Raw genomic sequence first — 136736 nt, forward strand, 5'->3', positions numbered from 1 at the left:
CTACTGTTCCATTTGCCACCAGGGCTTCTGAGCCCAGACTTTCAAGTGAAGAACTAGGGTTGCACAATCAAGGGCCTTGGATGGTTCTGGACTCTGGTCCCAAGGCAGCACAGTGACAACCCAGGGCTCAGAGCTGGTGTAGTGGAGGACCAGATGTCCAGCAGAGGGGCAGGCTCTCTTCCCCAAACTCACTGCAGTTGGGCAGGCAGCAGGTTGTCTAAAGCGGGCAGGGTGCAGGGAGCTGACTGCAGACAGAAGAGAAGAGTGGCTGGGGCAGAATTAAATGGGCTGCTTCTCCCTGAGGAATAGGCTGAAGCTTTATTAGCTAAGACAGCTTTGCTGCTAGGGGTCTGGCTGCCCTCCTCCAGGAGCAAGGCCAGTGCCTAGACTGGGGCCACATGGAGTCTCAGTGGTGGCTTGACGAGACCCCTGCCCCATCCTGCTCAGAGCCTCTTCTGCTGCTCCCAGCCAGGGGCCTCCCACATAGCACGGAGCTGTGGAGAACCCAAATGAGAATGCCAGCCCTTCCTGCCAGCCATGAAAGGTGAGGCAAGCTTCAGGGTAGGAGCTGGGATCAATGGAGAGAAAGGTGCACGAGACCAGCAGTCATCAGAAGTCAGTTTTCCAAGGATAAGATGGCAAGAAGATAATGTTCACAGAGTCCCAGGGAGGGGTAACACTGGGCACACAGCTGGAATCCAGGACCTCTGCCCAGAAAAGCCTCAGGACCTGACACACTGGCCAGGGACACACTTGATGTCATTATTTTTATTCTTTCTCTTTTTGAAAATAAGAGTAAATATACAATATATATTTTCTATTTATATATATTAGATATAGTTAATGCAGGGGTCAGCTGACATCCCTGGCCACTTGGAGGCAGTTCTTGATTCTGACCTTTGAGGAGGAAAAGAAGGTTCCACTGACTGCCAAAAGCGGAATCTCTTTATTATCAAACAGCAGGGATAGGAAACCCTAACAAGCTGTCAGACACAACTGAGACTGGGGAACCAGGGAGAGGGCAACGGATGCTGGAGAAACCCCGCAGACACACACACAGGTAGCACACAGCCTGGCCAGTACCCCATCCCTCAGCCCTGTCTCCACTCCAGGAGCCCTGGGCTGGCTGAGATGTCACCAAGGAATGTATCATGGGCAGTGACCATCCTCAGGGGTGGGGAGTGGGGAGCCAGGGCCAGTACTCTTGACCAGGTAGGTGGATGCCTGCTCCTCCAGGCTCACGTCTGCCCCATTGGGATCTATGGCCCTTGGAGCCCCAACCCTAACAAAGCAGCTCTCCTGGCACCCAGAGACCCTCCCCAGCCCAGATAGGCTGCCAGGGCCCATCCCATTCAGGGTGGTAGTGGGGAGGCCTCTAAAACCAATCAGAGCCAGGGCAGCGGCTATGGGGCTAGGAGCCCAAGAGAGCTCCACATTCACCCCTAGGCACAGGGAGAAGACAGAGAACCCTGTGGACTCCCATCCAGTTTCTGCTGCTGCTCTGGCTCTGTTTCTTTTGGTCCCCTCCTCTCCTGACCCACATGTCAGCAGCAATGAAAAAGGGGCAACTGGATCATGGGGTGATTGATATTTCACCCCAGAAGGGGGCGCCACCTGGTCCTGAGACCCTTGCAGTCAGGACCAGGGTCCCCCTGGGTGGCCAGGAGAACCCAGGCCCTCTCTTGAGGAGAGGTGCTGCCACCCCCAGGGGTCCTCGATGGGGCTGAGAGAAGGCTGAGGAGGGTGAAGGATGGGCCTCAGTTCTTGAGGATGGTCTCATAGGCCTGGTACACATGTGGGGACACCTCTGGTGCGCGACACTTCAGGGACAGCTGTAGGAGGAGAGAGGGCAGGGGTGAGAGAATAGTCGTCCCTGGGCTTCTCCTCAGGGAAGAGAGGAGGCAAGTGAGAAGGTGGGTGCCAGATGGAAGAGTGTGTCGTGCACATGTGGCCTGGTGACAACTGTGGCTGTTGCAGATATGAGGTAAAGCAGAGGGCGTAGCCACTGCAGCCAGCTGAGTGGAGACCAAATATATTTGCAGCCCACACACCTGCTGTCAGCCCCACCACTGGAGCCCTACTAGCAGGCAACGTGACTCATAGGCAGGAGGCTGCCAGGAGTGCCCAGCCCCCTGCCTCTGGAGGTCTGAGGTCCTCATGATGAAACCAACAGGAAATCCTGAGGAGCAGAGGGCTGGGGAGATGGTGAGGTGCACTGGACCTGTTCCATTCACAGGGAGCAGGTATATCAGGCTCCGCCTCCGTGTTGAGGTCTGAGCCTTGAGATTCCCAGCAAAGAGAAGCCAGCCGCCCCTGCCACTCAAAAGCACCAGTTTCAGAAGATGCAATCAGGAAAGGGGTGCAAATGGAGTCCTGAAGTCAGCAGCAGTGGCCTCAGAGTGGTCCCCTGGGCCTCTTTAAAGGGCTCTATGCACTGGATGTGGGGTGTCAACTCCTCACAGGCCACCTGGCTGGAAAGTCTGCATGCATATCTGCCCAGCTTTGGGAGCCCAAAAGTGAGGTGAGCGCAACAAGTGGGGTGCATATGGAAGAGCTGAGGTGCACTGGGGCAATGCCAGGAGATGGAGCATGTGCAATATGGCTAAGGAGGGTGGAGAGGGAAGAGGAAGAGAAAAGCAATCTGCTAACCTCCAAGTCCTGCACCACGACACAGGCACCAGCAGGGAAGGTGGACATGCAGCAACCAAACACAGGGAGAAGGAAGTTACCACCACCGAAGCCACTGGCACAGCCCCCACCCACCATAGTGCCAAGGCGGCCAGCAGGGCCCACGGGAGCAGGGTCTACAGGGCCACGCCTATCAGACTTGGGCGCAAGGGAGAAGCAAAGCCTGGGGATCTCTGGGCTAGGGAGTGCAGTGTGACCTCCAGGAAAATCACGAACCTCATGGAAGCTCTCTCCTGACTAGGGTCTGACTCAAAGGCCAAGAATCATGGGCTGCTGGGAATGAAGCTCTCTTGGCCAGATATGTAGGTACTCACATGGCAGCAGGTCTCAGGGCCTGTGCCCAGATGCTACTTGCCAGTTAGGCAGGTCCCTGGTGCCTTATCTGGGTAATTTCGGTGAGGTTGAGCTGAAAGTTTCTAGAAAGGTCTCTTTCAGGAACAGAACTGGTCATTCCCACCAGGCTTGAAGGCATCCTTGGCCTAATAACCCTATGAGAGCCAGTCCCTGGCCTGGGAAGGAGGTGGAGGCAGGAGGCTGTCCAGGACGGGGCATGGAGGCTCCAGGGCTGGAGGCAGGCTCAGGGGCTCTCACCGTGAAGCTGGTATTGCCTGGCTGGATCCGCAGCTCTGCCAGCACCCAGATGCCATTGGTCAGTTTCAGGGACTGGTAGAGCATGTCCTGGCCCTCCACGTTCCTCTTGGCAATGGTAAAGATGTTGCTACTCTGCAGCCTGCTGCTCACAGCCTCTGTGGGGTCAGACACCACGGGGCAGCCCCCAGTCAGTGAGGGGCCAGGGCTGGACAGAAGTGAGGGCCATTGTGGACCCAGGGGCTGGGCTCAAGGGTTTGGAGTCCTCACCCGCATTAAGGGGACAGTCTCTGATCTGGAACTGGGCTTCATTCTCATTAGGAATGTCTTTCCATGTGGCGAGGAACATCTGCCGGTCTGCAGGGTGAGTAGGGTAGGGGTGAGAGGTTGGACTCTGATAAACCTGTGGGCCCTCAACAGCATGTGACAGGAAATGAGTCTAGTCTTTAATGTGCTGCCTGAAAGCTGAGGACAGGCACTAGCTCCTCCATAGCCCTCTTGCTTTCCTGGGCAAAACCCCTCAGCTCTGTGAGAAGCCACGCAGTGGCCTTCCCAAATGACCCATTTCTTGCCTCTCTCCTCCCGTCCCAAGAGACTCCGTCCTCCTGCTCTGGCTCTGAGCAGCCTGCTCATTAGTCACACATGCCTCCCAGGATTTCTGTGGCAAGTGGGAAATGACTTGGGCCAAGTGCTCCCTGAATCCCAAGGCAGGACTGAGCTTTCCCTTCACAGCCTTCTCCAGGTCCTGGCTGTGCCCCAGAAGAAGTGCATACTAGGCATGTGATGTAACTTGATCCCCAGCACCCCATGGGACAGGGCTTGAGGGTACAGCTACACCCCTTACTATAGGCTCTGCAGGAGTCCATTGTGGAACAAAGCCATCCACTTGTTCCTTGGCAAAGGCACCACTCTGGTCAGGTTCCCAAGCCACAGCTTATTATAGAGTCCAGGACTCCCTCAAGACTCACCCATCTTCCCGTCCTCCACAAAGAGGATATGCAGTGGATACAAGGTGCTGAAGTAGAAGATGTCAATGTTGTTCTTCACAGCCACCTAGGTATAAGGGCATCCCCAGTCAGTCCCTGGGGTTCAATACCCTGGACTCTTGGACCGACATCACCTCTGAGGCCCGAGGAAGGATGTACCCAAGCAGATTCTCACATGACTCTCCCTTGCAGCCACATCCCTTTGTCTCTTATGACCTGAGGCTCCCCTGAAACATCTGTAGCCAAGAGCAGAACTCCACAGGTCGGCCCTCTGCTGACAAGGCTGGACCCCTCTCCAAGGACTGAGGTTGGTAAGAGCTGGGATGTCTGGTCTTGCTGGTACACACCTGGAGGTTGTTGAGAGGATCCATCTTCATGACTGAGCCCACTGTGTTAAGAGGCAGGGAGATCTCCACAGTCTGGTTGGGGCTGAGTGGTGCATGCACCTGGAGGGGGGCGGCGGGGGCCAGGCCAAAGCTGGGGAGAGAGAAGCCACCATAGGGAGGGTGGGGAGTAGGTGCTGATATAGAAAAGTGGGTTCCTTGGGCTCGGGAGCAGGGGCAAGGGTGGGCAAGGACCCTCTCCACCAAACCGGCCTTGCCGAAGCTCTAGGCCCAGGACAAGATGAGCTCCTGACCCCTAACCCCTGCCCTGTGGCCATGTGGACAGGAGGCAGGGGCCTTGAGCTGGCTACTCTGCCCCAGCCTGCAGCTGGGCTCTGCTCTTGTTTCTACTCTGGGCTGGGTACTGGGCAGGCCCAGGTGAGCACAGTCTTGCCCTGCTCTGCCCTGCCCTTGAGGAGCTTCGTTTAACACCAGAGGACTGAACTATACTCTTCTAAATTAAAAACTCTGTGACTGCTCAGGCCTCTTCTGCCAATCAGCATCTCAGTCTAAGATTAGAGATGCCCCAGCCACAGGCTCTTGAAAGGTAAGTCACAATAGTATGGACTGGAACTTGAACTGAGCACTCAGTATGCCCAGGCTGGGCACATGGTAGTATACCAATTGCTATCCTTGTAAAAACAGAGACAGCAACCCATCATCCCACTTCCCAGATGAGGATACCGAGGACAGGATGAGGATACCGGGAGGGTAGGATGGTACCCAGGGTAAATGGCAGGGTGAGAATCAAGAGCTCAGGTTGCCTGTCCCCAGCTGTGCTTTCTTTAACCACAGGCCAATCAGACCTGCCTGGCACAGTGGGAGATGATATGGGAAACACTGGGCTGATGTGGCCCAGAATTCCAGGACTTCCTAAGAGTGTCACTGTGCCTGCTGTGTGATTTTGGGCAAGATCAAGGCCTTCTCTGAGACCACATATCATGACCTATTAAAGCCTTTAGTAGAGTCTGGTATCCAGGAAGTGTTTGGTACACTGGAGATTTGTTTTGAGCAATCATCAGGACCATCCCTCATAGCCTGGAGTCCATCTGTGGCCTCTAGGGTCCTTCACAGGAAGTGGCACAGCTGTCCCAGCCTCGCTGGTTTGTACAAGGGTCATGGCACTCTGGACCCAAGGCTCTCCTGGAGGAAGCAGCCCCTTCAGTCAACTTCTTAGAGGCTCAGTTTGCTCATCACTAGAGCTGCTCAGGAAGAAGGAATCATCAGGAGGGGCTATTTGGGTCCCCATGGAGGCCTGGTCCAGGCAGCCTGATCCACTATGGAGCAGACAGATGAGCTTCCTCAAGGACACACAAGGTGGGGGATGGAGAGGGATGTCAACCAACACTAGAGCAGCCAACATTCATTCACAGAAGCCCTGTCTGATGGTGTCATCTTTGCCACTGAAGGAGGCTGCCAGGCAAGTCCACTCCCACCTGCCTTCTCAGCTGCTTCCTGACACAGGATGACTTGGGCCTGGGAGAAGCTCGAGCTCTCAGCAGGGTGGACTGGGACTTGAACTCAGGCTAATGGCCTGAGCTGGGATTTCTGCCGCAGTACTTCTCCATGGAGCCTACGAAGGCAAACGTAAGGGGAGACACCTCCCCACTTTGGAGGTACTTTGGAATCCACACAGAGAGATCACAAGGGAAAATTACTGCTGTAGAGAGTTTTGGCTTGAGTATGGTAGGAACATCAACCTTCTCTAGAAAAGAGGCACTAGGCCCCAGGCAACCACAGCCCCTGTCTACAGGCCTGACAAAGGACTCTCCTTAATCTGGCCCCGGGGAGCTCACCTGTTGCGGTTGAACTGGATGGCAAAGTCCATCATGACCTGCAGGGCCTTGTTGGTTAACTGCAGGTCCATGGAGATGGAGCCCACCTGGCGCGTGAAGGTGCCTGAGATCTCTAGTCCCTTGGCCTTCATGGCTGGGAGCCAGACCTGCAAGGGAGAGAGTGGGGAGGGCTGGTGTGGGTCTCTTCCTTCAGCCCAAACCCAACAGCTCACCGGGGGTCCTTTTTCTTTCTCCTGAAGGGACCTCTTATAGTGACCACACTTGCCTTTACCATGAGGGATTAAGAATGATCCTGTGGCCGGGGACTTAGCTCAGTGGTGCCACCGCCTGCCTCACAAGCATCAAGGTCCCGAGTTCGATTCCCAGTACCAAAAAAAAAAAATGATCCTGTGGACTACGTAGGCCACCACCATAGTGTGACTTCACATCATACCCGAGCGTAGTGAGCTGTCTTTAGAGGTCAAAGAAGGGTACACTGAGGAAGTAGGGCTGAGAAGGCTGTAAGACAACGGAGCTCTGCCAGCTTCCTGAACCCAGGACAGGGCCAAGTGCCCAACATCATCCTGGACCCTGGCCAGAGCCCAAGGCCTTCCTGGCTGTCACAGCCTGTTCTTCCTTGGAGGAGACAGGGCGGGCCTTTCATTGTAGAAACCAGCCTGGTGAAGGACAGTACCTAAGAGGACCTCTTGTGTGGCCCTCAGCTGCTTGGCTGTCCTTATTAACAGTTTCAACCCAAAAGCCACCTCCTCCGGGAAGTCTGCACTCAGGCTCCTTCCTCACATTTATGGCCCAATCAGAGCATGGCAAGAAAACAGGAGCCCATGTGTCTCCCCTGCTCCTCGACTGAATGACTCTGCTTTTCTGACTTTACATTCTTGGCTCAGGGCCTGGCATGGAGCCAGTGTTTAGGAAGCATTTGCTGAACAAACAGCAGGAATCACATCACAGCCTGTGAAGAGTACCTTTGAGTGTCACCCTGTGGACATGCAGACACCTCTCAGGCCCTTATTCTTCCCTGGATGGCTCACAGGCCTCTCAACCTCAAAAGTCTTCAGTCCTACCCAAAGCTGCAAGTGCCTCAGTATCCATAACCACCCCCATGCTGCAGTCACTAGCCCAAGGTCAGTTAATGTCACCTCCTACATCTGCCCCAAGGGTCTCCATTTCCCTCTTCCTCCACAGACATGGTGCCTAAGCTCCCACTAGGCCTCTCTAGGTATGACAGCTCCACTGAGGTGAACAACCCAATTCCTTTTTTTTTTTGGCACCGGGGATTGAACTCAGGTCCTTACGGTTGTGGGGCAGGCGACGGAAACACTGAGCTAAATCGTCGGCCCCTCTTTTTTTTTTTTTAAGAGTAGGAAAAATTTATTGACAGAAAGAAAGCTTCTGTCTAAGAGACACAGAAGGGGGACCAAAAAGTAGGTTGCCCAATTCCTCTCCTATTTTCCACAATAGCTAGAGTTACCCTGTAAAATGCAAATGTGATCGTGGGACCCTGAAAACCCCTTTCTACCTTGCATAGACCTCCACACCTTGGGGCCCACTCCAGGCTTGATTTGCCTGGGCTGGCCCCTGTTCCACACCCACCATTCCCTCAACTTGGAATGCACTTCCTTACCCATTTCCTTGGCTGAACTAAGCCTCCTCTGTACCTCTGGACAAGTCTGTGCAGGTGGAAACCCTGGCCTCAGCTCATGGCTGTGATAAGTGGTGTGTCTGGTGAGTCTGGCCCTGGGCCCAGCTTCCTTAGACATCTCCTGGAGCCAGCCCCACTGGGCCTCCTCCTGATCTTGTAGAACTAGTTTTGAGTCCTCTGTGCCTCACCCTGCTCACTAAGGGTGGAAACTCTGTGACTCTTGGTCACTATGGGCTTATGAAGTCCTGTGCAGGTCCTAACAAAATTAACTCTCACTCCTGACTGGTCAAACCAAATCACCAGCCACTGACCTACATGCTGGAAGAAGTCAAAAGTTCTGTATACAGGGAGCCTGTTTTCCTTGAGCAGGAGGACTGGTGGATGTATCTACCTCAAGGTGGGTGGGAAATATGCACGAGACAATTCCAGTAATCATAGCACTGCCAGGGATATGTGGGTAACCTGCTGCTGCTTCTGAAGGGAGAGTACACACACACATCCTTGAACTTTGCTGTGACTAAGGCAGTGGGGATGGTCCTGCTCCAGTTGCATGGATTCCTCCTCCAGGCAGCTGGCCTTCATTAGTCCTGACTTAATGGTCCTCTCACCTCATCCTGGCACTCACTGCTGACCAGGTACACTCATCTGGCCCTCCTCTAGGACAAAGTGGTGATGCAAACTATTAAGAGCAATACACACACCAAAGGCCAGCCTGCTGAGAGCCAGCTTGCAGGTTTATTTCCTGGTAGGTCTGAGTGCCTGGCAAGGAAAGCAACATGGGTTGAAGGAGTTTGTTGGTCCACCTTATATCCTGCCTCATGATATTGGGCTTTTAACAGGTTTGGGTTAGCTTTCTGCCCTGGTGTGGTAATTAGTCAAGTGATCACGGTTTACATCATACCATGTCCCTTGTCCTTAGGTCCTGCTGATTCTGACAACCCATGACACTGAGGCCTACTGGTGGGTCTCCCTTTTGGGCATAATCACACAGAGATTAGAAGCAGCTTTGGTGTCACTGCCCTGCACTCAGTTCCAGACTGACTTACCAAATATGTGACTGTGGGCAAAAGCACTCAAGATTCCTCAACTGCAAAATGGGAATAACAGCAACATAAGGCTGGTGCTTGGGCCGGGGATTTAGCTCAGTGGTTCCACCGCCTGCCTCGAAAGCGCAAGGACCCGAGTTTGAACCCCAGTACCAAAAAAAACCAAAAGAAAAAAACCCATAAGGCTGGTGCTGTGGGGGGCTGGCCCTGTCTGGCATGCAGCCAGCTGCTGTTAGTGTCAGAGCAGCTGTTCTATGGATCTCTGGGGGCCAGGTGTCTGCAGCCACCACCACTGCAGCATAGCTGACATACCTGGGTGAGCCAGGTCAGGAAAGGGTATGGTTTTTCACATGTCTCCCTGTACCCCTGAAGCCACCTGAATCCTGCTCTGGGGAGGGGACTTCAGAAGAGAGATGTGGCTCCTGATGAGTGCTGTGAGAGGATCAGGCCACATCTGTTCCCTCTACAGCTTCCCTGATGCTGACGACATGGCCCACTCTGTGTTCTCCTTAGTCCTAGGCTTACATGCTCTCACATCCAAACCCAGTTCTCCTTCCCCAGCTTGCTCTCCTCCAGGGTCCCCATCTTGGCACCTCCTGTCACCCTAAGTCTCATGTCAGAACCCCCACCATGTGTCCTTCCCTTCCTACCACCCAAGTACGGCCTCTGACTTTACCCCCAAAGCTGTCCTCCTTGCACAGGCAGCCAGTAGCACCCATTCTTCCCTGCTAGGCTCCCTTTCCCCAGGCCAAAGTTAGCTCTCTCAAATGCAAGTCAGACAGTTTCATCACTCAGTTTAAAACCTTCTTATAGCTGCTGCAGTGCCTGGATCAAGAGCAAATGCTCAGCCTGGCCCTGTGGACCTTGCTGTGTCCTTCCTCACTAATCTCCAGTCCAGCCAGGAGTCTCAAGGGGTGGCACTACCCTTGGTAACACAGTGGGTACTTGTGGAACATCCTCCAGGTGGCACAATGGGGGGCCATTATGTCTCATGGGGTGGTCAGAAATAATGGACATTATGGGGACAACAGCCCCCATAATAAGCAACTGTCATGTAGCCATGGATCTTTTTCTGTATGATTTTTATGAAGTTCTAGGACCACAACTCAGGGGGAGCCTATATTTTTTGTTTATTTATTTTTTGGTACTGGGGATTGAACTTGGGACCTTGTGCTTACAAGGCAGGCAGTGGAACTACTGAGCTAAATCCCCAGCCTGGGAGCCTATGTTTTGTCTTGTTCAGAACTTTATTGGGCATCAGTCAAAATTTCAGAAACTAATAGCACCGATGGCCACATTACTTATGGTGCCTGAGCTACTAACACTATCTGGAGCTGTTACAGTCACAGTGACAACTTCAGCATGTCTCTAAGGCAGGGGCAGTATGTACCCATTTACAACACTGAAACATGTATTCTCTTCCTTTTGCCTCCATACAGTGATTGTACCTGATTACTTCTGAAATTCTGTGTGCACACAGGTTATACATCTCACCAGTTTCTTTTAGGGATAGGAAGAAGCACTGTAAAACATCCCCTGTAACTACAGTGCTGGGTCTAACAGCATGGAGAACCACTGCCCTATTCAGTGCCCTGACAAGGCCTGGTACGCTTTTCCCTTTAGGCTTTGCCACAGCTCTTCCCTGGGCCTGAAGCACTCTGCCCGAATTTGCTCAGCTAATTCTGACTGCTTCACAGGCCTGTGCTCAGTGAGCCCTTTTTGAGGAAGCGATCCCAGGCCCTCAGCCTGGTTCAACTCCTCTTCCTCTGCTGCCACAGAGCAGTGCTAGCCTGAGCTGATTCCCTGGCATAGAGCACTAAAGAAATCCACACACTAGTCTCTAACTTCTGTTTCTATCAGGAGAGAAGGTGAAGTACTTACTGCTTTGGGGGCCACATAGGATCCTGACAGGGTGCCCACACCACTAGTCAGGTCAAAGAGGTCACTCAGGCCACTGCCAATGGGTGCTCCTGGTCTGGCAGGTGCTGCTGCTGGGGGTGCCCCGAAGTTGGTGTCCCCAATCTAGAAAGGAAGAAAAAGGGGTCAGAGGCAGGGATCAGAAGCAGTGATATCAGGGGCCTGGGGGTAAAGCCACATCACCTCTAGAAACAAGATAGAGGTGGGTAGAGGAGAGAGGCTGGGGCCTTCCTATGCCCTATAAGCCTTGTACCTTAGGCAGTGACCACTGGGAAAGGGCTTGTTTCATGGATTAAAAGGGGATCTGAGAGACACTGTTAGGTGCGATGTGCTGAACAGACCAGAGCTCTCCCTCCAGGAGAGGAGCTGTGGGACTGAGAGGCCCAGGAATTATCAGGATGACAAGGCAATCAGCTCTACCCAGGGCTGTCATGGGGTGAAAAGGACACAGTGAAGACTTCATGGGTATGGGGACCCAGTGGCAACTGAACACCAGGAGGTGAAAGCAGAGGCTTCCACGACACTGGACCAGAGGCCAGGGCTCAGCATGGAGGGAATAATATAACATCACCCGCCCCTTGGATTCTGCTGAGCCAAACTCTTAGGACGAGTACGGAGGAAGGCTTGGTGACACAGGGTTGAATCGTACCCCTTCAGGCTCATCCCCCATCTCCAAGCAGAAGCAGGCAGGGTGAAGAGAACAGGCAGCAACATACAGAGAGAAAAGCCAGGAAAGACAACAAAGAGAGAAAGAGAGAAGGAAAGAGGGAGATTAGTCAACTTGGCTTTAGTCAAGAGGAGTTTGGTTTGAGACCCAGAGCCTGTCCCTCCATGGCTTTACTCTACCACCCTCATGTTTTGTGGCACTGCCTTTCTGACCTTTGCCCTAGTGAGGCAGATTACAGACTCCTGCTTGTGGGCTATAGCCTTGGGCATCTGAGGAGAGCAGTGCCAAGGGAAGGGCACAGCTGCCCCTCTACCTGCCCCATCCACTGCTGCTCTCCTTTCTATGGGGTGGATGGAATTCTGCCCTGACTTCTCATAGTATTTCTCAAGAGAGGCCTGGTTGGGCTGCTGTCTTCAATAGTGTAGTCGAGTGGACACAAGTTTAGTTCATCAAAGGCAGAACACTAAAACATGGCAAAGGCAATGGTGGAGCCAGAATCAAAGGAAGGAGGTTAAGATTGTCCCTGGCCCTTGGTGTTAGAATGGAAGGCTGCCTAGTCTCTTGAAGCCTCAGTTTTCTCACTGCTAACTAGGGAGGTACACAATCACCTTGATAGCAGACGTAAGGACTCAGTGTAATGGATCCAAGGTCCTTGCCTGGTGCCTGGCATAGTTCAGTGCCTGCTCCTCTGGAGATCATCATCAATATCAAGGCAGTGGGGGATGGGGACAGCCAGGACATACCAGGCTATCAAGGCCACCTCCAAGAAGGTCCACAGCTCCCATTTGCACTGAGGAGGTGGCTAGGGGTGGGCCGCTCACTGGGGGCCCAAGGTCCAGGTTGAGGAGGTCTCCCAACAGGTCGCCCTGGGTGGGGATGACATCTGGTTGTTCACCAGTGGGGGCTCCAGCAGGGGCTGCCTCAGGGCTTTCTGTGCTCTCGTTCCTGCCAGACATGAAAGGAAGAATCAGCAGATTCGGGTTTTGGGATGTCTCAGGGAGTTCAAAAGGTCCTTAGTCTCCAAGATCCTCCCCCAGGACAGACATTGGCTCTCCCTCCTGTCTCTGAGGGGGTTGTCTACATGACCCCTTCTGCCTCCCCATTCTCACATCTGATCCATCTTTCAGGCTCCCTATGGGGTGAGTGAAGGGACAGGGCTAGCTGTGTTCACTTCCTGGACCATGCTGATGAGAAAACTGATGCTTGTCATGAAAGACCGTATCATTACAGCAAACCAGCTACTGAGGAGCAGCAGAGGAGGTAGGAAGAACAGGGCTCTGAACTAGTCATAACTGGGTCTGAGCCCCAGCTCTGCTAGCTGTGGGGTCCTGAGCTGGTCATTCAGACTCTCTGTGCCCACCGATCTGCTAAATGGGGACATCTCTCAGCTGCTGACAGGATCAAATGAGGTCAACTAGTGAACATCTTGTGTGTAGTTAAGCATTGATAAAAAGATGCTAGAATCATAGTTTGCCTCAGACTCAGACCTTGCCAGGGGATGTCACATGAGGCCTAAGCCCTGTGCCACTGAGCAGTTGGGAGGAGCAGCCCACATCAGGCCAAAGGCACTCACGAGGCAGTACGGGGCGGCAGGCTCTTGTGCACCACGCCCCGGCCCCCCTCCACAAAGGCACTGGGTGGCTTATGATAGACAGAGGCCAGAGTGCCGATGTAGCAGATGAGCTCATCCAGAAGCGTAGGCTCGATGAGGTCTGTCTCTTCGGAGATGAGTGGCTTCTCGGCCAGCACTACCTCCTTGGCAGCCACGGGGTCCGTGGAGAGCAGGCGCCAGTAGATGTAGCCACGATCCCGCAGGTCTGGATTATCTGAGTCCTTGAGGAGGGTGAGAAGCTGGTGGAACTCCTCCCTGGGGAAGACTCCCACTGCCACATCAATCAGGTGCAGTCACAGGGGTGGCAATGACAATAATCTTGAGCACACCCAGAAGCCAGGCTCTAAACTGCTTAGTCAGACTTATCCTAGTGGGTAGTTGGCTCCCTGTGGTTTTCTGCTCCAGGCCTGCCTCAGGCAGGCCACACCTACTCTGGTCTCCATTCCCATGTTTCTGTCTTCCTTGCCCCTCTGTAGATCTCGGGTTACTCTAAGGCCCACCCCTACATATGCCACTCCCGGGGTGACATGGCTCCTAGGACCAAGGCTTCTCCTGCCACAGTGAGGGCTTCATGGCACCCAGTGGGAACCAGGGAACCCACCTGAGTGGCCAAACTGAGGACCTGCTGCACCAGTTCCTGAGTCTCCGTTGGCTTCTTCAGAAAGAGCTTCACAATGGCTGTAAGCAGCTGCAGCTGTACCTGCAGAGAGATGGGAAGAAGAATGGGCTTCATGTGGGCAGTGGGAAACCAAATGAGGATGTGACAAGGAAAAGGGGCTCAAAGTCCTTGCAAGCCAAGAGCAGCTTTGTTAGATTTGGGGTTGGCCATGAAACACAGACTAAGGCAACGGGGCAATGATGGTATGGAGCACTCAGACCACCAATTACTTGCTCAGGAAGGAGATGGACACTGCACTGTTTGGCCATTCCAGGGAGGATCACCCTGCCTAAGCTCTGAGACACCTGTCCAAACTTCAGGCCCACAGCACCATGAGAAGCTCACAGCTTCAAAAGGCAACATATGTGGGACATGGTAGCACATGCTTGTAATCCTAGCACTATGAGAGACAGAGGTAGGAGGATTAAGAGTTCGAGGTCTGGACTACATAGCAAATTCAAGGCCAGCCTGGAATATAGTGAAACCCTGTCTCAACAAAAACGAATAGATAAACAAAAAAGTAACATGTGGCTGGTATGTTTCCTAAAGGGACCAGGTGTCAACAGGTAATATCCCCATGGAGGCCTAGGGGAATGGGCCAATGGATCCACAGAGCCAGCCTGACCTCAAGAAGTTGCACTTTTTTTTTTGGTCAGAAGATTTAATCTAGGGCCTTTGCAATAAGCTATGTCCATAGACCTTTTTTAATTTTTATTTTGGGTACCGGGGATCGAACTAGGGACCTTGCGCTTGTGAGGCAGGTGGCAGCACCACTGAGCTAAATTCCCGGCCCTTTTTTAATTTTTAATTTTGAGATAAAGTCTCGGTAAGCTGCTAAGTTGCCCAGACTGGGTTTGAACTTGCAGTGGGCTGGCTGTTTCTAAGGCAAGAGGCAGCTAAGGATCTGACTTTCACACTTGGCTCCAGCCCAGTGGCCTACAGGAGGCCATTTACCCTCTGTCTGTGAAGGAAAGCTGTGGCTTCTTTTAGGAGGTTCTTGTGAGCTTTGAAATGGCAACTTATGGCAGCTTGCCCGGTGCTAGGGTTAGATCACATTCCACTGGAACTCTGGTTCTATCCCTCCCATGCCAGGTGACCCTGTGTAAGTCACTTAACTAAGTCAGTTTCCTCATCTGTTAAAATGAATGTAATACCTCACAGGGTTAACAGCAAGACTCAATAAGGCAATAAATGTGAAGAACCTATTGTGTACTCTGCTCAATACACAACAGCTGTCACCACTGCCATTATTATCACTACTACCACCACACAGGGACTCTTTACAAGTCTTTCCAACCCAGTCAGCTGGCTGCCTGGAACCATTCATCACTGTCAGGGTTGCTGTGATTCTGGTTCAGGTCCACCTTAGTCTCTGCTGCCAGAGGGTGATCTGGCCATGAGCCTAGGGCCTGCCCAGTTCCTTAGATACACCAATGCCCCCATATCCAGGGAAGCCTACCTGCCACACTGCTGTGAGCTCTACCATCCAGGAGGTAAGCAGGCCTGATATACCAGTCAGGCCAAGACTCCCTGTCCATGACTACAGAGGCCTAGGAGCCAAGCAAAGATGAGGAAGCTAAAAGACAATCTACACTGAGTTTGAAAACTATAAACTACTAACAGTATTTTTTTTTTTAATACTGGGGATCAATCGAACTCAGGACCTTGCACTTGCGAGGCAGGTGAGGTGCCACTAAGCTAAATCCCCGGCCCTAAATGGGTATTCTTAAAAGAGCTTTGGAACTGTCTTATGAACTCAGGATGCAGGAAAGAGGTTACTTAATTAACATATGCCCCTCTGTTATCATGAACTGAGCAATGGACAAAGAACTTTATGCACAGCATCCAACAATCTTTAAATCTTTAAACCTCTATAGACAAGAAAATGGACTTGGTGAGTCTCTCTCTGCAGTACTAGAGACTGAACCTAGGGCCTCAAAATTGTGATCCTCCTGCCTCAGTCTTCTGGGATTATAAGTGTGTGCCATAAAGTCCAGCTCCCTGACTTTACTGGTTCATTAGTAGGCTTAGGTGAGGGGAAAGAGGCTGCAAAAGATTTATGCTAATATTTGGGTAGTGCCCCATCCCTCCCCTACAGTAACCCTAGGCAGAACTTGGTTGCAGGGGGAGAAACTATCTCAGGCCAAGTTTTGGTTATCAGACAAGAAACAAGGGGCTGGTGCTGAAAGTGAAGGCAGTTTGGGGGCAGGTGGAAGTGGGAGGGTGACAGTAGGAATTACTGCTATGATTCTGCGATGGACATCTGCTGTTTTTGCTCACCCAGCATCTACTGTCTTCTGTCTTCTGGTAACAAAAATGCTGGCTTTCTTTCAGAGAACCACCCTTTCAATCCATAGAGATTGGAATGGACATCTGTGGGACCTGGCTGATCACAGCTACAATGACTGGTTCAGGACAATGAAAATAGGCCTTGGGACTTTTGCTGGACTGATAAAGGGGAAACTGGTCTTTCCCTAGAAGTTGTTATGCTGTAAGAATAGTGCCTAGAGGGGCTGGGGATTTAGCTCAGTGCTGCCGCAGCCTGTCTTGCAAGCGCAAGGTCCCGAGTTCGATCCCCGGCACCAAAAAAAAAAGAATAGTGCTGAGAATGGCAGAATCCTTGTTGCCTCCACTCCTGGGATCCCACCCAACGCAGAAGCTACCCTAGGGTTGCAGAGACTGCCTGAATGCACTATCAGAGAAGCTGCACCCACAAGTGTGGGAAGGGAGTATGCTACCTAGAAATGTCAGCTCTGGGAACCGGTTGGTTTCATTTTTCCCTGGACCAGTTTACTTTTGAAATCAATTTTGATCCAAACCAATACTACTCTTAAGAGTGCCTATTATGAACTGGGCATGTGTTAAGGACATTATACAAAACATCTCACATAACTTTCACAGGATGAGGGAATGTCTAACGGTCCTCATTTTACAAATGAGGAAACTGAGGTTCAGAGAGGAAAAGGTGTAAGCATGAATTCATTGAGCCATGAAGGGACAAGGCATATGTACTCTGAGATCTGTGTGACCGGCAGACCCACTGGGTTACAATGCTCTCATCAGGCAGACTACTGCCTAAAGCCTCACATGCATAAACAGAGTTCCCAATTCACAGAGAAGAGAATACCCATGACAAGATCTCAGCCTCATAACAGAAATGCAAACAAAAGTACACAGAAGTTCCCCTTGTTATCTAAGAGAATGGCAGAAACAAACTGCACAGATATACTTGGCCAGCAAGGAGGTAAGGAAAGAGCAATCTCACCATCTGAAATGGAAAGTAAACCAGAATGATCTCTACACCATGGGAAACTAGGCAAATCGTTACTCAAATCTCAAATGCACAGCCCTTCTCTCCCAGCATACTGCTTAAGGATTTATCCTCCAGATGTACATGCAGTTGTGCATCACACAGCCTAGTAACAGCAGTACCGCTTAAAAGAACAGAGGAGTAGACACCTAACTATCCATCGAGGTTAAATACAGCATAAATTAATAATAGCAGGGCCTTCAGAACTTATTTTAAGGGAAAAGGGCCAGGTGCTAAATGATTTGAATTTGCTCAATACCAAAAGTATTTAAAATAAATGAGAAGAAAAAAATAAAATAAAATAAATGAGAAGGAAATACATACACAGATGCACACAGGCAATAGGAAAATACAAATACAAAGGAAATACATACACAGATGCACACAGGGAATAAAGGGCTTCATTATTCACAGAGCCCATATCTGTGAATCTGCTTACTTTTAAAACCTACTTGTAGCCTTCAAATCTATGCTGATGATGCTTTTTCAGTCATTTACAGCTATGGGCAGAGCAGTGAAAACATGGTTGCCTGACACACACAAATTCAGAGCTGAGGTAAGACAAGGCAGTGCTCTGCTTTCAACTCTCATGTAAACAGGCATCCTTCCATGATCTACTGAATGCCATATTTTTTCACACCTTTGAGCTTTTTGTTGATGACTTCCTTATTTAAAATGACTCCCAAGTATAGTGAAGTGCTTGCCTATTGCTCCTAAGCACAAGAAGAAGGCTGTGATGTATGTCTTACAGAGAAAATACATGTGTTAACCTGTGTTAACTCAGGCATGACTTATAGTGCTGTTGGCCACGAGTCCAATGTTAATCAAAAAGATCTTTAACTAAGATGTCTTTAAACAGAAACACACATAAAACAAGGTCATACACCAATCAGCAATCAGCTGACAAAAATGTGCCCAGACACTCATAGGAACCTAACTTTGTACAGTACTTCTGGAAGCAATAGTTCCATACTCACTAATTCAGTGTTTGCCGTGATACAGAATACAAGTACCATGCATAATGAGAACTGACTGCATACGAGTATGTATATGCATATGTATGTATGTGGGGGGTGATCTGCCAGTGTATTCATGGACAATTTCCACAAGTACTCTGAAGAAACCAAGAAAGCTGGTGACCTCTGGGAGGAGGAAAGTGGCAGGAGACTTTTCACTGTATATTCTTCTTTATCTTTTCAAATTTTTTTGTTTTGTTATGTTTTGTAGTCCAGTATGACCTTGAACTTGTAATCATCCTGCTTTAGCCTCCAAAGTACTGAAATTATAGGTATGTATTGCTATGCTTGGCTTACCTTTTTCAATTTTGTTTTTTGTTTGTTTTAGACAAGGTCTTACTAAGTAGTTCAGGCTGACCTTGAACTCACTATGTAGCCCAGGCTGGCCTTGAACTCATGGCAATCCTCCTGCCTCTGCCTCCTAAGTGCTGGGATTATAGGCAGGTGCCACTATGCCCAGCTCTTTTTCAATTTTGAACCAAGTCAATATATTACCTATCCAAAGATAAATATAAAATTAAAACAAAACCAGAAACCTTTCCTGCACACCACCAAGACCATCTCCCATGTTCCTTGAGGCACTGCCCCGGGGGAGGAAAAGGGGCCGTGCTGGTGATACATCATTGGCAGTATGAGGGGAAGGTTTCAGGAAAGGATGAGCCACAGTGACTTGAAATTCCAGTCATGACTACCACTGTGGCCCGACTGCCTGCATGAAGGCTTACCTGGGTGCTTTCATCATGGAAGCCCTCAAGGAAGCTCTCTAGCAGCTCATCTGCATTGTCAATCCGTTCAGCATACTCGCCCACAATCCAGATCATGGCAGCCCGGGCCTCAGGCTCATCCAGGGAGTCAAGGTTCTCACACAGCGTGGCAATCACGCTCTCATACCTAGGAGAATAGCACTCAGTGGCACATGAACAATGCAGAAGGCCCACAAGGGCCAAGAGAGATAAGCCAGTGCCCTATAAGGCCCTGAGAGGTGGTGAGGAGAGGTGATTTGAGTTTCATCTGCTACATGTTAGTTCTTATCTTGGCCTGGGGAGCAGAGGAGGGCCAGTTCAGGGAAGAGAAGGGAAAAAAGGGTTTCTTCTGAGAATGCTGCTGTGGCAGAAAGAAAGGAAGAGGGCAGGGGAGAGGCTCCCCTTTCTCCTCCTCCCCACTATAGTACTCTGTCCTCAAGTAGAGCCACATTGGCCCTCTTACTGCGAAGGGTGAGCACCTACTTGTTGGGGTACTTGCGGAAGATGTCCTTAATGACCACGATGGCTTCCTGGACCACATAGTTGACCTTGGTCTGGATGAGATCGAGCAGTGTGCTCACACAGCGTTCTGCAGATTGCTGTGTGGGAAGAGGAAGGGGATGTGGGTATGGTCCTTGCACCTCATTTCCAATATAACTGCTGATGACCATCTCCGGGCCAAGCGGCCTAAGTCATTCCTTGTTCACCCCTTGTCATAGCAGGAGAATAGAACATTCTCCCCTGACAATGGGGGGTGGGACAGTAAGTGCCAAATGATGGCCCCAGGACTGCAGCGACATCCAGACACCCAGACTACAGAGAAGCCAGAGGCAGCACTCCTAAGAGCAAAGATCTCTTCAAAGCTTCTCTAGGCCAAGCCTTGAGAGCAGTGACTCCTCCAGTCTGACAACACCTCTCTTATGCATTTCATAAAATGGGCTCTTGTGACCAAAAACACTTACAAAATCTCTGCTTGGGCCAGCTCTTCTGCCTGTATTCCCACACACTATGCTAATGGCCCAGTGGAGGAAAATTCTCAGGATGGCCATCATCATCATTAAGGGGAAAATGCCTCAAGATCCTCTAGCCAGCACTGGGCCCATTTAAGAGGATTCCAACTTAGTGGCCAAGGAAAATCTCCCCAAGCAAAAAACAGGAGGATGAAATGCTAGGCACAGGGTCTGGAGTGGCCTGGTGATCTTGGAGAAAGAGTCTCATGGGCAGCTGAATCAGGATCTTTGCCAGAGCACCCAACAGGAAGAGTCCCTACCCCAGAGCTCCGTCAACTGAAGCTAAGTCTACCAGGCCCTTCATCAGCTGGTGGGTGCTTCACTGTCTTAGCTGATAGTGGAGAAGAACACAATTATGATGGATTAATTTCATCTGCAGCAACTTGAAGACCTAAAGGAGACTATAGTGAAAAGGAACCCAATTGAATGTGCACAAGGGGCACTTTGGGGGCTGCAGTGCTGACTCTGAATTCTTTCCAGACCACAAACACCTGGTAGAATCTGCTAATGAGACCAATTTCCTGTTTTGAGCCTTTCTCCCCTTCTCTGACTGCAGACAGAGTTCCAGAGCCTCCTCACCTCCACCTTGATGGCACAGCGGCCAATGGCACGCACAGCTTTCCTTACAAAATCCACATCCACTTCTGTTGCATACTCTTTCAGCTCTGCCAACACCTATGACCCGAACAGAGAAAATGGGTTGGAGATACCTGATGGGGCAGCCTTTTGAAACACTCTTGGGTAGTGGGAATCCAGAGAACTACAGAATTATGGGATTCTGCTTCCTGCTCGATGTAGAAGGCCCAGGGGAGGGAAAGATCTGTCCAATGCTTCAAAAGGAAGATAGGGAATAATAAGCGGGCAGGGCTGCACAACCCTTGTTTTAGCTTCCTTTTTTTTTTTTTTTTTTTTTTGTGGTGCTGGGGATTGAATGTAGGACTTCATATATGCTAAGCAGGTACTCTATCACTAGGGTTGTTATCTCCAGCCCTAACTACCACTTTTTAATGGATGGATGATAGGTAATAATAGGGGGAATATTCTTTAGTAACAAAAATTATAGGTTTTTTTACATGCTTACCAAGCTACGGGCCTCATGTTAAACACCTCCATGCAATGAACTGCTTATGGTAAAAATGATCAGCTGACCCAGAGACCATAGCCAGTGGGTGATGGAGGAGGCCAAAACTACAGCTTGTGCCCTAGACTGTCACAATCTGCTCACCTGGGCAATGTTGGCCTGGGAAGCCAGGCGGATCATGATGTCTAGCTTCTCCAGCTTCACATAGATGGGATCATTGTATTTCACAAAGAACACCTTCATCTCATGCTTCAGGATCTCAGGCCTAATGGCAAAGTAGGGTGTCAGGATAGAGAAAAATGCAAGGCATAAGCCCCATGAGAAAACCCTTACAAGGTCTGGTGGGGCGTTTCTGGGGTCTGAAGTGGAGCCTGACATGCAGGAAAACAAAAACACCATCACAGCCTCACACTTCTGGGCACAGGGCCCCTAACAAGCCTGAGCTACCTGACTACTGCCTACCTCAGCACATCTCAGGAAGGGAAAAAGAGGGCAGCAGGCAGCAGACACCAGGCGAGGGTTCCAACCCCTGACCTCAGGCCTGTATTTCTCACCCAAGAATTAGGAATGACCTACAGGAAAGTGTTACCACTGCAGGCCTGAGTCTGCTAGTCTGCAAAGGTCTGGACTGGGGAACTCGGATGTTGGAAATGTTCACACTGTTCCTTCAGTGGTAAAGGTGGCTGAGGGTCCCCAGACTATGTACAAACAGTATGGTTTAGGCTCAACACCTTTCTTTTTCAGAGCCTGAAATTTGAAGGAAATGAAAACTTTGAGTGCTGAGTCTCAATTAGACTCTCCTGGACAGAAATGCTCTACACATTTTTTTGTTTTTGTTTTTTGAGAGAGGGTCTCACTATGTAGTTTAGGCTGGCCTTGAACTCACAGCAATCCTCCTGCCTCAGCCTCCCAAGTGCTGGGATTACAGGTCTGCACCACCATACCTGGCCTCTACACGTTTCTGTAATTCGTTTCTGGGGACAAGGTATGCTGTATGTGATCCCTTCACCAAGAGGTGGAGGGACTATGAGGATGTCTCCCATCGATTGTTCCAGACTCCATCTGTGTCTATCTCCTTTATGATTTAGTTGTGCGTCCTTACTAAGATACTCTTACAAAACTTAGCCATGATTATAACTATGTGCTGAGTTCCATGAGAGCTGCTAGTGAATCTTGAACATGGGGGCGGTAATGGGGATCCTGACACAGACACTTACATAACAGGCCTGTTGTGAGAGTCAGACTTGAGGCACTGGCACAATGGATGCCTATCTCAAAGATGGTACTTACTAGGCAGGAACTGTCACCAGCCCAGCACATTTGTGTGCACCATTGCTCCTCCCTCAAAGGCAATGCCCTTCTGCCCTCAACTGGCATCTTCTATGGCATTTTTATTAGACAAGGAAACCTCAGAGAGGTCACGCACTAACAAAAACAGGAGCAAGGCAACAGTCACCACCCAAACTCCTACTTCTATGCCCTTTCTAGAACAGAAACAAAAAACATAAAAACAAAATGGCAATGCAAAAATACCAAGCTTTTTTCCTATCGTTAGGAAAAGGGATGAGGACAGAGGGTAAAAATGAGGGCAAAAGATGAGGCAGAGAGCCAAGGGACCCAGGTACTCAGTGCTACTGTGCAGGCTGCAGGGAGGAAGGTCCTGGCCAAGGAGAAGCCTCTGGCATGCTGGGGTTGGGGTGGGGACAGGGACCCCAGGTTGAGTAACAGGAGGATGATTTCTGCAATCAAGACTTGGCAAAAACTGCCCAATCATGTGTCAGGGCTGGGCTGGGTCATGCCTGGGCAACACAAGGAACTTCTTAAGAGATTTACCATGATAAATATAGCACAGGGAGCCTTTCACACTGATCTAGATCTACAAGGCCCTACACTTTATTAAATCCAGTGACACAAGGGCACTGGGTATAAAGACACACGCCACAACTTTGAAACTATTGCTTATAAAACATTTTTATACCTCATAAATCTTAACAAATGTCTCAGTTCCATCAATATCTCTGGGACTCCAAGTGTGTACTAAGAACCAGACCAATGGTACAAGAAGGATGAGTCACTTTCCGAGAGAGAATGAATTCAAGTGGCCCTTCTCTGTGTTGCTATGCTAAAAGCAATGGGGCCTGCTGCAACTTGTGAATGTAAAATAGTTAGTTGCTGCTGCCAAATCCTGATTTCTGAGTGAACCACTAGACTAGAAATGCTGGGAGTAGAACTCAAGAGGGTAATCCCACCCCAGGGCTGCTGGGCTCTCTCACTCAGAGCTACCTCAGAGGAAGGAAGAGGTCATTCCAGACAACCCTCAGACCCAGGGCTGCTCAATGTATTTAATTTTTTTTGTTCTGTTTTGTTTTGAGACAGGGTCTTGCTAATGTAGTTCAGGCTGGCCTTGAACTCACTATGTAGTCTATGATGGCCTCAAACTCATGGCAATCCTCCTGCCTTAGCTTCCAGAGTGCTGGGACTATAGGTGTGCGCTACCACACCCAGCTTGCTCAATGTATTTCAGTCCTCCCCCCACCTCTTCTCTTGGAAGCAGTGGCTTTCTGCAGCAACCCTCAGAAGGAAGAGGAAAATGAGCTACACAGCATTCTGCTGACTTTGCTTTACAACCCCCAGGCCTCCAGGCTGTGCAAAATTCAGAAGTTCCTCACCATCTCCTTATCTTGGATCCATCCATCCACCCACCAATCCACCCACCCACCCACCCATCCATCCAACCAACCAACCAACCAGCCAGCCAACATGCTGAGTCCCTTCAGATAAGCAGGTCTAAGAACTAGCACCGGGAAATAGTTGTGGACTCTCACTGAACATTGCTTTCTAGATGCAGGGAAAAAGATGTTAATAAAAACAAAAGACCCAAGCATGGTGGCACATGCCTATAATCTCCTGAGTTCAAGGCCAGCCTGGGTTACATAGTGAGTTCAAGACCAGCCTTCACTACATAGTGAGACCCTGGTCTCAAAAAACCAAAACAGATATACAAACCATCTCCTCATCTTTCAACCTTGAGGAACTTGACTAAAGCTACAGACTCTGTCCCCAGGAAAAATGCACATGTATATCCACACAATTTTTTTTTTATGAGACAAGGTCTCGCTATGTAGTTCAGGCTGGCCTTGAACTTACTATGTAACCCAGGCTGGCCTCGAACTCACAGTGATCTTCCTGCTTCAACCTTTTGAGTGCTGGGATCACAGGCATGTGCTACCACGCTCAGCTGCCAAGGCATCTTGATGTTATCACAGTCCAGCACTTTAACATGCTGAGCAATATCCTTGGCCTCTACTCACTAGATGCCAGAAGCAGCCTCCAGCTGTGACAACCAAAATGACTCAGATATTATTGATGTTCCCTGGGGGAGCAATGGCACCTTCGTTGAAAACTCCTGAGTTCCTGAGTTAAGGTGTTCTTTCTTTTTGTTTTTTGAAGACAGGGTCTTGCTATGAAGTTCAGGCTGCCCTTGAACTCACTACGTAGTCCAGGCTGGCCCTACCTCAGCCTCCCAAGTGTTGGGATTATAGGCATGCACCACCACACCCAGCTAATTACGGTATTCTTTAGTCTTCTTGCACAGTGACAGGTCAAGTTTCCCTTCAGTGCCTGTTCCCAGGGGTATGCACTACGGTACACATGTGTGGCAGCCTTGATACCTTTTCTGCACGATGAGATTAATGTTACGCAGGGCCACATACTGCAGCTCTGGCTCAGCTGACAGCAGTGTGACAAGGGGTGGAGCCAGCTTCTTCAGCAGTGTGCCATAGTAGTCCAGGTCCTTGGACAACATCTCCATGAACTTCATCAGTACCTTCACAGCAGATAGCACCACAGCAGAGTTGGCATGGGAAAGCCTGGGTGTGACCCGCTCACAGATGCTAGGGTCCAGTGGTTCCAAAAAGAAGAGACAGAGAAGGGAAAATGTCCTGTTTTTAGTTATCAAAATAACATGTCTTCTGTATAAGGAAGATCTAGATTGTGGGTCTACTGTCTGCTAACTGACCCTAAGCAGGCTCAGGTTATTCTGAGCTTCAGTTTTCTCATTCATAAAGCCAAGACTATGATACCTGCTTCACAGGGTTGCTGGGGACATAAGTAAAACAACACATGTAAAGAATGAGCACAACAGCTGAGCACGGTGGTGCACACCTGTAATCCTGGCACTGTGGGAGACTGAGGCAAGGAGGATTGCAAGTTTGAGTTACTATAAAAAATAAAAAAGAGTTAAAGAAGGGCCGGGGATTTAGCTCAGTGGTTCCGCCGCCTGCCTCGCAAGCGCAAGGTCCCAAGTTGGATCCCTGGTACAAAAAAAAAACCTAAAAATGTAGCTTAGTGAGAAGGCCCTGGGTTCAAACCCTAGTACCTAGAACGGGGGGTGGTGGTAATCAACAGTCAGGTGAGTCTCAGCTGGGCAACCTGCACAACTTCCTCTACCTATTAATCTAGAGTTCTCATTTGTAAGATGGTGGACAATGATGCAAAGTCCTTCAGAGTTGCTTTAAAGATTACCTAGTATGCGGAAAACATTCATCAGAAGCTCAGATATTCAGAATTCAGCAAGTGGTGGCTCTCTTGCTAACCATCTCCTGACTTGGCCAGGTGACTAGGGTCTTGCCAGCTCCTGGGTCAGGCCCTGTCTGTGTCACAGTACACAGCAAGCTGACCTGAAGCCACACTACTGATCACTGGCTCTGGAGAGATAAGAAGTGGGCTGCCTCCCTCCAGGTATGCCTGAGGATGGCCAAGTAAGACAAGGCCCTGGGAAGTGGCTTATTCAGGCCTGAGGCCCAGCTCATGGCTGGAGCCTCCAGAGAACTAGGTCTGGCTGGGCTGACAAACATGAGGCCTGCTCACCTTTGGGCCTCACGGTCGTCCTTGGGCATGTAGTTAGCCAGGCAGTCCAGGATGAAGATCTGGCCCCACTCAGTGCACTCGTTCAGGGCTGTTAGCAGCTTGTTGATGGACTGTGGATTCAGGTCAAGCAGGTTGCTGCTGGGGTGAGACTCAGCGATCTCTGAGAGGGCAGCCACTGCGTTTGCTACTACCTGGTTGGGAGGACAGAAGGAACTGAGGCTAAGGATGTTGCTCCTGGCCCAGGGGAGAGAGGCTAATGACCCTGGCAGGTCAGAAGTGGGACATCCTGAAAGGAGTATGACCCTATGGGTAGAGTCTGGAGCTTTGAGGCCCACTCCAAGCACTCACCCTGCTGACTCCTCTATAAATTAGAATTAAAATAAGGGCATCTACTGTATAAAAACCAAACCAAAGCAAAACAAAACACAACACAACATGCAGCTCCAAGTGTAGAAAGCATTCCAGCTACCTAACCCTACAGTCCCAATCTACCAGTTACAGCAACTCACTCAGTGGTTGTCCACTAAGCTTTTCAGAGCCGGATTCCTTCATATCCTCTCCTCAAGGCTGCTGGAAATGGGTGCAGAGAGACTGGCATGGGATGCTATGGCCCTTCACCCACTTCCACCATAGCGGTAGTGTACATATGTGGTCTGCATTGTTTTCAGTTTTTCCCTATGACAAGCAATATTCCTGTGACGGTCATTGCAGTGTCCGCTTAATGCCATGACTGATCAGTGTTTTTGTGGGATATATGGTGGGGACAGCTGAGCCCAGAGGTTTGTGTATTTCATTCTAAATAGGCCCTGACAAACCACCCTTCAAACTGCTGCCATCACTGTGGGGAAGGAGACTGTAGTTCCCACCCAGACATGCTATGCTACTTCAAGAGTGATTCTCTACAACCCTACAAAGATGTGGTGAAAGAGGAGAGAACCACATGTTCAGAGCTTACAGATAGTGTTGGTGAGGAGATGGTGACAATGACAGTGATTGGAAGGGGAAGTAGGGCATGAGTTTTTTGTTTTTGGTACCAGGGATCTAACTCGGGTCCTTGCGCTTGCGAGGCAGGCGGCGGAACCACTGAGATAAATCCCTGGCCCTGGGCATGAGTATTGATTGTACACGTACTGTGAGCCTGGCCAGGACAGGCATGCTACCTTGCCAGCACTCTTGCTAGCTACAGACAATAAGGTCCATCTCATTGAAAAGAGGGCTGTTGAAGGTTAGGCAGCTTGTCTAAAGTTATGCAGCTAGTCAGTACAGAAAAGGGAGTCTAGCTTGTCAAAAGCATGGTACCTGAACTACCACAAGGCACAGAACAACCAGCCCATACAGCAGGGATCTGACTACTAGAAACTGGGGACTGCCTGGCAAAGGTTCAAACCAAGCTCTCCCCAAGTAACTCAGGAAGTAGTAGAGGTGTTATGCTGAGTGGCAGTGGCATACCATGGGGTTGGAGTCGGAGATAAGGTCTTTAAGGGTGTCCAGGAAGCCCTGATCCTCCACCAGCTGGGCATTGATGTCATGGAGTTTGGCTACACACACAGCTGCAGTCTTGCGCACATATGGGTCCTCGTCCTTCAGGCACTTCCGGAGTGGCTCACATAGGTACTCTGTGATCTTGTCAACTCGGATGCAGCCCATGGTCCGCACTGCTAAGGCCCGGATGAGGGGGTTGGGGTCCTCACAGTCCTGAGGAGAACCAGCCATTGGCCAAGGGCAGAAGTGAGCACTACCAACAGGCTACTATGGGATCTCCATCAAAGTAAATGCCATGTAACAGACACTAAGAACTTGTCAGATACTATGCGAGGGGCTCTGTGCATTATCTCCTCTGATCCTCACAGCAGACTTATAATACTGGCCCCAATTCACAGGTGAGGAAGCTAAGGATCTCAGGAAGTTCACCAAAAGTCACAGAGCAGAGTCGTGATTCAAACACACATCCACCTAGACCACAACCCTCAATCTTTCCCCTCCCACAGAAACACTCATTTCTAATATGTTATCAATAGGGCTAGTGAAGCTAAGGTTCTGGTCCCTGCTTTGCTTCTCATCTGGGGATCAGAAATGTAAAGGGGTAATCCAGAAGAACACAGCAGTTCTCAGATGCTGCTGAATCCTGCTCTGCCAAAGGATGCAGAGCAATCGCTATCCCTTTTTGAGGCATGAGGGGCCAACAGGCCTGGTATGACCTCATAGAGAATTAGTGAGGCTGGGCCTTGACATCCGAGTTTCTGGAGAGAGAGGGAGCCATCTGCTGGAGGAAGAGAGCCTTAGCCTGTGGGGCAGAGACAGCCTGTCAGGAAAGGAGCCTGTTTCTACTCAGGGCCTCAGGGTGCCACCTCAAAAAAATCCTAGGGAACATGAAACAGTGAACACCATTTGTACCCCCTTCCACCCAGCTCCTACTCACCTTCACAAAGGTGTTGACGGCCATAATGGCCATGTCAGGCTGACTCTTGGCATAGTTCATCAAGTACAGGTATACCAGCTTCTTTAGCTCCAGGTTGTCTGTCTGCATGCAGTTCACCACATCAGGGAAGAGGGCACTGAAAGGTCAAGATGGTGTCAGCAGGAATAGGCTGAAGACAGGAAGAGGAAGCTTTTTAGGCAGCTAAGATCTTAGGGGCAAAGGAACAGTGAGCAGGAAGGAACCAGAAAGATAAACAAGAATTTCCTTGTAAAAGAAAGACATTGGCTATGCAGTTATCACAAACACTGAACAGAAAAAAATGGAAGTTAAGAGAAAAATATTTTTTTTAATTTTTAATTTTTAATTTTTTTGGTACTGGGGATTGAACTCGGGTTCTTGCGCTTGCACAGCAGGCGGTGAAACCACTGAGCTAAATCCCTGGCCCTAATGTTTTTTTTTAAATACTGGGGATTGAACTCAGGGCCTTCACACTGAGCTACATTTCCAACTGCTTTTTTTTCCTTTTCTTTTTGAGACAGGGTTTTGCTAAATTTCCCCGCATGGGCTCAAATTTGTGATCCTCCTATCTCAGTTTACTACAGTGCAGGGATTACAGGCAAGCACTACCACATCTGGCCAAAGAGTGATTTTTTGTTCTTTTCATGGGGTCCAAATATGAGCTGTGGAGCCTGTCAAACCTATTTCTGGCTCTTACTAGTTGTATGATGCTGGAACACTTCCTTCAGTCTGAGTTTGTTTCCTCATTTGTAAGAAATGTGTAACAGAAACTCACTTCAGGGATGGGGCTGTAGCCAGTGGTAAAGCGCTTTCCTAAGCAATCATGAGGCTTGGAATTGATTCCTAATATCAGAAAAAAAGAAAAACTCACATCACATTCCCCTTGTGATAATTAAACAAGACAGTATACTTAGGTATCTGAAGGTGTTCTGGAGGGTCACAGGGAAGAAAAGATGAGTCATGCTGCTTTCACCACAAGGGCCAGCTCTGCATCCACTAGGAACCAGCAAAATATGTATGGAGCTATATGTTATGTGGCACTAAGGATATGGCATACTTCACCTCATTTAACATTCCCAAGACACCAGGAGAGCATCCCCATTCCAAGACAATACTAAAGTTCAAAAATGAAAACCTGCCTGAAGAACCAGGTCTGACTCAAAACCCACGCTTCCCATCCCATACACTACTACACTGGGTGGAACTCTTCCCAACATGATACCCAATGGTCTCAGAGTCACAATCAGTCAGTCAGCTGGGGATTTAGTTCGGTGGTTCCTCCGCCTGCCTCGAAAGCACAAGGACCCAAGTTCAATCCCTGGTATCAAAAAAAACCAAAAACAAACAACAAAAAAACCCAATAAGATGTTACAATCAGTCAGTCTGTCTGGTCTTCAAATTGAGCTACATACCCAGCCCTTTTTGTGATTTTCAGACAGGGTCTTCTTAAGTTGCCCAGGCTGAGCTAGAACTTGCAATTTTCCTGCCTCAGCCTCCTGAGTGCTGGGATTACAGGCATGTGCCACCACACCTGGCACATAGCCTTTCTTGAGACATAAAATATGATTAGAGATCAATTTTCTGTCTCTGAAACCATCACCTCCCTTCTCACCACCCCCACATACTAGAAACTGAACCCTGGGCCTTCACACTGAGCTACATCTTTAGTCCATTTTTTTTTGAGACAAGGTCTCATTAAGTTGCTCCAATTTGTGATCCTGCTGCCTCAGCCTCCTCCCAAGTACTGGGATTAGAGGTGTGAGCCACTGTGCCTGGCTCCCCTCTCGATTCATGCTTTTACTGGCAAGGATATGGCAACCTTGAGACTTAAGAGCTCCAAGGGAACTTTCTGAGCCCCAACAAGCAGGAGTCCAGCTGGAGCTGAAATGGATGGATCACGTTGATGATGACATACCAGGAAGAACTGGGAGCAGAGGAGGAGGGAGAAGTGCTGATGAGCCTGACTTGCCCTCTGAGGCCCATCACACAGGCAAAGCAAGGTCTTTTGAGGTAGAAAAACAAAGATGTTTCCTTTGTGAGGTGACAGCAGTGTTCTAGCTGAAGGAGAGCAGCTTTGTTCTAGAAGGAATCAGACTTGGGAGAAGGCCCAGTCTTCCAGCAAATGCTTGATACTTTGGTGCTGTGTCATCACTAGTCTCTGTATAACTACTTCTCATGAGTTGTTGGCAGGAGAGCCTTGCTGAAGGTAGCAATAGGATGGGCAGTTCATGGGGAAGTCTGGGGCAGTGTGATTGTGATGTGGGACCTGGACAGGTAGGGAGCTGCCCCACATCAGCACCAGGCCTCTAAGACATGGAGCTGGGCAACATGAGCACATAGAAGACAGGGTCTGGGCAAAAGCAGGCTGGATTTGGATTGCAGAAGGGTTTGGCCTACTCACAGATCTGTCATTAACCAAAGACTGTTAGGCAGTCATTTTCCTCTTTCTTTATCTTGTTTCTTTGGCAGTTAAAAACAGCACTGCTGGGGATTTAGCTCAGTGGTTCTGGCACCTGTCTCCAAAGTGCAAGGTCCCAAGTTCAACCCCCAGTATCAAAAAAAACAAAAACCAGAAAACAAAAAACAAACAAAACAGCACTGCTTACCATGAAAATTGAAAGAAAATATTAAGAAAAGATATCTGAAAGTGCTCTGCAGATTCTCCAACACTGTGAAAATATTAAGTTGTCATAAAATCTGTCCCATTTTTAGGTACTTTACAATATGATGGGTAGGTAAAAACAAGTGAGCATAACATGAGGAGAACTAATGTTGAGTTTATAGTAGCAGCCTAGAGTGATGGGGAAGGCAATGGAGAGAAGGTAGCTCACAAAGGTAGGAGATGTGGTGGTACACACCTGTAATCCCAGGACTTGAGAGGCTGAGGCAGTCTGGGTTGGGCTAGTCTGGCCTACCTAGTGAGACCCCGTCTCAAAAAGTAAAACAAATAACCAAAAAAGTCCAACCAACCAAAGAAGGAAGGAGCATGAAGGGAGACATGGGTCCCTAGATACCCTAAAGGAGAGATCTGAACTGGACTCAAGCTATGAACCTTGGATTTTTTTTTTTGAGACAGGGTCTCACTGTATAGTTCAGACTCACCTTGAACTCACGGTGATCCTCCTGTCTCATTCAGCCTTCCCCGTGCTGGGATTATGAGCATGTGCCACCACACCCAGTGGATGGGTTTTAAATGAAGGGAAAACAGGCTGGGCAAATGGGTACTCCAAGCAGCACAAAACATTAACAAAAAGTGTAGCAGCCATTCTACATGTGATCTACTCCATCAGGTACAACCTAAGGTTGCAAACTGCTGGCAAATTAGAGAAATTCAATCTGAAGGTATGTTTTATTTGTACCACACACAAAAGAAGGTGCTTTAAAATAAAAAAATCCACATTTCCTGTTCTTTTTAAAAATCAGGTTCATCTTCCCCAGCCAGCAGCAATCCTCTGGAGCTTCTGAGAGGGCTCCTACCATACCCACTCTGTCACTTGAAGTCTTTTCAGCCCAGTCCACTCCATTATCACCTGATCCATTAGCATGTAAGCTTGTGACTCCTGTGCAAACAAAACCTTCAATCTGGAAAGAAGGTTCATGAAAGGAGCTGTAGGAGGGGAGATGTAGGGCCCTAAGTACCCTAAAGAAAAGATCTGAACTGGGGCCGAACTATGAGCTCTCTCCTCTCAGCCACTGTCTGGCTGTCACCCAGACTACTCCTGCCTACCTGACATCTTTGCCCACGGTCATCGACGCAATCACTTTCTTTACTGCCTCCTTCTTCTTTTCCTTCTTGTCACTGTTGAGCTCTGCCTTCAGCTCGAAGATCTCCCCTGAGGAAAAAAGGCAGGCATGACCCATCCATCCCTTTGCCAGAGGCCAATCCCGTTCCCAAGTTCCCAAAGAACTGCTGAGAGACAGAGGACAGCTTTAGGCCTCTGGCCTCAGGTGGGACACTCGACAGTGAAGGATGATGGTTAGGAGAGAAATTATTATGAGAAGCCTAGAGGTCATGTTGGATCGAGGTGATAAATAGGAACTTGGGAGATCACAAAGACCCTGAGGGAAATAAAAAACACACAGGCAAGGGCTGCTCAGCCAGTCTGCTAAAAATAGAGGAAATCAAAGCTCTTCAGCAACCTCACTCCACTACAGCCCTCAAGGCTGAATGCAATGGAACCTGGGTGTTAGGACACGTGATGGGAGGGCAGGATTTGATGGATCCCACATATAAGCTTTACCTGTTTTCTTAGAATCTGGAATTTAATCAGCTTGCTCAGGGTTTCAATTCCTGAGCCACAAGTGGTTGCTCAGCTACGAGAATGGGAATCAGCTCATCTGAGCATGTAATAAATTGTTAAGAACTTGATGATATGGAAAAAAGAAATGAGAACATAGAGTTGTTCCAAGCCTTACCATGGAAAGTCAGTGCCAGTTAAGAGGTTAGAAGAGCAAACTGCATTTCCTCAGCCTTCCTCTGAGCCTGGCACTACACTTCCTCCAATACCCTTTCTTTTTTTCTTTTTTCTTTTTTTTGGTGCCAGAGATCGAACTCAGGACCTTGCGCTTATGAGGCAGGCAGGCAGGCAGGCGGCACCACTGAGCTAAACCCCCGGCCCCTCCCATACCCTTTCTCATTTCATCTTCACACCAACTCTGCATTTCCCATTTTACAGATGAGCCAATGTAAGCTGTAAGAGCCACACAGCTAGTAGGTGACACAGACAAGATTCAAAACCAGATCTGTCCTTCCAAAACCCCTGCTCTAAATCCCTATGCTTGCACCTACCCAGATACTCCTTTACCTCTCTGCACCTGTTTCTTCAGTTGTCCTCTCTCCCTTGACTGGAGTGCTGAATCCTCTCACTGAATATTCAGAAGTGAACACGTTCATCTGCATGCCTGACACTGTGGTCTGTGTTAAAAGTGACTGCTATTGCTCTTAATTTACCATATGACTTTGCCCTATTTTGTAGAGTGGAGTTACCTGTGATAGAGGTGAAGCAGGGACTATTAGGTGAAGGAAAGTGCTGAGAACATTCTAGGTGGATTTGCTATGAGAAAAAAGGAAAACTAGTAGGCTTTTATCATGACGTAACAATGTGGTGCTCAGAAGAGAACCTGAGATGAAAGACAGCAAACATGGTTAATTAAGAACAATCAAAGCACAGCCCCAGGGAAGACTGCAATGAGGATATTGCTCAATGAAGCCAGGAGGAATCTGCAGATCTTGCAGTTCAAATTTACCAAGGAACACGTGTCTTTCTCCTGCAAGACAGTGAGAGGCTGTGTTTGCTTGGTCTAGGATCCAATAGACCACAATGTCCTTGACCCTAGACTCCTCTGCAGGGCTGCTTGTGCTTTACTTAGTGTGTGGCCAGATACAACTGGTGTCAATTAATGGGTCCAGGCCCAAGGCTGATGGGTTGAACCCCAGATCTGATTGCTTTTGAAATGTCTCCCTCCTCTAACAGGCTCCTAAATTCAGTCAGTCATCAAGGATACCTCCTCAACCACCTAAAAGGCATTCCACTCCCCCCACCACCCCCTTTCAGGCACCATCACATCTCCTGGGAGCTGTGGCTCAGGTCTTCCTGCCTCCAGCTTTTCTCCTTTTCATCCTTTATTAGAATCTGACTTCCTTGGGCCTAGCTCAGTGGCACTGCGCCTGTCTCACAAACACAAGGTCCTGAGTTCGATCCCCGGTATCAAAATAAATAAATAAATAAAATAAAAATTAAAAAAAAAAAAAGAATCTGCCTTCCTTGCTTAAAAACCATGACTGATACTAGATGCCAGATTTAAACAAAATCTCTTTCCAGACACCCTCAAAAGAAAATTTACCCAAAAAACCCCACCACTGACATTCCTATTACCCTAGCACTAAGCTCACCCCTGGCCTGGCTCATCAGGCCCCTTTCCACTTATCTTATCCACACATCTCTCTGTCTTTTCTTGAATCATCCTCTTTGGCAAGTTGTGCTCAAGACCTTACCTTTCCCTTTCCAGAATGAATCATGGGCAAAGCACTCACTCCTTCCCCTTCCCCATATCCCTTTTACCTGGCTAGCTCCACGTGGAGTTCTTCCACAGCCCACTGCACCTACCACCCTTTAGTGTGGTTACTGCTAAATGCCTGATTTTCCCAGTTCCACCTCCAGCAGAGCCAGGTCAGAGACTCTTGTCTCTTCCACTGCACATGGCAGCACCTCAATTAAAGACAACTACAGTCAAGCATAGTGCAGAACACCTGCAGTCCCAGCTGAGGCAGGAAGATCATCCAAGTCTAGGAGTTCAAGGGCAGCCTAGGCAACACTGCCAAATATCATCTTTTAAAAATAAATCAAAGGGGCCTGAGGATTTAGCTCAGTGGTTCTGCTGCCTGCCTCACAAGCGCAAGGTCCCAAGTTCGATCCCCAGTACCAAAAAATCCCCCTACTGCCTCAGAGAATAAAAACAAAACAAGGATGGGTGCAGTGGCACATGCCTATAATCCCAGCAGCTCAGGAGGCTGAGGCAGGAGGATCGCAGGTTCAAGGCCAGCCTGGGCAACTTGGCAAGATCCTGTCTCAAAATAAAAAACAGCCTTGCAAGTGGAAGGACCCGAGTTCGATCCTCAGTACCAACCCTCCCCCCCAAAAAAACCAAACAAAAATAAAAAATTAAAAATGTGGGGAATGTAGCTCAATGTGAAAGCACTAGGTTCAATCCCCAGTTCCACAAAAACAAAAAAAAAGCCAAAACCCAACTGGACCAATAAATCCAATGCCTGCTGAAGGGCAGACTTCAGGACCTGACTCAGCTAACTCAACAAGAGACTTTCTATCTCGTCAGCAGTCATGTGTTAATCTCACTTGGAAGGAAGGAAGAAGGGGGAAAGGAAAAGCCAGTCAGAAAGATGCTTACAGGGTTAAAAGCACACTGGTCAGCCAACATCCTCTATTTCCTTAAAAGCAGAAAGAGCTCAAATCCCCAACAATATAAGCCTAGTTTAGCAAATTTCAGGACACCAATTCAATTGACTTAATGTTGAGTCATTAGACTGTTGGGAAATGTTTATGTTAATGTCAAATGAAAAACAGGATGAGGAACTCTGATTGCAACCATGAAAGCATATGTCCACGGATAAGGACCAGGTACACACGTACACACACACACACACACTGTGAGGGACTACTGATAGGACTGTGTGTTTTCTTTGCCCTAGGAAAAAATATCATATTTAACTATTTTGAGCAATGGGGAATAAAAGGAAGCTTTTTGGGGGGGTCCATACTTGGATCTAATGGTCTTCTCTCACACTTGGATCTAATGCTGTTCGCTTCCTGAGTTCAAAAAGCAGCAGTCAATTCCTTACCCCATCAGCAGTTCAAGTTTCTGGATCCACAAGGTAAAGAGGCTCTAGGCCGTTCCCACTGCTGCTTCTAGGCCTCCAGCCCCCCCTGCTCCCCAGACCCCGAGGAAGCAGGCAGAAGGGTCAGTCAGGGAAAGAGTAAGACAGGTCCATGATGCACACACAGTACCTTTCTTGGTTGTGGTGAAATATTTTGAGTCAGTCATTTTGGTCCCTTATCTGTGGTTGGATTCTGCAAGACAGAGAAGAGAGGGGTGACTTTGAGTTGTGTTCCATTTCATTTTCTGTTAGGGTGCTCGAGGGAGGAGAAAGAGGAGGAGGAGGAGGAGGAGGAGGAGGAAGATCCAGCACACATGAGGTAGGGGAAGATAGCCGCTTATCTCTTTATGGGGTAAATGAACTGTTAGACAACAGCAGATCACATTTTGGAGAGTAATTCTAAGGAGTCCATCAACTGCATCAAATCCATGCATTTGAACGTGCATCTCTTTTGACTCTGCAATTCTAAGAATCTCTCACAGAAATATCTGCGTAAGGACACATGGTTTTACCTTTGCTATTCACAACAATGCACCACTGGGAATAACTTAAATGCTCATTAATAAGGGAATAGTTAGGTACTTCACTGGTTAAAAAGCACTAGCAAGAGCAAGGTCCCAAGTTCGATCCCCAGTACCAACAACAACAACAACAACAACAACAACAACAACAACAAGTACATAATAGTTATAGCAGCACCCTTATGGTGCCCACCTTGCCCAGCCATGTGCTTCACACATGTTTATTCATCCAAGCCTCCTAAGAAGGTACTACCATTACCCTATACAGGCAAATGAGCTTGGGAAAGGCCAAATTCAAGCAGCTAGGGAGGTTTTTTCTCTCCACAACTTTCCCTAAGTTTCTAAAACAGAGATATGCTCTATTCATCTCTGGACAGGGACAGATCTACACACTGCAGATTCTACAACATTCTCCAAGACTGTCTTGCCAACTGTCTCGAAGCATCTCTTAAGACATCTCGAAGTGCAAAATTCATGGTGCAAAGTACTGGCAATAAGACAAGGAAAGTACTAAAGTTCCTTTATTCATTCAATAAACACTACTGAGCAGTTACTATGTACTTCAATAGTTCCTTTTGATACAAGTCACTCTAGATACATGGCAGAGACTTCTGGAATTGTTCTACAGTTCAGTAAGAGGGATCATTTACTGAGCCCCTATTAAATTCAGGGGCCTACAAGCATATTCTCTTTTAATCCTATCAGTAGGGAAATGGCTTTTAACTCCATTTTAGATGATGAAACAGGACTAGGGATGTCATATAACTGGTTCAAGGTCATACGGCTTATAAGTGGCTGGGCTAGGAGACCATCCCAGGTCTACCAAAGCTTGTGCTTATGCTATATTGATGGAATAATTCTGTTTCCCCCATCTGAGAGGGAGGACAGGCCTCTGACAGTTGCTAAGGACTCAGTCCAAAAAATGAGACTTCCATGGGTAACCCTCAATCTACCTGTGATTTTTCCTGGTATTAGAAAACCCCATGCTTAAAAGAAACATCTGAACAGAGCACACTCACTTCACTTTGTCCCTTCTGTTGCCTCTATGGAAGAGATGCCAACACACAGCCCCAGAAACATTTCCTTTCTGTTCATTACTATGTGGGGGCAACATGAAAGGTGGTGACGTGACAAATGTGAGGAATCACGAATCCTTTCATAATCTCTGGAAACTAAGCAACACAGCACCTCTCCAGCCCAGGTGTGTTTTTCCAGGTTTGATTTGTATTCCCAGTAGGATGACATTAGAGATATCCCCCAGCTGAGATTCTGTTTCAGTAATCAATGGGAAACCAATATAGATGGTCTCAGGGTTGCCTTAAATTCTTTGTGGATTCTCTTAGAATAAAGAAATAAAAGCTTCACTGACAAAACAGTATAAAGAAAAAAAGATATAATTCTACTTTCCTCTTGCTTTGCAAAGTTAAAAGGGGAAGAAGGTCCTTTTCTATGGGAACCACTGAAAAGAACAGAGACCACACATCTGATGATGCAAGTCCGCAGGGAGGCCTCTACTTTGCCAGTCCTCACAGTATGAGGCTGGGCTGGAGATGGATTCACAAAGGGAGGACCACGTGGGCCTGCCATGCAGCTCTGTCCACTTCCCTTTTATGCCTGGCCCAAGCCTCTGCATAGGGGGAGTGTTCAACTGATAGTTGTTCAAAGAAATGAAAAGAGGCCACTGGAACTCCCAGGGAAGCTTAGCCTGTGCTTGTTACATAAGGAGCCAGCATTTGTTTCTAACAGTTTACTTAAACATCTTTTTCTTTCCTCTCTGCACATAGATAAAGCCATTTTCTCAGAGAAATCTCACCAACCTAGAGGTTCCTTCTAAAATTCTGAGAATAAGCAGGTGAAAAAGATAATAGGATTTCTGCCATATCACAAAGGCTGCTGGGTTTCAGAAGCCACATTTACTTGAGTGTCCAAAGTAGGAGGATATTCTGTTCTTCAAGGTTAGTTAAATTGAGTGTAAGAAAGGGGATAATTAAGAGCAAAAGGAGCTACAACTTAACCACAAAAAGTACCATATAAACCCTTCCAACATTAAGTCTAGAAGAAAATAAAACCAAAAAAAACTATCTTAGAAGTCTGACTTCAGAACTGCTCAGGAGTTCTTTCTTCTACAGCAGAGGAGGGAGTCAGGGGCTCCCTTCATCTGTAGGTACAACAAAGTGTCTGGGGTCTTGAATTTCCCGGACACAAGCTGCCAGTGACAGATCCATGTCAGTGTCCTATGCAACCGAGCAGAAGGAGGAAGGGGTGAAAAAGCTTCTCTTTTTGAAGATTAAAAAAAGTATAGAAGCCAGGTGTAGTGGCTCACACCTGGAGTCCCAGCTACTCAGGAGGCTGAGGCAGGCAGACAGCTTGGGCCCAGAGGTTCAAGGATAGCCTAAGTAACATAATGAGACTCTACCATAAACAAACACATAAAAAAGCTACAGCAGCAGAGGCAGCTAGTCAAACCTGTATGGGTGCTGATAGCCCTGCAGTAGAGCTTCTGATGATATACCTGCTTTTACAGGTGCTAAGCAGAGGTTTTGATGATAGTCCTTTTAGAGGTGCTAAGCAACTAACTATTCAAACTTGGAACTACCCCCTAGCATACTGGCATAGGCTGCTGCTTATTTCTGCAGTATCTATTTTGCAGATCCCTCTGCACAGGGCCTAGTGGGACTGATGACGCAGAAACTGTATCCCTCTGAAGCTGATTATATAAGAAATTAAAATAGAGGAGGAAGGAAATGTTGGGAAAAGTGAAAATTCCATCCAGGTAGAAAGAGACCCCAAAGCACAGTATGAAAAAACAAAAACAAACCCTCACTTCACTGTGAAAGCTCCTCCACAGCTGCTGATCCACTGAGGGAGGCTATCTCCTTTCCTCCTTTCTCTGTTATGATGTTCCTCACACCAGCCAGTACCAGTCGGATGCCAGTGCAAGAGAGTTTGTACTCTTTCTGTAGGAATGGAAAAAACCCTATAGTTCCATCCTAGAGGAGCTTGCACTCACAGATGCCATGGGAAAGATGTGCTTTTCTTTCCTTTTTTTTGATCCCAGGGATCGAACTCGGGTCCTTGCACTTTCAAGGCAGGTGGCAGAACCACTGAGCTAAATCCCCGGCCCCAAGATGTGCTTTCCTTGGCACTGTCAAGCTGTTGCCACACATAGCATTTCTACTCCACGGAGGCTAAAGGTACATGAGCTACATTTGAAAGCAGGTGGCCAATTCAGGCAAAAAAGGGCTTAGGGTCTGGATCCCATCTTCAGAAGCAACAGGGAACACTGTAAAAGGCAGTAGTTAAAGGGAATTTTTGGTTAGAAACTGCTTTGGGCAATGTGATGAGTCATTTGTGTTATGAAGACTGCATTTTGGGCTGGGATCTCCCTCAATTTTAGCATTTACAGTCCAAAGAATGCCTCAAGGGGATGACACAATCAAAATTAAAAGAGAAGCACTCACAACAATTGGTTTTGCCCTCAAGGAGCCAATGCACTTGTCCCCACCTCAAGTCAACCTTCCCACACCCACAGAAGATTATGATTCTAATGCCACATCCCAGAACCAGTTCCTGTTAACATTGATAAAGGAACTGAGTAATAAATCCCAAAATATAGTAGTTTTCTCTTAAGTTTTCTAGCATAATAAGCTCTTGGTGAGAAGCACTGACACACTAGGCAGGGACAAAGATGTAATGTAATCAAAGAGTAGAAAAATTAGGTTGTAGGAAAGGAGAAAAAAATTCAAAAATATTCTTAAGTCTCTGGATTTTAAGTCAGACATGGTGGTACATGTCTCTATGTTCTAAAATAAGCAGAAGACACAAACACTAAGCTACAGTAATAAAAGTCAGATCAGTGGCTACCAATCTGGAAGGGAGCCCATAAGCCCTCTGGGGGCTGTTGGAAATGATCTGTACCCTGACCCAAATAAGAGCCACACTGCACACCTAGGAGCTGACCTGAAATTTTATTTGGTGTAAGCTATACAAACATTAAAGACAAATTTTCAAACTAACAATGTAAAACTTAAAGTTGAAGAAGAAAAAGGGGAGATTAGAACACTGTATAATTTAGTGTGACATAAAACCTAGACATCCTAAAAGATCCGTTAATTTAATTACATAAAAATCAAGTTTTCAAGCTGGGTGTGATGGTGCATGTGTGTAATCCCAACACTCAGGAGACTGAGACAGGAGGTTTGCCAGGGTGAGCTCAAGGCCAGCCTGGGCTGCATAGTGATTTCCAGGCCATCCTGAACTACAAAGCAAGACCTTGTTTCACAATTTTAAAAAACTAAAAAGAGGGGCCGGGGATTTAGCTCAGTGGTTCTGCTGTCAGCCTTGCAAGTGCAAGGTCCCAAGTTCGATCCCCGGTACCAAAAAAAAAACAAAACTAAAAAGAGGATGAAGATGTAGCTCAGGGTTAAAGACTTAGGTTTAATACAATCCCCAATACAAATAAAGCAAGCAATTCAGAAAAAGAAGGTATTGTAGATCTACCTAAAACATTCATTCTTCAGTCTCTGAGCTCAAACTCTGCTGCCCCAAAGGAGCCTCCTCTGCACTCAATTGAGTCCTGACAGACTCAGTTGTCTCAGACTTCTCCACAGCTCTCCTCATGCCTTTAATTTAGGATCTGTCCTGTATAATGCTGTCAACCCAGTGACTGGCACTATGCCGGTCACATTTCAGGAGCTCACCAAATGTGTGCTGATAGTAGAAATGAAAAGATAGGTTCCTGGAGAAGCCTGAAAACCAAAGACCTATAACAGATAAGAAAAGAGAACTCCGTGACAGGCGCCAGACAGGACTGGGCAGACTGGGAACATAAGGCTTCGCAGTAAACTTTCAACAAACAAGGAAAAGTTGATCTAAGATGGCTGCAAAGAAGTCTAGCTTTGCTATCAACAGCTGTGTGACCTTAGGTATATCCTCCCATCTCTGGGCCTTACTTTTCTCCAGTTGTCAAAAACTTAACCAGATAATGGCTTTTCAATAAAAGTAGAACTGCTCCAGTTAAAGTAAGGCTGGGGAGCCTAGAAGTTGGCTCGTTCCACTATACCCACCTCTCTTCCTCTCACCAGGGGCCCTTGAGCCACCCCATGGTTCCATAGCATGGAGTTTGAAAACAAGTGTACTAAATGACAGGATCCCTCCCACATTTCATATGCTATAGTTCCTACTCAATGGGGGACCTATTTTCCCACCAATGGATATTATTTCTTGAGTGTCAAACAAGAGGAAATGAAATGTGATCATTCTAAGAGCATGCCATGAAACATCTCAAAAGGGATGAAGTAACAAATTTAACAAGCAGCCTGGGCCAGTAAACCTTATGAGGTCTTTAGGAGAATGGAAAACAGTAACAAGTCATGCAGGAAATTCCCCCAAAGGCTGGACAATGGCCAGGGGAAGGACTCTGCTAGTCTCAGGGCAGTGATTCTTGTCAGAACAGTCCAGGGTCTGCAATTAGATGAGAAGTGTGCAGCTGGCAGCATTAGCACATGTGGGGCACACTGTCAGCACTCAGTGAATTAATGAGGGAGCCCATCAGTGTTGTGGGATGAGCCAGGGATAAAGCTGTAGGGAAAGAGGAAAGAGACATTTGATAAAGTCTGATCCAGTTGCCACGACCCATCTTGACATGCAAGGATATTTGGGCAGAGAAAACTGATTTCTGAGGGCCTGTGTTGGTAGCTTCAACTACTAAACTCTTTCCTGATGAACAGCTGTTCAAAAACCTGCTCCCTTGGGTGGGTGTGGTAGCGCACACCTGTGATTCCAGCACTCGGGAGGCTGAGGCAAGAGGATTACCATGAGTTCAAGGCCAGCCTGGGCTGCATAATGAGTTCAAGGTCAGCCTGAACTGCATAGTAAGACCTTGCCTCAAAAATCCAAGATACAGAAAGAAAGAAACATATTTTTAAAAAAATAAAAAGAAAAGAAACCTGCTCCCAGGCACATAGAGCCCAAGGACACTCAAGACTAAGGGAAATACTGAATACAAAAGGGGCCAGTGGTATCGCCATTTCTTCTTCACCTGAAAGAGAAAAGCCACACTTCAATCATTCCATGTGTTATGCTCTTTCAATTGTGTCTCAAGGACCTGATCCATGCCATAAATAATCCCCTAGTCTGTGTCATACCCTAGAATGTGTGTACTTGCCCCCAGGAAGCTTAAAGTTTGACAAATACAATGATTCTAGCTATCCTTCCTCACCGGACAGTCATTTATTTATTTATTTAACTTGCTTATTTGATTTTTTTTATGGTGCTTGGAGTTGAACCTAGAGGCTTGTGCATACTAGGCAAATGTTTTAACCAGTGAGCTACAAACCCCAACAATAGTTTATTTTTGTTCCCCCAGTACTGGGGATTGAACCCAGGGTCTTCACATTGAGCTACATCCCCAGTCCTTTATATTTTATTTTGAGACAGGGTCTTGCTAAGTTGCTCAAGCTAAGCTCAAACTTGATATTCTCCTGCCTCAGCCTCCCAAAGTGCTCGATTATAGGCATGTGCCACATGCTTGGCACAAAGTCTTCTTTTAAAAAGAAAAAGGGCCTGTAATCCAGCCCTTGGGAGGCTGAGGCAGGAGGACTCCTGTGAGTTTGAGGCCAGCCTGGGCTAGCGGGGCAGGCTGCAGAACCACTGAGCTACATCCCAGCCCCTTTTTCCTTTTTTAAAAAGGGCCTGGGGATGTAGCTCAGTGGCACCACGCCTGCCTGGCATGCACAAGGTCCTGAGTTTGAACTCCAGTACCAAAAAAAAAGAAAAGAAAAGGGTCTTCACAGGTTAAGTGCTAAAGTTCACTTTACAGGCAGGAAACCAAGTTAGGCCAATTGAATGATTAAAAGGATGACTTAGCAGTAGAAAAACCAGATTTCGGACTCTCTCTGAGACAATGTGATCACCAAACTCATAGAAACAGGCTCTTTCAAGTCAGTTCAGTAACTATGAGAACACAAATCAGACACACAAGCTTAGATATTGCAAGCTTTCTCTTATATGAGAAACTCAAAATATAAATAAAGAGCAAAAATAAGATAGATAACAGGAAACAGGGAGATAGATCTTTTATAAATGAGAAGGGGATGGGACGGGAAGAAGACATACAAAGAATTAAGATGAGTAACCTACAAGTACCAACTCCCCACAATGAATGTAATCATTAAATACTGCAAACATGTACTAATAAAATAAAAAATTTTAAAAAATACAACCTGTATTCTTTTTCAGGCTCTGTAAGAAATTCAGAAGAGGCCAGGTGTGGTGGTGCACACCTGTAATTCCAGCACTAGGGAGGTTTAGGCAGGAGGATTGATGCGAATTCAAGGCCAGCCTGAACTACATAGCGAGACCCTGCTTCAAACAAACAAACAACCCCCTCCCAAAGAAAAAGAAAAAGTGGTAGTGGTAGAATGGCCAGTGTATGCATCATGGGCCAGACACTATGTAAAGAGCTTTAAGTTTAGTCCTTATAATAATCTGTGAAAAAGGTTTTAATAATAATTATACATATACATATACTTATACATACACACACATAAAGTTCACAAAAAATGTATACACACTTCAGGAAGGGAAAAACTTGTATATTTTAATACTAAATTTATTGAGACATCATGAAAATCCTAATGTGCAGGTGGGCAAAGCAGTCAATCTACTGCGAGTCAATGTCTGGGGTGTATTAAAATATTTATACAATTTTTTCTTTTCCTAAAGTGTGTATACATTTCTTTGGCAGTCTCGTGTGTGTGTGTGTGTGTGTGTGTGTGTGTGCGCGCGCGCGCGCGCATACATATTTGTTGAGACAGGGTCTCACTATGTAGTTTCAGCTGCCCTTGAACTCACTATGTAGCCCAGGCTGGACTCAAACTTGTGGTGATCCTCCTGCCTTAGCCTACCGAGTACTGGGATTACAAGCATGTACCACCATGCCCAGGTAAAAGATTTTAATAGTATTTCAAGTTCACAGATAAGGAGACTGAAGCCCAAAGAAGTCAAGGGATTTGTTTGGAGTTACATAGCTAAAATATGGTAGACGCAACATTCTCCACCACTGCCCCATGATAAGGTCACAAGTTCTACTCTGTCCATCGAGGCAACTCCTCTGAATAAAGCCCTGGCAGAAACAAACATGCTTCAGACTAAAGGGTACATGAAATGGGTTGCTACCTATTCCCAGAGTCCTTTGGATGTTGAAGAGCAGGTTATTTCAAGGCCAACCCATTTACCCTGGAAAACAGACACACCAAGTTTGCTAAAGTGCCTCATGAAAGCCTGTCTGAATGAGCTTGCCAAGTTTTGGGCCTCTTGGGATTTGGTTGAAACCTGATTAATCAAAATCAATCTCCTGAGGCCCATTAGCAATTAAAGGCTTCAAAATGAAAAGGAACCAAAGACAAACAAATGCCACATGCCAGCCCCCCCCCCCAAATTTAAAGTTCTGAAGAGTAAACCCAGGGCCTTTGCACTGAACTATATCCTTAGACTTTAAAAAAATAAAAAATAAAAAAAAAATTTTTGAGACAAGGTCTTGCTAAATTACCCAGGCTGACCTTGAACTTGTAATCCTTCTGTCTCAGCCTCCCAGGGTCCTGGGATTATAGGCATGTGCCAGCAAGAAACATTTTTTTTTTCTTTTAAATTCTTCTATTGGTACATTTTAGGTATACAATACATTTACATTTATCATTGGGGCACGAAACATTCTTATATCAGCACTGAATCTCTAGAACCTCATTCTAGAATCAGATGCGAGTTTTAAACTAATTTATATGCAATACTATGTAGAAAGATCTGCTGCCAAGAAAAAAGAAAGTTCCTCTGGATTCTTCTGGAAAGCTTTCAAATTAATCAAAATGAAGAGAAAGAGACCAGCCTACAGAAATGGCTCCTTGTGGGGCCGGGGATTTGGCTCAGTGGTTTTGCCTCCTGCTGTGCAAGCGCAAGGACCCGAGTTCGATCCCCGGTACCAAAAAAAAAAAAAAAAAGTAATGGCTCCTTGTGATCTCTGTTCTCCCACCTATAAAATGGGAACATTTTCTGGAGAGCCATCCATTCAGCAGGTACAATATGGAGTGCTGTCCACTGCATGCCTGGGACTGTGCCCCACATAGAAGCACATAAGGTAAATGAAGAGCAGTTTTTTCCCAAGGGGCTCTTACAGATTCAGAGGCTAACAAAAGGGGAAGAACAGAGTGATCTTGCCTTCCAGATATCTGTCACCAAAGTTCAGAGAAAAGCTGGGCACTGGTCGCCTGCCTGTAATTCCAGCACTCTGGGACAAGCCTGAGACAGGAAGACGGCAAGCCTGAATCTAGCATGGGCAATTTAGCAACTTAGTAAGACACTGTCTCAAAATAAAAAATAAAGGGCTACGGATGTAGCTCAGTGCAAAGGCCTGAGTTCAATCTCCAGTACTACACCCACCCACCAAAAAAGCTCAGAGGAGGAGGGCTCTGAGATGGGTGAAGTATCACAAGAAGAGCTCTTAAATGAAGAATGGCTTGGCTGGACAGGTCAGATTTAGAAAGGGAGGAGTGGAGGTGACATGGAGAAGACCCGCAGAAGCCAGTATAACTAGGGAGGGAACTGAGAACAGCAAAGTCACTACCAATGTTGGCTGGGGAGCAGGCTCAATGCTAAGTGATTTGTAGCCTCTCTCTGATTTCATTCTCAGGGTAATCCACTTAAAAATGAGGGATTAAGGATACAGAGAGGAGGGGCATATCCTAGGCCCAAGCAAGCCTGTATGTTCAGAAGTCTAAGAATCCCTGCCTGTCTGGGAGCAAAGACTTGGAAGGGGGAAAGAAGTAGATGAAGTTAAGGAAAAATGAGGTCCAAGATAACCTTGGATGCCAGGGTGTGTTGGACTCTGGAGCAGAAGATGGAGAGGTCTTGTTCAATGACAGGTCTTTTATTCATGAACATTTGACACATCACTCCTTCCTCCCTAAGACGCATTCTTCCTTTGGAATCCAGGAGACCCTAACCTCTGTTTACCTTCTGGCCACCGTCCATGCCTTGTTTCTTCTTCAACACCAGAATGTCCTAAGGGTTCACGCTTGGCCTTTCTTCTCTTTTCCACCTTCACTATTTCACCTCTTGGTGATCTCATACAGTGCCACACCGTTAAGTATCACTTACAAGCTGACAACTCACGACCTTACATCCCTGGGCCCAAAGTCTTCCCTGAACTCATATATCCAAACCACCTAGGTGACATCTCCACTTGAATGTCTACTTGACTAGCAGGCAGTTCAAACTAAACATGATAAAAACACCTCCAGTTGCCCTCCTGCAGTCTCACCATCTAGTTACTGCCAACATCATCTTCAACAGGTTCACAGGCAAAAAAACCTCAGTCACCATACTCTCTCTCATACCCTATCTCCTCTGTCAGGAAATCCTACTGGGGGCACCTTCAGAATGAATCCAGAGTCTAAAAAGTGGCTTCTTACTAGCTTCATCACTACAACCTGGCCTCGTGCCACCACCACTTCCCACTGAGATTTCTACCAATGCTGCTTCCACCCTGCTCCTGACAACCCATCTCAGCAATAATCCCATTACAATCTGAAACAGTGGCATTTCTCTGCTCAGTGTCCTCCAACAGTTCCCCATCTCACTCAGAATAAAAGCTTAAGTCCCTACCATGGTCTCACAGCCCACAGGGCCGTGGATGAGATGCACTCCTTGCCTCTGCCATTACCTTTTCAAACTCTTCTCCCCATGTGGCTCCAGCCATATGAGCTTCTTTGCTGATCCCTGAACACAACAGGCATGTTTCTTCATGGTGTTTTTTTTCTTTGGTACTGGAAATCGAACTCAGGATCTTGCGCTTGCCAGGCAGGTACGGCACCACTGAGCTAAATACCGCAGGCATGTTTCCACCCTTAGGGCCTTTGTATGTGTTGTTCATGTTGCCAGGTAGGCTGTTTCTCCAGATAGCTTCATGGCTTAGACCCTTTTAAGTCCTGGTTCAAATGCCACCATCTCACTGAGGGTTTCTCTGACCACTTTATTTAAAATTGTACACTCCTCCAACCATCATCATCACTTCCTAATCCTTTTTCTTCCTTTTTTCCATCAAAGTTCTTATAACCTCTATACTATAAAATGTACTATATACTATATGGTATAAAATGTACTTAATTGTCTCTTTTTCTTCATTCATAAATTAAGTTCTAGGATAGTTAAGAATTTTGTCTGTGTCGTTCACCAATGTATTCCTGTTATCCGCAAAGCAGGCAAATAGGCACTCAATAAATTTTATTTTGTATATCCTTTTACTGGTACATTTTAGGTGTACAATACAATGACATTCATCATTGGAGATATGCACCTTTACATACTATGTTGGTTCTTATTTTTTAAATAAATTATTTTTTGGTACCAGAGATCGAACTCGGGTCCTTGCGCTTGCACAGCAGGCAGCGAAACCACTGAGCTAAATCCCTGGCTACTCAATAAATATTTTAATGACTAGTGTTCACTCTCTTCTTAGAGAATCTTCATGTTTTGTAAAGCAATGCCAGCTGGACAGTAGCTTCCTAATGTTCCATTCACTGGGTCTGCCAGGATCAGAGATACATCTGCTCCAGCTGTCAAACTATTTTGACTATAATGACATTGAACATGCCAGAATCCCCCATCCCATTTTTTTGGTACCGGTGATCAAACTCGGATCCTTGTGGTTTTGAGGCAGGCGGCGGAACCACTGAGCTAAAATCCCCGGCCCACCCCTCATCCCATTTTATAGCCAATAACTGGAAAGTGAGTACGTAATGAGAATAGAGAGAGAGAAGAAAGGGCAAAGGATAGAAGATCAGGTGGCAACATCTAAAATGGAAGAAATGTTCAGCACTTCAGCACTGATTCAGTGAAGCCAGGTCACTATCACCTGCTTCTACAGGCTCCCACAGGCTCACAGAGTGAGCAGATTGCAGGGAGTGAGGGGTCTGGCTAATATGTGAGCACAGCCAAGGCCTTCCCTCACCTCTATAACTCTGCAGGCCCACAAGCCCTCTCTGCCTTCCACTAAGTGCCATAATCTCACTGCCCCTGCACTTACTGATTTTCCTGCCTGGATTGTTTTCTCTTGCTCTAATTTATCCTTCAAATCTCAGCTTGGAGGACATCACTTGAAAGGTACCTTCCCTGCATCTACTATATTGAGGTATTTTTCTGTTCCATCCTCCAGTCCACTTATAAATTTTTCATACATTTGCTGAACATTTTCCACGTACAAGAAGCCATTGCACATGCTGAAGATGCAACAGTGAATGAAACAGACAAAAATCCTCCCTTTTATGGAGTTTACATCCTAATGGTGGTCAGAGACTATAAGCAAGATAAATATATAAAATATATAAAATTTCAGATGGCAGTAAATGCTTTTGAGGCAAAGAGAACAGGGAAGGATGAACATGGTGGTGGGGGTGTTGGGGAGTTGACGTTTAACTAGAGTGGCTACAAAAGGCCTCCTTGAGAAGGTGACAGGTAAGAGCATATGGGGAAAAGTCTGCTAAGCAAAGCCCAAGGACCTGGGAGTGTGACTCAGTGGTAGAGTGGTTGCTTAGCCCTATGTTGGATCTCCAGCACCGCAGAGAAATAGAGATAGTCAGAGGAAGAGGGAGAGAAAAAGGATGAGGAAGAGGAAAAGGGGGGAAGGCAGGCAGGCAGGCTAGCAAAACTTGGCAAGGTAAGGGACTCTGGCTTTTACTCTGAGTGAGCTGGGAGCCTCTGCAGCATTTTGAGCAGAGGAGTCCTCAGATCTGGCTTACATTTTAACAGGCTCTAGCTGTTATATCTTTTTGTTTTTCCTCATGGCTAATCATTTTTTGCAATCATTGCATTTGTTTTCTATTTCTACTTTGTCTCTCTTTCCCACAAGAAAGCAACTCAATGGTAGAAATCATGTCTGGCTTTGTTCACCTACTGATACTGTGCAATGTCAGTACTAGCAGGTTTCAAGGAAATATTGAATGAATTAATTTTGGACTTATGAAGTCTCTGTTCTCAGTGTCTCAACATCCAACAACTCAAACCTTTGAGATCAAAGAAGGAAGATAACAATGGCTGGCTATACAATTCAATATAATATTTATTCATTTGTTTATTCATCAAACACTGTGCAATGACTGCACCAGACTTCTTACCATGTGCGGAAACACAGTTAAGACAAGTGCTTGTGAAGGAGTAAGAGCTCTTTACTAAGAAGACAGCCCAGTAAACAATCACACCCATTGTGACTGTTGCTATGGGACACCAAAGAGGGACATCCAGCTCAGGTCTACAAAGTGGGAACTATCACAAGGGAAGCATCAAGTAGTGGTCCAGCGAAGGAGCTCAGGTGTGAGGTGGGTGGCAGGAAATGAGATTTAGGCAGAAGCAGCACAAAACAAAGACAGATATAAAGAGGTTGGGCTTGCAGAGGTGGCAAGCCGCTGAGTTTGACTACAGCTTGGGAGGTGGAAGTATAAAGCAGGAGGAATGAGAAGGCCAGGCAGTGGTCAGAGCCCAAAAGATCTTGGATGGCATGCTAGGGAAAGTGAGTTTTAATATAAGGACAATGAGGAGCCACTGATGGATTTTCAAGCAGAATTTTCTTTCTTTTTTTTTTTTTTTTTGTATCAGGGATTGAACTCAGGACTTTGGACTTGCAAGGCAGGCACACAGCCACTGAGCTAAATCCCTGGCCCTTGCAGGATTTTCTTTTTAAGGATTCCCCAACTACTCAGGTGATATTTTCTTTCTGGAATATTTGTTCCTCTCTGTGTAAAGAGATAAAGAATAAAAACTCTCTTCTGACTTGTGATAATATCATTGACCCATATTAGGCAAAAATATATGTTCAGAAAAAGAAAGACATTCAAGCAACAGATGTCTTATAACTTCTAGAAATACATCAAGGAACACAATCCACACCCAAACCATGCTTGCTTACTTCTAGCACTTCAAGCTTTAGTGCCAGACTTGAGAGATTTTTGGGAAGTGAGCAGTTAAAACATGCAAGTTTCAAGGATGACTAGTAAAAGATGAAAGTCCAAGCCCAGACTCTGTAGGACCAATAGACTAAACTTGTTCTGAAATACTTTTAGGAAGTGAAACAAGAAGGGTGGAAGAAGTCCTGGGTACATAAAAGTCTCTGCAGAAGGAAGCAACACCCCAAAAGCCAGGCTTGCCAGCCTTCCTCAGACACAGGCCCCAGCAGGCATCAACTGGTTTAGGGTCAAAGCACCCCCATAATTATAGGTTCTACATAATTTCCTCACCCTACACCTATAGAAACTGGGGGTGGGGCAGGGCAGGGGCGGTCAGTATTATTTTAGATTGAGGTTAGCAGACTCAGTTGAAGTAAGTTGTCCAGATCACATTACCACTGGGAAGCTGCTGAGCTGGGGTTGGAGCCCAGGGCTTACTGATGGGGAGCCAAGGAGCGTTTTTTCCCCTGTACCTCTGAGTCCTTCAAGCCACGCAGGGTAAAGCTTCTGGTCAATCCACACTCAACAGATATTTCCACACAACCTCTGAGGAATCTGATTCTTTGACAAGTAAAACTGCCCTCATAACAGTTTCTAAGAGGTTAGAGAAGTCTGGTGGATTCAACTCAGGACAGAACACCAGATGCTCTAAGCTCGGTTCATGTTCCTACTATTTGTGATGAGTTGCTTAATTTCAAATCCTGCTCTGGAAAGATGGGGATAAGGTGACAATGTTAAGTTTCTATGAATTCAATGGAACAAGGAGAACATTATAGTTTTTTAAAAAAAGGAACCACAGTAATATTTATATCACAGCTTTCAAATGTTCACAGGTTCATTAAGACTTATAGCATCCAGGAGAGGGCAGGAAGGCAGGTCTTTTTTGTGTCACCACTAAGGGAAACTGAGGCAGAACTGGAGCAAGTGAATATTTTCAAAGGAATAAGGCTCAGACTCACAGAACCTAGCCTTCCTGCCACCAAACCATCTTACCAATTTCCAGGCAAGATGACACAAACCTGCACATTTTTCACAAAGGTAAAGACCCTCCTATTGGATATATTCTTCCAGAACCTAGGACCAAAAGATCCAAGCAGTCATGTGGTTCCTCTCTATTTACTCTGAAAGGAATGCAGCTCAACCAATCAAGAGATTCTGGATATTTGCTTCATGGACAGGCTGTTTTGTTCTCAACATCCAGGTAAACTTTAAAACTCTTGCTCTGAAAGCTAAACTACATACAGCAGCTTGCAGAATATTTTCCTCCTAAAGAAAATGCATTAAATGACCCTCTTGAAGGTCAGAAAAGATGCAATAAAGCTATACCTTCACAAATATCCACATAAATACAACGGTAGCTAAAAATATTAAAATGTTCCTCTACCCTAACCCTGCTGTAGCTTCTTCTTTTGTCTCTCTGCACTTTACCAGTCTGAAAACTTAGGTAGGAATACGACTGACCTTATATATGTAATTTAAGTTCGCCTCTGCCTCAGTGTTTTCATGAATAAAATGGATAAGGCGGGAGTAGCGACCATACAAAGGTTGCCGTGAGGTTTAAATGCAGCATTGTAAGTAAAGTAGCTGGCATTCTCGTGTCTTTTGGCTTTATTACAGGTGTCCCCATTTCGTCAACTTGTCCCTGGGGATCCAAAGGCTCAAGCCCTAGACTACCAAGGAACAGACAGGCGGCACGGGGCCATTTCTTGATTTTCCTCCCTTCTGGACCTTGGCAAAGAGATAAAACCTTGACCGACTAGGAGGCCTCAGGAGAGTCCTGGAGATCAGTGTGAAGAGGGAAACCAGAGCTGGAAGAGAAGTTTTCCCTCCGGCCAGGGGTGAATTCCTCGGGGCCTCAGTCTAGGAGTCTCTCGGGCGGAAGCCTCAAGACAGGCTGCGGACCTGGGGCAGCCAGTTTAAGGGAAAGCAGTCAATTGAGAGCGAATGAATGAACCTGCGGCCCCTCCTTCTCTTCTCGGTTAAAGACGCCGCTCGCGCCTCTCTAGCGCGTCCTCCTCTCTGTGACCTCTGGCCCCGCAAATCCCTCACCTGAGACCCCCGACTCCTTGCCCCACTCCTTGTTCTGCTTCCTCGAGCTCCCTGTTTCCTTACCCGCAGGTCCAAATGACTACCCGGCGCCACGGCTCAGTTCGGTTCCGCAGCAAAATGTCCGCGGCTTCCTTCTCGGGACTCCACGGTGCGACGGTGCAGCCAGCTGCTCCGAACCCCAAGGCTGTCACCTGCCAGGCGGAAGTGAGCTGCCCCTGCGCGGGCACTTCCGGTGGACGCAAGGCCTGGGGGCGGGGTCAAGGGTACAACTCGGGCGGGGGTGTGCCTAGGGGCGGGGAAAAGGGGACGGGGCGGGGCGAGAAGGGTGGGGCTGATTTCTGTCAACCTCTCTGCCAAGGCGGTACTGGCGCTTTACCCCTCACAGCGCTCAAAAAGCTAGCCAGCTGATTGCTAAGTAATTTAGTGTGATGGAATCAGAAAAGGTCATGGAGACTTTGATCTTCGAAGGCCATTTCTGTGTCACAGGCGGGAAACAGGCTCTGAGAGGGGCAGGATTTTATCCAAGGTCACTTAGGAATGGTCAAGTCAAAACTACAGCTGTAAATCTTGGCAAGCATAGGACTGAAGCTAGTTTGCTAGGATGAAGCTAGTCCGTTTCAGCGCAGCCCTTTGAGAATTCAGTGTTCTGGGGAAAAACATCAGACCCTCCAAGGAACTCCATAATGTACCATTTCTCTTTTACCGGGAACTCAATTCTTTCAGCCACCTCATTCCTGACTCTGCAACTATTAGTTTTTTCTTCTTTCTGGATAATTCTCTTCGTCCCCTTTAAAACATTATATAACTTCTACTCTTCAAATGTGTTTTATTGAACAAATAATATTGGCATTTAGAGAAATGGACATATATGAGTAAACAAAAAGAAGACAAAAAAATCATGTGCAAGCAATCCCATTCCCCTGAGAAAATCGCTGTTAATATTTCGGTAAATATCCTCCTAGATTTGATATATCATCTGGTATTTTTAACTTACAAAAGTATTGGTATGACTTTCCCAATATATACATGTCTACTTGGTGCTTTCTAATACCTGCATAGTCTTCCATAACATGCATGGTATTGCTGTTCTCTCATACAATCCCTTAAGATTGTCTACTTAGGTTATTTTTTTAATATTATAAAAACTTACTCATAAATAACCTTGCACAGCCATCTGTAGTCCCATTTTATAGTTTTAATATTTAATATAATTTTATATGTGTAACCAGCCTCAACTCCTTTTTAAAAGTTTGAAAAACTATAGACTTGGAGCAAGTTGTAAAAATAGCACAAAGTAAAGTCCCGTGTACCCTTCACCCACCTTCCCTCGAAGGTGACATTTTATATATCTGTAGTGTAACATTAAAACTAGGAACTTGGCATTGGTGAAATACCATTATCTCAAACAGACTTTATTTTGCTTTTAAATCATTTTTGAAATAGGCAAGAAGAAATAGATTTTTTTTTGGCTGTAACAACGTACATTTATGTTCTCATAGTTCTAGAGGCTGCAAATCTAAGATCGAGTCCAGACTGGTTTCTTCTGAAGTCTCTCTCCTTGACTTGCAGATGGCTGCCCTTTTACTTTTGTGTCCTAACATGGTCTTTCTTCTGTACACCTAGAATTATTTTATATATATATAAAATATATACATATAAAATATATACATGCTATGCACAGATGTCTGGAGGAACTATTTCTTTCTTTTTTTTTTCTTTCAGTTTTTTTTTTTTTGTACCAGGGATCAAACTCAGGACCTTGTGCTTGCAAGGTGGGCATGGTTCCCCTGAGCTAAATCCTCAGCCCTTTCTTTCAGGTTTTTGAAACAGGGTCTTGCTACGTGGTTCAGACCAGCCTTGAACTGACCATGTAGCCCAGGCTGGCCTCAGATTTGCAGCAGTCCTCTTGCCTCAACCTCCCAAGTTCTGGTATTACAGGCATGCACTACCATGCCTAACTAAAGGAACTTTTTCTAGTGATAAATGCTGGCAAATGTCATTGGCCTTACTGAAAAACAAAATTTCATTGGGAATATGACATGGAAACAAAAATTATCCAACAAGACCAACAAACCTAAATGTACCAGCCTGGGGAGCTTATGTACAAGTGACAAGTTAGTTGTAGAAGCAGAGCTTTAAGATTTCTAAGGAGACAGAGTCACTGGAACCAGCTGCTCAGGAAGGACTTCTTTGGGAAGGTGGCATCTGTGCTAAGTCTTGCCCAGTGAAAACAGAGTTGCATAGGCTGAGATGGTAAGAAAGGACAATCCAGGGAGAAGGACAGTATAGAGACAGGAAAGCTTCCAAGACTTTTGTTCAAGGGACAGGAATCTGAGACCTTCAGAGAGCTTGAGTGATCCAAACCCCTTACTCTGCACCAGAACCTGAGCTAAGTGCTAGACAGTCAGATGGGTGAGGCAAAGGTCCTACCCTCGCTGAACCTACAGTTTGTTTGGAGAAGGTGACAGAGCAGTGGGCACAAGTGTGATTGGTGCTGTGGTAGGGGATGTGCTAGCAACTGTTGGAATCCAGAGCAGGAACTGAAGCTCCCTTGGTTTGGAGGGACCAGGGGAGACCAAGATAAGTGGAAGTATTTAACTTAGAACTTCAGAGTAACAATGAATGTTTTTGGAGCACCTGTAGTATAGCAGGTGGCATGTAGATCTTATTTGCTCCTTATACCAGCCCCATGAGGTAAGAACTGATTTTGCAAGACTACAACTCTAAGTACTTAAATCCAACAGTGTGTAAGCAGCAGAGCTGAAGACCTGGTCCCAGAGCCCCAGCTCTAACTAGTTCCGCTCATTTCTCCTAAAATGTATTTGTCATTCCCACTTGAGGCTGCTATATTAGGTATACAATAGTGTACAAGGTATGGCCTAATCCATCCTTGGAGCTCACTGTTGAGTGTGGGAGAAAAGCAAATAAATGGACAAACTGTAGCTCTGAGTGATCTGCAGGACCACGGCTGCACAAATGTCTCAGCACCAAACTCAGCCTGGGAACCTCACAGAAGACTTACTGGAGGAGGTGACATCCAGCTTAAACTATGAAGGGTAATGTTATGGATTGTATCTAGATGTCCTCTCAAAGCCTCATGTGGTCATAGGTGAGGGCTTTTTGGAGGTGGCTGGATCTAGGGTGATGCTGGGATCAACGATGTGATGCTAGGATTGGATTCACAGTGCAATGGTAGGATTAAGGTTGTGAGTGCTACCTGCTCTAAGGGTGGGTTGCCTGGATAAAATATAAGCACAGGGCCAGGGATTTAGCTCAGTGGTTCCAGCACCTGCCTCGCAACTGCAAGGTCCTAAGTTCGATCCCCAGTACCAAAAATTAAAATAAAATATAAGGGACAGAAAGAGGGTCACTTGTAGCTTGCTGCTTTCTGCTTTCTGCCTTCTGCCTGCCCTGCTTTGCCATGGACTGTTTCTCCTCTGTGACGCCCTTCTGCCATGCCACCCTGCCTTGGAGCCAGCCAACTATGGACTGAAACCTCTACAACTGTGAGCCAAATAAACCTTTCCTCCTCTAACTTTGGGTGTTGGGTATGTTGTCTCAGCAATGAGAAAAGTAACTAAGACAGGTAAGGACAAAGTACTATTAATAGTTACTGTGATCTAAGCACCACGCAAGGCTTGTGTACATTTTCTTTTTGTGACACTCAGGATTGAGGGCTTTGCATTGAGCTACATCTCTAGCCCCCCCCCCCCTTTAAGTTTTGAGACAAGGTCTTGCTAGGTCATCAAGTTGCCCATGTGGTGATTGAATTTGCAATCCTCCTCCCTCAGCCCCTCACAGTGCTAGGATTATAGGCTTTCGCTACCACCACACCTGGCTGTCACCTACATATTAATTCACTGAACTCATCCAGTAATACACGGTTCCCTGATTGTCCCCAAGAAGAGATGAGAAAACAGTGCAGTGAGTAAAACTGATTTCTCCTCTACTTCTCTGCAGGCTTGAACCTTCTCTCCTACAGCTCAGCCTGATAAAAGAGCTAAAATTATAATAATAAGAGAAAGCATATGTCAGTGCCAAAGTTTGGACGATTACAGCTTGCACAGGTAGGAGACAGAGCAAGTCACACTCACAGTCAAAGGCTGATAGCTGGGCTAGAGATGTAGCTAAGTGGAAGTGCACATGCCTGGTATGTACAGGACCTGGGTTCAATCCCCAGAACTGAAACAACAACAATAAAAGCACAAAACTGTAGTGACAACTGCAGCAGGAACACCCACACCTGTGGCATGCATGGCCTGCCTGGCCCTCTGAGATCCCCGGCTCAGAGGAGTTCCTTGCCCCAGGACGGGTGGAGCAGAGCCAGTGATGTATGAGTCTTCATGGAGACCTGACTTCCCCCAGCAAATACATCCTTCCTAAATATATTATCACTTTCTGGTTGGAGGAAAAAGTTTTTAAACTTTTCTCTGAGCCCTACTCATTTTGCCCTGTTGAGCTGGCTGGTGTTGGACAATGCTGCCCACCTCTTCAGGCCTCAGTTTCTCCTCCCAGAGCACTCTGCCAGTACCATGGGCCAAGCACCATTATATACCTCTGACATCCACCACTTCATAAACTATCACTGTTCTCAAGAGGAGGATGGCATAATAACCCCATTTTATAGATGAGGACACTGCAAAGTCCAAGGATTCTCAACTTTACATAGCAGCAACAGAGCAAATTGGAAGTCCAGGCCATGATGACTGTGGGGGGCCCATACTTCCCCCCTTCCCTATGCTTACCTGCCTCAGGAGGTTTCATCCAATCAGAGAGAGGTTGGGAGTTCTGATGGGATGTGCTGCAGGCATTGTGTGATTTTCAGAAAGTCCCTTCTCCTTTCTGACACACAGGATCTCAGAGCACACTCTTCCCATCCTTCCTCCACAGTGGGTGTATAAGTATACAATTGACATTCCATATCTGTAGGTCCTGCATCTGTGAATTTAACAGATTGTGGACCAAAAATATTTAAAATCTGGGTATGGTGGCACATCCCTGCAATCTTAGCACTCTTGGAGGCTCAGACAGGAGGATTGCAAATTTGAGCCCAACCTGGGCAACTTAGCAACTGAGCGAGGCACTGCCTAAAAATAAAAAAGAGCTGGGGATATAGCTCAGTATGAAGCCCCTGGGGTCAATTACCAGCACTTTAAAACAACTGAAAAAGATCTGCATCTGTATTGAACGTGTACAGACTTTCCCTCTTGTCATTAGTTCTTAAACACTATAGTATAACAATAATTTACTAGCATTTACACTGTATTAGATATCCTAGGTCATCCAGACCATACCTAAACTACAACAAGAATACACTACTTTACATAAGGACCTACAGCATTCGTGGATTTTGGTACTCACAGGGATCCTAGAACAAATCCCCCATAGATACCAAAGGATGACTACGTACTTGTACTCTTCAAATGAAATGCAGCATTTCCCCCTCTGTGTCCACTAGAGGGCCCACGGGTCCCATTAACTGGCACCCTTTTCTGCTAAAGTAATTGTACATACCTGTAACATTCCCTGGTGCGTTCCAAGTTTCTAAACTCTTCTCCCTGTAGGATTACTAATCCTCTACTCCAGTCTCTGTTTGCTTGCTGCTTTTTGGGGTGCCACTGAGCTAAATCCCCAGCCCTGCTTTTTGTTATTTTTATCCTCCAAATCTCAAAAAATTGCCACAGATCCTTTCTCGAGGAGGCAGGTGGTGACTTTGTCCACTGCCGTAGTAATAACACCAGCCCTTCCACCCACTGAGGGTGGGAGGCTCCGTATACTTCTTAAATAAACCAGGTTGTGCACAGCCTCCATTTCTCCCTGTTGCAAATGCTCGGTAAACCATCCTGATTTTGCATGGAGCAAAACTCTGCTCAATCCCTGCTGGCTCCACTGCTGAAGGTTGCCTTATGGAAGAATCTGTTCTCTCAGGTGGCCCTGAGCTGCTGGTGCAATAAAAAGAATATCCCAGGCTTTGAACCCTGTATACAGATTCAAATCCCCAGTTGTGGGACCTCAGGTTCCAATCTAGAAAATAGGACAGATTGTTCAGCTCAGTCACTTGCTAGCTGTGTGTTCATGAGCCCATGACTTAGCCTCTGTGAGCCTCAGCTTCCCCATCTGGAAAATAGAACCAATACCTACTTTACATAGATGTCGAAAGAAACAATGTTTTTAGGGAGCTAATGTTCTTATGGAAACATCTAGTTAGCACTAAATAAACAGTAGTGATTGTGATTATTTAAGGCCAACCACTAGGGCACAAAGAAATTGTCAATAAACCCCAGTGCAGTAGATGTTGTTTGTATGTCATTCTTTTTTTTTCTTCCTGTGTCAGGGATGGAACCCAGGGCCTCGTGCATGCTAGGCAAGTACTCTACCACTGGGCTGCACCCCTGGCCCCGTATATCATTCTTTGATCATAATCTAAACTAGAAATTAGTAATAAAACCAGAACCCTATACCTTACAAATAACTTAAATAACTCCTGAGATTTCTGGGTAAGTGAATTCAGCATGTGCATGTAACTCCATTCTGAAGTCTCACTAAAACAATAGTAAAGGAATTATTATGGTAAAATACACATAAAATTTACCATTTTAACTACTTTTAAGCCTACAGTTCTGATTATTGTGCAGCCATCACCACCATACAGCTCCAGAACTTTTCATCTTCTCAAAATGAAACTCCATACCCATTAAAGATTAATTCCCCATCCCCCCCATCCCTGGTAACCACAATTCTATTTTCTATCTCTATGTGGTTAAAAAAATTTTATTAGTCCACGTTTGCAATACATAATGATTACATTTATCATGGGGAGTTGGTTTCTCTATACTATTCTATTCTAGGTATCTCATAGAAGGAAATCATATGGTTTCTATCTTTTTGTCTGGTTGATTTATTATTCATAAATCATATCTTCAAGGTTCATCCATGTTGTAGCACATGTTAACATTTCATTCCTTTTTTTTTTTTAGATACTGTGAATCAAATAAATCCTGGGCCTTGCACATACTAGGAAAGTGTTCTACCACTGACCTACACCCCCAGCCTTCCTTTTTATGGCTGAATAATATCCCGCTGCATATATTCTGTGGTGATTAATTTTACTTGTCAACTTGATTGAACTAAGCAATACCTAGAAAATTAGTGAAGTACACTTCTGGGTGTGTCCGTGAAGGTGTTTCCAGAGATGATTGGCATGGGACAGCAAACTGAAGGGGAGATCTGCCCTACATGTGAGTGGCACCATCCAATAGGGTGGAAGCCCAGATGAAACAACAACGGAAAGAAGAAGGCTGCCAGCACATGCTGTCTCACTCTGCTTTCTGGCTGCCATGAGGTGAGCAGCTTTCCTTCACCATGTCCTTTTGCTATGTTTCTACCTTGCAGCCAGCCAACCATGGAATGAAACCTATGAAACCATAAGCCAAAATCAACTTTTCCTTCTTTCAGTTATTTTTCTCAGGTATTTTGTCACAGCAACAACAAGCTGACTAATAAATAGTCTGTCATTATTTCCTTGCTCATTTGTCCTAGTTTTGGCCTTTGGGAATTTCTTCAGATCAACTCCATTCAACAAACTTTCAACATTTTCTTTTTTAGTTCTTCATTCGTTTCTGGTACCTCAAGATGTTCCAGACTCATCTTGTATTTCCCCTGCCCCAGCACTGAAATAACCATTTTTGCAAAAGCCTTGCTTCCTTTTATTGGAGAATGGTATTTGGAAACCAAGATCTGAATGCTGGGTGTGCTCATTACAAGGGTGTTTCATGCCATTTAGGTCCTTTCAGTGGATAGAATGAATCTGTAAAATGTTAAACTATTTGACTATATTATTTGTTATAATATATAAACTGAGAAACAAAACCAAACAATGTAAAAAAAATTTGTTTTCCTGGGCAATGTGGCACATACACACCTCTAATCTCAGCACTCTGAGAAACTGAGGCAGGAGGATCATGAGTTCAAGCCCAGCATGGGCAACTTAGTGATTTAGTGAGACCCTGTCTCAAAATAAAAATTTAGAAAGGGCTGGGAATATAGCTTAATGCAAAAGCCCTGGGTTCAGCCCTCAGTACTGTAAACAAACTAACAAATAAATAAACTTACCACTTTCCACTTAAAGCATTCCTTGATTAGGTTCCCAGGCAGCTCCAATTCTGATACTGACATCTCCTATCTCCAGATGATGGAAAGAATGGTTTGGGTTCTGCTTTGACAAGAATCTCTGGGGAATAATCAAGCCATATTCCAGTTCATTTGCATTATAGGTACTGTTTGTTACCTTTCAACCCTAAGGAAAGAATAATGGTGGACACGGAGCAGTGAGGAGCCCTGCCTGGGAGCTCCCAGGCCTGTTTTGGGGGCTCTCCCAGAATGGCTGCTTGCTCTTGAGAAGGATGCTATAGTGCCCTCAGCCACTTTATCCACAAAGTGAAAATGCTAATACCGCCTTATGGGGCTAACAGAATAAACTATCTTCTAGCAAATCTATATTTGTTTTCTGTTGCTGTATAACAAATTACCACCTATGTAGCAGCTTCAGACAACATTCATTTATTAGTTCACAATTTTGTAGGCCAGAAATGCAGCACAGCTTTATTGAGTTTTTTTCTGGAAGTCTCACTGGGCTGAAACTGAAGTGTCAGCCAGGGCTGCCATCCTATTTGGGTTCTCTTTCAGGCTCATTAGTTGTGGTGCCGTTAATTTCCTTGTGGGTCTGAGCTTGAGGTCCCTGTTTTCTTCCTGGCTGTCAGCCAGGAATCACTCTGAGGCCACTCTTAGGTTCTTGCCCCATGGTCCCTCCAGCTCAGCAGTGGACCCTCCCTCACGTAGAATCTGCCTCAAGTTTCCATTTCTCTCGTGTTCTCTTCTGTTACCAGCTGGAGAAGTTTTCTGCTTTTAAAAGCCTCTTGTTATTAGGTTGCGCCCTTTGGACAATCTATCTTTTTGAAGTCACTTGTGCCAGGTAACATAACCTATTTATGGGGCTTGTAATATCTCATCCTATTTCAAAGTTCCACCCACAGAGGGCAGGGATTAGACAAGGGCAAGGGTCAGTTGGGGGGTCATTTTAGAACTCTTCCTGCCACAAAATGAAAAGACCTACAGATATGTAAAGACAAATGATCTGCAAAATGAAGTAGTTTCATAAGCTCACTTTATAATCTTTCATAGATCACAGAGAGCCAAGCCCCCTTTAAGAATCTAATAAAAACTGTGGTCTCTTTCCACGAGAAATCAAGAACTTTGCCATTTACACATCCTTGAAGATCACATCAGGTATTTGTAACCTGGACAATCTCTAGAGATCCTTTTAGAGCTCTAAGATTCAATGAGAACATTCACTGACACTACCTACCAGCATATCTATACAATTTAAGCGTCTATACATGACAGGCTAGGTTTACTGTGTATATGTGTATGTATACATATATTTACTTTTCTGTATTTTACATGTATTTACCAATATAGATCTACTCACATGTCTTTACCTATATGCATAGAAATTACCCTGAGATTATAATTTTATTAAGTGCAGATTAAACTTATTAATTGTGCTTTCTTCAGGTAACTATTACCTAGGTTACCATCCAGACAGGACATACCATCTGGCATGTATTATGTGCTTTAAAGTAAATTTGGGGGCTGGGTATGTAGCTCATTGGTAGAGTACTTGCCTAGCATGTGTGAGCCCCTGGGTTATATCCCATGGATACTGATGGCCAAGTGTATTTTAAATATTTATACTATTTCTGCAAGTTGTATATTATTATCACTGTCTTACAGATGGAGGAACTGGGGCTTAGAGCTTGGCTAGTAAATGGTAGGTAGCATGTTTGAGCCCAGCTCTGTGGGCCTCCAAAGCTTGGGCTATTTTCCCTATGAATAGTGGGAGTTAGGAGGTAAGAGGACATGGGGGAAACGGACAAATCCACATACACTACTGCAAGGATTGTGATAGACGCCTCAGAGGCCAGGTGGATTTGTAACCTGTCATTTTGGCTGGGGCTGAATGACATGCCTCAGAATTGCCTTCCTTGGAATGGCCACAGGAAAGATTCTTGCGCAAGATTTAGAGAACAGGGCCGGGGATTTAGCTCAGTGATTCTGCCGCCTGCCTTGCAAGCACAAGGACCTGAGTTCAATCCCTGGTACCAAGGCTGGGGACTCTAACACAGCGGTAGAGCCCCCATGGGCTTGAACCCCAACAACAAACACGACCATGGGTTCATTTCTGCTCTCCAAATCTTTTTTTTTTTTTTGGTACCGGTGATCAAACTTGGGACCTTACACTTTCAAGGCAGGCCCTGGAACCACTGAGCTAAATCCCCAGCCCATCTCCTTTTATCTTCTGTTTTGAGACACTAAGTTGACCCAGTTGAGCTCAAATTTGTAATCCTCCTGCCTCCAGAGTAGCTGGGATTACAAGTGTGAGTCACTGTCCCTAGCTTCACAAGCATGTTTATAGCTCATGTGTGTTGATACTGACTCAGTGGATTACTTGGTTAATTACTTGGGGCTGTGAGGCCACAGCCAGCCTGCAACCACTCCACCTTTCCTTGGCTCACCCTTAAGCTCTCCAACTCTTAAGCCAGCTGTGTGTGTGTGTGTGTGTGCGTGTAGCTCTATGAGGAGGGACTTGACTTCTTTAAGACCCTCCCCAGCCATACCATCAAGGTCAGCAGCAACAGGCACAGACACAGGCTTCCATTCTGCTCCTCTCTGTGAATTCCAGCATTTTTTTGCTGTCTTCCACTTTGCATCTCTCTTCCCTTCCTGTGGACTTCTAACTCCTGAATCAGACTCAAGGATGACAGCCTTCCAGAAACTGCCTACCTGGCTCCCAGAATCATATAAGTCTGAACACCTGGGACAAAGCCCTTACTCTCTGTCCTAGGGTGTATGCTTCTCTGAACCCTGGCTGAATCAGATGAGATGCCTGGGGTCAAAAGAGGATGGTACCCACAGCTCAGGGTCTCCAAAAGCCATCAGCATCTGGTTGTCTCAACTAGGGCTGCTCAGAATCCAGTATCCTAACTCCCTATAAACTTCAGTGGCTGAAAAAGGACACACCTTTTCCAAGTGCTGCCAACCACAAAAATTCTTCAGTTGCCTGCTGAACAAAATAAAAAGAAACCTGGAGTCTTAGATAAAAGTCATTCTAGTTGGACTCAGTGGCATATGTCTAGAATCTAATTATTTGGGAGGCTGAGGCAGGAGGATCAAGAATTGGAACATAGCCTGGGCAACTTAGCAAGACTCTGTCTCAAAGCAAAATAAAACAAAACAAAAAACCCCCAAACCTGAGCTCTTCCGTATTGTAAGTGGTACTTTAGAATGCAGGGTACTGGAACTTGTGTACCCTGGAGACAAAGCTGGTGATGAGACTCTATGGGTGTGTTAGCCCCCTCACATAGGTGTGCTATTATATGCTCCCCAGGAGTGGGAGCTGGGTCTCAGTGTCAGTTGGACCCCACTTGAGCATCTCTTTACAGTTGGGGAAAGAGGCACATGTGAGCTCCCAGCTGAGCTGAGCTGAACTCCATGCTATTTGCATACTCTAGTCCCAGCCTTGGCTGACCACTAGGGGGCTCTGAGACCATGTCCAGGAAGGCAGTGAGGTCCGCAGGGGTGCCAGGGCTGCTGGGAGGTGGGAAGAATCCAGGGCCGGGGAGTAGAAGGGCTGCCCTTTCCAAGGGGTCTCCAACGTTGATCAGGGCAAATTCCTTTCACAAGGCTGCCAGCTGCATCTGTGGGAACTCAGTGCTATGGCTCCATACCTTCCACCTTGGGCAGCTGGGAGTATAGAGCTGGGTTAATACCATCTGGGACCCCCACTGGAGCTACACTCCTGGGACTCAAGGTTATCATCACTCAGGGCAGGAGGCTGGAGAGGGCAGGCCTCAGACACATGGGGATTTCTGTTACTCATTTGTTGATTACCAACTGTGACCCACTGGCTCCTGTTAAGGACTCAGTTTCTCCCCCTGTACAATGAGGAGACTGGATTGGACAATCATTCAGGTGTCTTCCAGCTTACTAGTGATGATGGTAGTTATGTTGGCAATGACAGTAGTGCCGTTTGCCAAAAATTTAGAATGGAGGCTGAGGCAGGAGGACTGAAAGTTCAAGGCCAGCCTGGGCAACTCGGGAAGACTCTGTCTCAACATAAAAAATAAAAAGGGCTGAGGATATTGAAGAAATCCGGCCACTGCCATCCTGATCAGAGACCTCTCTAAACAGAGCCCTCCCACCACAGCAGCACCTGGGGACTCATAACACTATCAGCCCTGCTACTGACAGTAGCCACTACTCCTGCGCTTTCCCAAGTCTTGTCCTTGGGCAACCATTACCTCTGTGCTCTCCCAAGCCTTGTTCTTGGCAGATAGCCACAATACCCTCTCACTGAACTCTCCCCCGCCATGACCCTGCAAAAGACCCCACAGCCTGTAGGAGAGCAGCTGGTCTGGTCTCTAGTCCCACAGCTGTCCCTCTTGGATTTGTTCTGTAATAAACCTGTCCTGTTGAGCTCTTGCCTCTATTTCTTCTTTTCCTTTTTCCTAAAAGATTTAGCTCAGTGTTAAGAGTTTCCCTGGGTTCAATCCCTACTACCACAAAAACAAAACAAAACAAAATTTAATTGGACCATCTTTCTTAATCTGTACAGTAGGCCCATGGGGTAGGCACAGTTGTCATCCCATTTCATAGATAAGGACAGACAAGCCTCAGGAGCTGAAGAACCCAGCCCAGAATCACATATGCCTGGGCTTTGCCCCAGATTCTGCTATTTCTAACTATGTGACCCTGAGCAAGTCACTTGCCCTTCTGGGCCTCTGCCTTGTTTGAGGCCCACTCCACAGAACGCAGAGCTGCCGTACAACCACACACTATGGTCCATGCCTGGTGCACAGGGAACACATTGAAGAAAGATGTCATCAATCATTGCAGCATATTCAGTGCAGCCTTATCTGTAGCTGTGATTTGAACCACAGTCCGTTTTTTCCCCTATATGCTGGGCTCCCCATGCTTTGGGTAAGTCCCTGAGTTAGCAGGATGTGACATGCTGCCTGGGTCCTGGACTCACATTTTACAACAGGATCTGATTGTCCCCTAGAAGTGCCAGGACAGCATAGCTGCACCGTAGGACTTGCAGGTGCCTAGAAAGCTGTCTGCCTAGTCCCCCAGGGGTTCTCCCCTCACCTGGCCCGCAGCACCAGCCATCCATCCTGGCATGCCTGTATCCCATCTCTGTCCCTCAGAGTTTCCTGGGATTTTTGTTGTGGTGGTGGTTTGTTTTGTTTTTGAGACAGTCTCACTATGTAGCCCAGGCTGGCCTCAAACTCACAGCAATCCTCTTACCTCAGCCTCCCAAGTGCTGGGTTTACACCACGCCCAGTTCAGAGTTTCTCGTTTGTTCCTCACCAAATGCTTTCAGCCCCTCTGCAATGTCTGTCTGGAGCCCCACTTCTCTCCTAGGCCCTCAAGAACAGCCCTGTCCACAGGGCCTCATAGCTGATGTCTGTCCTGAGCTTCCCAAGGGACTGAGCTGTCTTTGCCACCACACACCACTGTTGGCTGTTATGGAATTAGCCATGGCTAACTTCTATGCACTATTTCCCACAGGTAGGTGTCACATGCCCCATGTCAGGTGCTTCTCACACATTTTTTTCCCTTGAGTCACTTAGCTAGTAGGTGACAAAGGCCTTATTTGAACTCAGAACTGTTTAATTCAAAATTCATACAGTGAAACAGCTTTTATCTCTCCCTGATCTTTCCTTCAGGGAACACTTCCTAGTAGTCTCTGATGCTCTCCTATTCCAAAGAAGGGCCTGATCCAGCCTGTGTTGGACTGTTCTGTTCATTCAACCAGAGCCAGGACCAGAACTGGAACCACGTTCACCTTTGCACTGTTTCATACACCTGTTAGTTGTTGAATGAATGAATGTATGTATATGCTGGTTGCCTTTGTCCAGAGAGTGAGAGGGTTCAAGGACCAAGAAGGGGATGGAAACTGTCCCCTGTCTGAAACAAAACTGGGAAATTTTCCTTCATTTGCTCATTCTGGGGTTTTTTGATTTGTTTTGTTTGTTTTTTAGTGCTGGAGATAGAACGCAGGGCCTCTTGCATGCTAAACTAAGCGTACTCAACCACTGAGCTACACCACTAATACTGTTCTGCTTTGTTTATTTATCTGTTTTTTTCCCCAGTATTGGAGGTTAAATCCAGGGCCTTGTGAGTGCTAGGCAAGGCTCTACTACTGAGTTAAAGTCCCTAGCCACTTTTTAAAAATTTAAATTTTGAGACAGGGTCTCATTAAGTTGCCCAGGTTAGCCTCAAATTTATGATCCTTCTGCCCCAGCCTCTAGAGCAGCTGGGATTACAGGCATGAAGCACCATATCTAGCCTGTTCATTCTTTCTGGTAAAGTTTTTTCTTTTTTTTCTTGGCACCAGGGATTGAACTCGGGTCCTTGCACTTGTAGGGCAGGCGGTGAAAGCACTGAGCTAAATCCCTGGCCCCTAGTTTTGTTTTCTTTCTGGTAAATATTTGTGGCTACTGTACCAGGCCCTACACCAGACCTGGCCTCCTGGGAGCATGCCCCTCGAACAGACAACTACTGTCTGTGAGGTCCAAGCACAGGGTAGGGGTAGGGCTCCTCGAAGATGTATCTAAGCAAGACCTTGCCATTAAGTCCAGATTTGAGAACTTTAGAGACCAAAGTTTCAATAAGTAGCTGTGTGACCTTGGGCAAGAGAATTCACTTCCCTGGGTCTCAGTTTACTCTTGTGTAAAAAATGACAACTTGGGCCGGGGATTTAGCTCAGTGGTTTCGCTGCCTGCTGCGCAAGCGCAAGGACCCGATTTCAATCCCCAGTACCAAAAAAAAAATGACAGCTAGCTAGGTGTGGTGGCACATACCTGTAATCCTAGCACTGAGGGAAGCTAAGGCAAGCGGATCACTAGTTGCAGTCTTGCTTGGACAACTTAACATCTCAAGGATAAATATGCCAGGGCTGGGGATTTAGCTTAGTGGTTCTGCCACCTGCCTTGCAAGTGCAAGGTCCCTAGTTTGATCCCTGGTACCAAAAAAAAAAAAAAAAAGATAAATATGCCAGGCATGGTAGCACACACCTATAATCCTAGCACTCAGGAGGCTGAGGCAGAAGGATTTTGAGACCAGGAGTTTGAGACCAGCCTGGGCTACATAGTTCAAGACCAGCCTCACCTGAGCTGAAGTCTCAGCCGCGGCTGGGTTCAAGCTTTTCTAGAACTGCTCCGTGGGGAGCCAGACTGTCCCCAACATGTCCAGCAGAAACAACAACAAGCTACCGAGCAACCTGCCGCAGTTACAGAATCTGATCAAGTGGGACCCGCCGGCCTACGTCGAGGAGTTTCTCCAGGAGTATAATCACTACCAATCCAATGTGGAGATTTTCAAGTTACAACCAAATAAACCCAGCAAAGAACTGGCAGAGCTGGTGATGTTTATGGCACAGGTTGGTCACTGCTACCCGGAACATCTAAGTAACTTCCCTCAAGAGCTAAAAAATCTTCTCTCCTATAATCACACTGTCGTAGAGCCAGATCTGCAGATGACGTTTTGCAAAGCTTTGATCTTGCTGAGAAATAAGAATCTCATCAGTCCATCGAGTTTGCTGGAGCTCTTCTTTGAACTTCTGCGTTGCCACGATAAGCTTCTGCGAGAGACTCTATACACACATATTGTGACTGATATTAAGAATATAGATGCAAAACACATGAACAATAAAGTGAACATAGTACTACAGAATTTCATGTACACCATGCTGAGAGACAGCAGTGCAACTGCAGCTAAGATGTCTTTGGACGTGATGATTGAGCTGTACAGGAGGAACATCCGGAATGATGCCAAAACCGTCAGTGTTATCACGACTGCATGCTTCTCCAAGGTCACCAAGATATTGGTTGCTGCTCTGACATTTTTCCTTGGGAAAGATGAAGATGAGAAAAAGGACAGTGACTCAGAGTCTGAGGATGAAGGACCCACAGTGAGAGACCTATTAGTGCAATATGCCACAGGGAAGAAGAGCTCCAAAAATAAGAAGAAGTTGGAAAAGGCAATGAAAGTGCTCAAGAAACAAAAGAAGAAGAAAAAGCCAGAGGTGTTTAACTTTTCAGCTATTCACTTGATCCATGATCCCCAAGATTTTGCAGAAAAACTACTAAAGCAGCTAGAAAACTCAAAGGAGAGGTTTGAAGTGAAGATGATGCTTATGAAACTTATCTCCAGATTGGTGGGAATCCATGAGCTTTTTCTCTTCAATTTCTACACCTTTCTGCAAAGGTTTCTACAGCCCCACCAGAGAGAAGTAACAAAGATCCTTCTGTTTGCTGCACAAGCCTCTTGTCACCTTGTACCCCGAGAGGTCATTCAATCATTGCTCATGACTGTGGCCAACAATTTTGTGACTGACAAGAACTGGGGGAAAGTCATGACAGTAGGTATCAATGCTATAAAAGAGATAACAGCTCGATGTCCTCTAGCCATGACTGAGAAACTTCTCCAAGACCTGGCTCAGTATAAGACACACAAAGATAAGAATGTCATGATGTCTGCTAGAACTTTGATCCAGCTCTTCTGGACACTGAATCCTCAGATGTTACAGAAGAAGTTCCGGGGCAAACTTACAGAAGCTTCTATAGAAGCAAGAGTACAAGAATATGGTGAATTAGATGCTAAAGATTACATTCCAGGAGCAGAGGTTCTGGAAATTGAGAAAGAAGAGGATGCTGAAAATGATGAAGACGAGTGGGAAAGTATCAGTCTCAGTGAAGAAGAGGAGGCCGATAGTGAATGGGTCGATGTGCACCACTCCTCTGACGAAGAACAGCAAGCGATTTCCCAGAAGCTGAGCAGCATGGCCACAGAGGAGCGAAGGGCCAAGGCTGCAGCCATCAGCACCAGCCGGGTCTTGACTCAAGAGGACTTCCGGAAAATCCGCATGGCTCAAATGAAGAAAGAGTTCGCTGCTGCCCCTGGGAAAGCCCAAAAGAGGAAATATATTGAAATAGACAGTGACGAGGAGCTCAGGGGTGAATTACTGTCTCTTCGAGACACTGAACACCTTCATAAAAAGCCTAAGTCTGACAAGGAGACACGGCTAGCAACTGCAATGGCTGGAAAGACAGACCAAAAGGAATTTGTGAGGAAGAAAACCAAAATGAATCCATTTTCCAGTTCTACAAATAAAGAGAAGAAAAAACAGAAGAACTTCATGATGATGCGATACAGCCAGAATGTTCGGTCTAAAACCAAGCGATCCTTCCGAGAAAAGCAGCTCACACTGCGAGATGCATTTCTGAAAAAGAGGAAAAGAATGAAGTAACTTCCAAGCAAGTTTTTCATTCCAAGGAGAATGCTAAATTTGTGCAATTACTCTGAAAAATAATAAATGTAGGATGTTTATTTATCTTAAAACGTCCCAGAAGTACTATATTGTAAAACCATAGTAAACTTGGTAGAAGTTTGGTGTTTTTAATTTGGGATAGGTAAAAGTGGTAATGTTCAAAGTGTAAATAGTCGTATAAAATTATTTTATTTTAACATTCATGCATTTTAACATTGAGTGCCTACTGTAATTGTCACTGTAGATATAAAATTGACTTGAATAATACTTGAATGCTTCCCTCAAGGTGTTCGCAGGGGCAGGTGTGTATATGTGTGTTCACAGGGCAGTGTAAATAGTTCTCTAGTGGAGATAGGTCCCCTGGAGTCCATACAGGAGCACTGAGGCCTTACGGACTAACTCGACGAGTGTGTGAGTTAGACATTCTCTTAAAACAGGGCCATGGTACAAGAGTAAGAGGTTCTTACTTGTAAATAGGCTTACCTGCTGAAAACAGGTCCCCGCTGTACAGAGTTTACATAGATAACTTAGCTTTTTAAATCCAAATTATTTCAGTACTTTTTTCAATGCTATTTAAATGCTTTTGGGTAAGACTTCACTTTTTAAATTGCCTTAAGAATAAAGAAATGTCTTTATTTCATCATTGAGCTGCCTACTTTTTATATTGGTTTCCTTCGCCTCCCTTCACTCTAATATTTTTAGCCCATTTTTTGCATTGTCTTCAATAAAAGGTTTCTGAAGTGTGAAAAAAAAAAAGACCAGCCTCACCTATGTAGTGAGACCCTGTCTCAAAAAAACAAAATAAATAAATATATATTTGCAGATATAGGTCAGTATAAAGGTGCAAAGGTCCTGGTTCAATTTCCAGTACCACAGAAACAGAGAGAGAGAGAGAGAAAGAGAGACAGAAAGACACAAAGAGAGAAAGAAAGAAAACTAGCTACATGGAAAGAAAGAAAAACTACTTGGAAGGTGCTGTTACAAGGTTGCTATGAGATAAGGAATGTGAACCAGGGGAAATGATTCTTATGTAAGTTCAAACCCACACATAATGAGCCCATTAGAAGTTGAGTGCATATTAGGTGCTCAGAAAAGTGAGGTATCGAGCCAAGTAGGTGGCTGGCTCTGTTTTTAGTTTTCACAATTGATGGAATTATTACTGTTATTATTTTGAAGCTGTCACCACTATTAACTTTAAGAAGAGGGCCAGTGGGCCCATCACTGAGCAAACTCTACCCTGAGTCTGAGCCCCATCCATAATCCCTGGGATAGAGGGCCCCACTCCAGGGGCCTTGAATGTCCACACCCTTTGGCCAACCTTCTTCTTCAGCCATTTGCTGATTTGGTAGCACATTGTTCTTTAGCCATACAGTCATATGAAACAGTGAGACCCCTGCAAAGGCGGCTACAGTCCCTACAACCCAAGGCCACAGGGTTAGTATCCAGGGCACCTGAAAAAGCACGGAGTTTGGGGTTTTGAATTGATAAAAATTGTTGTACTGACACAGTAGAGGAAGGTCTGTATTTATACAAAGGAATAAAGTACTAATTCATGCTATAATGTGCATGAGGCTTGAAAGTATTACACTAAGTGAAAAAAGCCAGACAAAAAAGGACAAACATTGTATGATCTTATTTATTGAAATGTCCAGAACAGGCAAACCTACGTAGAGGGAAACATTAGTGATTGCCTTGCCAAGAGAGGATGGGGGAAATTAGGAGTATATACATCAGCTTTGTGTTACTACAATGAAAAATCTGGGGCAATTAACTTATACTAAAGTGAGAAGGCTTATTTAGCTCATAGTTTGGACATTCAAGTCTAAATGCAAGTGCCCCTATTGGTCTGGCCTCTGATAAGGGCAGCAGGTAGCCAAAAGGTGGGGGTCAGACATAATGGAGCAAATGATCACAGCAAAAGTCAGAAAGCAGAAAGAGAGTGGCCAGGGTACCACAGTCTGAATCCCACACACCCTTAATGACCTCAGTACCTCCCAGAAGGCCCAGCTCCAAAAGTCCACAACACATTCTGACACCACTGACCTGGGGACCAAGCCTTTACACAGGCATCTTTAGGGAATGCTCCAAACCATAGTAGGGAGTGACTGCTAATGGGTACTGGGTTTCTTTTCAGTGGTGATAAAAATATTCTAAAATCAGGTAGTAGTAGCACAACCTTGGGAATATACTGAAATCAAGTGAAATTTTCAGTTTATTTTTTTTTTATTATGAATTTCAGGCAACCTACTTTCAGGGTCCCCTCCTATCTCTCTCAGGAGCTATCTTTCTCAATAAAGTTTCCTACTCTAAAAAAAAAAAATTCCAAACCCTTATTAAAAATATTTCTTCATTACAAGTTTAAACTCTGAAGCAGCCCTCTCCCATACACCAAAACATTCGTAAATACAGACGGCAGAGAAAATTCTTTTTTTTTTTTGGTACCGGGGATCAAACTCAGGTCCTTGCGCCCGAACAGCAGGCGGCGAAACCACTGAGCTAAATCCCCGGCCCGAAAATCCTTCATTATAATTTTAAAATAGGTAAAAAAAATGATATCCATAGGCATTAACTCATTCTCCAACAGACAGGACAGTCCTCAGGAGCCACAGATTTAGGGTTAGTATGGATGCCTCTCTGTCCTGAATTTACAGGTAAATTTCCATACTTAAGTTGGAAGGGATAAAATGGATGTGGTCCTGCAATATTACTTACTGTCCTTTCTGGATGGGTCTCCAAGTTTTCTACTTCATGTGAAGTTGAACTTTTCTTTCCTCCTGATTTTCTGGATCCTTGACCATTATTGTCTTTTACCTTTTTTCACTACATTAATGTAAATGATCTTCAGGGACTGAGGATTTAGCTCAGTGGTTCCACAGCCTGCCTCAAAAGCACAAGATCCCAAGTTCTATGCCTGGTACCCCAAAAGAAAAAAAAAGATCTTTGAATATAGCATGATATTGGTAAGGAACCCCAGACATCTGAATTTGCTGGTTCATAAATGATTGAACTTTCAGTGAGAATACCCCATGAGCATACTTCAGTTTTGATTCCACAATGAAAGAGAGGATAAAAATACTCAAAGTAACCCATCAACCTTAGGGTTGTGGTATAGCGAGTTCCTTTAGGGTTGCTGTAGGTGATCCAGAAGTCTGTTTTTGAGGCTTGTTTATGCGTCTTCTCATTTCCAGGGCACGGTGTGTGTAGGGGTGCTTCTGGCGCCCACGTGGCTCACCTTCTCTGCCCTAGGAGCTTGGGATGGCAGCGGGGGAGCTTCCTTCTGGGTTCTGGGACCAGCTCAGCTTCTCTGCCCTAGGAGCTTGGGATGGCGGCGGGGGAGCTTCCTTCCAGGTTCTGGGACTGGCTTACCTTCTCTGCCCTAGGAGCTTGGGATGGTGGCGGGGGAGCTTCCTTTCCACGAGTTCCTACAGTTCAGTTGGCTGGGGTTCCTGGCAATTCCCAAGAACCTACCATTTAACTCTTACCTGTAACCACTGTTCAGTACAGGTTATGATCACATCTTCAAAACCATGAATGGACACAAAAACCATGAGGAGCACAACTAACACACTAGTGTTCTACATCACTTCAGATCTCCGTCCAGGGTACCACAGGAAACAGGAAGTGAGAGAAACACAAATTTTTCACGTTAACATGGTGACTATGTTATAGTATGTGGTTATATCTAAATTTAAAAAAAGGAGATGTGGGTTGCAGGGCTGGTTCTAGCTATGTGACATTGGGCAAGTTTTTTTTTTTTGCTTTTTCTTTTTTTGGTACAGGGATCAAACTCTGGTCCTTGCGCTTTCAAGGCAGGCGGCAGAACCACTGAGCTAAATCCTCGGCCCTGTTTTGTTTTTTCTTAGAGACAAGTTCTCCCTGTGTTGCCCAGACTGGCATTGAACTCCTGTGCTCAAGTGATCCTCTCATCTCAGCCTCCCAAGTAGGTGGGACTTCAGGCATGAGCCACTGCAGCCAGTAGTTTGACAAATTTCTTAACTTGTAGGTGTCTCCTTTCCTTCCTCTGTAAAATGGGGATAATAATCTCTCCCTTCAGATGTTGCTGACAAAAGTGCCTAGCCTGTGGCAGGTTCTCAGTAACGGGTATGGCTGTAACAGTGAAGCATCAGGATGACATAAACCTTGGCCACAGCCAAGCCATGGCTAAGCATAGAGGGACAGAAAGAGGACCCTTTCCTGAGCTGTTCACTGTGGAGCAGGATGTTGAAAGTCAGAAGACAGAGCTCACTGTGTGACTGTAAGACCGAGGGCCTTACCAAATGCTCCGAGGAGCTGACTGCAGCGAAGAACACCCGGGAGGGAACACACCGGACAAGTTGGAAAGTAAAACAGACCTTTATTAGTCTGACCAGACGGCACTCCCAAAGCAAAATAGCTTAGAGAGGCAACTGGCTCAGAGTCCGAGGCTGTTCTTATAGGGGGTTGAGGGGGAAGTTAACATATAGAATTAAAGAAAAGGGGACAAAATTAGTGGTCGACTGTCACATATTGATGGTCAGCAGACATTTGCAGCTTGTTTTATAGATTGTGGTGTCCAGAACATCAGTTCGGGCAAACAAGGAGTTGAGTAGTTTACTTTGGGACTTTAGGTCTGTTACAGATTTTTATCTAGTGTCCCAAAACTAACAAGCATCTTTATCCATTAACTCACATTTAATCACAATGGGGCTGGAGAAAAGGAACAAAGGTTATGCAGTCCCACATGACTTGAAGCAAGTCATTTGTGTCCCTGAGCCTCTGTTTGTTACCTCACATGTACACAGGGTTGGTAATAGTCACCTCCACACCTATCAAGCTACAAGAAGTGGACAAACACCTGAGCATGAAAATGTCAAGGAAGGCTATAAATAGCAGTGGTCATGACTGAGAACTAGAAGGGGAACAACCAGCCCCCAGCCATGCTTGGCTGGCCTTTCTTGTTTATTGGGCACTCTTCAGACTTGCAAATATCTGTAGGGAGAATGATGGGGAATAAAAGAAAGAGACAGAAACAATATTCAATGTACAATGGGGGAACGGGAGGAATCTTATCTCTAGTGGATAGGCTTTGATGAACTTCACAGTGGGCCTGCTTTTTTTTTCCGTACGGGGGATGGAACTCAGGTCCTTGTACTTGCGCAGCAGGCACCAAAACCACTGAGCTAAATCCCCGGCCCTGGGCCTTCTTTTATAATCAACAAGAAGCACAGGAGAGGGGGTAGTATATTATTCCAGGAAGATGACTGCAATAAGTTTAGAATAGCCAGATAAGGACCAAGCTTAGCATCTCAAAGGGGAACAAGTTAAGGCCTTTCCCCACACCAGAATGTCTGCATTTTATATTGCCCTCGGCAGACTGTTATCTTGCCTCAGGAGTGCTGTATCTATCTCTTTCCCACACTTCTCTGTTCCCCAGACAAGTTAACACAGAGCCTGAGGACTTCCAGGCCTGTGGCCTGGCCCCCACCAATCTGTGTATAGCATGGCTGGTCCCCAACACTTGTTGAGTCCACCTGTCTGCTTATCTGCTCCCTTAGCTGCTGAGGCTCAGACTCCCTCTTCTCCACCACAGGTGCTGCCTACCAGGGCATCCCAGGAGGCCACCTGGGAGGATGGCATATGGTGGACCCACCATAAATGTTTCAGAGACCCCAAGTACACAGCAGGGACCCCCTTGCAAGCCTAATCAGGGTAAGAGAGTGACTCAAGCACAGGCCAAGTAGGAACATCATCATACACTTCTTTGTTGGGTGATGTGTTAATCATTTTTGTTATTATAACAAATACCTGAGATAATCAACTTATAGAGAAAAGGCTTGTTTTGTCTCCCAGTTTTAGAGGTTTCAATCCATGACTCCTTAGCCCATTAATCTGGGCCTGTAGTAAGGCACCACATCATGTTGGGACCATATGATAGAGCAAATCTGCTTATCTTTTTTTTTTGGTACTGGGGATTGAACTTGGGTCCTTGCGCTTGCGCAGCAGGTGGCAAAACTACTGAGCTAAATCCCTGGCCCTAAATCTGCTTATCTTGTATGGCCAGGATGTGAAAGAGCAAGAGGGAGAGATCAGTGTGCCCCCCCCCCACAATCCCCTTCAAGGGCAGGCCCCTAATGACTCAAAGACTTCCCACTAGACCCCACCTCTTAAAGGTTCCACTACCTCCTAGTAGGGCCAGGCTGGCAACCAAGCCTCTAACACATGAGTCTTTGGGGACACTCAGGATCCAAACCATAGCAAGTAACTAAGAGGAGAAGGGCTAACTGCTCAAACTTCAGTCTCCAGCCTCCCAAGCTCACTAGATAGTGGAAAACCTAGGAGCCTCTCATGGAGCTGCTCTTTGAAAGCTGTTGCTTCGGTGTCCTTCTAGTGCTGGGCTTCTGCCCATCCCTTACCCAGTAACCCCCAGGCTGGGTGATCCCCTTGGCCCCACCTGGCTCACCTACCTGGGTGCCAAGTAGATGCTGTTCTCAGAGGATGCTATTGGCACCTGTGTCCCATCTCAGGCACCAAAGTCTGAGGAGACATCACCAAAGAGTGGGGCTGAAAGGTGCCCCTGTCTCCTTGGTTCCCATCATCAGACTGCACTGAAGCTGCTGACCTTTTGTACCCAGGTCAATGTGAACTCCTGCTGCAAAGTGTGTATCTCAGTGTAGCTTTGGCCTCGAGGCATGGCAGGGAGATGTGTTATCTTTGGCCCAGATTGAGCTATAGTTTGAAAAATGGAATGGATGAGCCAGGTCCTGTTGAGATGGACAAAGTGGAGTCCAGAACCTGGTGGAAGTGACATCTTTGGATGGCCTGTGTACGGAACTGGATGGAGAGCCTCCTCCCAGGCCTGGCACAGAGGCCAGGAAAACATCGTGCCCAAGCTCAGAAAACCAGACACCTTGAGGGATTCTGCAAGGCCTGTGTACCGGGTTCCCTTGCTCCGCAGAATCCTCCTGCTTAAAACAGCGGAATTACTGTCAGGAGCAGAGTATTATGAGAACAGTTCTGTTTCTGCTATGAAAGACAAAGACAAGCAAGTAGTCTTAAAACTATATTCTTTTCTCCTTTGTATTGATGGATTTGTTTATTTTGTTGCAAACATGAGTTTGTAGAAGAACTTTTCTAATTTAAAAATGGAGCCTATTCCTGGAGTCTAATATTCCTGTGCCTTAGGCATGTAATAAATTTTGTGTTCTTTTTCTCATTTTTTAAAAAAATGGAGGGCTGGGGATTTAGCTCAGTGGTTCCGCCACCTGCCTTGCAAGCGGAAGGTCCTGAGTTCAATCCCCAGTACAAAAAAAAAAAATGTATAAGAGCCAAAAGAAAGAAAAACCCAAACATCCATAAACTAATGAGTGGACTGATAAAATATTGTGCATTCATATAAATACAATGTTATTCAGCCTTAAAAGGAATGTCATACTATTACATACTTCAACAAAGATGAACCTTAAAAACAGCATTCTAAGTGAAGGAAGGACAAAAGGACAAATCTTGCTGATTCCATTCAAATGAAATGTCCAGAATAAGTAAATCCATAGAGACAGAAAGCTAATGGCCAGAGAGTAGGGGAAATGGAGAATGGGGAGGGACTGCTAACAGGCATGGGGTTCTCCTAATGGGCATGGGGTTCTCTTTGGGCTGATGGAAGTGTTTTGGAACTAGATGAAGGCAATGGTTCTAAACACTGAAGGGCTGGAGGTGTAGCTCAGTGGTAGAGCACTTGCCTAGCATGCATGAGGCCCTGGATTCCACCTCTGGTATCACAAAAACAACAAAAATCATTGTAAATGTACCAAATACCACTGAATTGTATACTTTATTATAGATAATTTTATGATATATGAATTCTGCCTTTATTTTATTTTATTTTTATTTGTTGGTTCCGGGGAATTGAACTCAGGACCTTGCACTTGCCAGGCAGGTGTGGCACCACTGAGCTAAATCCTTGGCCCTCTGCCTTAATTTTAAAACATTGATTAAAAACTCAGAATGTACTGACACCAATAAAGAAAAGACCCAAATGTTAGCAGCAGTGACATCACAGATAACTCTTACATTTTTTTTTGCTTATATACATTTCCTAAATTTTCTACAATTAACACAGATTGCCTTCACACAGATGGTTCCATAAACAAAATTTAAAGATTTATGGAGCATCTACTGTATTCTGGGCTCCAAATGAACAAAAATAATACTATCTGAGATTGGGGCTTCCCTTGACAGTCGCAGAACACCTTCAAGCCCTCAGGAGGCTGGGTAAAGCAAATAAGGCTTCATTGGGTAAAGTCACTTAGACTATAGAGCAAGTCAGTGGTGAAGGCAGGATTTGAACTCAGCCCTCTATCTCCAAAGCCCTTGCTCTCAACTATGCTGTTGAGGTCCAATTGCTCCATCCTCTGTGTGCTTGGACCCAGGCCCATCTGCCAGGAGTCTTCAGTCAGTGAGAGCAAACAGGCACCCACTCCAAGTACTATGCATGTAAAGCAGTTTTTCTTATTGCCCCTATGGATACTGGGCCTTCCTGAGCCTGTCTTCCTATTCCAAGAACAGCCCATGCTCATGCACACCTGTTGGCCTTTTTCTAAGCTATACACTTCATGCTAGGTCTTCTTGCCACTGTCCAGCCACCTTGCTCCCACCAGCCCATAAGCCTCCTCCTCTAGGACACCTGCCCTGTTTGCAGGCAAAGAACACAGTGGAAGGAGCTTTTCTGGGCTCTGAAGGCTGGGCCTGAGGAAGGAGGTACCTGGTGGGTTGCCCACAGGTAGAACTCTACATGTAGAGCTCTAAGCTGGCCTCCTTGCTAATCATTTCAGAAATACAGATTTTAAAAAAGTTTGCCAGGCATCGTGCATACTCAGGTAATCCCAGCTACTTGGGAGGCTGAGGCAGGATGATTACAAATTCTAGCCTAGCATTGGCAATTTAGTAAGATCCTGTCTCAAAATAAAAAATAAAAAGGGGCTGGTGACACAGATCTGTGCAAAGGCCCTGATTTCAATTTCCAGTATCACATACACACAAAAATAAATGAATGTGGGGTGGGGGATTTAGCTCAGTGGTTCCGCCGCCTGCCTCGAAAGTGCAAGTTTCTGAGTTTGATCCCCAGTACCAAAAAAAAAAAAATGAATGAGCCAAGTATGGTGGCACATGCCTATAATCCCAACATTCAGGAGGCTGAGACAGGAGTGTCACTTCGAGTTTGAAGCTAGCCTGGACTACATAGTGAGACCTTGTCTGAAAACAAGAGAGAATGAATAAATAGATTGATTAATGGGCTGGGAATATATCTCAGTGATAGAGCACTTACCTACCACATTCAAAGCCCTGGGTAACATCCCTAGTACCGGAAAACAAATATTAGCTTTTTCTTTTTCTTTTTTTTTTTTTTGGTACTGGGGATTGAACTCGGGTCCTTTCACAGCAGGTGGCAAAACCACTGAGCTAAATCCCCAGCCCCTAGCTTTTTCGCTTAACTCCAAAGTGACATGAGCTTGTGATTAAAAAAAAAAAAAACAGGACAAAAACTACACCATTTCCACCTTCCAGGGGCCATCTCTGAGCCAGGTGGCCACCCCTCTCTAGAAGGACTGAGGAAGCAGCCTGAGGCTGATGCTGGAGTCACCAGAATTGGGCATACCAGGCACAAATCTCCACTCACTGTCCACTGGGCTTGGCCTTGTGCGGGTTTTTGGGTTTGTTTTTATTTTTAAATTTTTAATGCTTTTCTGTGCTAGGGATTGAACATACACTAAGCAAGCACACTACCACTAATCTATATTTTCAGCAACCTTGTGCAGGCTTTTTGGCCTCTCTGAGCCACTGTAAAGTGGGGAGAGGAACAGGGCCTCTCCACAGGGTTTGCAGTGGCTGGGTTGATTCAAGGCTGAAGTGTGTGCAGGTACAATGCTTGCCATAGGGCTGGCATAGAAGACCTGCTCAGAGGATGGTAGTTGTTGTTATTAGTGATATGAGACCATCCCACTGCCACCAGAAGAGCCTTGGGGCATCCAAACTCCATAACACCTGTCCAACTGCATCAATTAATAATGCTCATAGCCACAGTAGCAGGAGCCGGCCAGGCCTTGTGCTCAACACTCTGCCCAGGGTCTGTGCAACAGTATGGGGGTTCTGGTCTGCCTATTCCTCACCTTCACATTCAAGGCCTGCCCCCGAGAGGGCTTCCAGAGCTCAGAGGAGCCAAGACCATGGCGGCACTGTAGGCTCCCTGGGTACTGCACCACAGAGGCGTTTCCTCTGTAACCTTCCCAAGCTCCTGGCAGCTGTAAATCTCCTGGTAAGGACTGCAGAGGCTCAGCCTGGTAGTTTGGGCAGGCTGACTCCCTTACACTCCTTCTGGCCCTGTAGGATTTGGCTCCTCTCTGAGATCAACACAGGACACCCAGGACCAGACAAAGCAGCAAGCATGTCCTCACCCCAAGGCCTGGGTGGGACTGGGCTCACCATTCATTTCACCTGGTTCGTTCCTTTTTGGACCTTCCTTTCCCCGTTTGAAAAAGAAGGGGCTTAAGTCTAGATCTTTCTGAAGATTCTGATGAAAGTCACAGTCACTACCTCTAAAAAAAAAATGCTCACACACACACACACACACACGCATGACACAAAATTTTACCAGCCACTTCCCCTACAACATCTGTCATGAATCTCCCAGGTTAAGAATTTTCACATCTCAAGGGCTACTGTTTTTTTGTTTTTCTTTTTTGCTTACTTGAGTGTTTTTTGTTTTTGTTTTTTTGGTTACTTGAGGGTGTTTGGTGCCATGGATCCAACCCAGAGCCTTCTCCATGCTAAGCATACATTCTAGCATGACTGAGCTATATACCTAGACCCAAAGAGCTACTGTTATTTGCAAAAACAAGTTGTAGAACAGAATGTATACTGTAATCTTTTAAAAACAGAAATATTCAAACAAATTTTTAAAATTTAAAAAGCCAGGCATGGCAGTGCACACCTGTAATCCCAGCATTTGGGAGGCTGAGGCAGGAGGCCAGAGAATTCAAAGCCAGCCTGGGCTACATAGTGAGTTCAAGGTCAGCCTGAACTGCATAGCAAGACTCTGTCTCAACAAAACAAACAAAACATAAGTATTAACATACACTTGTAAATGCAAAGAAAAATCTGAAGGAATCTATAATAAATGATTCCAGAGCTTCCCTCTAGAGAGTGGGATTGCAAAGGCTTTCACTGCATACCTTAGACATTCTTTTTTTTAAATAGGTGTGTGTTACTTTTAGGAATTCTTTTCCCATTTAAACACCATCCCATAATGTTATCAACAACAATCTCAAATTCTCCAGCCCATTTATCCTTTGTTGAGCAAAGTGAGTCAACCATGGACCCAGAATGGTAATGAGGATCAGGCCTCTGAAGTTTGATTCACAATCCATCAACAGGACTAGAATCATGACGATACTTGGCCTTGCGTCTCTATGGACAAGGTGATTACCCAATCTAGGCCTCAGTTTGCCTTCTCAGAGGGTTAGTGGTATTGCCTATACTGCAGAGGGCTTCTTACTTTAGTTAAGAAGAAAATAATAACAATAATTTTTGTTTTTTTAAAAAACAGCCTTGACTAGGGCTGGGAATTTAGCTCAGTGGTGCCACCGGCTGCCTCTCAAGCTCAAGGTCCTGAGTTCAATCCCCAGGTACAAAACAAAAAAACACCCTTGACTACAACCCCAGCACTCGGGAGGCTGAGGCAGAAGGATTGCCGTGAGTTTGAGACCAAGCTGGGCTATATAGTGAGTTCAAGGCTGGCCTGAACTACATAGCAAGACCATCTCAAAAACCCCCAAAGAACAGATGTGAGTGAAGTAGGCTCTCAAGGACCCTGCCTGGTCCTCAGTGGAGGTGGTAGGTCTTGGAGTTGCATTCATTTGCCCCATCTAACTTCTTCCCAGATGGTGGGTCTCAAAGTGGACCCCTGGGAAGTCCCCTTCAGGACCAGGAGCCCAGAAGACAAATGTAGCTCATGGGATCCGGCCTGGACTCTGGTGTCTGGCACCAGTTCAGCAATGGGGATATAAAAAACCCAGACATCACCTCATCACTGTCTCATCAAAAAAGGAGACTTTCTTCCTGAACATCCCTGCAGAGGACAAATTCTTGCTAGTGTGCTGCCTGGGAGGGAGCTGGAAGAGCAGAGTAAGAAAGCTGGGGAGTCCTCCCCTTCTTAGGGGTTAGAGGGCAGCCTCAGTCATTACAGCATCTTGGTAACTATGACAACCTCAAGCACTTCTAGGCACCTGACACACAAAGCCCCTTCCACTTCTTCCCACAACCCTGTGACCCTGCAAAAGAGGTACTGGTATCTCCTGCTAGCAAGAGGAAGCTGCTCTCCAAGGTGCAGGGAGTTTTTTTGAGGTCACTGAGCTATAGAGCCAGCACCCTCAGCTTCCTGGGAGCCAAGAGCCTGTGGCCCAAGCACAGCTCTCCTCAGACTCCACATGTGACCTTGGGCAGGTAGGAGACCCATCCTGAGTTCTTCTGTGTCCCTCTCAGGGATGAGAAAATCCCACTTCATCTGCCAGGATAGTTCTGCCATGAATTTAAATGGGAGTTTTTCTTGGAAGATTCTGGACTTTCTTAAAAAGATTCTGCCTGAAACAAGGACCCAGAAGCCTCAGAAAGAGAACAAAAACAAACAAAACCCCTACAAAACCAGATAATCTCCAAAAGTTATAATAGGTCCCCACAGTCCCAGATACCCATTTCTAAGGGACAGTTGTGCCCCCCACCCACCCAGTTCAAGGTCCATATGGCTTCTCCTCCTCCGACTCCTGCCCTGAAGGACATGGGGTCAACTCACACCTTGTGGAGAGCTGGTCAGAACACTGGCACTATAGGTTTCGCAGGACTCATTAGCCTGGCTCGTCAAGGCCACAGCACAACCTGGTAGAGATGGGCCTCAGGAACACATTTACCTTACCCTATCTTCTTTTCCTTTCCCTGTCTTTGGATAGACCACTAATTTGGTGGACCCAAAGGAGACTTTGATGTTTTCAGAGGAACTAAGAATCCAGATTTTTATGTTAAATTGCCCAGTTGTTTAATACTGACAAATATCCCAGTCATTTGGTCATTTGCTATGTGATCTCAGCCCTGCCCTTCTTCAGCCCTGCTTAGCCTTCAGAGGGTTCACCTCTGCAAACTACATTTCCCAGGTTCCTTTGCCAGTGGACTCTGGTGAGGTCTAGGCAATTCGAGGCACTGAAGAGTGGAAAGAGTCCTGGGTGTGCAGGGGCTAGGATTCTCCAAATATCCGTTAACTCCATGCAGCCTATCCTCTGTGGATCTAGATCTCTTTCTCTCTGTCTCTGTCTCTCGCTCTCTCTCTCTCTCTCTCTCTCTCTCTCACACACACACACACACACACACACACACACACACACACACGCACGCACAGCCCATCCCCCATTTGGCTTTCCAAATTATTCTTGTTGTGATCTCTTGTTTTTCTGACAAAGCCACCACTTCAAATCTTTTTGCGGGGGGGGTGTTGGGGGACTGGGGATTAAATCCAGGGCCTTCACACTGAACTATATCTCCAGCCCTTTTCTATTTTTTATTTTGAGACAAGGTCTTACTAAGTTGCTTAGTTGCCTAGTCTGGGTTCAAACTTTGGATCCTTCTGCCTCAACCTCCCAGAGTGCCGAGATTATAGGAATGCATTACTACAGCTGGCTTTTACTCCACATTTTAAAAAATTGTGTAAACAAGACATGGTTGATGGTGTCCTAGGTACCCAGGAGGCTGCAGCAGGATTTACCCCATGGGTTTGAATCAAGCCTCAGCAACACAGAAGGATCCTGCCTAAAAACAGTTGTGTAAAATGTATATCAACCAAAATGTGTCATCTTTACAAGATTTTTTTTAGGTACTGAACTCAGGACCTTGCACTTGCAAGGCAGGCGTGGTGCCACTGAGCTAAATTCCTGGCCCCATCTTTACAAGTTTTTAAGTGCACAATTCAGCAGCATTAATTACATTCCCAATGTTGTAGAACCATCACTATTATCTATTTCCAAACCAAATCTCTTTATTGTCTTTTGGGGGCAGAACCAAGCTGGTCTATTCGCCACATGGTGGACTGTCCACTCAAGACACCTACTTCGTACACAGCATATACTCTATTCTCATGCATTCCCTTCTCTTATCACCCCAAATCCTACAAGGTTAATGTGAGAGGGAAGAACATGCCAACTTCAGAGGGAAGGAAACTGAGGCCCAGGCAAGCCCAAAGCTCCTGAGGAAGCAAGAGGGGAACTCAGACCCCTGATTCCTAGCTCTGTAATATGTACCCACCTTCTGCCCTGTTAGCACTCTCCCCCACCTTCCAAAGCAGTGCACGCATCCACTGCTGCCCTTCCCCCTAGTGAGATTCATAGAGAGAGTGGGGTGGGTGGGGGTACTGGGTCTCTGCTGATAGGACTGAGCACTGAGTAAGAGTAGCAACAATAACAACAATACCACCTACTGTCAATGCACACTCAGCTCCCTCTGCCTTTGGGAAGGGAAGCGAGACTACTGAGCACAGGCTCCAACGGTCTGGCATCCCTGCTGTTCATCAGGGAGTCTGATGGGAGGTTAGGGTAGTGGGAAAGCCCTGAGCTTCTATAATTCAAACAACCAGCTGGGCACATGCCTGTAATCCCAGCATACTGGAAGGCTGAGGCACGGGGGTTGCAAGCTCAACCCCAGCCTGTACCACTTAGTGACTTGTGAGGCCCTGTCTCAAAATTGTAGAAAAGGAACTGAGATGTAGTTCAGTGAGAAGGTCCTAGGTTTAATCCCCAGTAGTGGGCAAATAAACAAAAACAAAAACACTCAGCTACCATTAGGGAAGGATTCCTACATTCCCAAGCAGGTTTGAACACCATCTCTCTCTCTTTTTTTTTTGGTACCGGGGATCAAACTTGGGACCTTGCGCTTGAGCAGCAGGCACCAGAACCAGGGAGCTAATTCCCCGGCCCCTGAACACCATCTCTTAATCCTCAGAGAGAACAGAGGCCCTTCATGGAGGCAGAACCACCTGGAGGGGTGGAGCTGGGACTCAGGCCCACAGAGGCATTCCTGCCTATTCCTGCCCTCACCACATGCCCTTCCCTGAGCCCACTCACTCTGTCCCTGTGCCTTTGCACAGGCTGCTTCCCCACACTGGGCTGCCTCTGGGAAGGATAAGGAAGCAGGTGTTAGACTGGGCCAAAGGAAGACCCCCCAACAGCCTGCTGCAGCCCTGCACCAGCAAAGCTTGCCAGGGTTTGGGGGCCAGAGTCTAGCCTCTTCCATAGCCAGCAGGGTACAGCCAAGCAGGCAGCCCTGCCAGAAGTGGAGGCTACTAGGGAGGCCCAGCAGCAGTGGGAGGAGGACCTGGAGAGGAAGATGTGGTAATCATCTTTTCATCACTGTGACAAAATATCTGACACACAACTTAAATGAGGTATTATTTATTTGAGCTCATGGTTTCAATCCATTGTTGGCTGGTTCCATTGGTCTAAGTCTGAGGTCAGATAAAATATCATGGCAAAAGGGTGTGGTGGAGAAAACCCGCTCACCTTATGGCAGCAGGAAAGCACAGAGCGAGGGAAAAAATCAGAAGGGGTCAGGGACAAGATATAGTCACCAAGGTCACAGCCCAAGAACCCACTCTCTTCAACTAGACTTCCCTTCCTGTTTCCCTTATCTCCCAGCAATGCCATCAACTTATTATCTTGGCAAAAAAAAAAATTATGATCTCAGCAATGGAGTAATCCAGCGATGAAGTTAGGACTTCATGATCCAATCACCTTCCAAAAGCCCCACTTCTGAACACATGAGACTTTGGGGGACATTTGAGATCTAAAATGATAACAGTGGGGAACTCAAATTTGGGGAGAGAGAGGCCCCTGGTGGCTCCACATCTCTGCCAGGGCTGTCCCAAGCCCTGAGGAACCCTGGGGTGAAGGGTATTTCACAGGCATTGGTTTAAACCTGGCTCTGAATAACACACATGGGGCTTGTCTGAGGATGAAAAACACCTGCTCAGAAGGATTTCTGCAACTCAGGTCATCCTGGTTGCCTCTTGGGGAGGACCTGGGGAGCAGGAGATGGAAGAGGAAACACTTTATGCTGTCTAGCCTTTGTCTGAAGGCTTTTGGATTTTTGAAAGATTTGTAATATAAACCCTACGATGGGGACATAGCTCAGTAGTAGAGGGTTTGTTTCATTTCCAGCACCACACATAAAAAATAATTAGACTCTGGTTTGGTAAGTCGTTGCTCTGTTACCTTGAGGATGCCACACAATCTCACTCAGCCTCTATTCCTCAGGCTATAAAACAGGGTCAATCATAGCACTTAACTCCATAGCATAAGGTGAAGCATAAATGAGAGCATGAGTGTGAAGTGCTTAGCATGACGCTTGGCACATAATAAAAGCTCCTAAAATGATATTGCTATTATCATTATCATAATCATTAGCCAGGCAATAGTAATGTCTCGTTCCCTCAGTCTCCTGCCACCTTCTAGGATCTTGTCTTCCAGATGGAGACCATTCCAGCAATTGCCAGCACGGTCGCCACTATCTCTATGACTTGCGAAAAACATGTCACTGCTCCATGCTCTGGCTTTTTCCTCTGTGAAGCAGAGATAGAATTTTCCTGGCCTGGGATTTAGCTCAGTGGTTCCACCAACTGCCTCGCAAGCGCAAGGTCCTGAGTTTGATCCTCAGTACAAAAAAAAATTTTTTTCCCATAGTTCCCAAGGTCATCAACATTCAAAATTTGGGCATTCAAAACTTCCCCAAGACCTACTTGTAAAACAGCTTCTGCCAGGCATGGGGTGCCCCAGTGAAGGGGGCATGAGTCTGGCAGAGGAGGAGGCATACTCGTTAACGGTTGCTTACAAGAGGCATGAGAGTCCAATGGGGGAGACAGCGCTGAGCGGGCTCAGGGAGGGCATCAAGGAAGGCTTCTTGGAAGAGGCAGTGCCACAGTGCAGTCTTGAAGGATGACTAACAGTGGGCCAGTCAGAGGAGAAAGGGAGTCAGGGACAGGGGAAGCAGCAAGAGCAAAGGCTAGAGGTATGAGATTCTACAGTTGTCCCAGAATGAGAAGCTGGGAGGCTGGCACCGAGGACAGACTTTGGGGGACTGCCTGGTTTCAGATCCCCGGTCTATCACTTATCAGCTGTGTGGCCTGAGGCAAGTTACTTAATCTCTCTGTGTCAAATGAGGTGAACAGCACTTACTCCACTTACTTTACATTAGTGTTGTGACCGTAAAAGCAAGTTAAAACACAGGTATTTAGGACTACCTTCTGTAGGTGCACAGTGGCCATAAGGAGAACAAGTTGACTAAATATTTTCTGGGAGGTTGAACACATGAGCAAACAGGTCATCAAGCTCTCGACGGTCCTATGCCCTCCTTTATACATTCCTGGTCTTGGGGCTGGTTCTGGCCTCCCCTCTTCCACCCACTGAGCTAGAATCAGGCAGATCACCTGGAGGCACCAGCCCACATGGCACCCTACTACCACCTTGGTCATTTAACACCCACCCATGGTGCCTCTTTCATCTTCCCACTTCTGCAGGGTGTGGACATGGGAACCAGGCTTGGGAGATGCTAGCCCAGGCCTCAAAGAGACAGGAGACTCCTACTGTCACCTTCCAGAGCTGAGCAGGTCCGACTCTCCCTATTTTGTGGATGAGGAGACCGAGGGTCTAGGATTGGAGGCACTCGGGGAGGCAGGAGTCCTACCCAAGGTGATGGGACTCCAGAGCTGGGCTTCTCCTCCACCCCCATCACTCATCCGGTCCTACCTCTCTCCTGCTGCCTGGCCCGGTTGCTAAAGCCCCTGTACAGACACACAGAAGACTCAGTTCCAAAACCAAAGACTTATGAGGAGGGGGAGGTGAAGGGACAGCAGAAGCATAGGCATCAGTGATGACACCTTCAAGATCATTCACACTCTACAAATGGGGAAACTGAGCCCCAGAGGGGCCTGTTAAGCCACTTCAGGCCACACAACCCAGCAAGGCAAGGCTGGGATGGAAGCTATCCTTACTGCACAACCTGCCTAATGTCCCCAGTGCCTGTTGTAGGGTACAGGTGGGGCCTGATCCAACTTGCCTGCCTGGAAGGAGGGCTCCAGACAAGAATGGTCCAGAAGGAGCAGTGTGCAGGCAGCTTTGCTCGAGGGAGCCCAGAGGGAGCCATAAATCAGGCAATGCGGCTGTTGGTCTGGAGAGAGGAAGCAGATCCCCATCCTCTGCCCCCCACAGCATGGGATGCTGCAGAGGCTGTGGTGGCCCTGGCTGGGTCCCTGGCCAGCTGCAGCTCTGCAGAGGGAGGGATGGGAAGGAGATGCTGAGTTGGGCTCTGCTGGCTTCAGCCGCAGTGAGAACTGAAGCCCAGAAAGGGCTGCTGGGGTTGGCCTGGTGACCTTCCCCTGCAGCTGAGGGAAGGAAAAGCTGAGGAAGCCTTCAGTCCCTGCCTGGTCCCATGGGTCATGCCTTCTGTGGCTGGATCTGGAGAAAGGGGACAGAGCAGGGGGTGCAGCTTCAGTGAGCTGCTTCTAGCCCTTGGGGCAGGTCTAAGAAGGGCTGGGTGGGAGGGGACATCCAGGACATGCCATAGGGAAGTTGATAGCCTAGGGCAGGAACGGCAAGGTGGCCCCTACATAATTTGTTATAAGATCATTAAGTTGAGGTGCTAAAAGGCCCCTGATAGATGATATTAACGACAGTAGAGAATGGTTCTCATGTACAAAGTGTAGGCCCTGTTTCCGGTCACTGTCAGCCTCTGCACAACCCTACTGGGAGGCCGTTTAGTCTCCCATTTCACAGATGAAGTAACTGAGGCCCAGGTGAGGACTTGACAGCCTGCATAGCTAGGGTAGGGTGAAGGGTCTCCATCCCTTCTCCTGGGTTCTGAGCTTCAGGGAAGTGGGGATACTGCCGCAGACCCTGGTCTATTCCCTGGGAAATCCCTTGAATTAAATCTGTACTCAGGACACAAGTACCAGCAGATGCCAGCCCCTCTGGGGGAAGACAGGGGGAACATTCCAACCCTCCCCTCTTCCCTATATCCAACCCTTTATCTCCATCTGGTAAAGTCCAGGGTCTGACTGAGCTTCAATGTCCCAAGAGGTGGCCTTGTAATCCTAGCTACTTGGGAGGCTGACATGGGAGGATCTCAAGTTTGAGGCCATCATGGGCAATTCAGTAAGACCCTGTCTCAAAGTAAAAAAGAAAAAGGCTGGGGATGTAGCTCAGTGGCAGAGCACTTCCCTAGCATGCACAAGGTCCTGTGTTTCATACCCAGAACTGTGAAGTGAGAGGAAGAAGAAGAAGTGGTGGAGAGAAGGAGGAGGAGAAGGGGAGGAGGAGGAGGATGAAGTGGTGCTGAAGGGTTGGAAAATCATTCCCATTTCACAGGCAAGAAAATTGAGCCTTGGGCAGATTTACGTACCTGGCTGGTAGACCCCAGCCAGCCCAAGGTTCTTCCTCTCCTCCTGGACCCTCTCTCAGTCCTTTTGGGGGGAGGGCGGGATTGCTGCCAAGAATAAATAACACAGTGGTAGCTAACATTTAGGGTGCACTTAATGATGTGTCAGGCATGTAGCATCTCAACCGATCCAACAACTTTTTAGTTTTTTGGGGTAACAGTTTTATTGAGAGATAATTCACATATCATACAATTCAACCATTTAAAATATACAATTTCATGGTTTTTTGCATGTTCACAGAATTATATAGTCATCACTACAATGAACTTTAGAACATTCTCATCACCTCCCAAAGAAACCTCATACTTTTTTTTTCCCCTGGTACTGGAGACTGAATTCAGGATCTTGTGCTTTTGAGACAGGCGCAGTGCCACTGAGCTAAATCCACAGCCCAAACTTCATACTCTTTTATTTATCATCCTCCATTCCCCTCATCCCCCAAGCTCTAGATAACCACACTACTACTTCCTGTTTCTCTAGATTTGCTTATTCTGATTATTTAGGGTTTTTTTGGTACCGGGGATCGAACTCGGGACCTTGCGCTTGTGCGGCTGATGGTGGAACCAGTGAGCTAAATCCCTGGCCCTGATTATTTAAATACATATAGAGTCACATAATAGCCAATAACCTTTTGAATGAGGTTTGATTATTAACCCATTTCCCAGACGTCAGTAATGAGGTTTTGACAGGTAAAATCCTTACCTAGGGACTTTGTGAAGCAATGATGAGAGTTCAAATCAAGGCCTGTCCTTCATCACTCCACCAGTTAGTGCATTTTAGAGCAAGACTCTCCTGGCCCACTAACCATTTCCTCCCACCTGAGCTTGGGGCCCCAGCCCTGAATTTTCCCATCATAACTAGAGGTTGTCAGGAAAACTCCCAGGGAGCCCACTCAGTTCTCTCATGATTCCTGCTCTATGAACTCCCAGCTGCAGCTATGCCAATGCCTCTGGGAAGCCCTCCCTGATTGCATACCTCTCTTGGTATTCACACTGCTCCGATATAAGAGGATTAGACAGGCTGACACCCCTGCCCCATGCTAGTAGAAAAACAAGGCCCTGGGGAAGTGTCTGGGGTAACCCAGTGAAGCCAGGCAGAGTGCACTCCAAGGCCAGATTCCCCAACTCCCACACCAGGTGCTCTTCCCACTGGCCCACTGGCTCCAAAGGGGAAAGACCACTGTGCCGTGAGTTTGGGAGCCTAGATTGAGTCTTGGCTCCAGGGTGGGTCCAAACACAACCAGGATCCAAAAGGCCCTCATCTCCTCCATTCTTGCCCCATCCTGAGAAATGGTGTCAGCAGGGGAAGGAAACAGGCTCAGCACAGCTGATGGCCTGCCCAAGGCCATTGTCACAGAGCCAAGACCCATCTGCTGACTTCTTATGTGTCCTCCCTTATATAATGAGCCAGGAACCCCAGTCTAAGGCTCCCACAAATCGCTGGACTTGCCCCTTTTTCAGCTCTTATAAAATAGGCCTCCTACTTGTTGGGGTTCCCATCTTCATGGCTGTATTCTAGTGTAAGGCTGGGTCTGAAACAGGTCTCAGGAAATGTTTGTTGAACAGATGATAGAAGGGGAGGAAGGAAGAAATAGCCTGGGGGCAGTTCTTTAGACTCCTCAATCAAGAATTTTTTTTGACAATTTGAGATCTTATGTTTTTGGAGAATCACCCACACAACTGTACACAGTTTTAGGGGCTCCTGATCCCTTGCAGCTCACCTACACGCTTCCAGAAGTCAGGTCTTTGTATGCTGGTCACTGATCAAGAACCCTGTACCCTGCCACAGGCCTTGTCCTGGGGATACAGCTGAGGGGAATGCACTTCATAAAGCCTGCAGCACAGCATGCACTCCAGTTATCTCATTGCAAACTCCAGAAGGCCACAATGAGCTGCAGGCCCTGGCACCATGCCTCTGCTTCCTCTGTCCCCTCCCCAGGGGCTTCTGCCAGCAAGGCAGGTGCCAGAATACTTGTTAATGCCATCTCCAGCCAGGCAGGGAGCATCATCTGCAGCCATAGGTGGGGGCTGCCTGAGACTCAAATCTGATTGTCCCCTGACTCAGCAGGACCCTGCCTTTCCTTCCTCTGTCCAATGAAAGAAATTCTCAGAGGACAGTTTGCTGAATCTGAGGTTATCTCTTCATCTCCAGTCATAAAATATTCAAGAGAGCTGGGTGTGGTGGCGCATTCCTGTAAACCTAACCCTCTGTGAGGTTGAGACAGGAGGATCACAGTTTGAGCCCAATGGAGATGGTGAGTGTCCAGATGCTGAAATATAGCAACATGAAGAAGAGAGGATGGAGGAAAGTGGGTCCCTGGAACCTAACAAGGACCTGAAGTGAGAAATGAAGCCCATGAGGAGAGCAAAGAGAGACTTCATCGAAGGAGGAGGCAGCAAGTGGCACTTTCTCCCTGAGTCCTGACTCACTGCGTGGGAAGGGCAATTTGAACCTGCAGACACACTTTGACTACTGGTGACCCCGGAGGCCTACAAGGAGAAATGCATCAGTGGAATGGAGCACTAGATGCAGTGGACTGCAGTGGCTGGCTGTATTTGATACAAGTTTGAGCCTGGCTTGGACAATTTAGGGACTTGGTAAAATCTTGTCTCAAAAAATTTTAAAAGGCTTAAAAAATATAGTTCAGTACACAGGCCCTGAGTTTAATCTCCCATAACATACACACACACACACACACGCACCCTGCCACCCCACATTCCAGGTCAAATGTTTTTCAGTACAGTTAAGACTGAGGACCATGCTTCAGCCACATGTCGGCAGGGTGATTACATGCTGGTTATTATTCACTAACTCTGGGCCTCAACTGCCATCAGTAAATCAGGGATGGCATCACTAGCACCTGCCAGACAGGCATCTGGTGAGGTCAAAATAATGCATGTGATGGGCTTCACATCCCTGTACTGCAGCTCAGAACACTGTAGCACACCAATGCCCTGTCCTGGGGACACAGCTGATGTGAATGTATTTCATAAAGCCTTTAGCACATATAAATGAGCCACTCCTGTGACCTGTTACTTTCTCAGCTATGTCCTACCTATCACTATCCCCAATTACAGGTCGCCTGGTCCACCAGGAAGTGGCTCGTCCCCACTTAAAGAATTCCCCAGCAAGGGAAGGCACTCCCAGTGTTCTAGGCGAGCACATCAGTTTGCCTGACCCAACTCTTGATTCACTGGTGCCTGCTTAAAGTTGCAGATTCTTAAAATGCTGGGGAAAATCTGGATTTTTGCAGATGTGGAAGTGACCTGGCAGAGTCCTGTAGTTCTCTCTGAAGAAACTGAGGACTAGGGAGGTGGTGGTTGCTGCTCATGGACATACAAATACAGACCCAGGATTTATGCACAGGTGTCCTTGCTTATGGCAGTCTCCCAGGAAGATCCCCTTCCACAGCAGCCATCACCTTCCCCAGCCTGCATCGGAGGCCCAGGGTATCGGACTTCTCTGATCTACAGCCTTTGGAGCGGAGTTCGGCAGTCTTCGGAAGCCGGAGGGAGCACTTGTCACTCGGGGCTGAGGGGCGGGGCCAGTCGTGACGTGGGCGAGTCCAAAAACACTGGCAGGGAGCGCTGTTGCCACTGTGATTCTGGTATTCTAAGGCAAGAGCAATCCGTTTTGCAGTTCTGGAGTTTGGGTTTTGTCCAGAAAGTGGGTTTGACGACAAATCTTGTGAAGCCCCAATGGGACCCAGAAGTTTATGAATGGAACCAGAAATCACATTGATAATTAAATTACTTAATTTCTCTAAGCCCGTTTATTCATCTCTACTGGTTTTTTTGGTTTGTTTTTTTGGTACCGGAGATCAAACTCAGGACCTTGTGCTTTCCAAGCAGTTGGCAGCACCACCTGTTTATTCATCTCTAAATGGAGATAAGTGAACCTTCCTTCCCTGTGGATATATCAACATGTAGAAGAAATACATATAGTATGAAGAAACACACACAAGGGCTGGCCACCTTGGTTTTTTTTTTTTTTGGTACCGGGGATTGAACTTGGGTCCTTGGCTTGCAAGGCAGGCGGCAGAACCACTGAGCTAAATCCCTGGCCCTAGGGTTGGCTACCGTGGAAGCAGCAGTAGATAGTAAATATGGGCAAAGCAATCTGCTAAGCCAGGAAACAATGCTCCACATCTTGGTTTCTGCCTCTGGGAGCTGCAGCTGCAGAATCAGAAACAAGCAGCTGTGAGCTTCAGCAAAAACACTGAGTTAGAGCTGCTGCTGACCTCTCAGGCCTTAATTTCATCTTTTTTTTTTTTTTGAGACAGAGTCTGTGTAGCCCAGGCTGGCCTTGAACTCACAGCAATCCTCCTGTCTCAGGCTCCCAAGTGCTGGGATTACAGGGTGTGCTGCCACATCCAGCTCAGTTTCCTCTGAGCCTAGTTTTCTTTAAGTCTGCAGCCCAAGATGGCTGGGATCGAACTTGTGTCCTTACGGTTGAAAGGCAGGCGGCAGAACCACTGAGCTAAATCCCTGGCCCCCAAGATGGCTTTTAAGTAGATATGTAACAGAGTAGAGTTTATGGGAATTTGTTGCTGATTGGCATTTATTCATTCAATAAAATTTGCTAATACTCTGTAATAGACCCTAGGTCAGTGATGGCAAACCTTTTACACATGAATGTCCAAACTGCAACCCAAAACCTGCTTATCACAAAGTGCCAACACTGCAATTAAACCTGAATACTGAGGTTTTAGTTTAGAAAAAACAATCCAGACAAATCAATCCAAACAATCTTTTTTGTCTTAAAAGATAAACATAAGGGCCGGGGATTTAGCTCAGTGGTTTCGCTGTCTGCCTTGCAAGCGCAAGGACCCGAGTTTGATCCCCGGTTCCAAAAAAAAAAAAGATAAACATAGGTTCACCACCACTGCCCTACGGACACCACACTAAGAGGGCTCTTGCCTTTGGAGCTCCCAATCCAGTTGATGAAGAAATGGCCTTTTAGAATACACTGCCAAGGGCCAGGGATTTAGCTCAGTGGTGCCATGCCTGCCTTAAAAGCGTAAGGTCCTGAGTTCGATCCCTGGTACCAAGAAAAAAAGAGTATAGAATACACTGTCAGGTGTAGCTCACTGGTAGAGCCCTTGCCTAGCATGTGGGAAACCCTAGGTTCAATCCCCCATACAGGAGAAAAGAAGAAGAAAAAAGAATTTTATAGAAGGTAAAAGAGATTTGGGCAGCAAGGCACAAGTACCAAGGAGGAGACATGGGGCAGGAGGAAGGCAGGCTCAGACTGCAGAAATGACAACAGTCCAAGGAGAGCGCTTCAGGTGGGACAGGCTAGCATTCCAGAGACAGACTCAAGTTGTGAATCCTTGTTGTGTGTTTTGGCAAATAATATTTTCTGGAGCTGAGGTGTAAACCCAGGGGCTCCTGCATGGTAGACAAGTGCTCTACCACTGAGCTACACCCCAAGTCTTGTGTCAACTTCAAGTGATTTAGTCAGTTCAGGCCCTAGGTTGCTCATTAAAGCTTCAGAGTTTTGGAGCCTAGGTGAGATAATGTGTGCCCAGCAGGGCCTAGAAGGTTAGCTGAAGCCAGATCCAGAGGTAGTTCTCCTTTAGGGACATGGGCATGTCCCACGGCCCGCTACCACAGATTCTGACTCAGATGATCAGGTTGGGCCTGGAAATCTGTATTGGTGACCAGCATTGAAACAGAATTCTATTTTTTTTTTTTTGGTACCAGGGATCGAACTCGGACCTTGTGCTTGCCAGGCAAGTGCCAGAACCACTGAGCTAAATCCCCAGCCCCAGATTTCTATTTTTAAAAATTAGGGCTGGCAATATACTTCAGTGTAAAGCACTTGCCTAGCCCTAAATTCATTCCACGTATGCATGCACATTAACACACACACACTCAGTAAAAAGTATATTATGGAACCAGATGCAGTGGTACATGCCTGAAATCCCAGCTAGTTGGGAGATTGAAGCAGGAGGACAGAATTTGAGAACAACATAGGCTTAGCAAGACCCTACCTCAAAAAATAAGGAACTTGGGCCAGGGATTTAGCTGTGGTGCCGCTGCCTGCCTAGAAAGCACATGGTTCTGAGTTCAATTCCCATACCAAAAAAATAAAAAAGAGCCAGTTGTGGTGGCACATGCCTGTAATCCCAGCACTTGGGAGGCTGAGGTAGGAGGATCACTGTAAGTTTGAGGCCAGGTTGGGCAACATAGTGAATTCAAGCCTAGCCTGAACTACACAGCAAGACCTTATCTCAAAAACAAAACAAAAACCCAAAACAACATAAAATAAAAAGGGCTGGACATGTTGCTCAGTGTGGAGACCTTGGGTTCAGTACCTAGCACTGAAAAAAAAATAAGTACATTCTGTCCACTAACTCACAGGGAACAAAGACCTCAAGATTAACTCTTCCTCCCACCTCTTCCTTCTCACAACTAACCTTTCCAATTGTCACAAGGCAGTCCAGCAGAGTGCCTCCTCTGGTATGTGTGACAGGGTCTCTGGTCTAGGTCCGCTCTGGGTTCCTGGAGTCTTCCAACCACAGTGAGCACAGTGAACACCATAGTGAGCTCAGGGCTGAGGAGGTTTTAGAAACTTTCTTGGCACATCTTTCCCATGCTGGCATGTTTCCTTTGGGCAGTGCCAGGCCACTGTCTGGCTCTGTATGTCCTAATACATACTGCAGAGGGACAGGCCAGGCAAGGTACAGTTGTCCTTGAGAAATGGAACCTTTATGTCTACTAAGCCTGGGGCTATGCCCACTTGCAGGGATCTCTTTTAAAACCCACTTATGCCTCAATCTGCCAACAGTAACCAACGGGAATGAACTTTTATCCAATTGTTAATTATCTTAAGTCCCAATATTCCCATCTAAACTCTTTGGTATAGAATCTGAGCTATATCCTTAGTCCTTTTAAAAAAAAAAACAACAAAAAAACCCACAAGGCCTCACTAAATTGCCCAGCCTGGCCCTGAACACACATCCCTCCTGCCTCAGCCTTCTGAGTAGCTGGGATTACAGGGGTGTACCATCACACCTGGCTGGCATAGCAACTTTCTAAAATGAAGTATGGGCTTCCTTTTCCTCCAGCATAGAGATAAAGCACCACTAAAACTTGGCCATAGCCCCTGCAGTACCTTGCCTTTCGACCTTGGCAAGTCACTTTCTCTCTCTGACCTCAATGACCTAGGCTGTAGAGGATGACTCTGCACACCTGGCAGAGCTGCTGCAGACAGTACATATATAAGTAAGGGAGTGGGCAGGTGCTCACCACACACAGGCTGCCAAAACTGTTTTCTCAATGACTCAGATTTATACTATGAGCATCAATCATTGTTCCATGCCTGCTTTCTGCTTATCTTCCTGCTCACCTGGAGATGTCCAGAAAGCTGAGCTGACCATTATTTTGACTTTCTGACTATACCGCCTGGGAAATCTCTCCTTCCTCCCCCCAAGATAACCCACAGGGAAGAAAAGAACCTGGAAAAAGGCTTGACCCAGTTCTCAGCTTCTCTTGCTTCCACCAAGATGCCAGAAGAAACCCCTAGAACAAAATCTCCAGCAAGCCATAATGGCACTAGGAAAGTGTGGGTCCACTGGCTGTGAATTCGACATATGGTGGTAGTCTTGCAGTTGAGCATACCTGCTGAGGAGCCCATCAGACTGGGTCTGAGTGGGGTGTGGTGGTGCACAAATGTAATTTCAGCACTTGGAAGGCAAAGACAGGAGGATTGTTGAGTTTGAGCTAGCCTAGGCTACATACTCTGTTTCTAGGGGAAAAAACTAGGTTTGAATCCCAGCTATACCACTTAACTACCTATATAACCTGGGGCAAGTTAATCAACCTCTCTTAGCCTTTATTTTCCAAACATGAAGTGGGGATAGTATTCTTAGTGTTTCAGAGATGAAAAGCCAGGAATAAAAAGCACAGGCATTTCCTCCTTTTCTTAAATAAGAACTTACTTACTTTTCTTTCTTTCTTTTCTTTTCTTTCTTTGTTGTTGTTTTTTTTGGTTTCTTTCTTTCTTTCTTTGTATTGGAGATTGAACTCTGGCCTCCTGGAGCTACATCCTCTGTCCTTTTAAAATTTTTATAAATTTTTTTTTTTTGGTACCAGGGCTAGAACTTGGGACCTTGCAGCTGTGAGGCAGATGGGGGCACCTAATCCCTGGCCCAAATTTTTATAGATTTTGATTTGAGACAGGGTCTCACCAAATCACTAGGTTATGCAGGCTGGTCTTGAAGTTGGAGTTCTCTTCCCCTCAGGCTCCCAGAGTGCTGGGATTATAGACATGCATCACCATTCCTGGCTCTGAGAACCTTCATTCTTATGGCTATATAGCCTCTTGCTTTAGGTAACAAGGGTAGTGACAGTCCTAGAACATGTGTAAACAGCAAACCCTACTCAGTCACTAGATAATGGTCCTTCTGGAAAGAACAATGAATCGTCTCACTCCTGGTCTTGAGAACCACAGCCAAAGAATCATTCAACCATAGTTGCCTACAACAGGTGTTGTAATGGGAGATGGGGCAGATCTGTGCATACGTCCACCCGCTTCTGGCTTTTAAGGCAGAATTCAGCTTCTCACTCCTTGCAGTCCTTGGGTGGCAGATGGGTGGGTGGGTAGGCCTGCTGCAGGCTTCCTCAGCTGCAGGAAGTCTCTGGTGGTTAAAACCATGGGTGGAACCTAGGAGAAAGCTTATGCAGAACTGCACGTAGTTCAGTCTTTGCTGTCTGCTTCTTAAAGAGAGCAAGGAAAAGGAGGCTGCTTCCTCTTTACTGTAAATCAGATTCAAGCCAGCCAAAATGAGGGCATGTCTGAAGAGGGGGAGGAAGACAAAAGAGGAGGGAGAGGAGGAAAAAGTAGGAAGGAGAAAGAAGGGAAGGGATGAGGACAGAGAAACTGGGGAGAAAGGAGGCATATGATGGAGAGGAAAGGGCAGGGAAAAGGGAATGAGACAGAAAAATGAGAGGACAAGGGAAGGAGAAACGGAAAATGTGGGGGCACCATGGTCACTAAAGGGAGAGCCAAGAAGAAAGAAATGCTCAGCACTTCATGCATAAATAGAATTTCTAGGTCTAGAAAAGTAATTCTAAGCGTGAGGTGAGTTTATAGGCAATGGCATGGGCAGGGCTTGAGCCTTGACAAAGGTGACAACAAGACAGGGCAGGGAGGCTTCAGTCTGGGGTGGGGAGGTCGCACTTTCAGACCCTCCTTCCTCAATCACGCTGCCAAAGAAAGGGCCTCCTTTCAAGGGCAGAGCCAGCCAGGAACTGTCCAGGTGCCTGGTGCTGAAATAGCCAGGTGATCACTGGCCATTCAGGGAGACCCTTGCACACAACTACTTAAGCTCCTGTATGCCAGCCTTGTATGCCACCACTATCCCAAGCACCAGGAAAATCAGCAGTAAATAAAACACAAAAATCTTCACTTTTATGAAATTTACAATATAGTGGCCTAAACCACTATAGTGTAGTGATTTGAGACTCTGGGCTGTGCTCCATCACTGGTTAACTCAGATAACCCACTTCCTCACTCTGGCCTCAGTGCACTTGTGTATTAAACAGAAACTATGAAAAGCCAGGCATGGTGGTACTTGCCTATAATCCCAGAGACTTAAGAGATGGAGCCAAGAGATTGGCAAGTTCAGGGTCAATCTAAGCAACTAAGCAAGAAATAAAATCTTTAAATGGCTGGGGATATAGCTCAGTAGCAGATTGTGAAGCCCTGGGTTCCATCACCATTTCCACAATAAGTAAATGAAATAGGAACTGTGATCCTTGACTAGTGAAGAGGGTTTAAGGAGATTCCAAGGAGAATGTGGTGTGTGAGTTCTCTCTGCTGTACACACAGGAAGGGAAGGATTCCCTCTCAGCAGTCTTATTCTTCTGAGTCCCCAGCAATCACCACAGGGTCTAATGTAATCCCTTCAAAGCTTAATAAATGGTCAGTGGCAACAGGGCCTGGTGGATATTCACAGAGAGCTAATGGCTTTATCCTTCACTCTGAAAGTATGTTGTTGAAAAGCACCAGCCATGGGATTCAAGGGAGCCAGACAGCAGCCTAGGGACAGCAAGCGTAAGGCCCAATTCTGAGCAGGTCCTCCAGTGTGGGGCACTGGAACCTCGTCCTAGAGGACACTTGGGAGTGAGAAGGGTATGAAAGCAAACTCGTCTGGGAAACTTGGCACAATCCAGTTGCCTCTGTGAGATTCCCACTGCTCATCACCAAGGCCAGGCTTTAGGTAGATCTGTTCCAAGAACCCCACTTACCAACTCTGGTCATGACATTTCCTCTTCTTTTACAGGAATACCTATCATGTTAATCAGCTTTCTATTAGTCTAACAAATACCTGAGATAATCAATTTATGAAGAGAAAAGGTTTATTTTGACTCACATTTTGGAGGTTCCAATTGACATCAGCTGGCTTTGTTGCTCTAGACCTGAGGTGAGGCAGCATATCAAGGCAGGAGTATATGATGAAGCAAACCCACTCACCTCATGGCTAGGAAGCAATAGAGAGGAGGAAGACACCCTGTCTGAAAAGGGATTATGGAGCCACAGTGCCTTATGGGGGCACACCCCATAATGCTGGGCATGGTGGGATATGCCTGTAATTCCAGCACTCTTGGAGGAAGAGGCAGGAGAATTTCAAGTTTAAGCCTAGCCTATACAACTTAACAACTTAGTAAGATCCTGTCTCAAAAGGGGCGAAGGTCTGCACAGTCCCTTTGGGAGCGTACCCAAAATGCCTTAAGACATCCTATTAAGCCCCACCTCTTAAAGGTTTTACCACCTTCCAAGAGTGGCACCCTTAGGATCAAGTCCTGAACACATGTAGGGCATTCAAGATCCAAGCCACAGCACTGAGCATCACCCTGAAGATGCCCTGGGAAATGTGGGGCTGAGATTTAGGAAGGAATTGAGAATCCTTGTCTTAAGGAGACAATTTAGGGGATTTGTAGGGTTCTGTATCTTTGCATTTAGTGTGTGCCTATCACATAGCAGGTGCTCAGTAGGCAACTGATGGATGGATAGATGGATGAATGAATGAATATGCTGTTCTACTCACTTCCAAATGGAAAAAGTTGTAGGGAGGTGGAAGTGATTCAAACTCCAAAGATTTAGGCAGAATCATTCCCTCTAGATCACAAGTTTGGCTGGAGAACTGATATAATTCATTCATTCACTGACACATCCATTCATACAACAGCATAACCTGGTAAGTGCAGTACTAGGATTTGTTACTGGACACCATGAGAACACCCAGGAGGGGATAATTAACTAAATATGGGATGGAGGAGGCCAAAGATGGCTTTCAGAGGGTGGCTAAAGGGCCTTCTAGGGGAACTGAAAGTTTCAGCCCTCATGACAATTTTCCGGCCACAAAAGTCATGCTTAGAGCTTCTTGGAATTTATAGGCAGCTGTACTGGGATGGCTGTGGTCCCTTAGTTTCAACAAATCCATCTTACTCTCCCCCTTTTACTCCAGCTCCCCGTATCATTTTTCCTTGCTGTCAGCTGCTTGTCAGCCTTCCCATACCAAGAAAGTATCTGCACTCTGCAAATGAGTCTGCAAAAGAGACTCAAAGGAACAAGGATCTAACAGCACAATTCCAAGCAGAATGAAAAAGAAGTGGGGAGTCATGTGAGAACACCCCCTCAACCCATGTCTTTCTCCAATGCCTGAAACCAGCCACTCACCTCAAACTCCCAGCACCACCTGCAAACAAGCCCTTCTCCCCCTTTTGCAAACTGGAGCATGACTAGACCTTTAAAGGAGAAAAGTGCTTCATCATGTTCTGCTTCTCCATGCAAAACCAGAAACTCCCTTCCCCCTCCTGCCACCTCTCCAGCATACTCTCCTTCCAGTAAAACGTGGTTAAAGGGACAGAGCCATCACTTCTTCAGCTCCAAGGGTCTGCCTAGAACCAGAAGGCTGGAAATGAGGCAAAGGGCAAAAAGGAACTGCCAGAGGTCTTTTGCAGGGGGGGGGATATACTTATCTGTCCACATAATAGAGATCCCAACAGAAGAAAAAACGAGAGTAACTTGGGGTGCAATGGAGGTTGAGGTAACTGCCTGGAGGGGGGCTCAGATCTGGTGGGGGTCTTTGTTCTGATTCCCAGAGGGTTTCAGGGCTCCCGGAATTGCTGGTGGTCCTTTCAACTCCAGTGAAGGGGATAGCCCAGGTTCATGTGGAGAACTTCACAGCAAATGGGAGTAGACCCCTAACAGAATATTCAGGGATAGGTTCCTGGCTCAATGTATGACCCTGCTGGCTTATTCACCCACCCCCCTTCTCAGTTCCCATCTGCACGGCACAGAGGGTACAGCTAGAGGGGGCTAGTACATCTCCTTCCCCTCCGCCCAAGGTAAATGCAGAGATTAACCTCTTTCTCCCCAGCAAAGAGCAGGCTCCGTCCCTGGTGCTGAAATGACTCTGACCGCCGCAGCGCCGCCCCCACTCCCAAGGTATTTGACACGAACGAAAAGCAAGAAAGATTCGCGTAACAAAGCAGTGGCAGGCCTCCTAAATCTACGGATTCCCCTTCCTGACCCCGCAGTAAGGCTTATGGTGATGAGGGACTTTGGTACTTAGAAAGGCTTCTACCACTTTCTTGAGAGAAACAAGGGATGCCTCAGATATGTCCGTTTATCTGCTGTGGGGGTGGGGGAGAGATGACAAGTTGAAGCTGAGGAGAGGGGAACAGAGGAGGGAGAAAGACGTACTTTTAACTGGGAAAAGCGGTTACTATATCCACAGACAGTATGTGGCTTCCTCTCTCCCAGTTTAGCTGGACACCTCCAAAGTGTAAGCTCCTGGGGCAGCTGGGGCTTCTGAAGTTGCAGCGTGTCCCCAGGAAAAGACCCCCTACTTGTACACATGGGAAAAACAAGCCTGGCAGAAAACTTGTCCAAAGTCATTCCGCCAGTATACAGAGCTGACCCCAGCATGCAGAACCCGGCATGGGTATTCTCTGGCTCTCATACTCACCTCAGGTTCCCGTCCCTTGCCTGAGACTCCCCCTCCCTGGGGCTTCGTAGTCTCCCACCTCCAATCTTAGGGGCCACAGTAGACTTTTTTGTAAAGTGTCCCCCTCTCCCTTCCCAGGAATCCCTTTCTCCATCCACTGCAATGTCTCCCATTGCCCCATTCAAGGTAGCTTGCCATCCTTCCCAATTCCAGGTCCCCCTCTCCTATTCCGGAGCCGTCTGCAAAGTTCCTTGAGCCCTCTCTCGGTGGCCGCCCTAGCTCTTAGCAGAACGCTGTGTCTGCGGCCAGGGGTCCCCCATCTATCCTCTGTAGCGTTCACCATGACCTCATCCAGAACTGCCTTACTTCGTCCCCTATTCTGGGCCTGCGGCAGTCTCTGCACCCCCTGTCCCGAGGTCTGCTTAACTACCCGGAAAACCCTGCGATCCCTCTCAGGCAGGGGTACCCTCAGTTTAATGGCTCCAGTCTTCAATCTTCCACCCCGAAGATGTCCTGCCCCTATTCCCTCCTCCTCTCCCTATTTCAGGTCCTCTCTCTTATTCCGAGCACCCTAGCGGGGTCTTCGGACTCGTACCAGTAGGTCCCCACTGGTCCACTCTGGAAGTTCCCTACCCCCTGCTCCGACCTCAGGAGGCTCCTCTAACGCTGTGGCGATTCCCCCTTGGCTCCTTGGTCCCCCTACCCCGCCCCTCTCACTGCGGCTGAGCCGGTCTGCTCGGGGCGTGGGGGAGGAGGTGTGGAGAGGGCGGGGCACTCCTCCCCAGCCCCCCACTGCCAAGGGGCTGGACCGGGCCGCGGCGGCTATAAAAGGGCCAGGCAGTCCCGGAGCTGCCGCAGTGCCACCCACCCTGTCCCGGCCCGCGCTCCGGCTCTGGCGGCGGCCCGCACCTGCTCCGGCCATGATGAGCTTCAGCGGCGCGGACGCGCTGCTGGGCGCCCCGTTTGCGCCGCTGCATGGAGGCGGCAGCCTGCACTACGCGCTGGCCCGCAAGGGCGGGACGCGCTCCGGGTCCGGCTCCTCCAGCGGCTTCCATTCGTGGGCGCGGACGTCCGTGAGCTCCGTGTCGGCCTCGCCAAGCCGCTTCCGGGGTGCGGGCGCTGCCTCGAGCACCGACTCTCTAGACACGCTGAGCAACGGGCCGGAGGGCTGCGTGGTGGCGGCGGCGGCGGCGCGCAGCGAGAAGGAGCAGCTGCAGGCGCTGAACGACCGCTTCGCAGGTTACATCGACAAAGTGCGGCAGCTCGAGGCGCACAACCGCAGCCTGGAGGGCGAGGCGGCAGCGCTGCGGCAACAGCAGGCGGGCCGCGCCGCCATGGGCGAACTGTACGAGCGCGAAGTACGCGAGATGCGCGGCGCCGTGCTACGCCTGGGCGCGGCGCGCGGCCAGCTGCGCCTGGAGCAGGAGCACCTGCTCGAGGACATCGCCCAAGTGCGCCAGCGCCTCGACGACGAGGCCCGGCAGCGCGAGGAGGCTGAGGCAGCGGCGCGCGCACTCGTGCGTTTCGCGCAGGAGGCCGAGGCGGCGCGAGTCGAGCTGCAGAAGAAGGCGCTGGCACTGCAAGAGGAGTGCGGCTACCTACGGCGCCACCACCAGGAAGAGGTGGGCGAGCTGCTCGGCCAGATCCAGGGATGCGGGGTCGCGCAGGCGCAAGCGCAGGCCGAAGCGCGCGACGCCCTCAAGTGCGACGTGACGTCGGCGCTGCGCGAGATTCGCGCTCAGCTCGAAGGGCACGCGGTGCAGAGCACTCTGCAGTCGGAGGAGTGGTTCCGAGGTGCGCGTGCGCGCGGGGGCCTAGGGAGGGGCGCCCCCTGCTGTCCAGCCTTAAGCCGAGGGGTGGCTTGACAGCGAGAGTTGGTTAACTCCCCGTGGAGTTTACTGTAAGGGGAGGGAGCGCTGCTCTGCTTCCCTTTATAAAGCGCGTGTCCCTGTTTAAGTGGTTTTACTTTGGCTTTCCTTTGTGGGATGCTCCCAACTCTGATTTTCCTTTGGTTGCCCTCTTCCAGAGGTCTGTACTTGAACTATGGTCCCCTTTCCTCTGCATGGTAAGTTAAGCGACAAAATGTACGACCATCCTCCCATCAAGAAAATAATAGTTTCCCTCTAGAGCAGCTCTGGCTTCTGGTCCGCAGCACCTGTCTTTCCTGCCAACTCTGCCCATCCCCTTTTCCAGCACCCAGCGGAAGGGACCCCATTCTTCTGACTCCTATCCGGCTCCTCCCCACTACCTCCTTAGCACATAATCTGCAGTGTGGAGTTAAAGGGGCAAGGCATTTTCATACCTTTTCCCAGGGTGGGACCATCATCACAATCCAGTCATCCCTTTGTGTGGCTGAGGCAGCTTTTGAGCTCTTAATATCTCCCTGAAAACCTCTCAAATCCCCCTCCCCTCTTCCCAACTTGGTGCAGTCCTGAGTCAGCTGGACAGCAGCTGCCCTGAAACTGTGCCCAGGAGCTTCAGGATGGGTGACCTTGACCAATACTGGCCCTCTGGTTTTCATTTATTTTCGAGTTGAAGGAGCAGAGTAGACCAACTAGCCATCTAGGGTGTTCCAGGCTCTCTCCTGAAACTGTAAAATAGTGCGTTGTTCTGGGGAGAGAATGCAGAGGTTCCAGTGATTTTTCAAACAAGTCTGTGATTCACTATAGGTGAGGAGCCTCACCCACATGGATGGTTTCTAAGTCTTTGCCAGCACTAGCAGAAAAAGCCACGAATGCTGGGATTTGGAATTCTCTGTTCCTTTTCCATCTCTCTGCAGTGGCAGAACCATCCCTCCATCTCTGCAGCAAGGCTTCTCCCAGAGGGGACCTCTCTCTTTTCTTTGGTTCCCCCTTCACTCAAGTGGACAGACCATCTTGGGACTTGTGGCCCAACCAGGTGGCTTCTCTCCACCAAGACTCAGGTCATTATCTGGGAATTCAGGATTTTCATTTTCAGATGTAGGATAGTCTTCAGACCTCCATTGGCCACAACAAAGCCTTCTGAGAACCAGGAGTCAGTTGCTGACAGGGGTCAGGGTGTGGCTGCCACTTACTCAGGGGCTTTTGTGCTAGAGGATGTGCAACCAGGTGGACAAAGGGACAAAAGGGCTGGAATACAGGCCTCCACTCTGCAGTGACCTTGGACTCTGCACAAAAGCCTACAAGGAAGATACAGTACTCTGGCTACATGGTGACCTGATTGTTCACAGCTCCCATGTCTCCAAAGGTCTCAAGCTCATTAACTTGTTCAACCACAAGCCTCCAGCTTCCAAGCTCAGAGTTCAGCCACATGAGCCATATTTCACACCTGAACCCCCGGCAGTGCCAGTCTCTTGGTGGGGAGCTAGACCAGGCATTGGGACAGAAAAGGGGGCTTCTTTTCCCCTGCAGAGTTTATGGATCCCAAGTTGGAGATAGACATTAGGTTTGAATCCTACTCTGCCACTCACTCGCCGCCTATCTCTTAGTATGGGGTGAGTTAAGCATCCAGAATGGTGTACCCAGTAGGTCCTCAAATCATGTGCGTTACCTTCTGGCTCTAGGCATTGGAACCCAAATCCTGTTGTGTCTTAACCCTGCCCCTGATCCTTTCTCCATACAGTGAGGCTGGACCGACTGTCAGAGGCAGCCAAGGTGAACACAGATGCCATGCGCTCAGCACAGGAAGAGATAACTGAGTACCGGCGCCAGCTACAGGCCAGGACCACAGAGCTGGAGGCCCTGAAAAGCACAAAGGATTCACTGGAGAGGCAGCGTTCTGAGCTGGAGGACCGTCACCAAGCTGACATTGTGTCCTACCAGGTAGGGTCAGGCCGCCTTACCTGGGTGGGTGACCCTGAATAAGTCACTGCCCCTCTTTGAGCAAGGATATAGTGGTTAAGACTGTGGGCCTTAGAGTCAAGACATACCAGTACATTTTAGTTGTGTAACTAGGAGAGCCATCTGGTTGCCTGAATTTGAATTCCTTCTCTGTAGTGAAGATAAAACACCTGCTTTGCAGAGCTGTGAAGGTTAAAGAGATAGACAAGCTTTACAGTGCTCAACAGGATCTTGGTCACAGTGGGCATCTGATTAATAGTAACCAAGGGACCAGGGATGTATCTCAGTGGCACTGCACCTGCCTCACAAGCTCGAGGTCCTGAGTTCAATCCCTGGCACCGAGAAAAAAAAATAGCAGCTAGTGTCTGTGGGTAGTCTAAGGAAGGCCTGGGCACATTCCTCCAAAGAAAGATGACAGGTGAGAGAAAATGTCACTTTCAAACCACTTAGTATATCAACAATATGTGGTGACTGTAGAGATATTAGGGAATAGACAGACAAAGAGGAGAAAATTCAAAGTAGCCATAGTAATTCACTTTAAGCATTGGCTACAGTGGCCCTGGGGTGGAGGGAAAAGTTTCACCTTGTATTTAATAAGCTTCTGTTTATTGTCTTAGTCGTCAGATCATCAGAATAGCTATGTAATGGGCTGGGGCTTTAGCTCAGTGCTTCCGCTGCCTGCCTCAAAAGCACAAGATCCCGAGTTTGATCCCTGGTACAAAAAAAAAAAAAGAAATAGCTATGTACCAAACCCTGACTATGTGGCAGATGCCTAGTGGGTATTGGAGAAACAACAGGGAGAAAAAGCAGAGAATATTCTGTTCCCACTGAGCATTTGCTAACTTTACATGATCTGTAAAAATTCACTTGTTATCCTACTGACCAGTCCAGCATCTGATATGCTTCATTCTAGACATTTCCCTAGGCTCAAATTTTGGCTTCAGATTTTTCCATGTCCACAAATGAGCACCCTGCAGCTTTGACAGGATAGGGTTTTGTCCCCAGTGAGTCCGGCTGGGCAGGGCTGTTCTGAGTTTGCACAGCTATTCTAATTTTCTGGTGCTGAAGGCCAGGCACCACCACTGGCTGGTGGGTGACATGGTTGATCTCTCATCCTTAGGAGGCCATTCAGCAACTGGACACCGAGCTGAGAAACACCAAGTGGGAGATGGCGGCCCAGCTCCGAGAGTACCAAGACCTGCTCAATGTCAAGATGGCCCTGGATATTGAGATTGCTGCATATAGGTGAGCTGGGCCAGGAGCCTTTGGGTGGTGGAGAGCCCTGTGCTCTGATGAGATGCTAAGCCTTGGGTTTTAAGCCCTACATAGACAGCCTGCCTATTTTAGATACAAGTCTTTTTTATTGTGATAAAATATATTTAAAAATTTGCTAATTAGCCATTTAAAATACACAGTTCAGTGGTATCAAGTACATTTCCATTGTTGTGTAACCCTCACCACCATCTGTATCCAGAATGGGTTGGTTTTTTTTTGGTACCGGGGATCGAACTCGGGCCCTTGCACTTGCACAGCAGGTGGCAAAACCACTGAGCTAAATCCCCGGCCTCCAGAATGGTTTTTATCATCCCAAACTCAAACTCCATACCGCTTAAGCAATAACTCCCCATTCTTCCTTTCCCTTGGTCCCTGGTAACCACTATCTATTTTCTGAGAGGCAGAAATCATGAGAGTGACTTCTTTCCATTCTGACAGTGACTGAGAGCTTTAACCTTGGCTCCTAAACCCAGCCAGACAGAGGCTTGCTTTGGAGGAAAAAGAAGTACTTCGGTTGAGGCCTTTAAGAAACTCTGGCCTTTACAGTTTCTTAGCTCTGAGCGTTTGTTTCTTAGGGAAATAAGATGGAGATGGTAGTAACAGTGTCCACATCATGGGTTGTCAGGAGGGTGACTATTCACCTGCTAATCAGGTGACATAGGTAACACTGGGTAATCACAGAACACTCGGTGAGAAAGCTTGTGGCTGGAATGAGGCCTCTAAGCTTAGCAAGGGTAAGGAAGGAGACAGCAAGGGTGACCCCATCAGGTACCTGCCAAGTTGCTGACTGGTAACTCTTAGCTTCCCATCTCTTGGCTCTGCTCTGTAGTCTTGCTACTCAAAATGTGGTTCATGGGCCAGGGATCTAGCTCAGTGGCACTGCGCCTGCCTCACAAGTCCAAGGTTCTGAGTTTGATTCCCAGTACCAAAATAAAAAAAGCATGATTCAAAATGTGGTTCATGAACTGGCAGAATCAATACCACGCCAGAGCAGGTCAGAAAGATAGGCTCAGACCTTGCCCCAGGCTGCCAGAAGGGAATCTGCATTTTAACAAGATCCTAGGTGATTTCTGTGCTGTTAAATATGAGCAGCACTGGTTTGGGAGTGTTCTTCCTACACTTACTCTAAGGTAGGGACTGTACCAAGTCCTTTTTATTCCTTATCTCACTGAAATAACCCTCTGGCATGGGAACATTATGGCCATCTATTAACCAGTAAGGAAATTGTGGCCTTAACATGTTCATGATGGGGCCATAATTTGTATGTCTCACTGTCAGTGGTTCATGCGTGACTATCCCATGCATGACTTATCAGTTCTACCACTGGTGGTGTTAAGAGTCTGAATGAACAGGGCATTGTGGTGCACATCTGTAATCCCACCACCTGGGAGGCTGAAGCAGGAAGATCAGTTGGCCTTCAGTTGGAGGCCAACCTGGGGTACACAGTGAGTTCAAGGCCAGTGTGAACTACATAATGAGACTGTATCTCAAAACAAAAGAGTCTGGCTTAACCAAGGTCACCATCTAGTGAGTAGCAAAGTTAGGAGGAGAAACTGTTGCTATCACCCTATTTTTTTCTTTTCTCTTCTCCTTCTCTTCCTCCTCCATTTTTTTTTTTTGTATTGGGAATTGAACCCAGGGCCTTCACACTGAGCTAAATCCCCAGCCTTTTTTTTTTTTTTTTTAACTGAGACAGGGTCTCGCTAGATTGCTCAGGTTGGGCTCAAATTTGGGATCCTCCTGCCTCAGCTTCCCAGAGTGTTGGGATTACAAGTGTGTGCTGCCATACCCAGCACCCACCTATTCTTCTTTTTGTTTTGTTTTGTTTGTTTTTTTGAGGCAAGGTCTCCCTTTGCACTTCAGGCTGGCCCTGAATCCACTGTGTAGCCCAGGCTGGCCTCGAATTTGCAGCAATCCTGCCCCCTCAGCCTCCCCAGTCCTGGGATCACAGGCGTGCGCCGCCACACCCGTCTCTTGCTCACCCTATCCTTAAAACTCAAGGAGGACAATAAAAAGTAACAGAAAGGGGCCGGGCATGTAGCTCAGTGGTTCCGGCGCCTGCCTCGCAAGCGCAAGGTCCGGAGTTCGATCCCCGGTACCAAAAAATAAAAAAATACAAAAAATAACAGAAGGGCTAGGCATAGTGGCACACACCTATAACCCCAGTACTTGGGAGTCTGAGTCAGGAGGATTGCCATGAATTCCAGGCAGTCTGGGATACATAGTGAGTTTAAGGCCAGCCTGAATTATAGAACAAGAACCTGTCTCAAAAAAAAAAAAAAAAAAAAGTAACAGGAGGAATTCAAATGGCAATATTCTAAGAGCTCTTAAACCAAATTTATAAATGCGAAATCGTTTGCTCCCAGCTCACCCCCTGCCCCGTCTCTGGTGCTGGGGATGGAACGCAGAGCCTAATGCGTGTGAGACAAATGCTGCTCCCAGCCTCCCATCTTTCTCTTGAGTAATATTTTAGTGGAGGACAATAAATGTAACTTTTGTTAATGTAGGTGCTCTCTCGAGGACCATTCTTCAGTGGGGGGAAAGTTGTTTTATTTCATAAACTGCAGCATTAGGTGCAAACAAGAACAGCCCCCTTGATGTATGGTTTGTGGGTAGTCACTGGAATGATCTTCTAAGTGATTTTCTCCATTCTCCCAAGTGCCTGCCACTGAGGGTGGAGCTTAGGGGTAGAATGCATGCTTAGCATGTTCAAGGCCCTATGTTTAATCCCTACCCCTAAATAAATTCAAAGTGTCTACCAATAACAAAAAAAGAAAAATAAACTAAAAGAAAAAGAAATGCCTACTATTCATTCACATTCCTCCCTTCACCAAAGTCCTACTCATTGGATGGCATGGAGTTTCCGAATAATTTAGGAAAACCCAAAACCACCAATGAACTCATCTGCTCTGAGTTAATAGTAACGTGCTCCATTATCCATTCTACAGAAAACTCCTGGAAGGTGAAGAATGTCGGATAGGCTTTGGCCCAACTCCTTTCTCTCTCTTAGAGGGACTCCCCAAAATTCCCTCCATATCCACTCACATAAAAGTCAAGAGTGAAGAGAAAATAAAGGTAGTAGAAAAGTCAGAAAAGGAAACTGTGATTGTGGAGAAACAGACAGAAGAGATCCAAGTGACTGAAGAAGTCACTGAGGAGGAGGAAAAAGAGGCCAAAGAGGAGGAAGAAGGGGGAGAAGAAGAGGAAGCAGCCGAAGAAGAAGCAGAAGCAAAGTGTCTCTCAGCAGAAGAGGCTGAATCCCCAGAAAAGGAAGCCAAGTTCCTAGTGAAAGAAGAGGCCAAATCACCAGATAAACTCAAGTCTCCAGAGAAAGAAGAGGCCCAGTCACCAGCCAAGGTCAAGTCTCCAGAGAAGGTCAAGTCTCCAGAGAAGGCCAAGTCCCCAGTGAAGGAAGAAGCAAAGTCACCAGCTGAGGCCAAGTCCCCCATGAAGGAAGAGGCCAAGTCACCAGCTGAGGTCAAGTCTCCAGGAAAGGCCAAGTCCCCAGTGAAGGAGGAAGCAAAGTCACTAGCTGAGGCCAAGTCTCCAGTAAAAGAAGAAGCAAAATCACCAGCTGAAGTCAAGTCTCCTGAAAAAGTCAAGTTACCTGTAAGGGAAGAGGCAAAATCACCAGTTGAGGTAAAGTCTCCTGAGAAGGCCAAGTCCCCAGTGAAGGAGGAATCAAAATTGCCAACTGAGACCAAGTCTCCTGAGAAGGCCAAGTCCCCAGTAAAGGAAGAAGTGAGGTCCCCTGAGAAGGCCAAATCACCAGTAAAGGAAGAGGCCAAGTCTCCAGCTGAGATAAAATCCCCTGGGAAGGCCAAGAGCCCAGTGAAGGAGGAAGCCAGGTCCCCTGCAGAGGCCAAGTCCCCAGAGAAGGCCAAGTCCCCTGTGAAGGAAGAAGCAAAGTCCCCTGAGAAGGCCAAGACTCTTGATGTGAAGTCTCCAGAAGCCAAACCTCCTGTGAAGGAGGAAGTGAAGTCCCCTGCAGGCACCAAATCCCCTGAAAAAGCCAAAAGCCCTGTCGAGGAGGCCAAGTCCCCAGAGAAGGTGACATCTCCTGCAAAGGAGGATGCCAAGGCTCCTGAGAAGGGAGTCCCAAAGAAGGAAGAGGTGAAGTCCCCTGGGAAGGAGGAGAAGCCCCAGGAAGTGAAAACCAAAGAGCCCCCAAAGAAGGTGGAAGAGAAGCTTCCAGCCATACCACAAACTGAGGAGAAGGACACCAAGAAAGTTGAAGCTCCCAAAAAGGAGGCTCCAAAGCCTGAGGTTGAGGAGAAGAAGGCAGCTGCTGCAGAAAAGCCCAAGGAATCCAAAGCTGAAGCCAAGAAGGAAGAGGTTGAAGATAAGAAAAAAGCAGTGACCCCAGAGAAGGAGTCTTCTGCCAAGGTGGAGGTAAAGGAAGAGGCTAAACCCAAGGAGAAGACTGAGGTGGCCAAGAAGGAGCCAGATGATGCCAAGGCCAAAGAACCCAGCAAGCCGGCAGGAAAGGAGCCGGAAAAACCAAAGAAGGAAGAGACACCAGCAGCACCAGAAAAGAAAGACACGAAAGAGGAGGTCACAGAGGTCAAGAAGCCTGAGGAGAAACCTAAGGCCAAGGAAGATGACAAGAGCCTCTCAAAAGAGCCCAGCAAGCCCAAGACAGAGAAGGCTGAAAAATCCTCTAGCACAGACCAAAAAGACAGCAGGCCGTCAGAGAAGTCCATAGAGGACAAGGCCACCAAGGGCGAGAAGTAAGCAGAAGAGAAAGGAACATCCAGAGCAGCCAAAGAAACTCAGGAGGGTCCCGGAGTTCAGGGGTCAGTGTATTGAATTTTCATTTTTCTCCCTTTTCTTTCTATAAGAAGAAACTGCTTTGATGTTGGGCCCTCCTTCACCAAACAGGAATTTCTGTTAGCAATATGTTAGCCCGAGAGGGCACTCCCAGCCCCCAGGACCCCATTCCCCAAACCCTTCCCAGGCGATGGACAATTCTGTTATGATAAGCTTATGTAGCCAAATGTGACATATGCTCAATGCCACACATAAACACTTGATTACAAAAATTGCCCCCTCCTTTCCAAATAAGTGCATTTATTTCCTATATGTACAACTGACAGATGACCGCAATAATGAATGAGCAGTTAGAAACACATTATGCTTGAGATGTCTTAACCTATTCCCGAATGCCTTCTTTTTTCCAAAGGAGTGGCTGAGCCCTCACCCAGCACTCTCTATCTTGGAAGAGCTGAAGCAGGTGGGGCTGGGCCCTGGCCGCTTAGTCATGCCAGGGCACACTTTCCACTGGAGTCCACCTTCAGTTGCTTCTGTGCAATAAAACCAAGTGCTTCTAAAATGAAAATGTGACTGCTGTTATTTATTCTCTTCCCCTGGGCAGGCTGGGGGGAGGGTCAAGGGAGGTCTAGATGTCACATCTATGTCTGCGAGGGACTGAGCAAGGATCACCAGAGTTCTCTTGTGGGTCTGGGACTAGTTACCTGGCCTCTCTGATGCTCTTTCCTGGGCACAAATGATGTGCTAGGCAACATGCTAGGTGCTTTATTTTTACGATCTGTGGACCAGGATTCTGGGATGTGGTTTCTCAGTGTGGCTCATGGGCACCTTCATCAGTGTCACCAGGATGCCTTGTAAACATGCAGACTTGTGAACCCACCCTAGGCAGCTGCGTCACAATCTGAGAGGCAGGCCTGGGAAAGTGTGCTTGAGCTCCTCACAGTTGATTCTAATGTACGCTGCATTTTGGGAACAGGTGAGGTCCAGGAGGACTTTGAATAGTCTATAGGACTTTGAATGATAGTGGGAAGGGAAGAGTGTTATGCATATGGGGCTATAAATAGCTAATAAATTCACCTGTAGTGAAACCTACAACAACCACTTTATTCGGAACAGTTTACCAATGGTCAACCTAATTGGCCTCCAGTGTGCTGCTCTGGACATGATTTTGAAAGCTGTGGTCCTCTTAAGAGATTTATATGAGGATCTCTATGAAATCCTTATGTAGTTTCTAATTTTAGAACTGTCATGATAACTTACCCTGTTTGCTTAACAGCTCTCCTGAAAAATGCATCTCCCCTTGCCCCAGCCAGATGGTCTCAGGGAGCCACCATATTTTCTAATTTCCCTATATATCACTAGTTGCTGATGATTGGTTCAAGGATAGCCAGTGAGCCAATGAGAACCCCTGCCTGGGATTTTAAACTTGAGGCCAGAGTGGCTAGACATCATCTGGTTGGCAAGGGTAGGAGGATGTTGAAGTTAGGAGATGTGGGCAGGCATGTTATTAGCCTATGGAAAAGCTAAAGAGAAAGGGTTAGATATCTGGACAGAGACAAGGTACCTAGGAGCCAGGGTAGATTTCAGGGTTTTTGTGTAGATTATTGACCACACTTTGGTTTTTTTTTTGGTACCAGGGATCAAACTCGGGTCCTTGCGCTTGCGAGGTAGGCAGCAGAACCACTGAGCTATATCCCCAGCCCTTTTTTCTTTGGGTTTTTTTTTTTTTTTTGACCACACTTTGTGCCATTAAATTCCCCTCTTTGCCAACCCATTTAGGTTATGGTTCTTATGATTTGCAACTAAAAGTGTTCTGGATAATATAGTGACTGAAAGCAGTGGCTGAATGCTAGAAATCCCATGGTGATCTCTCGGGGAACCAGCAGTTACTTCCCCAAAGTCCTATCCATGCTCAGCTCCTCAGACATGTCACCTCTGGCACCCATTTTCCATCTGTTAAAAAAGTCTAAATTTAAAAAAAAGGATCCCAAGACAGTTTAGAGTGGTCACATTTAAACAAATAGGTTTTAGAAATGGTTTTGATTAGTTCTTCACCCAAAATATCAAACATGCCCAAGGGCTGTATGGAAATCTAAACATTAATTTTCTTAGCAGCTCTGTCTTAGGGAAATCAGACAGGGCCTCCACAGGCTCTCGCACATAGCCACAGTATCTGAATATCAAGCTGGGATCTGGAAACCAGAAAATAATTCTTCATGTGACTTATCTGTTTTTGTTTTTTGTTTTTTGGGGGTTTTTGGTACCGGGGATTGAACTCTGGACCTTGCACTTGTGAGGCAGGTGGTGGAACCACTGAGCTAAATCCTCGGCCCCATGTGACTTAATCTGAAAAAAAAATTACAGTTGTCTGAGTAACCTCAAGTGTTTATATATATATATTTTAGGACTGGGAATTGAACTCAGGACCTTGCACTTGCAAGGCAGGCACATTGCCACTGAGCTAAATCCCCAGCCCTCTATAATAACATTTTTGAGATGACCATGTTTTTATATTAATTTCCTCCAATCCACTTGGGCATTTATTCAAGGTAGATATTGTGATGCCTATTTTAGTGGTAAGAAAACAGCTGAGGTTAAAAAAAAAAAAGACAGATGAAGTGATTAGGACTCAACTAGTTAAATGAAATAGTCAGAATCTGAACTCAGAGCTTCATTGCAGAGTCCTTATGTTTTCTGTAGTATGCCATCAAATCCTGAACAAGCTGCTTTGGTATTTCATTGGTTTATTTAATAACTCCTATGTAAGGTGAGAACTATCTCAATTTGCCTGGGATAGAGGAGTTTCCTAGGACACAAGACTTTTAGAGCTAAAACCAGGAACGTCTTAGGCAAATGGAGATGAATTATGGCCCCTCCCTGAGAGAGAGAGAGAGAGAGAGAGAGAGAGAGAGAGAGAGAGAGAGAGAAATGAACTCAGGAGCAATTATGGAAACTGCCTAGGAATCTACACTGATAAATTAAGTATGAGGGTAGAAAATGGACAACTTTAATAATATAAAGTCTCAGAAAATTACTTCCTATAAATTACTATTGAACATGATCTCAAAAATAAATATATAAACTATGGGCTAAGAATGTAGCTCAGTGGTGAAGCATGGGTTAAACATGCTTGAGGCCCTGGGTTCCAGCCCCAGCTCCACAAAACAGGTATACAAACAATCTAAAAACTCCATAAATGAAATGGAAACATTAGAACTACAGAAAACAGAAACTACAATAAAGAAGAAAGAACTCTCCAGGGTGATGATGAAGAAGAGTTAAAAGACAACAGTTGTGCAGCTCCTACCCAGCCTGGAGTGGCTATACAGGAAGAGGGGGATTTCCAAAGAAAAGCATTGAGCTGATAGATTATTTGACATGATAGCCTAGGTGTAAAACTGAGTTGAAAGCCTTTTAGTTAGCTATGGGAGACTGTGGGATGAGTCCATTTAAACAAAAATGAAACAATAAAAGGGAAGCAATTATCAACTGCAGGACAAACAAAACTTATGTGTGGGCCGGGAATTTAGCTCAATGGTTTTGGTGCCTGCCTCGAAAGCAAAAGGTCCCAAGTTCAATCCTTGGTACAAAAAACAAAAAAACTGATGTGTGAGAGGAAGTATAATTGTTAATTTTTTAAGCTTTTCTCCCCTCAGTGTTTGGAATGGAATCTAGGGCCTCATTCATGTTGGGCAAGTACTCTACCACTAAGCCACATCCCCAGTGCAAAGAAATATAATTATGATACATTAGATAACAATGGTTTCATAACAGTAACAAAAACGATGAGTATGGATTATACCAAAAAGTAAGGTAAATATATAGGAAGGTTAGGGTAAGAGAAGGAGGGGTATGAATGGATCAAAAACATTCATTTCTGTATGAGGCTATGGGTTTGAACATCAGTGCCACTTTAAAAAAAAAAAAAGGACAGCCACCAGATGTCCAGATGTGATGATGTATGCCTGTAATCCCAGCACTTGAGAGGCTGAGACAGGAGAATTACAGCAAGTTTGAAGCCAGCCTGGACTACATAAGGAGACCCTGTCTCAAAACAAACAAACAAATATAAACAAAAAGACAATAATAGAAACTTTGGGGGAAATGCTTGAACTTAATAAATTAAAATATATATAGGGACTAGAGGAGACTGAGGAGGCAGAAGACAAAATTAATTGTGGTTTCCTGGACTGGATCCTGGAACATTAGTAAAAAGACCAGTGAACTTGAAATAAAGGCTGTGATTCAGTTATTATTAATAACATACCAGCATTCATCTCTTAGTTTTGACAAATGTGCTGCCATTGTGGAAGTTGTTAACATGAGAGGAAGGTGGGTGAGGGTATTCAGGACCCGTCTGTACTACCTCTGCCACTTTTCAGTAAATCTAATATCATTTCAAAATAAAGTGTTTTAAAAATTTGTGTATCCAAAGCCGGGCATGGTGGTGCATGCCTATAATCCCAGCACTCAGGAGACTGAGGCAGGAGGATTGCCAGGAGTTTGAGGCCAGACTAGACTACATAGTGAGTTCAGGGCCAGCCTGAACTACAAAGGGAGACCCTGCTTCAAAAAACAAACAAAAAATTGGTATATCCAGGGATTGCATGATTAAAAATACAGAGATATTTTTTCCTATTTCCCTTCCCTCCCTTTAAGAACCAAGATATATCATGTACAGGTACAAATTCCCTATGATGAATGTGATCATAATGTATATCTAAAATGTACCAATAAACTTAATGAATAAAAAAAACAAAGATAAATCCAAGAATTTAAAGACTTAGAGTTGAAGATAGGTGTAGATGAAAGTAGGGGAGTAGAGATAAAGGCTCCAGTGCATGTTAAAAGCAGGTCCTAACCAGTCGAAGCAAATAGGGACCAAAACAGCATCTGGTCCAATTTCCTAATTGACAGAGATGAGGAAACTGAGGCCAGAGAGATCAGAACCTGCACAAGTACAAGCAATTGATACCAGAGCTATACTTTTCCATTTGTTATATAGAAAAATATGGACTACAGGTATACAAATTTTGAGGGAGAGCAAAAGTGGGGATTGAACGTAGGGCCTTGTGCATACTAGGCAAGCACTCTAACCCTGAGCCATATCCCTTGTCCTTTTTATTTATCTAAGACAGTGTCTCACTAAGTGGCCAAGGCTGGTCTTGAACTCTGATCCTCTTGCCTCAGCCTCTTCTTTATTCTGTCTTCCTGCCTTTGTCCTCTCTGAAAACATACTACATGGCCACCCCAAAATCAGATGCTGAGGGTGTTTGGAATACCAGAAGCCCCAACCCCCCAGGCTCATCCCGGTCCCCTTCATGATAGCATTTGGATGATGACCACAAGTAGCTCAGAGAGGGCAGGAGGGCCTCACCTGGCTGCCTCTCCATTTTCTCCTAAGCAGGCATGTCTCAATGCATTGGTATGATTAGACGGCCTGTACCAACAGGACTGACTTTAACCATCTGACAACAAAACCATCCTCCCCCGGGGAACAGAAGGGAACAAACCTCAGGAAAAGGCAATCTAGTCAATTTGCTAAGAATTGCTTGTCAGAAGCCAGAATCCTGGGGGACACAGAGATTATGTGCAAAGAAGCTATTTTAGGAGTGTGTCTTTCCACTTGGCTAACAGACACAGCTGGGCTGATGAAAAACATCCTTCATTTTTTCCTCCAGGAAAATTGTTTCCAAAACGATGGGTTTCCTGGGGTTGTGATCCTCATTGTCTTTTCCTAGGGTATTGTCTAAAATTTTTTGGAGTGCCGGTTTGGTATTCATGAAGTTCCTGAGGTACTCTTTATCATGAAAGTATCTTATTTCTCCATCAATTTTGAAAGATAGTTTTGCAGGGTACATCAATCTGGGTTGGAGGCTGTTTTCCTTTAGGGCTTGAAATACATCACTCCAAGCTCTTCTTGCCTTGAGGGTTTGCATTGAGAAGTCTGCTGTGATTCTCATGGGCTTTCCTTTGTATGTGATTTGTTTCTTTTCTCTCACTGCTTGTAGAATTTTGTTCTTCTGTTGGATTTCTGGAATCCTATTATATGCCTATGTGTAGATTTTTTTTTTTTGATCAAGGCTATTTGGAGTCCTATATGCCTCACTTACCTGTATGTCAAGTTCTTTTCCCCTCCTTGGGAAGTTTTCTGCCATCACTTCTGTGAACAGTTTTTTTATGTCATCTGCACTCTCTCCTCTTTCTTCATTGACTCCAATCAGTCTTATGTTATTCTTCTTCGCATCGTCTAGCAGCTGCTGGATTGATTTCTCATGTTCCTTTACAATTTTAAAGCAATTTTTCTTTTCCTGGTCACTAATTGCAATCTTTTCTTCTGTATGTGAAATTCTATCCTCACATTGGTTCATTCTGCTGCACAGACTTTTGATGGAGTTTTTAATCTCCTGGAAATCTGTTTGCATCTGTTTTATGGATTCCGTTTGTTTCCTATATTGGGATTCCTTCATGTTCCTCAGATCCTCTATTTTTTTATCTGTGTCCTCTCTAGATTTATTAATCATGTCTTGCACCATGAGCAAAATCTTTGCTGTTATCTGAGAAATTATTTCTGATTTCATTTTTCCCAGATCCTCTTTTGTTGCCAGTTCAGAGTCCAGGTGGTTGAGTATCAGATTGTTCCATCTTGTTTCCCTTTGGGGTTGCTGTAGGTGATCTGGAACTCTGTTTTTGAGGCTTGCTTATGTGTTTTCTCATTTCCATGGGGTGGGGGTGTGCTTTTGGCGCCCACACGGCTCACCTTCCCTAGGGAGCTTCCTTCCGGGTTCTGGGACCAGCTCACCTTCTCTGCCCTAGGAGCTTGGGATGGCAGCAGGGGAGCTTCCTTCTGGGTGCTGGGACCAGCTGAGCTTCTCTGCCCTCTGGGCCGGGAGCGGCGGGACTCAGTACTGTGGTCTGGTGGTCTGGTGTCCTCTGCGTCTTTGTAATTTGGAACCAGGTGGCGTACAGAGGAGCGGGGGGGGGGGGGGTGTCGTCCAGTGGATTGTTGCCGGGGCATGGGCTGATTCGGCGTGTTCTGCGTGACTCGTGACCTCAGTAGGGTGTGCGCAGACCTGCCTGTCTGCAGCGGGCTGTTTTGGCAAAATTCTTGAGCAAGACATCTCCATATGGTCTCTAGAAGCATCAGGGTTATGTCTCACCAGTTTAACAAACTTGGGAGGACAGTGGAGGGAGAAGTGCTATTTCATATTCCAGGAAAAATCCAGGTTTGGTTTTAACTGGATAGGCAGGGTCATATGATCCTCCTTGAGCCAATACTTGTGGCTAGACACATATGAAACATTGATGAGCTGGGCAAGAGTCATTTATCCATGCCTGGACCTGGGGGAAGATGTGAGGTCCCTCACACTGAAATTGAGAGTTTGGAAGGAGCGGTTCCCAAAGGAAGACAGATGTAGTGTTAGCGGGAGAAAAAGGAGTAGATACTGACATCAGCAATGACAAATGTGCAGAAGGGTATATAGCAGAAGATTAAAAGAATCATAATACTGCTACTGGGGAAAAAAAAATACTGCTACTGGGTATGCAGAGAAACTGGAACTTTCCAAAACAGATGCTTGGAATGAATTTTGACAAAACCTTCCTAGAAGGCAATGTAATGAAATATATCCAATGCCCTAAAAGCTTAGATACTCTTTTTTTTTGGTACTGGGGAGCAAACTTGGGACCTTGTGCTTCCGAGGCAGGCAGCAGAACCACTGAGCTAAATCCCCAGCCCAAGCTTAGATACTCTTTAACCAAGGTATGCCATTTTCAGGAATGTATCTTAAATAAACAATCAGATATTTACAGAAATATTTAAATATAAAATATCTTCACCTCTACCTTGTTTTGAAAAATTGTAAATTACACTGAATATATAATAATAAAGCAGTGGCTAAATAAATTACATCTATACTACCAAACCCATTAAAGCAATAAAAACTAGTTTTTAATTTTAAAAGTAATTTATAGCAAGCAGACCTAATGTACCTATAGATAGTGTCTGTGGAACATTCCCCAGGATAGATCATATGTTATACCATTAAAATACTTTAACACTCCTGGTGTGGTGGTGCACTCCTGTAAACCCAGCACTTGGGAAGCTGAGGCAGGAAGGTTGGACAAGTTTGAGCCCAGCCTGGGCTACATAGTTCAGGTCAGACTGAACTGCGTAGTGAGACCATATCTTAAAAAACAAAAATGCTTTAACACAGGAGGATCACTTGATCCAGGAATTTGGCACCAGTCAGGGCAACATCACAAGATTGTCTGCTTTTTGTTGTTCTTGTTTTTGGTTTTGTTGTTGTTGTTTGTTTGTTTATTGCACTTGAGAGGCAGGTGGAGGCACCACTGAGCTAAATCCCCAGCCCTATAAATTTTACATTGTTTATCTCATGCTAATTAGAAACGCTAATTGACAGCTTTAGATTTCTTGATTAGGGCATTCCTTCAATAATAGAGGTGATCTTGCTGAAAATATTGGAGCTGGACACACTTGTAATCCCAACATCCTGGGAGGCTGAGGCAGGAGGAATACAAGTTTGAGTTCAGCCTAAGTGACTTAGCAAGACCTTGCCCAAAATAAAAAATAGAAAGGAATGGGGATGTAGCTCAGGGAGAAGACCCTGGGTTCAATTTCCAGTAACATACACACACACACACACACACACACACACACACACACACAGTTGGAAACTGGGACACAGTGGCACCTACCTGGAATTCTAGCTTCTTAAGAGGCTGAGGGAGGAGGGACTACAAATTCAAGGCCAGCCTGGGCAACTTAACAGGACCTTGTCTCAAAATATAAAAATTAGGGCTGGAGATTTAGCTCAGTGGTTCCACCACCTGCCTCATAAGTGCAAAGTCCTGAGTTCAATCCCCGGTACCAAAAAAAAATACAAAAATTAAAAAAGCACTGAAGATGTAGCTCAGTGGTTGAACCTCAGAGTTTCATCTCTAGTAACAAAAGGGAATTTTATTTTATTTTATTTTATTTTTTTGTACCAGGGATCGAACTTGGGTCCTTGCATTTGTGCAGCAGGTGGCAAAACCACTGAGCCAAATCCCTGGCCCAAAAGGGGATTTTAAATAAGGAAAACATTGTACTTGTTGCTTGTAAAAATATTTCAAATTAGTGTAGAGTATTGTCTAAGTTACTTTTCTTGTTGCTGAGACAAAATAACTGACACCTACAAGTTAAAGGAGGAGAGGTTTATTTCAGCTCACAATTACAGAGGTTTCAGTCCATAGTCAGCTGGCTCCAAGGCAGGGAAGAATCACTGAGGAGAAACGGTCTATGGCAAGCAGGCAGGAGATAGCAAAGCAGCAAGCAGCAGTAAGTAAGCAGCAAGCAGCAGGCGGCAGCAGCCAGCTGCATCTCCTTTTTAATCCCTTCCAGGCTACCTACTTTTAATTTAGTGCCACCCACACCCAGGGAGGGCCTTCCCTTTGCCAAATCAATCAGTGGACTAATTTAGTAATTACACACCCTTAATCCCTGCAGCACACACCCTAGATCCAACCACTTCTGAAAAGCTCACCTATAACTGTGTGAGGCTTTGGGGAACCATCTAGACACAAGCCATAACAAGTATATATAAGTTTTTCCATTTCTGAATTCAATTCAAAAGTTACTTGACAGGGGGTCGGGGATTTAGCTCAGTGGTTCCAGTGCCTGCCTTGCAAGTGCAAGGTCCCAAGTTCGATCCCGGTACCCTCCACCAAAAAAAGTTACTTGACAGGTAAAAGATAATTGTTTAATCTTAAAAAAAACTTTTAAAGCCTCAACAAATTTAAAAGGATTAAAATCATACAAAGTATGCAGTGTGTTCTCTGATCACACAGAGAGTAAGTAGAAAGTTAATAACAGAAAACAATCTGGGAAAGTTGTAAATATGTAGAAATTATAAAACACACTCATAAATAACTTTGAGGAAGAAATCATAGGAGAAATTAGAAAATACTTTGAAATGAATGAAAATGAAGGTATAACATGAAAACTTATGAAATACAACTAAAGCAATGCTTGGAGGGAAATTTATAGCTGTAAATGCCTACATTTAAAAAGAAGAAATACCTTAAATCAATAACCTAACTTTTTCCCTTGAAAAAGAACACAGTAAACCCAAAGCAGGATTTAGATGGAAATTAACAAATAGACAAATTATAGAAATAATGATTAAACTAAAAGTTGGTTCTACTTTCTTTGCAGAAGCTACCAGTCCCTTCACAGAGCTTTGCACTTCTAGATGCCTCTGTGCACTTAGGATGTTACATGGGAGCCAAAGCCACCCTTCCTGCATGGCCTCTCCAGCCCTTAAGCACCTTGGATGAGAGTTGCATCCAGGCCAGCACCAGTAGCCCGGGGCCTGCTGCTGTGCTCCAGCAGTCAGGCGTGATGGCTCTCGTGGCAGCTATTGCAACTGGCTTGGCTGTGGGCTCTACTTTCAGGCACACACCAGATCATGCCATCTGTGGGACTTCAGTGGAGGAAATACTGCTGAGCCCTTAAGGAACCCAGTTGGCACAGCAAAGACAGGTTGGCCCTTGCTTCTATGAGAGAAAATAGGTTTGGGAGCCCACCCTAAAACCAGGGTGACATTGAAATCCTGTGAGGATTTCAATGAGGTACAAAGTGATGCAGTCTTGCAAATGGATTAGTCTAATCCAAAAGTCCACATTGAAGGGATGAAAAATAGTGCTCATGACCAAGTTAGCATAAAATGTAATTGACAGTGAAAGTATAAATTCTAACACTATCATTTAGACCTCTCTTCTGTTATTTTCATTTTTTTATGGTGTAGGTGTTGAACTTAGGGCCTTGCACATGTTTGTCTTGTGCACTACCACTGACCTGATCTCCAGCCTTCGGCAGTACTAATGGTGTCCTTCCTGTAGAGTAGCTGTGGACAAGGCTCTTCTGACTGTACAGAAGTTCACTGAGATAGTTCAGAACTTAAGGCTGCCCAAACGTTTGGGTGAGTTCCTTAACCCAGCTGTTGTGATGTTATTGCTTGTGAGTTGATGAGGATAAAGTGATTTATCCTAAAAAATAAGAAATAAATTGGAGCCGGGGGTTTAGCTCAGTGGTGCCATTCCTGCCTGGCAAGCGCAAGGTCCTGAGTTCAATTCCCAGTACCAAAAAACAAAAAACAGAAGTTGGTTCCTTGAAAGACCAACAAAATCAACTAGATTAAGAAAAGAGGACAGAAGACTCAAATACTAAACATTGAAAATGACGGGCCAGGGATTTAGCTCAGTGGCACCACACCTGCCTTGCAAAAGCAAGGTCCTGAGTTCGATCCCCAGTACCACAAAAAAAAAGGGAATGAAAGAAGAGGAATTAATACCAATCTTACAAAAATAAAAAGGATTATTATAAGAGAATACTGTGAACAATTATATATCTACTAATTAGGTAATTTACATTAAATAGGCAAATTCCTAAAGATAGACCTGGGAATGTAGCTCAGTAGTAGTGCACTAAAGCATTTGACTCTTGCTCCAGCCTCCTGAATTGCTGAGATTACTGACCCATGCCACAATAGCTGTCTTAAAAATAATTTATAGAAAAACTTCATGATAGGCCGGGGATTTAGCTCAGTGGTTCCATTGCCTGCCCTGCAAGCCCAAGGACCTGAGTTCAATCTCTGGTACAAAAAAAAAAAAAAGAATACAAAGCTCCCCTGCCGCCATCCCAACCTCCTAGGGCTGAGAAGGTGAGCCAGTCCCAGAACCCGGAAGGAAGCTCCCCCGCCACTATCCCAAGCTCCAAGGGCAGAGAAGCTGAGCCAGTCCCAGCACCTGCAAGGAAGCTCCCCCACTGCCATCCCAAGCTCCTAGGGCAGAGAAGGTGAGCTGCGTGGGTGCCAGAAGCACCGCCCCCCCCGGAAATGAGAAGACATGTATACAAGCCTCAAAAACAGACTTCTGGATCACCTACAGCAACCCCAAAGGGAAACAAGATGGAACAATCTGATACTCAAACACCTGGACTCTCTGAACTGGCAACAAAAGAGGATCTGGGAAAAATGAAATCAGAAATAATTACTTAGATAACAGCAAAGATTTTGCTCATGGTGCAAGACATGATTAATAAATCTAGAGAGGACACAAATAAAAAAAATAGAGGATCTGAGGAACATGATGGAATCCCAACATAGGAAACAAATGGAATCCATAAAACAGATGCAAACATTTCCAGGAGATTAAAAACTCCATCAAAAGTCTGTGCAGCAGAATGAACCAATGTGAGGATAGAATTTCACATACAGAAGAAAAGATTGCAATTAGTGACCAGGAAAAGAAAAATTGCTTTAAAATTGTAAAGAAACATGAGAAATCAATCCAGCAGCTGCTAGATGATGCGAAGAAGAATAACATAAGACTGATTGGAGTCAATGAAGAAAGAGGAGAGAGTGCAGATGACATAAAAAAACTGTTCACAGAAGTGATGGCAGAAAACTTCCCAAGGAGGGGAAAAGAACTTGACATACAGATAAGTGAGGCATATAGGACTCCAAATAGCCTTGATCAAAAAAAAAATCTACACATAGGCATATAATAGGATTCCAGAAATCCAACAGAAGAACAAAATTCTACAAGCAGTGAGAGAAAAGAAACAAATCACATACAAAGGAAAGCCCATGAGAATCACAGCAGACTTCTCAATGCAAACCCTCAAGGCAAGAAGAGCTTGGAGTGATGTATTTCAAGCCCTAAAGGAAAACAGCCTCCAACCCAGATTGATGTACCCTGCAAAACTATCTTTCAAAATTGATGGAGAAATAAGATACTTTCATGATAAAGAGTACCTCAGGAACTTCATGAATACCAAACCGGCACTCCAAAAAATTTTAGACAATACCCTAGGAAAAGACAATGAGGATCACAACCCCAGGAAACCCAGGAGAATGAATCCATTGGGCGTGACAAATTAAACGCAAAGGGGGAGAATCCAACAAAAAGAAAAAGTCATGACAAGGCTTTTAAAACTTTTAACTTCATCTCCCTAATGAGTGTATAATTCAATCTTGTTATTGTTCTGATTAGTATTTTTCTGATTCTAGAGTTGCACACCTTTCCTTCTGCTGTACTAGCTATTTATCATCTTCTTATGTCCACATTTTAATTGGGTTGTCTATTAATGAGCTCTAAGAATTCTTTATATATTCTGGTCATAGGTTATATGCACTGGAAATATGGTCTGTTTAAGGACTACTTTTCATTTTAATGATGTCATTTAAAGTTCTAAATTTTGATGGAATCTCATTTATCAATTTTTTTCCTTTATACATTATGTCTTTTAAATCCTAGGTAGTTCTTGCCTACCCTGAATTCATAAACATTTTCCCGTATAATTTCTTCTTAAAGTTTTATACTTTTAGGCTTTCTTATTTAGGTTCATAGTTCCCTTCAAGTTATTTTCATGTATGGAAATAAATGGTTGAGGTTAATTTTTTATATACGCATACCAGGTGTTCTAGTGCCGTTTGCTGAAAACACTATCTCTTCCTCAGCTCTTGAATTGAGTTTATATTCTATAAAATGTTAATGTTAAATAATCTTTCAAAACTCAGTGGAGCATATATGTGTGGTTCTATTTCTAGATTCTCTGTTTTATTCCAATGATCTATATGTCTTTCCTTACACCAACACTGCCTTGATTACTGTAGCTTTAGAAAAAGTCTTAAAATTAGTACTAAACGTCTTCCAACACTGTTTTTTTTTTAACTTTTCTAGGTCCTTTGTGCTCCTACATAACTTTTAAATTTCAATATCCAATTCTTCATTTATAGCAAGTATACACAGACCTGAATTTTTATATATACCTTGTGTTTTCTAATCCTGCTAAATTCAAATACAAGTTCTAGGGGGCTCCTAGACATTTCTTAGAATTTTTTCTGTAGATGATCATTTCATCTACATATAAAGATTTTGCTTCTACCTTGCCAATCCTATCCTAATTGTGTCATTTTATTGCCAGACTATTTTGGTGGGGAATAGGTTTCAAAGTTTAACGGACAGATAAAGAGTAAGCATATCTGCCCTTGTTCCCCACCTTAAGGAGAAAGCATTGTATCTTCTCCATTCATATAAGGCATTCTCGCTGCAAGTATGGAGTACATGTCTTTAATCTGTTGAGAAGTTTCTGTTCTACTTCTAGTCTCCTGATAGCTTTTACCATGAACAGCTGTAGAATTTAGTCCAATACTTTTTCTCCAACTAGTGACAGGATCATATGGCTTTTTCCTTTCCTCTGTTAAAATGATGACTTTTGGGGGTGGATCTTCCAATGCTGAACCAACACTGCCATCCCTATAACAAAACCACTTTCTCCATACTGCCAGATCTGACTTCTAATAGTTTGTTTTGTTAAACAAATTTCTATCTATGTTCATACTTTTTCTTCTATTATCTTTATCCAGTTTTAGGATTAGCACAATGTTGAGTTCCTCAAATGAGGGGAGAATTGTTCCTTCATTTTTCTGCTGTAATTGTTTGATATAATTTATCAGTTAAAATGTATATGAGCCTGGTGTTGTCATATAGGTAGGTTTTCAAGCTAGGAATATACTTTCTTTAATAGGTGCTATTCAAATTTTATATTTCCTCCAGAGTTAGCTTCATTAATTTTTCTTCCAAGGTACTTCTTAGAAGTTGTCAAATTTATTTCAAAACAGGTTTTTGAAATATGCTTTCTATATCCTTTTAAATTCTGTAAAATCTGTGGTAATGTCTCCTAGATCTTGATATTGTAATTTAAAAAATGTTTAATTGATATTGTGTAACAGGAAGAAAAGGTCTAAAGGTGCAGGGAAAGTGGGAGGGGTAGGGGAAAGGAAAGAAGGGAAAAGAAAAAATATGAGAAAAGGAAAAAAATGGAAACAAAGTCTTTGCAAATAGGGAAGGGTGGAGGGGGTGAAGGGAGGGCAGGGGAAGGGGAAAAAAAAAAAGAACCAAGATACATCATGTAAAGGTACAAGAGCCCAATGATGAATGTAACTGTATTTTATACCTAAAATGTACCAATAAACTTAATGGGGGAAAAAAAAAAAAAAAGAAAAACTTCATGACAGGCCGGGGATTTAGCTCAGTGGTTTCACTGCCTGCTGCGCAAGTGCAAGGACCTGAGTTCCATCCCTGGTACCAAAAAAACCCCCCAAAAACCTAAAAAAATACCCTTCATGACTGTGAATTTGGCAATGGATTCTTAGTACATTAAAAGAATAATAGCAAAAGAAAAAATAGATAAATTGGACTTCATGAAAATTAAAAAATGTGCACTAGTAAAGGCTTTGTTAAGAAAGAAAAAGAGGACTGAAGGGGCCGGGGATTTAGCTCAGAGGTTTTGCCGCCTGCTGCATGCGCTCAAGGACCCGAGTTCGATCCCCAGTATCAAAAAAAAAAAAAGAGGACTGGGGGTATATAGGTAGAGTCCTGCCTAGCATGTACAAGGCTAGGGTTGACTTCTCAGCACTGTAAAAAGAAAAAGAAATCGGGCCGGACATTTAGCTCGTGGTTCCACCACCTGCCTCACAAGTGCAAGGTCCTGAGTTTGATCCCCAGTAACAAAAAAAAAGAAACAAAAAGAAATCTGTCACAATAACCTCTAGAATGAAAGGAAATATTCTCACATCATAATATTTTAGATGGGTGTGGTGGCACGCACGTATAATCCCAGCAATCAGAAGGCAGAGGCAGGAGGATTTCTGTGAGTTAAAGGCCAGCCTAGGATACATAGTGAAACCCTGTCTCAAAAAAAAAAACAAAAAACAAATAAGGGGCTAGGGATTTAGCTCAGGAGTTCCACTGCCTGCCTTGAAAGCACAAGGTCCTGAGTTGGATCCCCAGTACCAAAAATAAATAAATAAATAAATAAATAAAAAAAATAAATTAAGATCACAATCTTAACTGTCAAGATCTTATTTTTTAAAAAGAATATTTAAAGAACTGTAACATTTCAACAACAAAAAACAAATAGCCCAATTCAAAAATGGGCAAGACTTAAAATGGCCATTTTAACCTTAATCTTCTCCTCAATGCCTTTAACCGTTAATTTGAAAATGATTACTTTTACATTATATGAGTAAACATCAATAGATTTAAATTTGTTTTCACTACTGGAGATCAGACCTAAAACATTTTTATTGTGGTAAAGTTAACACACACACACACACACACACACACACACACACACACACTGGGTTTGGGGACACACACCTATAATCCCAGCACTTGGGGGGACTGAAGCAGTAGAATCACAAGTTTGAGCCCAGCTCAAGCAATTTAGCAAGACCATCTCAAATTTTTTTTTTGCATTTCAATAATTTTATTGAAAGGTATATCTCTTAGTACCAAACATAAAGGTAGTTGGTTAGGTTACCTCTGCCAACTCAAAATTAATACTGATGTTTTCAAAATACTGAAATATGTCAGCCTTATGGTAAAACTGAAAGTATCCACAAAACATGGTTTACAAAAAGTTAAAGGTAGAATATACTGTGGTTCTTTGGTTTATTTTTCAATGCTTAGTTATCTGTAACATGATGTCAAAATTGGTTACATCCTTTCGCCTCCTGCTGCGCAAGCGCAAGGACCCAAGTTCGATCCCCGGCACCAAAAAAAAAAAAAAAAAAAAAAAAAATTGGTTACATCCATTCTGGATAGACTCAGGTTTCAGGCTGCACTAACTGTTTACAACACTAATAATATATGTACATTTCCTTATATTGATTGGCTCACATGGAGAATTCCAAACACTACCTCAGCAATCTCATAATTATGGCAGTGCCTTCTTACTTTTCTTAAGACACATTATGAAAATTTGTGAAAGTATATTCTATTCCTTAAAAAAAAAAAAAAAACTGGAAGCAATGGCAGTTTTATAGAAACAGTCCATAGTAAAACATAGAGTGCTTATCTACCCAGAACTTAGGGTAAAGCAAGTTTTCAGAGTGGTAATTGATTTTGACTTAACTATGTAATATAATAGAACATTTTTTTAATGGAACTAGATAAGACTGAGGAAGTAGATTCTGTATAGAAATTTTTATCATTGATACAAATGTCACCTGTTTTTTAGAAGAAACATTAAAGATAGCTCAATGAATATGCCAAACTTAGTAGGTCTGTATTTTGGCTTAAAACAAAATGTTTTTAAATTTAAATGTAATTCCCATATAGCAATAACATTCTCATCTCTGGACTATCTATTACTTGCATTTGGGTGCCAAGAAACCATTACATTATCTAGAATATAACCTTTATTATGCCTTTAAAAAGTGCATATATGAAATGTTTGTTTTGATGTAAACCTCATAATTTAAAACCTAACATTTAAATTAAGTAGGTTACCATTTTCCAAATCACCTAAATATAACATATTGATCCAGTATAGAAAGTTAAATTAATGTTAGAAATGAAGATTCACAGTTCACCTTTTCAGGCTTGTATTGATTCACATTTATGTCTTTAGCTTTACAGATGAATTCAAATCTAAACAATCTTACTGCAGCATTATATTAATTAGGCAGTTTTCCAGAGATGGAGAACATGATACTAATCTAGTTGTGATGTTTTGAGGGTTCAAAATTTATTTTGTTTTGGGGGGTTTTTTTGGTACCAGGGATCAAACTCAGGCCCTTGTTCTTGCAAGGCAGGCAGTGGCACCACTGAGCTAAATCCCCAGCCCGAGGGTTCATAATTTAAATCAATTATAACATTATGGAATCCATAGTTCAGGGTTGTGGAGAAAGGCTTCAAAGAAATTTGAGCCCAGCTCAGGCAATTTAGCAAGACCATCTCAAATTTTTTTTTTTTTTTTGGTACCGGGGATAAAACTCAGGTCCTTGTGCTTGCGCAGCGGGTAGCAAAACCACTAAGCTACATCCCCGGCCATGTCAAATTTAAAAAGAAATTTTTTTTAAAGGCTGAGGATGTAGCTCAGTATGAAAGCCTTGTGTTTAACCCCTACTACACCCTCCAAAAACAAAAGAAAGAAAGGACTTTTGATCTTCATTGTGTACCAACCTGGAGCTCTAAAGGTGAGCAAAATTGAAGTGTGTTCTGTCCTTTCTGGAGTCCACACTTTAGTGATAAAACAGCATTAAAAAGTAGCATGTGAAGAGTTACATAAATACATAATTAAATTTGCGACATGTTTTATTCTTGGGGGCTCTATAGACTTTTGCCTCTGGCTTCTGACTCTATTTTTCTGATAACTCTTTCATTTCTATTTGGGAAACCACATCTCCCTCCCAGGCCATGTAGGAGACTAAATAATGATTCCTCCAAAGACATCCAGGTCAAAAATTTCTGGATCCTGTAAATGTTACCATATATGGCATAAGAAACTTTACAAATATGACTAGGTTAAGGATCTCAAGATGTTGGATGGTCCTGGATTATCTGGGTGGGCCCAATGCCATCAGAAGGGTTTATTTGTTTTGTTTTGAGACACATTCTTGCTGTGTAGTTCAGGCTTGAAGTCACTATGTAATCCAGGCTGGCCTCCATGCCCACCAAGAAGGGTTCTTTTTTTTTTTTTTCAGTGATAGCAAATTAATTTATTTAGAAAAATATGGAACACTTAACGAATTTGCATGTCATCCTTGCACAGTGGCCATGCTAATCTTCTCTGTATTGTTCCAATTTTAGTATATGTGCTGCCAAAGCGAGCACAAGAAGGGTGCTTTTTTTTTTGGTACCAGGGATGGAACTCGGGTCCTTGCGCTTGTGCAGCAGGTGGCGAAACCACTGAGCTAAATCCCCGGCCCAATAAGGGTTCTTTTAAGAGCGTCTGGAGGACCAGAGTAAGAGGACACAGAGATGAGAAGTGATGCACTATGAAGATAGAAGATGGGTTCACAAGCCAAGGACAACAGAGGTTAAACTAGGGCTCAAACCCAGGGGTGCTCTACCATTGAGCTACATCCCCAACCTTTTAATTTATTTTTTGAGACAGAGTTTTGCTAAATCTCTGTTACCCAGGCTGGGCTCCTCCTGCCTCACCCTCCCAGAGTGCTGCGGTTACCATTCATATGCCACCACACCTGGCTATTTCCAGTTCTTTTTATTTTTTATTTTGAAACAGGGTTTTGCCTAGTTACACAGGCTTGATAACTTGCAATCTCCTGCCTCAACCTCCCACGTAGCTGGGATTACAGGCATTTTTACTTTAGCACAGTGAATCTAATTTTGGACTTCTGGCCTCCAGAACTGTAAGAGAATAAACCTGTGTTAAATCACCACATTTGTGGTGAGTTGTTACAGCAGCTACAGGAGCTATCATGGGCCATGTCCTGGTAAGGAGGGGCCAGATCAGAACTGGACTTCTAGAGCCTGGGAAGTCTAGGCCAGGAACAGTGGATCCAGCAGGAAAAGCCTTTTTCTTCCAAAAGGCCCCTTCGTTAAGTGGACACTTGGAGGTCAGGGACAGGAGTTTCTCTCCTTTGTTGAGCAGTACTAGATGCTGGGTATTGTACTAAGAGAGATGATACTTAATCCCCATAACCACCCTGTGAATTCCATGCTACCCTAGTCCCAGATGAGGACCTCCAAGGCTTAGACTGAGTCAAGCAACCTGCCCAGGGTCATATAGCTGCTCAGAGTGGAATGAGGATCCAAATGGGTCAGTCTGACACTAAGCTATGATTCCTGACCACCATACTATGGTGGGTGTACTGAAATGAACAAATTGTGTTGTTGAAATAAATAGACCAGCAAGAGAGCCAGCCTGTATGGACACTGAGCCTGAAGCTACTGAGGCAGACCCTAAGCCTTAGAAGGAAACAGACCTACATTTGGGAGATGCGAATGAAAATGACGCTGAGATTCCATCTCACTCCAGAAAGAATGGCTGTTATCAACAAATCAACCAAGGGCTGGGGATTTAACTCAGTGGTTTCGCTGCCTGCTGCACAAGTGCAAGGACCCGAGTTTGATCCCCGGTACCAAAAAAAAAGAACCAAGAAAATAATCAACAGAGTTAAGAAACATCCCACCGAATGGGATAAAATATTTGTAAACTAGTCATCTGGCAAGGGATTAATATCCTGAATATATCAGACACTTAAAAAGCTGAACATCATAAAAACCAAATAATCAAATTAAAAAATGGGCTAAAGATATAAACAGACACCTCTAATGAAGAGACATACCAATGGCCAACAAACATGAACCTGATGAGTTGTACTTGTGGAAGAATTACATGGAATATTGGTCACAAGAACTTGAGAAGGGCCGGAAGAGTGGACTGGAGACAAGTTCACTAAGGGGCGGCAAAAGAATTAGAGAAGAGGAATAAATTCCAGCTTTCCCATAGCCTAGAAGGGTAACTATTATAAAAGCATGGGAGGAAAAAAGTTCTAAACCTTTGTGAAATGTTGGTAATAGTTCCAGAAATAGCACACTTACTTTGGGTTCCTGTAGTTCATATTCTGTTGTAAGAAAATACAATGAATTATGTAGAATATGGTAAACAATATTTTTCCAATGCAGGTGGAATATATATACATATATATATATACACACACACACATATATATGTATATGCAAGTGTAAGACTGACTCTACACGCCTATAGTTGTAGTACATAGTAGTATGTCTGCATGAAAGACAATAAACTCTGTTGAATAAGTAAAAAGAAAAAAAGAAGTCAACCAATAACAAATGCTGGAGGGGCGATGGGGGAAAAGGAACCCTTCTCCACTTGTAGGTGGGAGTGTAGACTGGTGAAACCACTGTGGAAATCAGTGTGGAGATTCCTCAAAAAACTAAAACTAGGGCCGGGGATTTAGCTCAGTGGCGCCGCACCTGCCTTGCAAGGACAAGGTCCTGAGTTCATTCCATAGTACAGGAAAAAAAAAAAAACAAACTAAAATTATAGGTTCCATTTGACCCAGCTATTCCCCTTCTTGGTATTTTTCCTAAAGAATTAAAAGCATTATACCGCAGCAATATATGTATACCCATGTTTATAGCAGCACAGTTTATAATAGCTAAATCTTGGAAACAGACCAAATGCCCATCAACTGACGAATGGATAAAGATGTGGGTTTTTTATACAATGGAGTACTACTCTGTCGTAAAGAAGGATAAGCTTGAGAAATTTCTAGCTAAATGGATGCACCTTGAGACCATACTCTTTTTTTTTTTTTTTAGTACTGGGGATTGAATTTGGGACCTTGCACTTTTGAGGCAGGTAGCGGATGAGACCATACTCTTAAGTGAAATAAATTGGACTACATTTTCTCTGGTGTGAGAAACCAAAAGTGGAAATAAGGACTAAAATGTATAATAGACATGGGAAAATGGGAAGAGGATGTTCAAATGGGAAGAGGAACAAGGGGGAAGAGGGGGAAAGGAAGGCCAGGACACACAAAAAAGTGAAAATGGAAGGAAAAAATGGAAACAAAGCTTTTGTACATAGGGAGGGGAGAGGGAGTCGAGGGGAGGGAGGGAATGGGAAAAAGGGAAGTGGCAGGATATATCATGTATAGGTGCAAATTCCCTATGATGAATGTTATCATTGTGTACAAATGTATCAATAAATGTTTTGCTTCAAAATAAACTAAATTAAATAAAAAAATAAAAGAGGCCAACAGACCCGTGCTAAACAGGTCTGGGTGGGCAGTACAGGAGGTACATGAACAGGGACACATCATTTAATCCTGAACCTCAGTTTCCTCCTCTGTAAAATTGAAGGGAACATGTGCACTTGGTAGCCTGATATAATTAAGCAGTGAACGTAGAGTCATGATTAGCTCAGGGCCTGACCCAAAATAGATGGTTAATGCCTGTTCTTGTCAGAGAGGCTGTGGAACACATAGGAAGGGCAGAGTTGGGGCTACACTGACAAGGACAAAGTTCAGCAGCTCTGCTGAATCTAGCAGCTCTGCTCCTTGCACAGAGTTTTCTTAGCTTTGTTTCACTAGAATGATCAGCAAGAACACCCCTGAAAAAAAATCTTTTGGACTTCTAGAGAAAATAGGAAAGGGCAAGCTGGGAAGAAAATGAGGTCCTGCAACTCCGGCTACTCTGAGATTGAGCAGAAGTTCAAAGTTCAAAGTCAGCCTGAGAAACAGTGAGACCTTGTCTCAAAATAAAAAATAAAAAGGGTTCGGGATATAGTTCAGTGGTAAAATACTTGCCTAAGCACAGGTTCAATCACCAGTACTGAAAACAAAGACAAAAACAAAAAAGAACAGAACATGTCAAGAAACCAGATCCAGGGCCAGGGATTTAGCTCAGTGGTTTCACCACCTGCTGTGCAAGTGCAAGGACCTGAGTTCAATCTCTGGTACCAAAAAAAAAAAAAAAAAAAAAGAAACCAGATCCACAGAGGGCAGTTTGAAAAAGGCAAGGCTGAGCTGGGTGCAGTGGTACATGTCTGTAATCGTAGCACTTCAGGAGGTGAGGCAGGAGGATTTCAAGTTTGAGTCCAGCATGGAGAGCTTAGTCACTTAGTGAGATTATGTCTTAATCAATCAATCAATAGAAAGGCTGAGGATGTAGTTCAGTGTGAAGACCCTGGGTTCAACCCCCATACTGGGGGAACAAAAAGCAAGGATGAGACAGGGGTGTAGCTCAGTGGTAGAGTACTTGCCTAGCATGAGTGGGCACTGAATTCAATCTCCAGTACTACAAAATAAGAAAATAGAATTTAAAAGGCAGTCAAGTGTGGTAGCATATGCTTTTAATCAAAGCTACTCAAGAGGCTGAGGTAGGAAGATTGAAAGTTCAAGGTCACCTGGGCAATTTAGTGAAATCCTGTCTCAAAAAAAAAAAAGGAAGGGAAGGAAGGAGGGAGGGAGGGAGGGAGGGAGGGGGAGAGAGAGGGAGAGGGAGAGGGAGAGGGAGGGGAGAGGGAGAGGGAGAGAGAGGAGAGAGAGAGGAGAGAGAGAGAGAGAGAGAGAGAGAGAGAGAGAGAGAGAGAGAGAGAGAGAGAGAGAGAGAGAGAGAGAGAGAGAGAAAGAGAAAGAGAAAGAAAGAAAAAGAAAAAAGCACTGAGCATGTAGCTCAGTTTTCCCTAGGTCCAATTTTCAGTACTGGGGAGGTACGGGGATGGCTCAGTTTCAGGTGTAGCAAATGGTGGTGTGTATGTCATAGAGAGGAGTTGCAGGGAGGCCATGGACAATTCTAGCTGAGGAGGAAGCTTCTAGGTCCTCCCAAGCCAGGCATCTGCCCCAGTCTGCCCACCTTGGGAGTGAACGGTTTAAGTAGCTCAAAAGTGACTGGACTGTCCTGGGGTTGTCATCTGCTTTAGGACCTTTCTCCTTAAAGGCTGGGAGATTCCTTTGTTCAGCCTACTACTTGGGGAAGAGAAAACCTCATCTGAAAGATGACAGGCTACAACATCCCTGCCTAGGAAGCAGAGCCCCATCCCAGCCCTCACAAGTTGAGTCCCTGCTTCCTTCTGGAGATGAGCTTTTGTGCTGAGTCAGTTTGGCCACCTTCCAGCCAAGAACAGAAGTAGAGGCTGCAATGCAGGGACCATTAAAGCAATTATTTTTAGGACCTATTTTAATGATTCAGCACAGGGAGTGAGATACAGGCCTGAAGGTGGCCAAACCAAGGGGATGCTAGCAGGGACAAAGTCCCAAGCAAGGTCAGGAAAAAGACAAAGATATCTTGCTACGTGGAGAGAAGCACCCAGAGGCTTGGGTTGAAGAAGGGAAGAGAGGGGGAGCAGCTCACACAATGTGGAAGGGAAGAGAATACAGTGCCTTCCAAAGAGACTAGGGTAAACTGCACCTGGGGAGCTTGTTAAAAATAATTTCCTTGGCCCATCTCAGGTCAACTGAGTCAGAATATTTGGAGTGGGCTTGGGCATGTGCATCTCTGATCAGCTTCCAGGATGGGTGACTCACACACTTAACTCAAGGACCTCTGGCCTGGAGGATTCCTAGCTCTTGATTCAAATGAATGATGCATCCAAGGTGGAGGCCCAAATAGTCATTCAACAGCTACCTAAGGTACCAATCTTCTCTCTAGGCTCTGGCTTCCAGCTGTAAAATGAAGGGCCCTTCCAGGGTTGTCTCCTCTCTCACATAATCCTTAACCCTGGGATGTTCAGTGATCAGCTGACAGGGCAGGAGAAATGGCTTTTATACCAGAGGTCTGTGTTACCCAGCGATAATTAGCAAAAGTCCACTTGGAATAAATATGCTTGCAACAGAGACTTAACTTCACTGTTGTAGTGGGAAGTTTGAGACCATCACAAAAAGTAAAATTTAGCTTGTTTTGGAGTTAGCAAACTAAATTATATTTCCAGTTGGGCCGGGGATTTAGCTCAGTGGTTTCGCTGCCTGCTGCACAAGCACAAGGACCCGAGTTCAATCCCCAGTACCAAAAAAAAAATCAATGTATTTCCAGCTATGTAATTCTCAAATATTTTCTGTCTTTTCTTTTTTTGTGTGGTGCTAGGGATTTAATCCAGGGCCTCATGCAAAAAAAAAAAAAAAAAAAAAATATATATATATATATATATATATATATATATATATATGCTTTTTTAGTTCATGGCAGTGGAGTGTAATTTTTCGAACAAAACTGTCCAAGAATAACCTAGGCCATCTTTCACTCTAATTTTTTCAGGATTACCATAGAGGTGATT

At 45.9% G+C, this 136736-nt stretch overlaps 2 protein-coding genes, 2 non-coding genes and 2 pseudogenes across 9 annotated transcripts; 2 read left to right on the plus strand and 4 right to left on the minus strand.

Moving 5' to 3' along the window:
• Positions 1-927: 927 nt before the first annotated feature.
• On the minus strand, positions 928-52632 carry Ap1b1 (adaptor related protein complex 1 subunit beta 1). 6 transcript variants are annotated; one of them, XM_004843401.3, is made up of 22 exons: positions 52464-52632; positions 35970-36032; positions 32174-32279; positions 28429-28564; positions 27459-27704; positions 26010-26200; positions 24812-25033; positions 21285-21405; positions 20639-20734; positions 19533-19648; positions 19032-19197; positions 13924-14022; positions 13284-13543; positions 12454-12655; positions 11693-11713; positions 11008-11148; positions 6442-6587; positions 4610-4739; positions 4245-4329; positions 3547-3633; positions 3280-3434; positions 928-1832 (listed from the first exon to the last, which is right to left on the minus strand). In XM_004843401.3, the coding sequence occupies exons 2-22, from the start codon at positions 36004-36006 to the stop codon at positions 1758-1760; spliced, it is 2838 nt and encodes a 945-aa protein (XP_004843458.1). In that variant the 5' UTR covers positions 36007-36032; positions 52464-52632; the 3' UTR covers positions 928-1757. The 6 variants fall into 6 exon arrangements, with proteins under 6 accessions (XP_004843458.1, XP_087054229.1, XP_004843460.1 ...); XM_087198103.1 differs by lacking the exon at positions 52464-52632 and adding an exon at positions 39185-39204; XM_004843403.4 differs by lacking the exon at positions 11693-11713.
• LOC147821949 (small nucleolar RNA SNORD125) lies at positions 5792-5889 on the minus strand. The gene has a single exon (XR_015446364.1). It is a non-coding gene; the product is annotated as a small nucleolar RNA SNORD125 (small nucleolar RNA).
• A 15006-nt stretch (positions 52633-67638) lies between the features above and the next one.
• LOC101703800 (protein SDA1 homolog pseudogene) lies at positions 67639-69803 on the plus strand (annotated as a pseudogene).
• A 1421-nt stretch (positions 69804-71224) lies between these two features.
• Positions 71225-73373, minus strand: LOC147821950 (oocyte-secreted protein 4A-like; annotated as a pseudogene).
• A 29637-nt stretch (positions 73374-103010) lies between these two features.
• Nefh (neurofilament heavy chain) lies at positions 103011-112682 on the plus strand. Its single transcript, XM_004843404.4, has 4 exons — positions 103011-104042; positions 105852-106051; positions 107190-107314; positions 110293-112682. Exons 1-4 carry the CDS (start codon positions 103169-103171, stop codon positions 112076-112078), a joined length of 2985 nt encoding a protein of 994 aa, XP_004843461.1. The 5' UTR covers positions 103011-103168; the 3' UTR covers positions 112079-112682.
• An 18012-nt stretch (positions 112683-130694) lies between these two features.
• Positions 130695-130801, minus strand: LOC147821951 (U6 spliceosomal RNA). Its single transcript, XR_015446354.1, has one exon. It is a non-coding gene; the product is annotated as a U6 spliceosomal RNA (small nuclear RNA).
• Between the last annotated feature and the right edge of the window lie 5935 nt (positions 130802-136736).

This window comes from Heterocephalus glaber, unplaced genomic scaffold (assembly GCF_053883595.1).
Source record: "Heterocephalus glaber isolate CG9 unplaced genomic scaffold, H.glaber_assembly_v1.0 deba00001687, whole genome shotgun sequence".
Lineage (NCBI taxonomy): Eukaryota > Metazoa > Chordata > Mammalia > Rodentia > Bathyergidae > Heterocephalus > Heterocephalus glaber.

Excerpts from the sequence above, each read along its gene's own strand:
- Nefh (XM_004843404.4), top strand. The coding sequence starts at position 103,169 with ATGATGAGCTTCAGCGGCGCGGACGCGCTGCTGGGCGCCCCGTTTGCG. Across the intron at positions 104,043-105,851 it reads GTCGGAGGAGTGGTTCCGAG|TGAGGCTGGACCGACTGTCA; the intron begins GTGCGCGTGCGC and ends TTCTCCATACAG. Across the intron at positions 106,052-107,189 it reads CTGACATTGTGTCCTACCAG|GAGGCCATTCAGCAACTGGA; the intron begins GTAGGGTCAGGC and ends TCTCATCCTTAG.
- Ap1b1 (XM_004843401.3), bottom strand. The coding sequence starts at position 36,006 with ATGACTGACTCAAAATATTTCACCACAACCAAGAAAG. Across the intron at positions 26,201-27,458 it reads TCTCCGACTCCAACCCCATG|GTAGTAGCAAACGCAGTGGC; the intron begins GTATGCCACTGC and ends CCTCCCAACCAG. Across the intron at positions 13,544-13,923 it reads TCCTCAGTTTGGCCACTCAG|GACTCAGATAATCCAGACCT; the intron begins GTGGGTTCCCTG and ends ACCCTCCTCAAG.